This window comes from Thamnophis sirtalis, unplaced genomic scaffold (assembly GCF_051295495.1).
Source record: "Thamnophis sirtalis isolate CommonGarterSnake01/CBP01778 unplaced genomic scaffold, rThaSir2_p1.2 scaffold_13, whole genome shotgun sequence".
Classification (NCBI taxonomy): Eukaryota; Metazoa; Chordata; class Lepidosauria; order Squamata; family Natricidae; genus Thamnophis; species Thamnophis sirtalis.
This window is the reverse complement of record NW_028261393.1, coordinates 15,483,279-15,627,457: the sequence shown is the minus strand read 5'-3', so window position 1 is coordinate 15,627,457 and position 144,179 is coordinate 15,483,279. Positions and strand designations below refer to the sequence as shown.

At 40.7% G+C, this 144,179-nt stretch overlaps 2 protein-coding genes and 1 long non-coding RNA gene across 26 annotated transcripts; 1 reads left to right on the top strand and 2 right to left on the bottom strand.

Annotated features, from left to right (window-relative positions):
• Positions 1-37,369: 37,369 nt before the first annotated feature.
• On the bottom strand, positions 37,370-38,328 carry LOC148043078 (uncharacterized). 2 transcript variants are annotated; one of them, XR_015698320.1, is made up of 2 exons: positions 38,305-38,328; positions 37,370-37,908 (listed from the first exon to the last, which is right to left on the bottom strand). It is a non-coding gene; the product is annotated as an uncharacterized LOC148043078 (long non-coding RNA). The 2 variants fall into 2 exon arrangements; XR_015698321.1 differs by lacking the exon at positions 38,305-38,328 and adding an exon at positions 38,087-38,200.
• Positions 38,329-38,493: 165 nt separating this feature from the next.
• EPB41 (erythrocyte membrane protein band 4.1) lies at positions 38,494-97,410 on the top strand. Of its 22 annotated transcripts, none has more exons than XM_014070835.2 (25): positions 38,494-38,643; positions 47,858-48,314; positions 49,844-50,077; positions 52,809-52,913; positions 53,553-53,595; positions 55,879-55,954; positions 56,157-56,375; positions 56,677-56,764; positions 57,522-57,674; positions 58,749-58,846; positions 60,521-60,693; positions 61,278-61,394; positions 62,752-62,865; positions 65,036-65,247; positions 68,155-68,211; positions 68,331-68,369; positions 69,068-69,130; positions 73,278-73,457; positions 76,053-76,103; positions 85,748-86,212; positions 87,285-87,413; positions 88,761-88,862; positions 90,130-90,210; positions 90,445-90,554; positions 92,799-97,410. In XM_014070835.2, the coding sequence occupies exons 2-24, from the start codon at positions 47,862-47,864 to the stop codon at positions 90,538-90,540; spliced, it is 3,348 nt and encodes a 1,115-aa protein (XP_013926310.2). In that variant the 5' UTR covers positions 38,494-38,643; positions 47,858-47,861; the 3' UTR covers positions 90,541-90,554; positions 92,799-97,410. The 22 variants fall into 22 exon arrangements, with proteins under 22 accessions (XP_013926310.2, XP_087584297.1, XP_087584289.1 ...); XM_087728171.1 differs by lacking the exon at positions 38,494-38,643 and adding an exon at positions 38,949-38,967; XM_087728163.1 differs by lacking the exon at positions 38,494-38,643 and adding an exon at positions 39,068-39,211 and having other exon boundaries at positions 65,039-65,247.
• A 14,377-nt stretch (positions 97,411-111,787) lies between these two features.
• Positions 111,788-143,661, bottom strand: TMEM200B (transmembrane protein 200B). Of its 2 annotated transcripts, none has more exons than XM_087727456.1 (3): positions 143,251-143,661; positions 142,412-142,558; positions 111,788-113,884 (listed from the first exon to the last, which is right to left on the bottom strand). In XM_087727456.1, the coding sequence occupies exon 3, from the start codon at positions 113,827-113,829 to the stop codon at positions 112,525-112,527; it is 1,305 nt and encodes a 434-aa protein (XP_087583582.1). In that variant the 5' UTR covers positions 113,830-113,884; positions 142,412-142,558; positions 143,251-143,661; the 3' UTR covers positions 111,788-112,524. The 2 variants fall into 2 exon arrangements, 1 of the variants encoding a protein (XP_087583582.1); XR_015698312.1 differs by lacking the exon at positions 111,788-113,884 and adding an exon at positions 136,854-137,371.
• Between the last annotated feature and the right edge of the window lie 518 nt (positions 143,662-144,179).

Genomic DNA, 144,179 nt, shown 5'->3' with positions numbered 1-144,179 from the left:
AAACAGCAGATTTGTTTGCATGGCTGGGTGGCACCAAGCCTAATCCATTTCTCAAGGAGACATTGTTGGTTTCTTGCCATAAATTCTCAGCAATTTCATGCCCCTTGGCAAGGCCCTGTCCAGACTCAGAACTCTCCTAGCTTAATGTGTGTGTTGATGAGTTTCAAACTGTTTGATCTTCAGAGAATCTCAACTTGTCTGAGCAATAGATGAGTCGTGTGTGGGGGATAATTTCAGTTTTTCAAAACATTGAACTCTTCAAGCTAATTGAGGAAGGAAGAGTAGAAATGTCTTCAGGGTATACAAAAAAAATTAAAAGGCAAAATGGCACCTACAGGCAATGCAGCTGAAACCTGGCTTGCATCCAGGCAGTGCTTTGATTATAGCATTGTGGGCATTACAGATAATTCTTGACTAACAGCAGTTCAAATAGTGACCATGCAAAGTTACGACGCCACTGAAAAAAAGGCGACTTATGACTGTTTTCCACATTTGTGACCATTGCAGCATCTCCATAGTCATGCGATCAAAATTCAGACACTTGGCAACTGACTCGTATTTATAACGGCTGCAGTGTCCCAGCATCACACGATCCCCTTTTGCAACGTTCTGACAAAGTCAATGGGCAAGCCAGATTCACTGAACAACCATGTTGCTAACAGCTGCAGTGATTCACTTAACAACTGCAGAAACAAAGGTCATAAAATGGGTCAGCATTCATTAACACAGGTTTCACTTAGCAGCAGAAACTTTGGGCTCAGTAATGGTCGTAAATTGAAGACTACCTGATCAGTGCAAGTAACTAATTTTATTATGGTAAATCTGTTAGTGGGCTTCTAGCTGCTAGCAGTTTTATTCCTTGTTCTCCCTTAACAGAAATCCCCACCACGCTTCTTATTACATAACTAAAACCATTGTCCATGAATCAAATGCAAGTAAATCCTCTCCTTTGAAGCAATTTCCCATTCAGATTGGCTAAGTAGACCTGAAACAATCATAATTACTACTGGCTGTCTCCGACTTGGGATTAGAGCAAGAGATTTCAAACAGAAATACTATCTCTTTGCGTACATTGATGCGCTTTCAGCAACCATTCGAGATCTCCATTTTGCACACAGCGGGATTTTTTTCTGGGGTTAGAAAACATGTCTTGATAGCATAGAAGGAAGCAAAACCCAACCGAATGATAGTGACATTTAATTAACTTGCCTTGACATTTACATACAATTTAAATTAAATGTAGTTAGTGTGATTACCCCCAAATCATCTAATTAATAATCTTCTTGTGTTACAACAAATATTTGGTAACAAACTTTTGCAGGGGTGCCTGGGGCTTTTAAGGAGCACAAGCAGAATCGGATCCTTACACTGCACACCTCTCTTTGGGATAGCCTCTCTCTCTGTTGATTCTGCAAAACAGCGTTGTATAAATAATGCTGCCTTTCATTTTTCATTATTTAAAGTACCCAACCCATCAAACACAGATACAAAATTTTAAACCCGGAAAACCCAAATTGGAAACAATTAAAAATGAGAATAGGGTTATCAACGAACGTCTGCAAGCTATAGCTATGTTTAGGAAATGGGCAGCCTTCGTAAATACAGGTAGTCCTCGACATATAACCATAATAGAGCCTGCCATTATGGTTGCATGTTGTAATCGTCATGAAGCAGGTCAGCCTAGCTGAATGCAGCAGTTGTAAAATGGGTGCTGCACTCATTTAAATGAACTAATGATTCACTAAGGACAAGTTTTTGTCAAAAACTGCTGGTTTTTGGCAAAACCATCACCAAATGGGCGCATGTAACTGTGGGGCACCGCCATCGGCCATAAATGCAGCTCTGTTGCCAGGTTCCCAGTCACCTGATTACAAAGAGGACCAAACCATCCAAACTTTGAACTCAGGTCATTCTCTTTTCCAGCTCGGTCATAAGTCGAGGATTACCTATAAGTAGATTCCCAAGTTAGGCAGAAGGAAGGCGGTAGCATCTTGACCAAAACTCTATGGAGATTCTTAGTCACCCAGTTCATGGTTGTCCCAAAGGTGCTTTTTCAAGAGGAAACTGGACCTTCTGGTTCTTCTCTGAAAACATTTCGCTTCTCATCCAAGAGAGCCGAAGAAGCTTCTTGGATGAAAAGCAAAATGTCTTCAAAGAAAAAAACAGAAAGTCCAGTTGCCTCTTGACCTAAAAGACCACTAAACTGTCTAACAGTGGGACATAAAGGTAAAGGTTCCCCTCGAACATATGTGCTAGTCGTTCCCAACTCTAGGGGGCGGTGCTCATCTTGTTTCAAAGCCAAAGAGCCAGTGTTGTCTGAAGACGTCTCCGTGGTCATGTGGCCAGTATGACTAAATGCCGAAGGCACACAGAACACTGTTACCTTCCCACCAAAGTGGTCCCTATTTTTCCACTTGCATTTTTACACACTTTCGAACTGCTAGGTTGGCAGAAGCTGGTTCAAGTAACAGGAGCTCACTCCAGTACGCGGCGCTAGGGATTCGAACCACCGAACTGCCGATCTTTCTGATCAGCAAGCTCAGCAGCTCAGCCACTGAGCCACCGCGTCCCTCTCCAGTGGGACATAGTGCTATGTAATTAAACAAAAAAAGAAGCATCTTTTTAAAAAACTCTTTCCCTTTAAAAAGTATGAGAGGAGAAAGCCCCAAGGCTAGAGGGGAGGGGTCGCCTTCTGATAAGTATTGATTGTGATGTTGACATTTCTCACATCATTCCTGTTCCCCCTCCCCCCCACATCATGTTTCATTCTGGGGTTGGGTGGGAGACCCTTTTTGATCATGTTACCTATTCTTAACCTTTGGAAAGACCTTGCTTTGATCTGGCCGATACAGCGGGAACACTGGCTGACCTTTGAAAGCCTCCCCTGGTTCCAGAAAGGAAGTATTTTGCCCTGTTTCAGGGGAGACCGGAATGGCTTGATAAGGGGGGGGGGGATAATGGAAGGGTATATTGATCAGGCTGCAGCCAGTTCAGATGGAAGCAGGGGTGGGTGGGGTACATTAAGAGGAAGGGGAGGGATTGCTAGGCTCCAGAAGCAGCCCTGAGCACTTTAGAATATTAACTTTTCTGGCCATTTGCTTTGCTGCAGAAAAAAAAGCCATCTGTATGATTTATGGGGAGGGAAATCAATGGAAGCCGCCAAAATAGGTCAGGGCCATTACTTGGGCCAGAGAAAGCAAATGGTAGTGCTGTTTCACTTGCCTTTAAAGGGTCAAAGGGCACCAGGGTGACGATGCAGTGGAAGATAAGATGGGCCTTATAGTCAGGAACGATGATGCAGTGACAGAGGTGGCATTCTACCGGTTCGGACCGGTTCGCCTGAACTGGTAGCGGAAATCGTGGGAGGCCCCGCCCACCTGCCCCCGTTCTATGGCATCCCATTTAGGACCTTTTTTTTTTTAGCCAAAAGAAGGCTTAGCACATGCGTGCATGCTCAATTTACAAACCGGTAGGGGAGGTAAGTAAATACCACCCTTGATGCAATGGTTCCACCACAAATCCACGAAGCCCTTATCCGCGGAGACATAAGCGCGAAGACTAATTCGCGCCATTCGAAGCGCTAAGGAAAAACGTGACCCTACCGCGATGACATAATCGCGGAGGGCAAATCCGCGCATTCCCAAGCACTCAGTACCCTAAACCTAACGCTAAACCTAACCCTAAACCTAACCCTAAACCTAACCCTAAAACAAACCCCTAAACCTAATCCTAACCCTTACCTTAATTGAAATCGGCTTTTTGCCGCGGCGCCGTTTTAAAGCGCCCTTCTGTTGCCGCGCTGTTGTCGCGGTGGTGATGACGCACGGTAATGACATCGCGGCTTTAGCGCCGCGATTTTATCACCGTGATTTTGACGAGTGCGGTTTTGTCGTGCCACGTGATGCAATACGGATGTGTCTGCTTTGAAATTGATTTGAAATTAATGCTTTGGGGTTTGATCCGAAGCAGAGCTGCTCCCTGTGGATCATAAAAGCAACCTGGTCGTTTCTTGGCGTTTCCCCATGTGGTTGGAGAAGAAAAAACCCAAACGGTTGTAAGCCGAGGACCACCAGTAATATTAAATGTTCCTCGTAAAAGCCCTCTTAATAGAGAGATTTGTGATTATATTATTACCTCTAGTTGTTATCATTCAAATAGGTGGAGCTGGTGTTGTGGTTAATAGTACCCTCTCTGCAGCCAGAGGTCTGGGTGCATTTGTCACTTTAAACACTAATCCTCTAATCAAGAATTGCTCTCCAGCAGAAGCTCGGCTAATTTGCAGCCTTAGACATCGTCATCGACGTAAGCAACGGACGGAGTATGACCCACTTATTTGCCCCACCTCCCATCCACGTTGTGCTGTAATGTGACTTGCTGCGGCTGATGTTGGGTCAGGTACACGTGTCGGCAGGGAGAAGAGAGATTATCCCCACTGCCGCGGTCTGCTAGCTTGCAAGACGGCCGCTTGATGCTTCTGGAAGGCAGATGGACATCAGTTTGGGGATTCCCCCCCCCCTCAGAAATGGGAGAGAAGCGAGCCCAAATAGCAAGGCTGGTTCCTACGCTGTGGCTTGGCTGATCTCCCAAGCCAGGCCATTGTGGCTTTGGCTGTAGTTTAGTACAGGAGGTGATCCCTTTAAGATGTCGGCACTGCCAAAATAATGAATGAATAGCTGTAAGGACTGAATGGGGCTGGGCTGGGAGACAAAATAAGCGGGTCCCTGTTCACGGTGTCTTTTTAAATATATATGTGTGTGTGTGTCTGTGTGTGTGGTGTATCTATATTTATCTGTCTGTTTGTATATCTATCTATCTATCTCTACCTCTATATCTATCTATCTATCTATCTATCTATCTATCTATCTATCATCGTCTGTCTGTCTATCTATCTATCTATCTATCTATCTATCTATCTATCTATCTATCTATCTATCTATCTATCTCTATTTATATTTATCTGTCTGTTTGTCTGCCTGTCTATCTATCTCTACCTCTATATCTATCCTATCTCTCTCTCTCTTTATCTATCTATCTATCTATCTCTATCTATATTTATCTATCTATCTATCTATCTATCTATCTATCTATCTATCTATCTATCTATCTATCTATCTATCTATCTATCTATCTCTACCTCTATATCTATCTATCTATCTATTTCTACCTCTATATCTATAGCAATAGCAATAGCAGTAGACTTATATACCGCTTCATAGGCCTTTCAGGCCTCTCTAAGCGGTTTACAGAGAGTCAGCATATTGCCCCCAACAATCTGGGTCCTCATTTTACCCACCTCGGAAGGATGGAAGGCTGAGTCAACCCTGAGCCGGTGAGATTTGAACCGCTGACCTGCTGATCTAGCAGTAGCCTGCAGTGCTGCATTTAACCACTGCGCCACCTTGGCTCTGTCTGTCTGTCTGTCTGTCTGTCTATCTATCTATCTATCTATCTATCTATCTATCTATCTATCTATCTATCTATATCTTTATTTGTCTGTTTGTCTGTCTATCTATCTATCTAATAAAAGTTTACCCCAAAAAAGGGAGGGAGGGAGGGAATGACCCAAACATCAAACACAAGTAATCCTTGACCACAACAGAGCCCAAAATTTCTGTTGCTAAGTGTGACATTTGTTAAATGAATTTTGCTGCATTTTAAGACCTTTCTTGCCACCGTTATTAAGTGAATCACGACAGCTGTTAGCAACATGGATGTTAAGTGAATCTGGCTTCCCCATTGACTTTGCTTGTCAGAAGGTCACAGAAGGGGATCGCATGACTCTGGGACACTGCAACGGTCGTAAATAGGAACCAGTTGCCAAGCACCTGAATTTTTATCATGTGACCCTGGCGAAGCTGCAGTGGCTGTAAGTGTGAAAAAGTCACTTTTTTCAGTACTGTTGTAACTTTGAATGGTCACTAAATGAACTGTAAGTCTCACATTGAACATACAAAAGAAAAGAAAATCCACTCTGGCTAAATGGTGGAAAAGAAATTAAAAAAAACCCAAAACCCTGATAAATTCTCCTCCATAACGGCGCCAAAAATCATTTCTCAGCCTTATTTAATGAGAAAAATCTATAAGCAAATATTTCAGATGAAGAGTTCTCTGTCTAATCTTTTTCACAATGACTTTTCAATCCATAGCTAAGTGGGACATTTAACAAATGTCACACTTAGCAACAGAAATTTGGGGCTCCGTTGTGATCAAGGATTGCTTGTCACAATTTTGCGTTGCCTCTGCTCTCCGAAGATGGCTTGCTCAAAACAAAATAAGAGAGCAAGGCCTGGAATAAGTTTTGACAGTATCCCTGACTTATGTTTAAAGAAGTTTAAGTTTCAAAAATAAAAAAAGTTACATTATGAAATGATAACCCAACACACAAGGAAAAGGGGAATGGAGACAACAGGGAAATTTAAAAAAGTGACCTAAAACCCTCCCACCAAAAATAACATGGGGAAGAAAATTACTTTCAACTCTCTTTAATAGGGAAAAAACAAAACAAAAAGTTAGGCACAAAACTAAAAACGTGAGCTATACATACCCAACAGTCAAAAAATAGTCTCTTACTCTAAATAAAACATATGCCATAACCAATAAATGCATCATACTAACAATTTCACAAATACACATGTTACCAAATATTTTTATAATCAATTATAATAAACCAACGTATACTTTAAATTTAAACAGATAGATAAAAGCTTAAAATAAAAGGTGTATGTATTACGCTCCAACAGAACACAACATTTCTGTAATTAAAATTTATCTGATCATCAGATCCCAAAGTAAAACTTTTATTTTTTTATCTTTATCAAGCCCAAAGTCCAAACTTGTTTTTCCACGTACGAAGAACAGTCAAATTATTATCTTCAATCAAAGCAGTCGATTTCGCCATCTCACGCAGTCACTTCACAATCCATGCTTCCATTGTGATAATTTGTATATCTGCCTTGTTTGTGAGATCTTGATCAGGTTGTTAAAAGCAAAATGTTTGCAACTCCCTCTCTGTTTGAAGATGCCTCATGATACGATGTTGGTCATGTGTATAAACAGGCTTTTTCCAAGCTGAAAAGTCTTCAGATTTCTCTTAAATCTTCTTTTGTGTCATCTCCACAGTCACCCTTGTTTTCGTAACCCAGAAATCTCATTATACAATACAATACAATACAATAGAATAGCAGAGTTGGAAGGGACCTTGGAGGTCTTCTAGTCCAACCCGCTGCCTAGGCAGGAAACCCTATACCGTTTCATACAAATGGCTATCCAACATCTTCTTAAAGACTTCCAGTGTTGGGGCATTCACAACTTCTGGAGGCAAGTCCTTCCACTGATGAATTGTTCTCACTGTTGGGAAATTTCTCCTCAGTTCTAAGTTGCTTCTCTCCTTGATTAGTTTCCAGCTATTGCTTCTTGTTCTTCCCTCAGGTGCCTTGGAGAATAGTTTGACTCCCTCTTCTTTGTGGCAACCCCTGAGATATTGGAACCCTGCTATCACTAATTGCCTTTCTTTCCATTCTAAGGAAATTACCCTACAAGTACATGGATCAATTTGCTTTTCTACATCCTTCCTTTTCAGAAATAATGCCAACATTTGGGGTTTCAAAAGTGGACTACATCACACATGTCCTTGCTGGGAGAGAACTGCATGTGAGAACACACTGAACAGCATGTAAATAACAGGCTGCGACAATAGTTTATAATTTATGAGGTAGCCAAGGATGATTGGGAACTTTCTGGGGGTGAAATAGTGGACCAACGGACAAAAATGCCAGCAAATGCAGTGTTTCAGCTTGCGGGCCTGGATAGCTAGCACACAGGTAGGCCTTTGGCAGTTCATTTAGTGACCATTCATAGTTACAACGGCAGTGAAAAAAGTGACTTATGACCGCTTTTCACGTAGTAATGTCCATTGCAGCATCCCCTTGGTCACATGACCAAAGCTCACCCACTTGGCGACTGGCTCATATTATTGACCGTTGCAGTGTCCCAGGGTCATGTGATCTCCTTTGGCGAGCTTCTGACCAGCAAAGTCAATGGGGAAGCCACATTCATTTAACAGCCGTGTTGCATAACTTCACAACTGCAATGAGTCCCAAAATGGAGCAAAACTCACTTAACCAATACCTTGCTTCAGCAACCAAAATTTTGGGCTGAATTGTGGTCGTAAGTCAAGAACTGCCTGTGATGCAGCCCCCAACAAGATTGTAAAAATAAAATAAAATACAGGAAGCTTGTTATTTATATACATTAGCTATATCAGTGTTTCTCAACCTTGACAATTTCCCCCAGCCAGCACAGCTGGCTGGGGGATTCTGGGAGTTGAAGTCCACAGGACTTCAAGTCGCCAAGGTTGAGAAACACTGAGCTATATAATATATTTTATATGCAGCGTATCTGGACTGCATCATATCTGCCAGTAATGGCTGAGAAAACCCCATTCTTTCTCATACAGGCCTGGTTCTCACAAAGCAGGTAGTGTTCAACTTATAACTACATCGGAGCCTCACATTTCTGTTGCTAAGCCAGTTGGGTGAATTAAACCCCATTTTTATGACCTTTTGTGCAGCAAAAGTTAAGCAAATCCCTGCAAGCTCTTAACGGAATCATGTAGTGGTTAAGTCAGTCTGGTTTCCCTTGTTGATTTTGAAATCACCTGGGAAGGTTGCAAACGGTGATCCCAGAATCCTGCAGCTATTGTAAAGACGTGCCCATGTCAAACGCCCAAACTTGGATCCTTGAGGATGCTGCAATGGTCGTAAGTGTGAAAACTGGTCATAGGTCACTTTTTCCCTACTCCTGTTGTAACTTCAAACAACCTGAGTCAATGGGGAAAGTCAGATTTGTTTAATGACCTCATGATGTACTTAAGCTCTGGGGTGACTTGCTTAACAACTGTGGCAAAACATGTCATAAAGTCAGGCACGATTCATCTAACAGCTACCTTGCTCAACAGTGGTTCCAATTGCTGTTGTAAGTTGAGGACTGTCTATGGATGAGGTAGTTTTGCAGGCCAGGTTATGAATGGGGAGTGAAGAGGCTAAGGGACTGGGAAGAAAGCTGGCAAGACTTGCTTATATGCAGCTCTTGACTGAAATACACTTGTACAGATATATAGGCAGAACATTTCGATTTGTATACCGCTTCAACAGCCCTCTCTAAGCGGTTTACAGAGTCAGCCTATCGCCCCCAACAATCTGGATCCTCATTTTACTGACCTTGGGAGGATGGAAGGCTGAGTCAACTTTGAGCCAGTGGAAATCGAACTGCTGGCAGTTGGCGGAATTAGCTGCAATGCTGCATTCTAACCACTGTGCTGCCACGACTCTTGTGCACAAATAAAATAAAGTGAAGGAAGTGCTGAAGCTCTGTGGAAGAGCGCACATGCTTTACGTGTGTGAGATCCCACAGCTAATCCCTGTCTCCAACAGCTAAAAGGATCAGGTAGCGGATAATGGAAAAAAAACCCGGAGGGCCACCGCCAGGCAGAATAAACAATGCTATAAGATGGTCCAAGGTCATTGTGATGGCAACATCCTGGAGAGCGGGGCGGGGGGGGGGATCAGTTCCTTGTGGGATCTGATGCAGGTTGAGCAACTGTGCTGTCTCTTAAACAGTCTGGTACCTGTCTCAAGAAAGCAAGGAGAAGGGAAGGGGCACCCAGAGGCAAAAAAGGTACCCAGGATTCAGCAGCAATGATTTCTTGATAAAAATGCACTCTGGCTGGCTCAGGAATTCTGGGAGTTGAAGTCCACAAGTCATAAAAGGGCCATCGTTCCACATCCCTGTTCATGAAAAACAGAAGTCAGAGTCGCCATTTTTTTGGATTCAGAATCCTGCAGATGCTTCTGAAGCCAGCCAAGAAATTCTGTCAAATTGGTGGCTCCGTGGCCTTTAAACCATTTTCCAAAGGAGGCCCCTGAACTCTTTGAAAGTGTAGCTGGGGGTTTCCAATGAGAACCGACAGCTGAAATGCACCTTGTCTATTTTCAGCCTTTCTATCTAGTAGGGATGGGCTATCAGATACCTACAGCATGCCAACAATGTCACTGGTATCCTTGCTCCCGAGCCAGCTTTAATGAATATTTCCGAGGGATCTTATGCTGACTCTAAAAGTACAGACCCCCAAACAGCTCAGGATTATTCCCAGCCTAAATTAGCCAGCTGGGCATTATGCAGATAGTGTGGACAGCCAAAAAGAGCAGAGGGGTGGGTGGGTTTCCGTTCATTTTCCAAAGCACCAGAAGGCAGGACAAGAAACAATGGATGGAAACTAATCAAGGAGAGAAACAACCTGAAATTAAGGAGAAACTTCCTGACAGTGAGGACAACTAACCAATGGAACAGCTTTGCCTTCAGAAGTTGTGGGTGCTCCATCACTGGAGGTTTTTAAGAAGAGACTGGACAGTCACTTGCCTGGAATGGTATAGGACAGCAATGGCGAACCTTTTTTGGCTCATGTGCCATAAGGGGGGAGAGTGCAGGGGGGTCATTATGGGCGTGCCACACCCATAATGCAACGCGCGACCCCCCCCCAGTGTGCATGCGTGCATGAGAGGTGCTCACCCCCATTTTGTGCATGCTTTTTTCACCCTCCCCAGGCTCCAGAGGCTTTATAGGAGCCTGGGGAAGGTGAAAACAGCCTCCCTGCCCCCCTGAAGACCCTCCGGAGGCTTCAGGGACTTTCAGGAGACAGTTCCACCACAAAACCGCGTTCAACTAAAGCGCGCTCGACGAAACCGCGTAGCTGACTTCATCACAGGGCGACAACAGCGCGGAGACAGAAGCACGCTGTAAACGCTAAACCTAAAATTAACCCCTAAACCTAACCCTTAACCTAACCCTAAACTTAATCCTAACCCTTAACCTAACCCTAAACCTAACCCTAACCCTTAACCTAACCCTAAAGCTAACCCTAAGCCTAACCCTTACCTTAACTTGAATCGGCTTGCTTTTAAAGCGCTATTTAAAGCGCCCTTCTTTCTCCGCGCTCGCTGTTGTCGCCCTGTTGATGACATCAGCGACACGATTTAATCGGGCGCGCTTTAGTCGAGCGCGGTTTTGTCGTGCCACATCAGGAGACTATCCTGTGACTTCCAGTTTGTTCATAGGGTCGTTTTTAGTCCTCTGGAGGCTTCAGGGAAGCCTCCTGAAGGTCCCTGAAGCCTCCGGAGGGCTTAAACCGACCCTACGAGCAAACCGGAAGTCCATTCCTGAACTTCCGGTTTGCCCTTAGGGGCGGTTTTTTGCGCTCCCGAGGCTTGAAGCCTCCGGGGGAGCGGGGGAAGCTCTTTTCACCCTCCCCAGGCTCCAGAGGCTTTATAGGAGCCTGGGGAAGGTGAAAACAGCCTCCCTGCCCCCCTGAAGACCCTCCGGAGGCTTCAGGGACTTTCAGGACCACAAACCACGTTCGACTAAAGCGCGCTCGACGAAACCGCATAGCTGACATCATCACAGGGCGACAACAGCGCGGAGACAGAAGCACACTGTAAACGCTAAACCTAAAATTAACCCCTAAACCTAACCCTTAACCTAACCCTAACCCTAAACCTAAACCTAACCCTTAACCTAACCCTAAACCTAACCCTAAACCTAACCCTAAACCTAACCCTTACCTTAACTTGAATCGGCTTGCTTTTAAAGTGCTATTTAAAGCGCTCTTCTTTCTCCGTGCTCGCTGTTGATGACGTCAGCGACGCGATTTAATCGGGCGCGCTTTAGTCGAGCGCGGTTTTGTCGTGCCACGTCAGGAGACTACCCTGTGACTTCCAGTTTGTTCATAGGGTCGTTTTTGGTCCTCTGGAGGCTTCAGGGAAGCCTCCTGAAGGTCCCTGAAGCCTCCGGAGCTTAAACCGACCTTACGAGCAAACCGGAAGTCCATTCCTGAACTTCCGGTTTGCCCATAGGGGCGGTTTTTTGCGCTCCCGAGGCTTCAGGGAAGCCTCCAGGGGAGCGGGGGAGGCTCTTTTCACCCTCCCCAGGCTCCTATAAAGCCTCTGGAGCCTGAGGAGGGCGGAAAATGGCTTTAAAAAAGGCTGAACAGCATGCACGCTGGTCAGCTGACAGGGCAATGCCTTGCGTGCCCTGACAAATGGCTCTGCGTGCCACCCATGGCATGCGTGCCACAGGTTCGCCATCCTGGGTATAGGATCTCCTGCTTGAGCAAGGGGCTGGACTAGAAGATCTCCAAGGTCCCTCCCACCTCTATTCTACCGGTTCAGCAAACCAGATGTAAAATTAACATCCGGTTTGCCCAAACCACCTGATTCCCATCCCTGAATAAGTCACATTTTTCAGTGCCATTGTAACTTTGAACTAAACGAATGATTGCAAGTTCTGGATTACCTGTATAAGGTATAAACAGGTAGTTCCTTGGCTTACCAGCATTCATTGAGTGATGAAAGTTACAATGGCACCAAATTGATCGAATTGATTTATGACTGGTCTTCACATTTACGATGGTTGCAGCTTCCGCAATCATCACATGATCAGCATTGTGGTTTTGGGCAACTGGCATGTACAGATCATCCTCGAGCCTTGAGCCAAGGTGGCGCAGTGGTTAAATGCAGCACTGCAGGCTACTGCTAGATCAGCAGGTCAGCGGTTCAGATCTCACCGGCTCAGGGTTGACTCAGCCTTCCATCCTTCTGAGGTGGGTAAAATGAGGACCCAGATTGTTGGGGGCAATATGCTGACTCTCTGTAAACCGCTTAGAGAGGCCTGAAAGGCCTATGAAGCGGTATATAAGTCTACTGCTATTGCTATTGCTCGACATATGACCTCAGTAGAGCCCCAAATTTCTCTTAAGTGAGACATTAGTTAAGTGAATCTCATCCCATTTTACGACCTTTCTTGCCACAGTTGTTCACTGCAGTTGATATGTTAGTAACCCGGCTGTGAGGTGAATCTGTCTTCCCCACTGACTTTGCTTGTCGGAAGGTCGCAAAAGGAGACCACATGACCTTGGGACACAGCAACGGTCATAAATATGAATCCATTGCCAAGTGCCTGAATTTTGATCAGGTGATCGTAGGATGCTGCAATGGTCGTAATAGTGAAAAGGGGTCATAAGTCACATTTTTCAGTACTGTTGTAATTTTGAATGGTCACTAAATGAACTGTTGTAAGTCGAGGACTACCTGCATTTATGACAGTTGCAGCATCCCAGGGTCAGGTGATCAACGTTTCCTTCCCAGTTAGCTTCCAACAAGCAATGTCATTGGGATAAGCCAAGATTCACTTAATGACCTCACAATTCATCTCACAACTGCAGTGATTCGCTTAACAACCGTGGCAAAAAAGGTAATAAAATGAGGCACAGCCCACTTAACAACCGTCTTGCTTAGCAACAGAAATTCTGATCCCAATCATAGAGTTAGGTCAAGGACTACCTATAGAATAGAATAGAATAGAATTCTTTATTGGCCAAGTGTGATTGGACACACAAGGAATTTGTCTTTGGTGCATAGGCTCTCAGGGTACATAAAAGGCAAGATATATTCATCATGAATCATAAGGTACAACACTTAATGATAGTCATAGGGTACAAATAAGCAATCAGGAAATAATATCAATATAAATCTTTGGGATACAAGCAACAAAGTTACAGTCATGCACTCATGTGGGAGAAAATGGATGATAGGAACGATGAGAAGACTAACTGTAATCGTAATGCAGACTTTGTAAATAGTTTGACACTGTTGAGCGAATTATTTGTTTAGCAGAATGATGGCGTTCAGGAAAAAACTGTCCTTGTGTCTAGTTGTTCTGGGGTGCAGTGCCCTATAGCATCGTTTTGAGGGTAGAAGTTGAAACAATTTATGTCCAGGATGTGAGGGGTCTGTAGATATTTTCACAGCCCTCTTTTTGACTCGTGCAGTGTACAGGTCCTCAATGGAAGGCAGGTTGGTAATAATTGTTTTTTTTCCTACAGTTCTAATTATCCATTGAAGTCTGTGTCTGCCTTGTTGGGTTGCAGAACCAAACCAGACAGTTATAGAGGTGCAGATGACAGATTCAATAATTCCTCTGTAGAACTTAATAATTAACGACAACAATAACAATAATGTTATATTCAGTCACAAATTATTCTTCCAGGTTTCAAGAAGGCGTTTTCTCAGCCGTACCTAGGAAGACGAGAGATTGAACCCAAGTGCAGAGAAGAAGCTCTACCACCAGCTGATAACATCTTCCCCTTAAAAATAGAAACTCAGGAAGGAAGTCTTTAGACTGGGTGATTCCTTTCCTCAAATTCTTTTGTTTGGACTTAGCGGTGTCCTTGTCGTTTGTAAACTTTGGGTCTGGCCTTGATATGTTATGCAAAACACAATGGGGGTGCTTTATGCTGCTTTAGCCTTTATTTAGGAAACATGGTTAAGCAAAACATTGGTTAATTAAGTCCTGCAATTTAGCCTTTGGATAAAAGCGCTGCTATAAGAAGGAATGTAGGAAGCTTGTTTTTTGTTAACAAAGGTGACTTCCCGGGGCCTGGTTCTGAAATTCCCAGCTAGGAGTCCTGGATTTCAGAGCAATTCAATCTTTCTCTTCTTCCGAAAGTAGCCTCTTCTCCACGTTGTACCAACTAAGCAAGCATGCTTGGGATGGCAGCCATCTGCACCTTTGTGGGTGGTGTGTGTGTGTGTGTGTGTCGGGTCCTATGTTTTCTGTTTTGATCCGTGCCCGCTGGGACCTTAAGTAATTAATATCCCAAATGGTGCCATGTCTCATTTTACACCAGAAGGGACCTGGATGCAAACTGAGCATAATTTCTTATCCCTTTCATTGTTCAGGCCCAGCCTTTGTGGACACTGCCGTGCGCATGATTGCCTTCCTTTCTTCCTTTCTCTCTTCCCCCCACCCTCCAGCCCCCCCAGAGAGGTTTGGGTCTTTTCAGCATAATAATATCGACCCATTATTTTGCCCTGCAGCAGGACGTGTCCCAGCTGCAAGGCTTTTGTTTACAGTAACTTCGTGGCAAGGATTTGCCCCAAAGCTCACAGCGCTTAGGTAACTAATAAAATTGTTGAAAGATCAGGAACTAGGCTGGCCAGCACACCCATTCGCAGTGGGCCACTGACCCGTCCGGATTTAGGCTTCACTTCCCCCCCCTTTTATTTCTCTTAGTCCTATTGAATGCCCTGCTTTATTCCTTGGTGGTTAGTGGGAGGCAGGAGATAAGCCATTTGTCATGATCCCTTCCCTTCACCAACTTCCAGGGGCACCTGGCCATCCCCAGTGGGTTGAAGGAGGAAACTCATTTGTGTAGCCATGTTTTAATTCCCCGGATAGTCTAATCTCTGGCACCATCTGTGTCCCCCACCTGGATGGAGGAGGCCAGAAAGCTCTTGGGATTTCTTCCAGAAGGTGAATGTCAAGAGGGCTTGTTTATTCACTGTCTGTCCAGATAACATCCCGGGTCACAAGAGGACAGTTTTGTTTGGTTTTGAAAGAGCCGCTGAGCCGGATCTCCGCCAGCTGCGGAGACTGGCTTTCAGTAACCCAACGTCAAGGGAAAAAGGGAAAAAGAGGGCTTCAACCAAAGCAGCAAAGAAACTTCCCTGGGGCAAGATAGTCCAAGTGGATCTGTGGGTCCCCCACCACTGACTATCCCATGGTCCTCTCCTCCAGTCATAGCAGCTGCAGGCTTGGCTGGCTTCCCGTAAGCCACACTGGCCTGTGCAAACAAATACAAGTAGTCCTCGATTTACAACAGTTTGCAAGAGCAGCTAATATCTGTAGTGTGGGTGTAGATGTTGTGGCCTGCGAGCGGAGCTTCAGACAGTGAGGAGGTTGGGGAGGAACATGGGCCAGTCCTGGAGTCTGGGGAAGGCTCGGATGAGGGCTCTGGGTCAGAGGCAGAGAGAGGGCCAGAGCCGTCTGGCAGTTACCAGTTGCCTTCGGAATCAGACATCAGTGAGGCAGACGAACATCTGGAGCCTGTTCCCAGTGTGTGCATGTGCAGAGTTGCCAGACGAAGGGAACAGCTAAAGAACAGGGGGCGACTTGGGAGTAAGGTCACAGGTGGACAATAAATGCCCCCTCTCAGAGGAAATAAAAGAGGAGCAAAAGGGGAGTGGAGTTTTCAGGAGACAATTAGTTTGCTTAATTGGTTCATGACTCTCCAAGACTCCTTGCCAAGTTTTGCAGATATCGGCCTGTCAGCTCTCCAAGCCAGATAAGGTCTGTGACTGTAAATCCTCCCTTGAAAGACTTTGCTGGATGTGAATGAGCAGAATTCACAGTCAATTAATAAAAGGGTTTTTTGTCAGGACAAGGAGTTTGCTTCCTGCTCTTGGGAAGCTCGGTCAGAACACTTTCTATTGGCTTCATCCCCACAGCTCCTACCTTGTCTCAGATTGCTACACACAGCGAGTCAATGAGAAAGCAGGTGCATCACCAATGGGATAGTTGATGGTCTCTGAGCTCATTTAGAATCCTGATTCATCTGTTGTGATGGAAGAAAAAGCCACATGGAAGTGGCCAGCAGCTTAGCACGCCTGGATTGGCTGTTTTATTTTATTTATTTAGCTAATTTATACAGCTTTGGCTATAGCCTTGTATAGGCTGTACCAGTGATGGGTTTCAAATTTTTTTAGAACCTCTTCTGTAGGTGTGGCCTGCTTTGTGGGAGTGGCTTGCCGGCCATGTGACTGGGTGGGAGTGGCTTGTTGGCCATGTGACTGGGTGGGAGTGGCTTGCCAGCCATGTGGCTGGGTGGGAGTGGCTTGCCAGCTATGTGAATGGGTGGGCGTGGCCAACTTGTAAAATGTGGTAAAACTCACTTAACAACGCTCTTGCTTAGCAACCAAAATGTTGGCTCAGAAACTCTGGCATTTGAAGCACACAAGTCTTAAAACTGTCAAGTTACAAGACCCTTGTATCCCTAACCCCTTAGAAAAAAACCCCCAGGGGTGTTCAAACTTGACAGCTTTAAGACTTGTGGACTTCAACTCCCAGAATTCCTCCTCCAGTCATGTTGGCTCAGGAACTCTGGCATTGAAGTGTGCAAATCTTAAAGCTGCCAAGTTGCAAGACCATTGAACCCCTAACCCTTAAAAAAAAAACCCAGGGATGTTCAAACTTGACAGCTTTAAGGCTTGTGGACTTCAACTCCCATAATTCCTCCTCTTGCTCTTCATCTTGATGATGTGCAGACGGGTGGGGCGAGGGAGCTAGAACCGGTTTTAAACGGCACTGTAGATTTGTGGAACTTCTTCTATAGAAGAGGTTAGGACTGGCAGGAATCCACCCCTGGGCTGTACCCATAAGTGTAGATGGCTATACAGCTGGATGAGTTAGCATGCCAATTTTACATTTGATTTCATTTTCTTCCTTTTTTTTTTTTGCAAAAGTTAGGAGGGACAGCTTCTCAGCAAAATTCTTACCGAGGAAATGCAGGTAGTCCTCAACTTACGAACACAACTGAGCCCAAAATTGATGTTGCTAAGTGAGAAAATTGTTGAGTGAGTTTTGCCCCCATATTATGATTTTTCTTGCCACGTTTGTTAAGTGAGTAGCTGCAGTTCTTAAATTAGTCACACGGTTATGAAGGGCATCTGGTTTTCCACTGACTTTGCATGTCAGAAGGTCACAAAAGGGGAATCACGTCACACACACACACCCCGGGATGTTGCAACTATCATGAATGTGAGTCAGTTGTCAAGCATCTCAGTGTGAATCCTGTGACCATGGGGGATACTGCAGGGATCGTGAGTGTGAAAAACAATCAAAAAGTCACTTTTTTCAGTGCCATTGTAACTTTGAATGGTCATTAAATGAACTGTTGTAAGTTGAGGACTGCCTGTAGTGTGGCTGAAGTTGTTCAGCAGTGAGTCTCCTTCCCCAAAGTTGAAGCAAGGATATGATTTCAGATTACACTGGTATATTGGTTAGATTTATACCCTACTTTTTCTGTAGGAAATCAAGGGGGATTCATTTATTCCCCAAACATCCTAATACGGTGTTGCCGAACCTTTTAGGCACTGTGCCAAAATGGGTGCGCGTGTGCCAGGGTTGGGTTCCTGCCAGTTCTAACCTCTTCTATAAAAGCGGTTCCACAAATCTACCGTGCCGTTTAGAACCGGTTCCAGCTCCCTCCCCCCCCTGTCCGCACCATGCTTGCCCCGCCCACCGCTCACTGATTGGCTGGCTCACCAATCGCCCCCCCCGGCTCTAAGAGTCCTATCTAAACTATAAAGTCTTAAAGCTGTAAAGTTTGAACATCCATGGGGTTTTTTTTCTAAAGGGTTAGGGGTGCAAGGATCTTGTAACTTGACAGCTTTAAGACTTGCGTGCTTCAAATGCCAGAGTTTCTGAGCCAACATTTTGGTTGCCAAGCAAGAGCGTTGTAAAGTGAGTTTTACCACATTTTACAAGCTGGCCACGCCCACCCAGTCACATGACTGCCAAGCCACTCCCACTTGGTCATATGGCTGGCAAGCCACTCCTACCCCATCACATGGCCGGCAAGCCACTCCCACAAAGCTGGCCACACCTACAGAAGAGGTTCTAAAAAATTTTGAAACCCATCACTGGCATGTGCATGCGCATGCCAGAAACAGGAAAAGGAGCTGCCCCATATGCAGGTGCGGGCCAGAAAGATAATCTTCTGGTTTCCAGCATGTGCATGCGCGTCGGCCACCTTGTCTTCCGGTTTCTCGCACGCATGTGCACGTGAAGACCAGCTGGCCTGTGCGCATCAGTAGTGGGTTGCAGGCGTATGCTCCATTCCGGTATGGTGCTCTGGAGGGTCCACCCACCCGCCTGAGCTCCTTACATGCCTTTTAAGCCTTTGGCGCTTCCGTGCATGCACAATGCGCTTACGGCGCCCATGCGACACTCTGCTGAGGAGCTGGAGCATCGGGGAGGCTTGTGGAGGCATCGTAAGCAGGTATGACGCATGCACACGGGTCCATGTGGTTGCCACTGGAACCTGCCACTGGTGCGCATGCTTGCACCAGAAACTGGAAGATCATCTTCCCAGCACGTGCATCAGGGGTGGGTTTCAACCGGTTCGCGGCGGTTCCGCATACAGTGCCTGCGCGATCCTCCAGGAGCAGCTGGAGCATCGCACAGACACTAGTACACATGCGTGCACTGCGCGCATGCAAGAGGACGCCGCCGGCCCCGTTCCAACCGAACCGGTTGGAACGGGGCGAGAAACCCACCCCTGACGTGCATGTGCATCGGGTGGCTGCTCTTCTGATTTCTGGCGCTCCTGCGCATGTGAAAACCAGCTGGCCGGCACACCGGAACCCGGAAGAGCAATGGGCGATGGCTCGCGTGCCCAAAGAGATGGCTCTGCGTGCCACTTCCGGCACGCGTGCCACGGTCCCAATACCTTCCCTGCTATATATAGCATGCTAGATTTCTTTCATTTAATCGTGCTGGTATTTTAGAAGTGAAAACCTAACTTTCTTTGTCCAAGTCTCCTTCCCCCCTTTTCAGGCCATAGAGAACAAAACATGAAGCTAACAGTCACTATTGTAGGTTTGGATTGTAAATTGAATCTGACTGGGTTTTGTAAAATCACGTAATTGTTTACTGCTATGCCTGGGAAAAAGTGGCAGAAAAACTACGCAATTACTGAAAACGTCCTGCACCAGCTCTTTAAAAAAATGCAACCCAGACCCTGAACATTTATTTAGTTCTGTTCCTAACAACATGATTTACTGCATGGTTGATTAAGCTGGTTTTGTACCAATGCAGGCAGTCCTCGACGTACGACCACAATTGGGCTCGAAATTTCTGTTGTTAAGTGAGACGTTTATTGAGTGAGCCTTGCCCCATTTTACAACCTTTCTTGCCACCATTGTTAAGTGAATCACTGCAGTTGATAAGTTAGTAACACAGTTGATAAGGGAATCTGGCTTCCCCCTGGACTTAGCTTGTTAGAAGGTCACAAAAAGGGATGACATGACCGCCGGGACACTACAACCATCATAAATATGAACCACTTGCCAAGCGTCTGAATTTGAATCGTATGATCATGGGGGTTCTGCAATGGTCATGTCACTTTTTTCAGTGCTGTTGTAACTTTGAACGGTTGCTAAATGAACTGTTGTAAGTCAAGGACTACCTCTACTTTATAGATATATCTTCATATGCCACTCATTTTATTACTATTTGGTATACTCTTCATTGATTATATTTATAAGCTGATAACACACAGGCACATAGTACATACATGTACATATATAATAAAAAATGATAGTCCAATATCTCTTGTTGCATTTTAGTAACATCTCATGAGCCACGGTGGTGCAGTGGGTTTCACCGACAAAACCACGACGGACAAATGAGCACCGACAAAACCACGATGGACAAATGAGCGCCGTCAAAATCGCTAATTGATTTTCGACAATAGCGCTCCGACAAATGCGCGCCGACAAAATCGCGTCATCAAGAAACTATAGACAGCCCAGTGAGTGTGCTGGGCCTTTAACATAGTGGGACACGTATACATACGTTATAACCCTAACCCTAACCCTTTCGATTTTATTGTGCTTGTCATCGCACTTTTGTTGGCGCCATTTTATTGGCGCGAATTTGTCAGCGCGATTTTGACGTCACGTTTTAATCGGCTCTATTTTGTCTATCGCGCAATTGTCGGGTCACGGCGCAGTGGTTAGAGTGCAGTACTGCAAGCTACTTCTGCTGGCTGCTGGCTGCTGGCTGCTGGCTGCTCTTCAGCAGTTCAATTCTCACTGGCTCCAGGTTGACTCAGCCTTCCATCCTTCCAAGGTCGGTCAAATGAGGACCCAGATTGTTGGGGGCCATAGGCTGACTCTGTAAACAGCTTAGAGAGGGCTCTAAAGCACTGTGAAGCAGTATATGTCTAAGTGCTATTGCTATTTTCCTTCCTTCCTTCCCCCCCAGTGGTTAGAATGCAGTATTGCAAGCTAACTCTGCCCATTGCCAGGAGTTCGATCCTGACCAGCTCAAGGTTGACTCAGCCTTCCATCCTTCCGAGGTCAGTCAAATGAGGACACAGATTGTTGGGGGCCATAGGTTGACTGTAAACTGCTGAGAGAAGGCTGTGAAGCACTGTGAAGTGGTATATAAGTGCTATTGCTATCTCTCTGGGACATTTGAATCAGTGTTGACTCCTTAAAATTAGTTCATACAGTTTCTTTGCGAGATTTTGCAATTGCCTCCTCCTTATTGGCCCAAGGTCACCCAGCTGGCTTTGTGCTTAAGACAGGACTAGAACTCAGGACTAGAACTCATGGTCTGCTGGTTTCCAGGTGGGTGCATTAACCATTCCACTAAACTACCATTCTCCGGGACATCTAATTTTTAAAAAATAAAAATAAAGGATGCTTCTGTTTTTCAAACCTATATTGCTTGGCTATTAAATATGTTGCTTCTCTCATTCTTTTCCATGTATTCTACACTGATGGATTCTGATGAATTACCTATCGGATTCCTGTAATTGGCTCCATTTTTACTTTTGGTGAGTATGAACTTTTATGAAATTCTTAATGAGTTGAAAGTGTTCTTTCAGAAACAGAGGCTTTGCTTAGTCTCATTTGTTTTTTTAAATTAAGTTCTTCTGGTTTACGTGGTTTAATCCTTCCTTTGTAATGTAACTGAAAGCTTACTGGATTCATTTTTTTTTAATGGAGTAGAATTCTAGCGGGTTAATCTGTTATTCTACAGCAATGGATATTTTCTATCAAATGTTCTTCTTGTGGTTAATTCAGGGGTTCTAACCTCTTCTATAGAAGAGGTTCCACAAATCTACAGTGCCGTTTAGAACCGGTTCCAGCTTGCTTATTTATTTGTTTGCTTGTTTGTTTGTTTTAATTTATATTGCTGCCTATTCGCCCATGGCGACTCAAAGCAGGTTACAGAATAAATGCCACATGTAAAACAAGAAAAACTAACAAAAAGAATCAAATAAATGAATGTAGAACAATATAACAAAATCAACCCCCATCTCCCACCCCCACCCCAGCAACAGCCAATCACACGAGTCATTTAATGGGCTCCATCCCGCTCTGGGTTCTCCAGGCCCGCTGGCAGAACCAGGTCTTCAGCGCCTTCCGGAAAGAGTGGGGAGTAGTCTAATCTCTGGGGGGGGGGGAGGATGTTCCAGAGAGAGGGAGCCACCACGGAGAAGGCCTTTCTTTTGGGTCCCACCAGATGTATCTCCCTCGGGGATGGGACCCACAGTATTCCCTGCCTCTCTGCTCTGATGGGTCGAATAGATATGACCGGCAAGAGACGGTCCCTGAAATCACCTGGTCCCAAGCCATGAAGGGCTTTAAAGGTGACAACCAGCACCTTGAATTGTACCCGGAAGCAAATCGGCAACCGATGTAGCTTCCGCAGGAGAAATAAATATACAAGATTATTTTAACCCTATTCACAAGAATCTGGTCAACTCAAGTTTGACACTAAATTCACACAAGGGCCAGCGGAATTTAGGAGAGGTTGCACTTTTGCAGTGCTTGTGGGAATACAAGGACTCTAAGCTGATGACTAGCTTAACTCCACCATCACCCACCCATCCCACCTCTGCGTGCTCTTCTCCTACAGGCTCTGAATTGAGGGGAGGAGTGAAATAGCTGAGTAGCCTTGAGTGGCTTTGGGGGGGGGGAGGAAGTGGCTGAAGGGAGATCCTCCCTAAAACTTTGCAGTATTTATCTAGTAGTTATGTAGTGAGTGCTTTAGTCTGGCGAGATTCCTATATGTAGCTGAGCGACAATAAACATACCACTCTGATCAGTTCTTTGAGTTGCTTTTGGTTCCTTGTGCCTGACAGAAGATGACAATGTTTTCCCTGTGGTCAGTAATCTAATTGCAGAGGTTTCCCCAGTTTCGGCAAACAGAGTAAATGCCTTGTCAGTTTAACCTTGAACCTGCTCCTTTAATGAAATACTAGCAGATGCCCCAGAGTTTAGACAGGCACCTGGTCAAAGTAAGATAGGCTTTCTTCTCTGACAGCAGCATGAAAGGGGAAGCTAAGGAAACATATCTGAACGAGTTCATTCCTTCAAACTTTTGGATTCCTCTTTTGCCAAATTTAAAGTAATTCCTTCCTACGCTGAAGAAGTGAGAGGGAAGCATCTGTTTTATCGTATTTATATCTCTCTTCTACGGAACGCAAAGTGGTGCATGTAAATTTATTTTTGGCTGGATCTGTTTTAACTTCAATGAGACTGTAGTATCTGGTGTTTTCAGGCTGTTCTTTGGAAGCCCCGACCGAGTTTGCTGAGGTGGAGTTAAGCCATTTGAAAGGGCTTTCTTTTGGACTAAGGAGTGGCGGGAGATAGAAAATCAAAGACATAACGTAATTTGTTGCTCTGCAACATGATTTGTTTGGTTTATGGCATAGCATGCTGGGTGAGTCTTGATGCTGTGAATTCAGGAGTGGGCTTCAAAAATTTCAGCAACAGGTTCTCTGCCTGGTTGCTGGGTGGGCGTGGCCATGGTAGGTGTGGCCTAGTCGGCCTCCTGCACCATGGCAGGGGGGGCATTTTTGTCTTCTCCAGGCTCCGGAGGCTTTCCTCGAGTTTCTGGGAGGGCGAAAACTGCCTCTCCTGGGCTCCAGAGGCCCTCCGGAGACTGGGAACAGGGCCTTTCTGAGCCTCCATGCCGACCCTGCACTTACTTCGCATTCAAAATGGGCCACATGGAGACTCCTGGGCGGGGTGGGATTTGAAGGTTCTCCAAACTGGCCATAACATTAGCTACGGGTTCTCCCAAACCTGGGCGAACCCATAGCAGTCCACTCCTGTGTGAATTGCAAGTCACAGTTAACTTCCAGAGCCCTGGTGACTCAGTGGTTAGAATGCAATATTGCAGGCTAACTCTGCATGCCAACTGCCAAGAGTTCGATCCTGACTGGCTCAAGATTGACTCAGCCTTCCATGCTTCCAAGGTCATTAAAATGAGGACCCAGGTTGTTGGGGGACAATTTGCTGACTCTGTAAACCTCTTAGACTTGGAGAGTGCTGTAAAGCACTATGGAGTGGTATATAAGTGCTTTTGCTATTGCGTACAACATTCAGTAGCAAACCATGATTTGTTAAACTATTCATAATTGTTAATGTCTAAACTGGGCCAGAGGCACTGTTCAATTTTACTGCCCACGTTCCTCTGTGCATTTATTAAATTCCTTTTCTGTATGCATATTTGAAAAAGCAGCATGATATGCCAGTGCTCAATTTCAATACTAGATGCTTGTTGCATAACCTTTCCATGTTTATCTGGAAACAGAAGGCTTAGCTGGATCAACAGATGGGCTTTACTCATTGAGGAATGCTGTAGAACTTAAAAGAACACTAACTACCCTCCTGTTGATGATGCTAATAATACAAGGCATGAAGGTAATGTTTCATTGCAAGAAACCTGACCACAATTGATTTTTTTCCAAATGGGCTCGAGTAGATTATTATCCAATTTATGCCAGCTTTTGACTAATAGTTACATACAAGACTTGTAGCTGAAAAGAAATCTTAACTCTTTACTCACTTTAGGGAAGTGAGAGTTCTTTGCTTTCAGTTTTGGGGAACAATTAATATACATGGACCACAAATCTCTAAATCAGCATTTTCTGACTAGGTGATTTCCACATGGGTTGAACTATAACTCCCATCATTAGAACTGTGGTGGCACGGTGGTTAGAATGCAGTATTGCAGTATTGCAGGCTAATTCTGCCAACTGCCAGCAGTTCGACCCTGATTGGTTCAAGGTTGACTCATCCTTTTATCCTTCTGAGATCGGTAAAGAGAGGACATAGATTGTTGGGGGCAATAGAGAGGGCTGTAAAGCATTATGAAGTGATATATGTCTAGAGCTATTACCCATAATGCGTCGAATCCAGGCTGGGTAATTTGCTGTGGACAGACATATTTTGTTTGTTATGGTTGGCATGATATGAATTATGCAGAAGGGAACTAGGCCTTCCTTCCTTCCTTCCTTCCTTCCTTCCTTCCTTCCTTCCTTCCTTCCTTCCTTCCTTCCTTTTCATCTGCTCCCTCTACTCAAGAAACTCTGGATGGTGAAAAGAAATATAAATAAAATAGCTGTATCAATCCTTTAAGAAGAAACAGAGCTGAAAAAAATTACAACATCAGTTATTCATAAAAACCACACCAGAGCTCCATCCTGTCCTCTGCATTTCAGGGGGAAAGCCAGGTCTTCACAGAAGGCCAATAAGGTTAGGGCTGCTTCCACCTCAGGGCAGAGACTATTCCACAAGACAGGTGTCCTGATGGAGAAGGTAAGCAATGCTACCAAAGGGACCTACTCTACCAGACATAGTAGAATGGGTAAAAACAGTTGCTATTGACTTTTCCTTCACTCTAGGCATCACGGCTGTGGTGTCTAAAACAGAGGCACACAGCTTTCCCCTTCTAGAAATGGCTGGAATGTTGTGTTCATGAGACAGAAGAGAAAGTACATTAAATATAAAGAAACATCACATCAATTGCATTTGGTCTCCATTGGCATGCTATCTCAGTTACCCCCATTAGCTTTGCTTTGGCCTGTCCACTGCACCCTGAGCATACCCATTCCAGGGACTGCAGCTCTTAGCCCATCATTCTGGATCCCAGGATGGCTCTTGATCTGAAAAAAAAAAACCTGTGCATACCTGCCTCTAAAGCAGGGGCATCCAACCTTGGCAACTTTAAAGACTTGTGGACCAACTCCCAGAATTCTCAGCCAGCATGGCGTCCACTCAGCCATCCCATTACAGATTAACAGTTGGGAGGGACATTGTAGGTCATCTAGTCCAACCCCCCACCAAGCAGGAGACCCTATACCATTTCTGACAGATGGCAGTACAATCTCTTCTTGAAAGCTTCCTGTGATGAAACTCTCACAACTTCCAAAGGCAACTTCTGTTCCATGGGCTGATTGTTCTCACTGTCAGAAAGTTCCTCCTTATTTCCAAGTTGAATCTCTCCTTGGTCAGTTTCCATTCATTATTCCTTGTCTGGCCTTCAGGGGCTTTGGAAAATAGCTTGACCCCCTCCTCTCTGTGGCAGCCCACCCCAATATTGGAACACTGTTATCATGTCTCCCCTGGTCCTTCTCGTCACTAGACTAGCCACGCCCAGTTCCTGCAACCGTTCATCGTGTTGTCTGCTTCTTCTCACTATTGCTTTGGAAGAGGTCTGTCTCTCCTGAGGATTGCCTGCACAGGATTTTGCAACTTTTCCAACAATTGCTGTAAATGCCAAACCCTGATTGTAATTTGCTGGGTCTTGGCCGGTACAAATCAAGGGAGAAATTGAATGCCCTTTGGTATTGCTTTCCACTTGATAGCTTTGCTGTCTGTGAACGCCATTTCTTCTGGGTATGGGGGTAAAGCAGCCAAAATGATGCTAAAGTTAAAGAAGACTGAGAAAAACAAAGCAGAATATCATCAGACCACAGACGTTGCAAATCTTGTTTATGAACAAGTGCACAGATTGCAGCCCAGATGTTTTCCTTAGGAGAATCAGTTTACATCTTCTCAAGAAGCACGGCTCCTTCCTCTTAGGAAACATCTGAAGTCAACTTTCCAAAAATGGAAATACTGCAATGGCTTCTAGGAAGAATGGCCTTGCTTTATACAACTTTACCAGGCTGATGATGAAGTGAAAGGATTTGGGTTGTTGTGGTGCTGATGAAGAAACAAGCTAGATCCACATCAACAACAAAACAGAAGGAAGTTTCTGAAATTTGATCAAGGAAAGCTATGATTGACTGGAAAATGGTCTCTAATTGGGATGCTCTGGCCGTGTACCCTGTTTTCCCCAAAATAAGACCTCCCCGGATAATAAGCCCAATCGGGCTTTTGAGCACATGTACTGAAATAAGCCCTCCCCCCAAAACAAGCTCTCCCTGAAAATATTGCAACACAGCAACAGCCAGGAGATGACCATGCTTGCTGTCTCCTGCACCTAAAAAATAATAAGACCTCCCCGAAAATAAGACCAAATGTTTATTTCAGGGGTCAAAAGAAAATAACTCTGTCTTATTTTCGGGAAAACATGGTATTAACCATTAAAATTACAGGTAATCTCAACTTACAACAATTCATTTAGTGACCATTCCAAGATATAGCATTGAAAAAAAGGCCTTATGACCAGTTTTCACACTCATGGTTACGTGATCAAAATTCAGATGCTTGGCAACTGACTCGTATTTCTGATGGTTGCAGTCTCCTGGACTGATATGATCACCATTTGTGACCTTCTGACAAGCAAAGCGAATGGGAAAGCCAGATTCACTTAACAAACTGTATTACTAACTTTAATTGAAGCCCTTCATTTAACAACTGTGGCAAGAAAGGTTGTAAAATGGGGCAAAATTCACTTAACAACTCTCTCACTTAGCAACAACAATTTTGGGCTCAATTGAGGTTGTAAGTCAAGGGCTACCTATATAAATGGAGCACCAAGGAGAGATTGCCTTGGTAGAAAACTATCTTGCCTTGGACTGTAAAACATTTTCTCAAAACTTTGAGTCTTCACAGCTGTCCTTTGGGAACTGCATTTTTGTCTTTGCTGAGCTTTGAATGTGAATGGAGACATTATTTATAGCTTCAGGATACAGTCTTTTTGCTTTTCATGTTCCAGACCACAAGAGGCAGACAGATTCAATTCTCATTATTTTGTCATGAGCTCTGCAGTATTCCCCCCCCCCCTCTTTTTGTAAAATAACCCACATAGCAAAGAGACATTCTAGGTTACTCTGTTTGTCTTGGTAGGAATGGAAGGGGGAAAAAAACTAAAAGCAAATTTCAAAATGCTTTTCACAAAAAAATAATTTAAAAAGGGGCTAATATTAGAGTTAAGATTGTTAAAAACAGGACAGAGATTTTAAATACAAAGATTTATCACGTCTGCCATGAATTGTTTAATATATTTGCAAGGAGCTAGTTGTTTTATTGGTTTTAATATAATTATTTGGCTTGGTTCTTTGGACTGAAAATGATCATGCATTAAAAAAAATAAACTAGGGGTTATATGTACAATTTTCCTCTTGAGTATTTGGAGTTCTTTTATATTAAATTATTAGGTATTGTTACTGGATGAGGTTACAATCTAAATATCTGCCAATCAGATTTCTGAGTTTAAATAATGAAGTTAGCAAATTGTGGGCTTTGATTTACTAATTCTTACTCTATGAATAGAATTAGTGAATGGCTGTTCTAAAATTTGCTTTAGGCTAGAAAACCAGACTTTGAGGCTATTAGGTTTTTAAAAATTGACTTATTGATTGTAATCCAGGAACAGCACGATTGCAAATGGACATGGTTTATTCCTGCTTTCTGGGCTTTCTCCTTTTATGCACTTTTCATGCTCCTGACTGAATCATAGCAGTGCAAACTATCAGTTGCTCAATAATGGGGAATACTGTTTTTTTCTGGAATTATTAGAAAATGACAATCAATAAATGTATTTTGCTTATCTACAAGATTGAGTTTGTCATACATTTGTTTTACTCAACAAGAGATAAATAAACAAACAAACAGGGCTGATTGTGATATGATTTGGTATCAGCTGGTTTACATTGTTATAGTTGTTCTTCTGGAGCCTATGCTGTAGATATCAATTTCAATTGTCAATTTGTCAATTTAATGGGTTTATATGCCGCCCAATCCCGGGGGAGACTCAGGGCAGCTTACAAGTACGAATAAAATAAAATAACATACAGGGGAAGAACATAAGACAATACAAACATTTTAAAAACACAACATACATCCGGATTAATTGGGGGTTGACCTGGTTTGAGTCAGCAACCCCAGGCCTACCGGAACAGCCAGGTTTTGGTGGCTTTTTGGAAGGCTGCAAGGGTGGGGAGGGTCCGGATCTCTGTTGGTAACTCGTTCCACAGAGCCGGAGCAGCAACAGAAAAGGCTCTCCCCCGAGTGGTCGCCAGCTGGCATTGTCCGGCAGACGGCACCCGGAGGAGGCCTAACCTGTGAGTTGTTATCGGACGTTGGGAGGTGTGTAGCAGGAGACGGTCTCTCAGATATCCAGGTCCAGTGCCATGTAGGGCTTTAAAGGTAATCAGCACTTTGTAGCGCGTCCGGAGACTAATAGGGAGCCAGTGCAGCTTGCGGAGGATAGGTGTAACACGGGTGTACCGAGGTACCCCTGATATCGCTCACGCGGCTGCATTCTGGACCAGCTGCAGTCTTCGAACACTCTTCAAGGGCAGCCCCATGTAGAGTGCGTTGCAGTAGTCGAGCCTTGAAGTGACGAGGGCATGAGTGACCATTTGAAGTGCCTCCCGGTCCAGATAGGGACGCAACTGGTGCACCAGGCGAACCTGGGCAAAGGCCCCCCTGGTCACAGCTGACAGATGATGTTCTAAAGTCAGCTGCGGATCCAGGAGGACACCCAAGTTGCGAGCCCTCTCTGAGGGTTGTAGACTTTCAGCCCCCAGGCTAATAGATGGAAAATCTGGGTTATCCTTGGGAGGAAACATCAAAAGCCACTCGGTCTTGTCTGGATTGAGTTTGCTTCTGGCCATTGGAGATATGAGTTTGCTTCTGGCCATTGGAGTACTCAGAATGCAGATGATCAAAAGTTTGCTGTTTCTTATTTTGTATATGGATCTGCCAAACTGTGGAGGGAACACCAGACTAGATGATATATAATGTATATAAGATACAGTATTTGTGTGGATTTTTTTCTCTGAGATCTATAAGGTCACTCTTACTTAAATATCCTTTTTGGACTTGTATGCTGTATTATGAAGCTGGCCTATGCTATACCAGGGAGCGAATCTGCCAGCCAGCTACAGCTCCTGAACCTCAAAGGCCTCCAATAATACAATACTGGTGAAGTTTAAATATGAAATACTAAAATAATCAATACATTTATTTCAATAGGCAGATCCCATTCTAAATATATTTTAATACATTCTTTCTTCTGCACTATTTTTTTTTACTTATAGATATAGCTACTGGTTTTAAACTTTAATAATATTTTACATGATACTGAGCAATATAATGGCATATAAATCGGCTATGAACAGCAGCAGTAAATCTGCACCCCAGGTTTTGGATATTATAGAAAAAAGTGAGAATTAAGTGTGGTCCATGAGCTGAATTCAGTCCCATCAGATGGGAGTAAACAATATGGGGAGAGGAGACCAGATTTAAAGCAGTCTTTTTCAAAAGCCCTGCTGTCTAATGTCATCCTTTTGATCATGAAAGAAATAAGCATGAGAGAGAAGCATTTTTAAGCGTGATAAGAGATCAGTCAGTTGATGGTATTGACTAATACAATTGTGAGATTTGTTCACATTTTGAGTAATTTGATTATTAAATCATTAAAAAGTTTTCAAAAGGTAGCTCCGTTAATCCTCTATAGCAAAAGCAATAAAGAATCTTTAATAAATTCACTGCTACCGTACTTTAAAGGCTCATGAATCGGAAAAGCTTATAAAAATTGTCACTAAAATGCCACAACACTACGCTTCTATTTTTAGAAAACTCATGGTTAAAAAATATTCTATATATGATTTTTAATGATTACCATGCTTCACACTGAAACATACAAAAGTATTGAAATGGTATAGCTTGCCTGCCTCGCTACACTTGTTCATAGGTTTCAAGCCTGTTTGGCAATTTAATACCTTAAGAGGTGCTCAGCCAATTGTCAATACCATAAAAGCATACTAGTTACTTGCTCAAGTAATCCTGAGTAATCACGGGAATGCCACATTAACGTAAAACTGAATAATGCAAATGAATTGCAAATTGTTGTGTCTGGGCAGTGGATTATGCAAGTTATTCTCAAGCAAGTCATTATATGGCAAAAAGAAGATAAGGTCATCTTTGAGTCCAAAGCATAATAGTTTTTTAGATTTTAGATTTTATTTGTGTTTTATAGGCCGCCCTTTTCCCTGAGGGGACTCAGGGCGGCTTACAATTCATGGGAGGGGGAGTGCAAGACAAAACATAAGACAATACGTGAATAAGAAAAAAAATAAAGCAATAAAACACAACTTTCATTCAACATTCGGGTGGGGGCGAATTAGAATCTTATCCCCAGGCCTGACGGGATAGCCAGATCTTAAGGGCTGTGCGGAAGGTCTGGAGGGTGGTGAGGGTGCGAATCTCCACGGGGAGATCGTTCCAAAGGGTCGGAGCTGCTACTGAGAAGGCTCTCCTCCGCGTAGTCGCCAGTCGGCACTGACTGGCGGATGGAACTCGGAGGAGGCCTAACCTGTGCGATCTAATAGGTCGAAGGGAGGTAATAGTTTTGTTTATTTTATATGCACATTTGGAGCATCTCAGACGGTGGAACCAAGCCAATGGTAACACGACTGTGCAACCAATGCATTGTTGTTTGCGTGTTGCTTGTACACAGATTTGGTTAACTTGTTGTGGCCATATTGCCTTTTCTTTTAACAATCTGCAGACAACTTTGCCTAGGCTATGTAGCAGGTAAAATGGACCCAGCATGGAGTAGCTATCATTATTTTTTCTCCCCTAGACTGGCCTTCGGTTATAAAAATGAAAGAATAATAACTACTCAGTATTTCTGAGGAATATCGGGGGGTGGGGGGAGTGCTCCAACGTAACCTAGATCAAGTATGGCTGTTTTGCATTTTTAAGGCTGAGCCTCCCTCCCCCCCCCCAATTTCTTGAGACGCCTATAAACTTCTCTGGCCTCCCTGTCGCGCGCTCTAATCCCTTCACTTCTCACTCTCCTCTTAATGATTATTCCAGGATCACCACTGTAAACATGTCGTTTCAACCCTTCACTTAATGACCAATGTTTGTTTTTGTGCTAAATGACAAGTTGAAAGAATCTAAGACGCAGCAGCTACGCCTCCTCAAATGGCATCCATTCAAGAAGCTGTCAAGGGCCGGCTGTCTTTAATGTAGTCAAATGTCTTTATTTTAGGAAATCTTTCTAGGAGGCCGCCATTATTAATATGCATGACCAGGAACATTTTTTCCCCATAAAAGGCCTTCAGCACGTGGGGGGGCTGCATCTGCGTGTTTTTCTGCAACATGAGTGTCTATTGTTAGTAACTACCACCTCCCGGGCTGCTGTCTGTGCAGGAGCCCCAAGAGAGGAGGGAAAATGTTTTGAAATTCCCTGAATGGAGAGTTTGCAGCCAGCTGGCTCTGGTACACAGACCGAGGTGAAAAGAGGACTTTTTTCAGACTTTCTTTCCCTTTTGGCTGCTTTCTCTTCCTGGAAAAAAAAATGCATTGAAGAATTTAAGCAAAATAAAATATAATCATTTACATGTATTATCTACACAATTCTCAATGAATTATAAAAATAAACAAGCAAAAACTGTATCACTAGCCCCCAGCTCCCTCAAGGAGAAAAGACAAATAAACTACCTAAAACAGTAATAGTGTCTTATGGTTACATCTTATTTCACACATTTATGTCTCGCCCATAAAAATAAGCAACATGGTGCATAATCTAACCGTGTAGGATTAAAATTAATAAATAGGAGAGTAATGGTTTAGATCCAGAATACTCTCAGAAATATTTACTGAGCAGAAGTCCATTCACTGTTTTTCTTGCTGGTAGGAAACAAGTTGGCCCCTTTCTTTTGCAGCCTTACTACCATTTCACACACTCTTTCATGGATCCCACCAAAGCTGATTTTTTAAAAAAGTGTGTTAACATTGAAGTAAAGAAGGATGGAAGATAGTTCCTTCAGCATAAAGGCATGATTGAATATCTTTCAAATATTTCAATCTTTCAAAGATTGAAGGTATTCTTCTGTTGATAAGTGACAAACTCAAGACTAACAAAATTGGTAATGCACTAAAATACATTGTATTAACTTTAAACAGAAGCAACAGTATATGAATACATTCCAAAAATTACCCTTTGGAAAATATGCATCCTGTCTGTCTGCTGGAAGCTAGAAACAGCAGCAGATAAAAATAGGCCCCAGGTGCTTTATTTGGCACCACAGAAGAAAAGAGACATATAAAGAGACGTAATACATTTACTTATGCAATCTTTCTTTTCAGGCTTGACAAATCTCGTTCTGTGTAATATTTAACTACAGGGATCACAAGACACACTTGTAGCATATTTAAACTTTCAAATAGGATTGTAGAAAATGTCCCTTCTAATGTAAGTGACTTTTTACCATCTTCATAATGCAAGAGGCAACATGGATTTTTGGTGCACTAGAAAACAAAAGCTATTTCCTCAATTGTTTTAATCTCATCATTTTAAAGCAAACTTTCATTTTGAATTAAAAATGGATCAAGCTTGTGCACACAATTCTACTTTGTTTGATTGTGTTATATATTGTTATGCTTTCAAGTGATTTTTTAAAAAAAAGAAATTCATAGTCTTCTTGATCCTGCCCCTCCCCCCAAGATCAATCCAAGTTTGATTCCTGGGAACTATACAGGCACATCCATGTAGGATTTTGGCAACAGCATAAAATGATTTGCCATTGCTTTTTTCCAGGGTATACTTTCCTTTGACTTCTCAGCCTGGCTTCCAAGCCTGGGATTTCCTGCTAGTCTTCAACCCAAGCATTATTCAGCGCTGTCCCTGCTGAAATTTGATGAGATCAGCTCAGTTGCTACAATGGAAATAGCTTTGATCAAAATTGTTGGATTGTAATCCAGGTCCTAGATTGTGTAATCACATTTAAAAGTGGCATCTATCTATTGTTCCTTCAGTAAAATTTCTCAAGTGTTCCAGTTACAATGTTGGGAGGCATGTTATAGACTACTAAAAACACTACCTAAGACGGTGACTCTTGACTGCATTCACACTCAGTACCACAATGTTCATCCTTTGGATATCTCTTATGTAAAGTTGTACAGGTAGTCCTCAATTTAAGACCATAATTCGGTCCAAAATTTATGTTGTAAAGTGATTTGTGCCCCATTTTATGACCTTCCTTGCCATTGTTATTAAGTGAATCACTGCGGTTATTAAGTTAGTAACACAGTTGTTAAGTGAATCTGGCTTCCTCGCTGACTTTGCTTGTCAGAAGATCACAAAAGATGATCCCAGGATGCTGTGACTGTCATAAACATGTGTCAATTGTATGAATTTGAATCACATGTCCATGAGTATATTGCAACAGTCATAAGTGTGAAAAACAATCATAAATCACTTTTTTAGTGCCTTGAATGGTCATTAGATGAACCATTGTAAATTGAGAATTACCTGTAATTGGAAATATTATGCTATATGTCCAAATAGAAAAACAGCTATACTTACTTTGGATCAGTATACATAAAGTTGTACCTTTCATATGTAGTTAAAAGACATCAATAATTCTAAAGCTGAGCTTTTGAAATAGTGAATAATTTAGAATCTGCTTTAGAATAATTGCAGATTGTTTAAATATTTTGCAGTGGAAAGGCTACAATGGGACCACCATACCTGTTTTGTTGATTAGAGAATATTGCAGTGAGATCCTTAGTCAGATATTTGAGAATGTAGTAAAGAGATAATACAACAGTTATGGGGTCAAACCTCAACCAGCAAACACAGATTTAAATCCACACTTGACCACCAAATTCATTATTATTTTTCATTATGTGATTGTTGGCTAGTCACTTGCTCTGAGCCCGTGCTGATTTTAGGTGGAATAAAATGAAGGGAAGTCTTTAAATAAGCATGAGAGAGAAAATATGGTGTGTACATGCAGTATATAAAATAGTAATTCTAAGGCCTGATTCACATAGCAGACAAATCTATAGTTTATTGATTTTGGTTTTGGCTTACTGTCTTGCGTCAACCCAACCATTATATACTTTGATTCATAGATTACTGTAGTATGCAAAGCCAGTATGAGAGATTATGCTTCCCTTGTATGTAAGAGAGAGATTAAAAACACACACCACCCAATTGAGAATTATAATTATTTTCCCTTTTAATATCCTTTCCATATGAAGAATCCTGGATTTTTTAAAACTCTTATGTGTAATAAATGGCATGCTTTTTATAAATGTTGATAACAGTGTTAGAAAAAAAGAGCTTGTTGGATTGCAGTGTTGTTACGTGCATGGAGGTATATCTGTATTAGAAGTATGTGTGTTAATACAATTATTTTTCAGCCATTTTTTGTGAAAGGGAAGCCATGGATGTTTCAGTCTTTAATGACTGGCTGTAAAGTATCTCTTGTACTGTGAGTGTGACACATATTAGAGAGAGCCACCCAATGCCTTTCTATGATAAGGGGATACATCCTTTTCATATGTCACTACTGTGAGGAATACAGGTAGTCCTTGACTTATAACTATTGGTTTAATGATGGTTCAAAATTATGAAGTAATTTAAAACCTGTAGTCCCATTTATGATTATTGCACCACTCCATAGTCACGTGAGCCCAAATGCAACCAGCTTGCATTTACAACTGGTTACAGCCGTCCTACAGTAATAAGATTGCGATTTGCAATACTAATTTCCAACAAAAAAAACCCACCACCCATTGGGGAAGCTGGATTCATTTAACATCTGCATGATTCACTTAATGACCATGAGGTTCTTAATGATTGCCATAACTCTTGTGGTGAAATCAAATCCAATTTACTTATCACTATAACTTGTGAATGAAATTTCAGTCCCAGTTGGGGTGGGAAGCTAAGCACTACCTGTGTATACAGTTTTCATGAAAATAAGACCTATCCCAAAAATAAGCCCTGGCATGTTTTATACGTGCACCTAATATAAGCCGTACCCTCAAAATAAGCCCTACTTAAGAACCTGTGCCATTTGGTTGCTTGCGGCGCTGCGGCCATGAGGCGACACAGGATGGTGGTATAGCTTCCCCAAACCAGCTTATCTCAGGGCCCCAGCAGACAGGACATCCACACTCCAATATCTGCACTAGCAACCAGGTGCACAGGTGGCTGCCAGCCCACTTCTGCTTACTCGCGGCTGCAACAGAACAGGAAACCAGGTAGTGTACTGGTGCTGTGGCTGTGAGGCAAGATAGGTGTTAGGGCATGGATGGCCTGATTGTGGGGGCCCTGAGGTAAGACGGTACAGGGTGTGTGTGGCAGCTCCACCCCCTATCACCTTGTGGTCATGGCACTAAAGCATTGCTCGGCCTTCTGCTCCATTACGGCCACAAGCAGAAGTGAGCTGGGCCCACCCAGGGTTCTGCTGGATGGGGCTGCCAGAGCCATCATGAGGTGAGGCAGGTGTCGGGACATAGGTGACCTGGCTGCAGGGGCCCTGAGGTAAGCCAGTGCAGGGCCCGTGGGGCAGCTTCACCCCACGTAACACTAGCATGCTGCACAGCCTCCTGCCCTGTTGTGAGCAAGCAGAAATGGGCCTCCCGTACATGGGGAAAAAAAGTAAGACAACCCCGCCTCCAAATAAGACCTAGTGCTTATTTTGGGGCCCAAAAGAAAATAAGACCCAGTTTTATTTTCCAGTAAACACAGGTAGTTTAAAAATCTCATGTACACCTTTTGCTGCTATAGGAGGCCAGCTGCATTACTCTTAACCTACCCAATGTGTGTGCCCCCTTGGTATAATACTCTTCAGAACAAATATGTGGTAGAAGCTATTTTTTTCCCCATGAAAGATTTATTTTGCTACAATTTCCTCCTTCAGTTGAGCAAGCTGCATGTTTCAGATTTAGTTTTTAAAAGCATAATGCTATACTTAAATATGCAGAGCCAACCCTTCCCGGTTTCACTGTGCTTGATGTTTTAAGTTGTGCTATGATGCCATAGCAAAGAAAGTGATAGGTATTTGTTTCAAGGAACTTCCAGAAGTAAAATGCATAGGAGGGACGGTCTGCTTCTTTATAGTATGAAACACTGTTGACATAGTAGTTGTTTCTCAGGATACTGGCAAGTGGATTAAGCTATGTCTAGTTCAGACTACCAGTGATCCTTGATTTATGACAGCAATTGGGATTGGAACATCTGTCGCTGAGGTAGTTGAGTCCTGCCCAATCTTTTTCTGTGGTTTTTAGGTGAATCTGGCTTACCCCATATATTTTGTTTGTGGAAAGCTGACTGGAAAAGATCAATGGTGATCACATGAACCATGGTGCTGTAACTGTTGTAAGTAGATGATGGTTACCAAGCACCCATTTTTTTTTCATGTGACCACACACAAATGCAGTGGAATTAGTTTTAAGTGCGAAGATTGTCACTATTTCCATCAATCGTAACTTCCAACAATTGCTAAACAAATGGCTGTAAACTTGAGGACTATATGCAATTTCTCATGTGGGTGTAGCAATATTAGGCGTTAAGTACTCACTGTCAAGGCTACTAAAGAGTGCAAGTTTGTATGAGAAATTCAGGACCCATGCAATTAAAAGATCATTTTCTCATACAATCTTGCACCACTTGGTAGCTTTGATAGTTTGCATTTAATCTAATCAGATGGGCAGGGGACAAAAGAAAGGATTTCACAAAATACACAGTTAATGGATTGTTCTCACTGCCACAGATATAGCTATCACCCAGTCAGTGAGATGACACGATTTATCAAAAGCCAAAGAGATGGAGCCTCCACATTCAGAGGCAGTGTATTTTTCTGTACAGCAAATGCTTGGGAGGAAAAAAAATAAAAACAAAACAGTAGGCTGACTTTTTTTGGGGGGGGACAGACTGGATAGCCCTTGATGGCAGCTTCTTGAACCTTGAATCATTCACTACTAGAATAATCATCACCTTTTCACCTCTTGCGTCGAGTGGACCCAGCAGCTCAAGGGATTAGCATAAGGCATGCGGAGACTGCCACAGGAAGCTGGATTAATTGTGTAAACCGGGGTCCAGCTTCTCCTGCAAGCGTTTTTAAGCCAAGCTGCTTTTTTCCATCTGACGCAGCGCTCCAGACTCCGACTCTATTGGATGCCTCGCTTCCTTCGTCCATTCCGCTCGTACTATTATTACACCTCGGCAGCCCCGCCTTTTGGTCAAAGACGTCTGGGCCGACGAGCCATTGTTATCTTCCCCATCTCCTTCCTTTATTTATTTTATTTTTTTGTGTAGGGCGGAGGGAAAGGGAAGAAGAAGGAAAAAAAAGCAGGTTAAGTCCCGAGGGCGATCCACAGAAAAGGACTGCAACTCCCATAGCGGGAAGGAAACGAGGAAAGGGGAGGGGGGGTTTTAAAGAAATAAGCGAGCACGCCTGCGCGCGCACCTTTTCCTCATAACTGACCCAGATGGCCGTTGGGATTCATTTATTTTGAAGAGGGCGCGAGCCTCGCGCGCGCGCGCGCGCGCTCTTTCGCTACCTATCTTCCCCACTCGCCACTGCCGCTTTTCTCCTTGCGCGCTTGCGCTTTCCCCCCCCTCCTTCCCGCTGCCGTTCCGTCTCCCACGAAGCCCTCCGCGCGTCCCGCGCTCCCTCGTTCTCACCACCACACAAGTCGTCTCTCTCTCTCTCTCTCTCCCCGCTCCGCTTTGGTTCCCTCCCTCTCCGCGGCCGAGAGCCAATGGCTGAGCCCCTGAGGAACTCCGCCTTCTCCTCCCCGCCAATAGAAACTTACTACTATGTTATGGGGCGGGGGGGGGGGAGAAGAGGAGAGGTGGGTGAAGGAGGGAGAGAGAGAGGGAGAGGAGAGCGCGATTGAACGAGAGCCAGCCGAGCAGCGAGACCGTCTGAGGGGAAAGGGGAGGGGGGCGCCTTCGACCACTGCCAGCACCCTCGCGAAAGGCTTATCGGCGTCCGAGCATCCCCACCTGGGGAGGAGGCAGGCAAGTGAGGCGGCGACGCAAGCGACTTCCGTCCCTCGTCCCTTTTCTTCTCGTCCCCCGCTGTACCTCAGCGAGGTGCGTCGTGCTCGCCGAAGGAGACGGCTATCTGTCTGGCCGTCCATCCCTTCGACTGGAGCGGTCGGAGTGACTGACTTGGGACCGGAGGAGGCGAAGGCGCGTCGGTTGGCGTCGGCGCGAGAAGGGACCTGGTCTTCCTCTCTCTCCTGGCAGGGCGGGGCCGCTGCCTGGACAGCCCCGGGAGGCTCTCAGGTGCCGTTGGCCTCTTGCCCGGCCGCGGGGGCAGCCGTGTTCCTCGCTCTTGAGGTGCGGAGGGAGCGTCCGGCTTCGTTGAGCCGCGGGGTGGTGGTGGTAGTGGTGGAGACGGTATGGCGAGGTGGTGCAGTGAAAGGTGTGGGACGGAGGGAAAGGGGGCGCTTCGTCAGCCGGAGGAAGAGAGAGAGAGAGAGAGAAGCGTGTGGAGCGGTGTCTGCGTGCCCGCCTGGCAGCCTCTCGGCCGGAGGAAGGAGGTGGGATTATGGGATGGAAGACGGTGTGTGACTCAAGTGAGGTGAGCGCGTCGGGTTGAGGAGAGAGCGCGCGCGCGAATGTCGGTGCTGGTGGTGAAGGGGGAGAAGAGAAGAAGAGAGGCGAGGTTGAAAGATTAAAAGGCGAGCTGGCGGGTTTAGCTTCCGCGATAGCCTCCTGCGTTTCCCCTTTCCCTTTTCTATATCCCCTGGGTCAGTTGGATTGTGGTCTGGATTCAGAGCCCTCCTGTCTCTCAGATCTTCATCTTCCTGGGTTTTCTTGGTTTATTTGTTTTGCAATGGCACCAAAGATACAGCGGTGACAGTTTCGAGTTTGAAGGGGGGAGGGGCCGTCTGCAGTTGTGTAAGCGTTTTTGGGAGGGTGGGAAGAGAGGGACACACACCCAGAGAGAGACAAAGCTGATCAGGTACAGGAAATCTCTCTAGCATATACTGAGATGAACTGAACACCTTGGGGCTCGCCTGGTTATGACAGCAAGGTCGTGGATTTCAAAATAAACAACAATAAAGGCCTACTGACACCTATGATAGCATACCCTAGTTCTGTTTAATGACGACAGAAGCTACATTGTTTTGATTGCCATACATCTTAGACCTAAATACAGCATGAAAACATTTTGTTGGTCTGTCCCAAAGATGCTTTTTCAAGAGGCAACTGGACTTTCTGGCTTTTGGTTTGCTTCACATCCAAGAAGCACCTTCAGGCTTTGACTGGATGATGATTGAATCCTTTGATTCTCCACCATGTATTCTTGGATGAGAAGCAAAATTTCTTCAAAGAATGAGATAAATATTAATGAGTTATGTGTATTTTTCACTTATAGTAAATAGGGTGGGTGATTCTTTAAGCAAGATGTACAAACAGTGAGATGATATATGGAACTGCAACCAAGTTATATTATGTGATTGCCTTTTTTGCATTTACCAGTATTGTTTTAATTGCAAAACCATATTGTGGTTACTGCAATAGAAACTAATCAGTTACAAATTAAAGTGCCCAGATCACTTAAAAAGAAAACTTCTAGTGAGTTTTCACTTAACTATGGTTGCTTTAAATTCAATTTGATAAAGCACTACATGCATTAGCCACATGTAGATGCTCTCAGGAAGTTAGGCAAAGTTAGTACTTAAATGGATTAATGCCATAACCTGAGAAATATAAATATCCCAGATAAAGTCAGCTACAAACTACTTCCAAAGTACATGGAATGTTCTGTGAAATCACTAAGATTTAAGCTTGCATACTCATTTATTGCAAATGATTTTGGCCCATATTGGTTATGTTAATAGTGAATAGTTATGGTAGTACAGATGCTTTGTGTTGTTTATAGTCTCTTAATAGTCCCACTGCATTTACTGTAGTTATTTAGCTGGCATTATATAATAAATATTCCACACCGAAGAATTGATGAAGCTTCTTGAATGAGAAGCAAAATGTTTTCATGGAAAAAACAATCCAGTTGCCTTTTGAAAAGCACCTTTGGGGCAACCATGATCTGGATGACTGAGAATCTCCATAAACATTCCAGACAAATGTTAAATGCATAATATGATTTGTGGCTTTCACTTCATTATATGTAATGAACACCTTTCACTATGTTGGATTTATTGATTATTTTTAAATAATTTAACCTTAATTTGGTGAAGTATTTCAATTCTGATTTCAGGAATGATTCCCCTCCCCAACAGTCAGTGGGTTAAAAAATTACCCAGTTTGTCTTAAGTTCACTGGCAATGTTATCAGTTGTGGCAGCTGTCAGAGTTTTGTTTAATGTAATCCTGGGTTAATAAGAGAATTCTAACTATAGTCTTTCAACACTATAACTGTAGGCTAGTAGAGAATTCAATATTGATTGGGCCTATAAATAACGTTGTGAGACTTTGAATGTCATAAATATCAAATTAGGATAACTATAACAAGTTTAAATAGACATTGAACAAATAAAGATACGGTGCTTGACAGTAACATATCCTTCAAGATAACCTAATTGTTATTTTGCATTTTAATACTCTTTTAAAGAAACTAATAAGAAATTGCACAATTGAGGGACTGTATAAACATTTTTTTTCTTATTAAGGTATTAGAACATTTCAAATTTAGAGGCAATATGAAAAAAAATCTCATCTTCCAGGACAATGAGACCTACTTAAAATTCTTTGCCAAAGAGACAAATGATAGACTTAGATTTATAGCATTTAAAGTTAATAGATGATGAATTTACAACTATGAAATACAAAGTTGCATTTATTCATGTTCTAATAGCATATTTTGATTATTTCAGTGTGTTATAGTAAGTAATTGGATAGCATCTGAAAACTTCAGTTGGTACAAACTGGCTTTCTATGGAACACAATGCAGTGATCAAGTCATTCCAATACTTACACTTTTGTACTGGTTGTCAATTATTTACCAGATTTGATTGAATGTGTTTGTTGTAATCTTTAAAGTATTTGCTGCCCTTAGGAACATACTACCAGCTACTTTTAGAATGTGTGTCAAGTTACATCTTTAATATAGGTAGTTCTCAAGTTATGTTCACAATTTAGCCAATTTTAAATGAATTCATGAATGACCATTGATACAATAATTTTATCAGTGCTAAACCACTTAACAGATAGTATTTGACTTACGGTACAATCATTCATTTAGCAACTATTCAAAGTTACAATAGTGCTGAAAAAGTGACAACTGTTGCAGCATCCCTGCAGTCATGTGATTGTGACTGGATGCTTGACAACCAACTTGTATTTATGATAGTTGCAGCTTCCTGGGTTCACATGATCTCCATTTATATCAGCTGTGCTTGTTCAGCAACTGCACTGTTTAACAACAAATTTCTTAATTCCACTTTTTGTAAGGTGAGGACTACTGGTAGTCTTTTCAGTTGTCATAAAAGCTTATATAGTTCATGTATTAAGATCGCTGTTTCATAGATTCTTGTATATCTCTGCCAAATTATAGCCCTTTTTGTGTAATATAAAAACAAGTGGTCTTGCTGTTAGCAACTAATCTTATCTCTCTGTTGATCATTTATCTATATTTTATGCTTCTAGGTTAACTGCCTAGTCATTATAGTTTTAAGGTTTCAAAACTATATTCTAGGAAATACAGTGGGGACCAGAATTTCTGTTGCTAAGCAAGGCACAGTTGTTAACTGAATTGTGCCTGATTTTATGACCTATTTGTCACCTATTTGTCACATTGTTAAATGAATCGCTGCAGTTGTTAGGTGAATCATATGATTGTTAAGTGAATCTGGCTCCTACCATTGACTGCTTATTGGAAGTCTGCTGGGAATTTCAGAAATAATGATCACATGGCCTCTTTAAGTGTTATATTAGGCCCTAGATAGCCATAAATAGATGTTTAATAGAGCCTAATAAATGAATACTAGAAATGATTTTGTGTTCTATAATATGCTGATTAAATATAGAGTCAGTTTAATGTCATGGTTAAGGCATCAGGCTAGAATATAACTTTGGGCTGGTCATTTTCTCAGGACTAGGAAGGAGGCAAACTGCTTCTGAAAAACCTTGCCAAGAAAACCACAGTAACTTGTCCAGGCAATCTCCAAGAATCGGACACAATCAAAGGAAAAATCTTTGCATTACTGTTGTACATTTTCTTTGTGTTTTATCAGCTTCAAAAATAAACATAATTGTGTTGCTTCATCAGAAACGGGTGTGGTCTAACATTTCAAAGGTTAGGCATATTTTTACTTCCTGTTGTCTTTGCTACATTAATTGTTATGCTTAATACTCAGAGGCCAGTTTTCCAAATCTACAGTTTTCTAATGAAAAGGGAAAAAATCACATTGGTAAAACATAGTTTGTTTGTTTATGAATATTTATAGATACAAATATCAAAGCCCTTGTCATCACTGGAGACTTTTAAGAAGAGACTAGACAGCCACTTGTGTGGAGCAGAGGGTTGGACTAGAAGACCTCCAAAGTCCCTCCCCACTCTATTATTCTAAACATTCTGAATCTTAATTCAGTAGAACATGTTTAAATTAGTTAACCTGAGTGACAACTAGAAAACAGATGAAGCTGCTTTCATTGTAGTATAACTAGAAAAAAACACAAGTACAGTGCAATATATGCTAATTGAATATAAAATTGCCCAATTCTGATTGGATTACTTTGTATATGCAATTTTTTATCCTTTAAGAAGCATGGAATCTTTTTTATTTTCTTGAAACATTTGTACAGTAATAAAAATGCACTTTATTATATTTTACGATATTAAATGTGCAATATTATATGATCAGAGATGTTAAATATTTCATTAGTGAGTATTTGTAATATATAATGAAGTGTAATAGAGTAACTGGTGGGAGCCAGTGTTTTATTAATGCATTCTTCATTAACCCGGTTTGCATTAAAAGAATTCCAAAATGGACAATCCAGTAAGAACAAAGAAAAATAATCTACAGTGAACAACCTCCATCAAACCAAAACCTAGTATCTTGACTATCAGTGTGGCAAGAATATAGTATCTGAGAGAATTTATTCCAGACTGAGATAATGTTAGATTAATTAATATTATTAATAGGGGTCTTCACTGATGTTAGTGAATGAGTGACTGATGAGTGAAATTGAGGAACATAACTAAGTTGCACACCACAAATAGAGCAAAAATATTTTTTAGAGTCACCTCTTTAGCATTATTCATTCCATAATTATTTAATTTAAATAAAAAGTTTTTACCATTTTAAAATGGGAAAAGTACATCTTTTATTTTAATTTCAAAATAGAAAAGAAGAGAGAGCCCTTTGATCTGGTTTCGGTGGTTTAAAGTTCAGAAAAGAATACAATAAGGACAGGATATATAGCTAATCCTTGACTTAAGACCACAATTGACCCTAAAATTTATGTTGCTAACTGAGAAATTTGTTAAGTTACAACTTTCTTGCCACATTTGTTAAGTGAATCACTGCAGTTGCTAACTTAGTAATATGGTTGTTAAATGAATCAGGCTTCCCCATTGACATTGCTTGTCAGAAGTATGCAAAAGGACCCCAGGACACTGCAACCTCCATAAATATGAACCAGTTGTCAAGCATCTGTATGTAAATCACATGACTATGGGAATGATGCAATAGTCATAAGTGAAAAATGGTCTTAACCGTTTTTCAGTGCCATTGTAACTTCAAACTGTCACTAAATGAACTGTTGTAAGTCAAGAAGTAACTGGAGTAAAATAGTTGTGGATGCCTATCTGCATCTTTCAGGGTTTTTCCTTATGTTTATTTGAAAGTGTTGTGATGTAATGTAATTCTCAGGAAACCATGGAGACATTCATTCAGTTAACTGAAACCTTAGGTGGAGTTTGTTTGAAAGATACGTATCTCATTAATACACCACACCCCTATAAACAATTCTGCAAACAAACGTCCTGTATCCATATTTAAAATGGGAAATATCCCCCCTCCTGGGGATCATGTTTACTTTTTTTGAAAAAACAATTATGGCTGTGGCTGCACGTAAGCATATATTTGGTTCTCCACTTCAAAGCTTGAGTGGTAGAGGAATTTGTAAAAATATTCTATTTTGGCTGGTATTTTCCCAAATTGTTTTGGCATATAGCCCAAAGTATAACTCAGTTTCTCCCCATTCTTTTTACAGAATATAAACATATCTGTATTAAGTACAAGACAGTAGTGGGTTGCAAATCCCATTCCAACTGGTATGGTTGGAACGGGGCCGGCAGCATTCTCATGGATGTGCGCAGTGCACGTGTACACGTGCGCAGCGCATGCATGCATTCAAGCGCCTCCGTGACACTGCGGTGCTCCAGTTGCTCCGTGGAGTGTTGCGCAGGCGCTGTATGCGCCATGTGCCTGCGCGGAAGCACAGAAGCCTTTAAACTCCAGTGAGCTCAGGCGGGCAGGTGGGCCCTCCGGAGCACCGTACTGGAACGGTATCCAGTGCTCCAAGCTGGCTCTGGCACGCCCATACCGGGGCATTCCGCCTGCAACCCGCCACTGGTACAAGATGAATGGGAAGGAGTCAGCATTATAGCTATGGTTGTGTTTGGCAGGATAGTGTTCCTGAAATGGTTTTTAGCTTCTACATTGCTGTGTAATTTTTAAAGCAGCATTCATTCTATACTATTATAGTTCTATATTATTTTCAAACTACTTTTTATGGAATGCACCAATGTATTATTTAATTATAGCATAAGAAAATTAACATTGGCAACTAATGAATCTCACTGGTCTAAAGCAGTGGTCCCCAACCTTTTTATCGCCGCGGACCAGTCAGCCTTTGATAATTTTACCGTGGCCCGCTGAGCGCGCGCAGGGGTGGGAGGGCGTTGTTCGCGACGACACATTGATTGCGTACCTGCGCGGGGCTCTCTTCCCTGGAGCCTTTGCGCACGGCCCAGGAGCTTTTGCACACGGCCCAGGAGGCTTTGCGCTGCAGCGATCATGTCCCCCGGCCGCTGCAGCGATCATGGCCCCCGGCCGCTGTGCGGCCCGGTGCCAGGTACTCTACGGCCCGGCACCGGTCCACGGACCGGGGGTTGGGGACCACTGGTCTAAAGAATCAAATTGCAAACATTTTTATTTGAAATATTTTTGAAAATAATTCTTCGTTAATTGTTTTAGGAAATAGGCATTGGAACTTGCAATTATTGTATGGTAAATCCTCCAGATGCTTCTACAGTAATCAAAAGAAACATGTCTTCCGATTTTAATGCTAAAATACAAAATTTGAAAATGTACATTTTTATCCCCATTTAGGTAGCAATAGTTTAATTAGAAGCACATGGGGCTACTTAGAGCTCTGTCTGGTGAAACATTTTCTCAGTTCCAGTTGAGGACTGAAATTTGGACTACCTTTGTGAAAATCTTAAAACTTTAAAGATTTTATATAGATGATTACTGTAATTTACAGTAATATAACCCTTATCTTTTTTATAGTTATGCTAAACATGGTATCACTTGATAAACTAGCTGTTTTCCAACATAAAATCCTTTCTTTAGAAACTTGAAAGCTAATCTGTTTTCGTCTCTCCCCTGAAATATGTATAGTTTCATATAGGTAGCATTGTAAAGCTCATTAGATTTTAGTAGCGTTCAGTACAATGGGATAAAATTACATTGCTTAAAGGCATAAATTTTTTTGTAAAGGGAAAAAATTGGTTGTTTTGTTTAGCCTTGATTATTTTATTTAGCTTTTATGGTTTGAAGTTCTTCTGTAGAATAAGACGAGATATAGAGTAGTGGATAGAACGTTGGATTTCGATTAGTGGATAGAATATGCTCAGATATTTGCTCGCCTGTTTTATAGAACCAATTTCTGTCTTCTGCCTTAATAGCTTTGATCCAAAAAATGTTTTCTAGGTAGATCAAGACCTCTTATGTTACATAGTAAAGGTGTCCATGTAATTCCACCTCAATAGCTGCGGGGAACAATATAATAATCTTTTCAGGAGATTTTTAGGAGCCTTCAGACTAAGATATGAACACCTGATGTCCCATTCTAACCTCCAGAACAAGATTCTAAAGCAAAGAGACAGCCAGGTTCATACGCCTTATTTTGAGGGGTGATTTTACAGAACAAAGTATTGTTGCTTACCTGCTACCCATCTAATCAGTAGAAATAATCATTCCTACTTTCTCCCTGGACAATTGCAGTAAATTAATTCTTAAGTCACTGATTTGTTTTGATGATCTCCAAGCTTGATAAAATTGTTTTGCATTTCTTATTTGCAAATGGCTACTATGCTTTCACTTTTTGGAATCTGTTGTGTTTCCATATCACCTTTTGAACTGGACTTGAAGCTTGAACATGATTTTTTAAAATAATATCAATTATTATAATTTCTCCTCATCTACCTAATGTATTTAAGTCTAATAGGAAAGAAGATGAAGGAAAGCTACATTTCTTCTTCTTTAAATATATTGATATGTATTTCTTCCAGAGACCTAATTATCTTGGATTTCTCCCCCTGTCAAAGTTAATAGGAAGAGAAAGTAATGGCAGAAATAAGATGGTCAGAAAAATGTGTAACTGGCTTTTGTTGTATAATATTACCGCCCAAAATCTGATTTTATTATTGGTAACATAGTTCAGTAGTTTTCAGATATTATATAAATAGGGAATCCATGTGCATGAAGTTGTCCAGGAGTTTGGTCTATGGCAAGAAATAGTGGGTATTGTAATATAGAACACCCAATTTACATTCCTTTGATTAGCCTGCTATGATTCTTCATTGTACTTTTAGTATACTCATTCCCCTAAGTGTTAGTGGCAGGTGAACCATCTTCAAGTAGACAGTTGTTTTGTTTTATAAGTAAGAAGCATTTGTTTTATAAGTAAGAAGCATAGAAAGCCTTGAGAGTAATCCATGTAGTACATAAAAAAATTCTCAAGCTTATTTTTTAACCTTTAAATTAAGCAATTTTTAACCTTTAAATTAAGCAATCTTGCTTAAGTTTTAAGTTTTAGAATTTTGCATTGGATTTTATATTTTGTATCTGATAAACTGAATTCTGTAACCACAAAGAATTCACTGGAAAGGACATTTTATTAATTATAAATGTTAGTATTTTTTTCTGGATTAAGAAAAATGAGGTGGCTATTTATGTAACATAAAATGCGGTTTTATATTAATATTTCATGTCTTCAGTTAAGTTTCTTTTATTTTTTACCACTAGAAACATGACAACTGAAAAGAGTTTAGTGGCAGAGTCTGAGACTCCTAAACAGCAGCCCCCAAAGGAGGAGGAGGTAGTTGCTGAAACTGATCCCCAGGAATCTTTTGTGGAGAAAGCACCCGAGGGGGATAATCCATCCAAGAAGAAGCTGAAAGCATCCAATGGTGACACACCCACCCGAGAAGACCAGAGTAAGAACAAAGAATGCAGTTCTGAAACTCGTGGCCTGTCACGCTTATTTTCATCACTTCTCAAGAGGCCCAAATCTCAGGTATCAGAAGAAGAAGGCAACGGGGCAGGAACAAAAGAACTTGGTGAAGAACACCAGAAAGAGGCTGATATAGAAGTTGATCTCAATGAAGAGATTTTGCTGAAAGCCCCAATAGCAGCTCCTGAACCTGAACTTAGGACTGATCCGTCTTTAGATCTTCACTCACTCAGCAGTGCAGAAACTCAGGTAAGTATCATGTAAAAGTAATATTTTCTAGTTGCTTAGATTTCTAGAGAGATTCTTCCTAATATTATGCATATAGCTTTAATTTAATATAGTTTATTTAGTACCATACTTTTCAGAGTATAAGACACACTTTCCCCCTGCAAAATTGTGGTACATCTTATAAAACAAATATTGCCGAAGTCCCACCCATCCTTTGGCCGTTTTCGGCCTTCGCGTGCCCTATTTTAGACTCGTTCCAGGCTGTGCAGATTGTCACAGTAGATCACTGATGATCGCCTCCGTGTGTCGTGTTTTTGGCCTCCGCACACTTTGTTTTTGGCCTCTGCGCATCACATTTTCGATGGCAGGGAGCAGCGGCGGCAGCCCCCGCTGTCTGGAACCGGCTGAAAATGCAATGTACAGAGGCTGAAAACATGACGTACGGAGGTGGTGATTGGTGGCGATGTGCTGTGACAATCCCCGCAGCCTGGAATGGTCTAAAACAGAGCGTGTGGAGGCCAAAAATGTGACGCGCAGAAGCCAAAAATGCGATGCGTGGAGGCAGTGATGTGCTGTGGCAATCCCCACAGCCTGGAATAGCTGATTGGTGGTATTCTGGGAGGCTGATCCAACCAATCAGCTGCTCGTACTGAATCAGGTTGCAATAACGTGCTGAAGCTGACCAGGCTGTTTGCTGTTGGCTGCAAGGACGCTAGACAGATGAATACTGATTGATGCCTTGTTTTCCTCTCCCAAAACTAATGTGCGTCTTATGCTCTAGAGGGTCCTATACACTGAAAAATATGGTAATTTAGTTTAATATAACTAAAACAGAATACATTTTTATTGGGACTTTCATGGATTTTATTCCCAAGAAAATATAAATGCTCTATTACACCAATATTGAAAAAACTACACTGTCTTCCAGTTCCAATTCAAGGTGCACATAGCCCCATAAAGTATCAGAGATACTTGCAGTTGTCCCCATCCTGTTTTAAATTCTGCCTTTAACATGGGTATGTCTAACATCCACAAAATGTCTGCTTTTCCAGTGATCCAGCCATAATTGAAAACAAACTGCTTTTGAGTTGAGACATGCCCCTCATTTGCATAGGGACTTTAGATACTTTTTATGCTGCTGCTTTATGTTTTTTACTAATTATGTGAGTACCTCTTAGAGCTATTTGGCAGTAGGCAGCATGTAAAATAATTAGTCCGTTTTACAACTTAATTTTGAGGTTTATTTAACCAGGTTCAAGTTGGGAAATGTTTCACATCTTTAAGGTATAATTTATGGACAATGTATTTTGTTACATTTTAAATTATATTGGAAACTAATGACATTTAAGTAGTAATTCCCAGCATATGCATTTATCTTTTTATTTAAAAAGTCTCCCTCCTCCCCCAATGCAGGTTGTGAATTTCAGCTAGTGTCCTGGTTTTAAAAAAGTTTTACTTTTCAAGTATTTAAAGTAATAAAGATTTATGAAATACAAACATAAACACATATTACAGGGAAATGTTTTATTAGAATATTTTAATGATTTCAGCCTGCTCAAGAGGATAGGAGAGAAGATCAGGACCAAGATCCAGAGAACATAGATCTTGAAATTAAGGAAGAAAAAGAGCAGGTGGAGTGTTCCAATACAGGTGAAAAAAAAGAAAACAAGGGAAAGGTGGAAAAAGAATTAAAAAGTGCTCCCAAAACAGTAAGAAGACCCCGAAATAGCATGCATTGCAAGATTACCTTACTGGATGATGCAATTTTTGAGTGTTCTGTGGATGTAAGTATATTTATATGTTACTGATTAATTTCTGAATTGTAAATCTATATTAAAACTAATATGGAGGGGAGGGGGAGAATGTGATTGTCCTGATACATTGTATCTTTTTGAAATGATAGAACACCCTATTTTTCTCTATAGTAGCCTAAACAAATTCACCCTATCTTTAAATTACAAAGTTCATTTTTAAAAAATTGCACTCATAAAATAACTATTTGGAGGAACCACTACTTTATAATTGCCCCCAGGAATCTGTTTAACTTTTTTTTTTAGCAATCAGTGGGTTTTTATGTTTGATATGTTGTCAGGAATGAATGACATTGGGTGTAAGGTGAAGAGGTTTGATATTGGTATGGGAGGAACTGACTGCAACATACTACAGGCATCTTTGAGTCTTGCTAAAAACATAGTTGTTGCACCTTTAAAGTTATGGATAATAGAAGTTGCATGTGATACACTACCTTGTCCCTTTTGCTTGATTGTTGCATAGTAGATTGGGAATTAAGTACTATTGTTCTTTTTAAAGGTTTACTGATATTTTGAATCACTAATGAAACCTAAATGCATGTTTATGGCCAAGTTGTATTTCTGTAGCTGATTGAACAAAATAGATGTTTTAATTGACTTAACATATTTTAGTCAGTGTATGAATGTTACATTATTATATGATATTATTAAAATATTGCTATTAATATTATTGTATCCAGTGGTTACTTTATGTGTGTGTGCCTCTAATGGTAGTCTTTAATTCTACATGCAGAGAATGGAATAAAAATGCAAATTTTAGATATTATTTTTTCATATGGGTGGCTCATGGTAAAATTGTGATTTCACTGCCTTGGATTCTACATTCCTTCTGTATCATCTTTGATTAAAGATCCTAGGTTGAAGTCCCTGGAGAACAACTGCTAGCAGGGAAGACAACAGGCTGATGATATAAAGCAGCTTTTTATATCCTTTCAGCCTGACATCTGTTTGTGGGCTGGGAGGGAAAGGCTTGCTGATGCTTGAAGAAAAAAACCTCTCACCCATCAGTGCCTCAAGCAATGCTCCTATATTGATTTATAATCTTCAGGCTCTAGCAGAAAGTTATAGTTTGGCCATCAGCCAAAATCATATTTATGAAATTGTGGAGAAATACAGCTATAATTTAACTATCTGTTGTTCTGTTCATTTAACTAATTAGTTGGTGGTGATTACTAGAACTTTCATGTGTTTGTTAAAAAATAGGCTGTGCCAGATAAATCATTTTTGTTTGGCTGGATTATTAGATCCTCACTTGCCATGCCAATTTAGAGTGGCAGTTGTAGCAGGTCCCAATTGCCATTATAAGGTGAATCCTGCAGAGTTGCAGCATCTTGGGGTTATGTGCTTGCCATTTGCAATTTCCTGATGGCTTCTTCAATGAGTGCTTCTTAGAAGCTAGTAGTGAAGATAATCTCTGGTGATCCCAAGATTGTGGAATACTGTAAATAATTGCGAGTAAGTTACCAACAACTCAACTCAACCCATGATTATTGGGACAATGTGGCACCCTGGCTGCAACTATGAGGATCTGCCATCAGTGGCCCTTGTTCAGTGCCATCATAACTTTGAATGGTCATTGAACGAGTAGTTGTTTAGTGTGGACTACCTATAGATGGAGTGTGCTTAGACTTTAGTAAGGCATTTAATAAAATTGACTATACACACACAAACACACACACACACACATATATACATATATAGACCACCCATCTTACCATAGGGTAACTCACTACAAGATTCACAATTGGTTAAATATCTGTACCTAACATGTGAAGAAAGGTATATGACGTTAGGAGAATTGCTAACATTTCAGGAGATAGGATCAACGTTCAGAAAGAACTGATACACTTGAACATTGGACCCTATCCAACAAAATACTGCTCAGTGGTAAAAAATGTAAGATTCTGAACCTTAGGTAAAGAAAACCAGGTGCACAGGTACAAAATGGGTGGTGTTTGGCCAAACAATAATATTTGTGAGCAGGATTTGAATATCTTGATAGACCATAAAATAAGCATGAGCCAATGGTGTGCTGCAGCTGCCAAAAGAGCCACTGAAGTCTTGCGTAGCATCAACAGAATTATAATGTCAAGATCATAGAATTGGTTGTTCCACTCTACACTGGTCAGACTGCACCAGTGTAGTGTGGAGTGGAATTACCATTCCCATGACTTTGACATGGTAAGACAGCATTTAAAGTACTGCTTCCATTTTTTGTCACTACAATGCAAGAAAAATGCAGAGAATAAAGAAAAGCAGCAAAGATAGTGACTAGCTAAAACACCATATCATAAAAAGAACTATTAAAATAATTGGATACTGTATGTTTAGTTTAAAGAAGAAAAGTCTAAGAGGAAACATGACTTCACACTTCCAATACGTTAAAAAACTATCCAAGGGAAGAGAGTATAAACCGTAAATTATGAAATACATGATTCTCAATTTTGTGGGGGCTGGAGGGTGGGGGGATGTCTTGTGAAGGGATATACTTGCATGCCGAGTCAGATTTATTTAAGGTTTGTTTGTTTTTCCCTTCCTTCCTCTTTCTATGTCCAAGATTAGAAATTTAGTCTTCACATCTCTGCATCTTTCTTTCTGGCCATTTTTCATATGTTTTTGTTTTTCACCATTTAGGACTAAAGCTCAAAACACATCTTAACTATAATTACCAGTAATTCTCTTAACTATTTGTATTTTTCTACAGAAACATGCCAAAGGACAAGATCTTCTTAAGAAAGTATGTGATCACCTCAACCTTTTGGAAGAGGACTATTTTGGACTGGCCATATGGGATACCCCAACGTCTAAGGTAAGAACTTTACACAAAAATGTTCTTAGTAGGTCATTTGGGGGAAATTAATTTGCTTAAATTTGGTGGGATGGTGGAGAAGAACTGAACTTTATCTGGAGAACAGTTAATAAAATGCATGCATCCTGTCATTGGTAAATTTGTAGAAACTGGCTCTAACACAGAAAAATATTAAACTGCCTAACACTGCACATAGAAGCTCTTCTGGATAGATCAGTACCATGGACAGCACCTGCCTCAAGTGACTTCTGATATTTCTGAACAGGGCAATGTACATGCTATATCTACATATAGAGATAGCTTATATAATGGGGAGAGGAAGTTGGCAGTTGCGTTTTGCTTTCAACTTGAAAACTATCTAAAAATGTCCAGGCTTCTAAAATTATAATTCTGCAGCAATATTGATAGTCTTGGTGTCTATGTATTTTTAATTTTGTTGTTTCTTTATTTTAACTTTATTATTAGAAAAATATTTTTAAGATACTTCCTGTTCATCAGCTTGACTGTTAACATTTTAATAATGTGTCATTTTATTCTATTACTGTGCTAGCTTTGTATTGTATTAATGCAGCAATAATACATTTTCACATTGTTATTTGTCAACATTTCAAATGATAAATATTTACCATTTTCTTGTAGACATGGTTGGATGCTGCCAAAGAGATAAAAAAACAAGTTCATGGTAAGTGGATTTTTTAATGAAGTGGTAGATATGTATAATTAAAAAAGTAACTGTTATCTGATTCTTCAAACAAGTAGCTGTTAAAAAGGATCAGGGTGAAATGCCTATAGATCATCCACAGAGTGATCAAAAAGTATTGAAAGGAATCAACAAATATATTAGAAAAATCTGCTTTGTAGTTTATCAAGTACAATAGCTTATTTCTTAAAACTGATTCTACTGTTAGTTATGTTAATTGTGCAGGGATATAATTGCATCATTGAGTTGGAATAAAACTTGAAAATAAGGATAAAGCAGCCCAATTCATACTTGTAGTTTAAGATTCACTAAAGCCTAAAATAGAATTTAATCTATTTTTTTCCTTCCTTGCTTCCTTCCTTCCCTCCCTCCCTCCCTCATAAAGGGTGCAGAATAATGATTCAGTATTTACTCACTTAGGAGATTACAACCTTAATTAACTTGCAGCTATAATAAACCATGAGCTCACAGTGCATTTCTAGCTTTGTCACTGAGTTCACCCATCACAATATACCTGGTTTGTTTATTGTTAGCTTAGCTTATGTATTGTGTGAATGCAACAATAAAGAGGTGGTGTCACAAATTGGAGGGGTAGGCTTGTACACAGAAAGCAGGAGCCCAGTCAGAACTTGCTTTCATTCTATCTGGGCAAGTCAGCTGTCAGCTTGTCCAAAGAAAGCAGAAGAAACATGGTTTAGAACAAATCTTGAGTGTGATGTGTTAGGACTGTAACTGTATATGCACCAAACCATGGTTTCCATGTGCAAAGCTGGATTTCTATCAGTACTCATTTTTTCTGTGACAGCTTTATACCATCACATTTTTATTGAAGGAAACAAAAAGTTTGGATTTAATATAAATTTATAAGCTTGGATTTATTAGCTAGTACTTATAGCAGTGGTCTGTAATAGACAGTCCTGTTTGGCACCCTACTTGCTTGGGATCAATTATTTCCTCATTTACTATCCAGATATATACTCTGGTGTATAGATACCTAACATACAATTTGCTGTTGATATTCAATAGGCTAATTAACCTATAATTAGGTGAGTCATTCTTGTCACACTTTTTACATAAGGAAACAATTATTGCTACTCTCAGTTCTCTGGGAACTTAGCTGTGCATTTAATATATGAAAAGAGAGAGAGAGAGGCCAGTACTGGTGCCCATCAGAGCTATATTTAATTAACTTGGAAAGAATACAATTACAACCTGGAGTTTTACCACACTGAAGTTGATTAATAATATTTTTTACTTCCTTGCATATTACTGGGGGCCACTTGGATAGAGGGATTAAGGCACATCTATCATGTAGGAGTTGGCATGAGGATCATAATACAAGGCTTGCAGATAACATATGCAAGTATACAAGGAATATAGGGCATTTGGGTGGCATCATTGTAGAAACAATTTGTCATAATATACCAGTGGTCTTTGATTTTGTAGCTTTGATTAGCTGTGACCATTTTTTTCTTCTGGCCAATGGGTTTTACCTCTCTTTCTGAGCAAACAATACAGTTTTAGCATCCTGAGCAGTGTGGTAGCTAGAGGTGAAGATGCTCTCCTCCTATTTAGAAGTTTTGGACTCCCATTTGGAAGTTCAACTCTTGGTAGCAACAGATGTTTCTCTATCATGGCGCAAAGAGAAAATATCTGCTGTAAACACCATGTAGGCATAAGGAAGTCAGCTGGCCAGTAAATAGTCAGCTCCATTTAATTGCCCCGACTTCATTCCAAATAAAGAGTTTACAAGGTTGTAAAAGGAAAACAAAAATACAGTTTTAGCAGCAATGTAGCATTTGTCATACTAGTTCTTGGAATGATGACCCTTCAAGTTTGGATTGGTCTTTATTTTCTGTAAAAAAGATCGGAGTCTATGGTTACAAGCCAATGATATACATTTGGTTGATTTCTTGAAAGTGATTTTATTTTAACTTTTAGGAATTGAAGTTGTAATATTACAGCTGGTAGGAATAAGATTAAGCTATGTCTTTTAAAGGCAGAGAGATTCCAGGCTTCTTGTTGTAATTTATTTTTGGTCTATAATACAATGGAGAAATTTTGCTTGTAATGTTTATGTTTATAATGTGTTATTTCTATATCTTCTTACTGAATTATAGCAATTATAGATGGAAGGAGTGGAGATCTTGTGGTTTCCAGATTTCTTTTAGTGTCTGTTTGCCCTTTAGTCAATTGATGATAAGAATTATAATTTAACAATTTGCAGACTATTGCAGATTAACCCCAAATCTCTCTTAAATTCAGGAGGTCCATGGATTTTCACTTTCAATGTCAAGTTTTATCCTCCGGACCCAGCACAATTAACAGAAGATATAACAAGGTTTGTGATATCCTTAAATCACTATTTCTTAACCTTGACAACTTTAAAGATTTGTAGATTTCATCTCTTCCCTAACCAGCATGCTGACTGGTGTATTCTGGGGATTGAAGTCCACACATCTTAATGTTTCTAAGATCAAGTAACACTATTTTAAACTTAAAGAAAATGAAAAACTCCTTTGTGTGATGTTTGTATTTTGCAGGTATTATTTGTGTCTCCAGTTAAGAAAAGATATTATTAATGGGCGGCTTCCTTGCTCCTTTGCTACGTTAGCTTTGCTGGGTTCCTACACAATCCAATCTGAGTTAGGAGACTATGACACAGATCTACATGGTGCAGATTATGTCAGTGAATTTAAATTTGCCCCAAACCAGACAAAAGAACTAGAAGACAAGATCACAGAATTACATAAAACATACAAGTGAGTATTAAACTTGTCATTGATCAAGTGTTGTATAACCAATTAAAGGTGTGTGTGTTTGTGTGTGTGTGTAAGTAAATATGAATATCTTTAAAGCATGGATACAGCGATAATTTATTATTGATTTCACTCAGACTTCTCATTATAACTGCTTCTACAATTATTTTAGAAGTTAAATTATTCTTGAAAATTAAAAATTAAAATAAAATTAATATGTTGGGTGAACTCAACTAATTGTGAACAAGTTTAATTAAATTTCTATGGCTGCTAAAATGCTATTTTGAAACCTATTTGTTTATAGATCTATGAGTCCAGCTCAAGCTGATATGGAATTTCTTGAGAATGCTAAAAAGCTGTCAATGTATGGAGTTGATCTTCATCAAGCCAAGGTAAAAGAATATATTTGTTTATAATATTTCCATTTTTAATGTGTTTTACTTATATATCACACCCAACTGCAACTGTGATTGGTAAACATAGGATTAAAATAAAACAAACACAATGAGCAAAATAAGAAAGTAAAAAAGAAAGTAATGGTGACCAAAAGTCAGCCCAATTCCAATAACAACAACAAACAACTTACTGCGATAGATTCACCTAACCTCCAGATTCCATGTCTGAGGAAAAGGACAGGTCTTCACATTTTTTTTAAATACTAACAAGGTTTGGGATTCTCTGAATCCAGGGGATATGGCATGCGAAAGAGCAGGTGTTGTAACAGAGAAAGCTTGCTTCCTGGGACCCACAAGATGGCACTATTTAATAGGCAGGGCCCAGAGTATGGGAAACAGGAAGAATCTGTCTTTTGCAAACTCTGAATTCCTGTGCATAATCTAACCATACTAATTCTAGCACCCATCTGTCTGGGCTCTCGAGTGTTTTAAACAAAAAGAACATAGAGATAATTCGGAGAAGGGTGGTTTCTTTTTTCTGACTTTAGTTTGTATGATCTTTTATTGTTTTAGCAGTAGCACCTATACTTTTATACTGCTTCATAGTGCTTTACAGCCCTCTCTAAGTGGTTTACAGTCAGCATATTGCCCCCAATAATCTGAGTCCTTTAATTTTTTTAAGGTTGAAATATTAATATTTTTAATGTTGAAATAAGAACATATGAGTATTATATCCTATTTTCTTTTTTCATAGGACTTGGAAGGTGTAGACATCACTCTAGGAGTCTGTTCCAGTGGTCTTCTTGTCTACAAAGATAAATTGAGAATCAACCGTTTTCCTTGGCCCAAAGTGTTAAAGATTTCTTACAAGCGCAGCAGCTTTTTTATCAAGATCCGGCCTGGCGAGGTAGGCTATGGAGTCATTTTATTTTAGTTCTAATTGAATGCATTTGTCTTATTCTACCCTATCTTTGAGAAATATTAAGGATAAACTATTTTGCAAATAACAGCTGAATCCGGATGCTAAAGAAAAGTCTATCCACAATCATGCATAACTTGGTAGATTATGACTTACTTCCTTTGAGGCTTTTTATGAGGAATTGTCTTTGGGCCTTCATTGAATAGTGCAGATGGTTTGAAACATGGCTTTGTTGATTAGAAGCACCTAATACGCTGTGTTGCATTTTATGTTAGACATACACCAATCTACATCAAATGAACATGTCTTGGGTGAAGTCAGAGTTCTTGCTCTAATGTGGATATTGTTATTAGTTATGTCAGTTTTAAAGAGTAAATATTCATTTTAGGTTCAGATATATATGTTTATGATATACATATTTCTATTGATAATAGCATATTTTACCAGTAAATCTACACATCTTGTCAGCATTTAAAAAACATCATCTTGTATTGAAATTTGACCAAGTCATGCTATGATTTTAATGTAAAATCATATTGCATTTTTCTGCTTTGGGAAAATGCTTTTTAAGAATGTTATTTTTTAATCATTTCAATTAGGTTTGTACCTATTTTAATTCTAGTGAAAGGAGTAATTTTTCATGTTATTTGATTTGCTAAATGGTAAGAATGAAGTATTTAATTTGCTATAATAGCTACATTATACAATCAAGCCATTATAGTTTTTTAATGCAGCCACGTAGTTGAAAGTTTTTTAAACTGTTCCCAATCTTTGTGTGAGGTGAGGTGAACTAAGAAAGAGTAACTGGTCCCTTCCCTATTTTATTTTTTCAGGGCTTTCCCCCCTGTTTCCCCGTTGTAGTTTTCATTTCCTTTGTAATTTGCTTTCTTTAGTTGATGATGATTGGGTAACTTTTTCAATAATAGCTTAAATTAAATGAAATTTACTGATCAATGGTTCTTTTAAAAAAAATATCCAATGAAAATATTTTTTAAAATTTAATAATTTAATCCAGTGCATAATCTCTGTGCCAATCAAACTTACTCTTACTATTTTCCATAGCATGAACAATATGAAAGTACTATTGGATTCAAACTTCCTAGTTATCGAGCAGCTAAGAAATTGTGGAAAGTCTGTGTTGAACATCACACATTTTTCAGGTTTGCATTTGTATTTTTCATTGCTGGCTAATTAAGAAATGGTGTTTATGGGTGTACATCTACTAAATCCACTTCTGATCTGAGCTAGATGAGATCAAGTGTGGTTTCAGACCTCCTGAGTCCTAATTGACTATTGGTAGCAGGTAGTTTTAATTTTCCAGTATTTGTTTCCGAAAGTAGGTCAATATCATTAGCAAAGACTCTTCTTTTGTCCTCACAAGGGATGCACAACTCATCCCAAGGATGAAGAGTTGGTATTGTTAGTCCTTGTCATAACCAAGATACAAATATGATTGGTCCTCACTGACCACTTGTTCAATGACCATTCAAATTTACAATGGCACTAAATGAATAGCACAACTGATTCTCATACTTAGTAGCCACTGTAGCACCCCTATGGTCATGTGATTGTGATCTGGGTACTTAACTCATGATTATGCCATTGCCATTTCTGAATGTCATGTGATCATGATTTGTGACCTTTCCCACCAGCTTAGGACTAGCAAAGTCAATAGGGAAGCCAGCAGGAACTTGCAAATCACTGTTACATGAAGTCCTCACTTAGAAAGCTGTACGGTCCTCACTTAATGATGGCAACTCGACTGTTGACACTAAGAAAAATGCAGTCATGTGATTTTTCAAGTATTACCATAATTAGGCGAAGATTACCTGTATTTCAAATTATTTTGTCTATTTGTACAATAAAATTTAACTTTTGTTACTAAAATGAAACAAAAAGCAGTCACTTCAGGTAGAAGTACATTGAATGAGGGTTGATGGCATAAAAATGGGAAATAGTCAAGGACATTGGCTGCTAAGGGAAAAAAATCAGAAGTGCTGGAATGATCTGGAGGTTTGTTTTTTATTGCTGAGACCACAGTAGAAAGTAACAGATGCAGAGGCCAGTACATTGATAGCAGGTGAGGGGAGGCGCACAAAGCTTTGAATAGCATAAAATTGTTCAAGCTTTGTCTATATTCATGAATGAATAACTAAATGTAAACAGATTCTTTCATAATAAAAATGAGCTAATTTGTTGTATATAGTATTTTATTACTTCAGAATATACAAGCCCTAAAATAAGAAAGCTTTCACCAATCAGATCAAGTATCCTCTGCAACAATCTGTTCTCTTGAGGTTCTGAGTTCTTCTATCAAACACTTCCCCCTTTTAGCTAAGCATAGAAAACTGGAAAACGGGTGGGGGGTAACTTTAAAATGTCTAGTCCAAAGCCCACAATTTTACAATATAAAATGTGCTTATTTTATAAGGGAAAGCTATAGTCCTATGCAGTCTTACACATGGGGAATTTAATGAGAAATTCCCTTACTAAATCAGTGAAGCCAAATCTGTAAATATTTTTTACAAATTGGAAAACAGAAATTTTTAGAAAACATAAATATATATGCAACAATCACACATGCTGTCCGAATGAAGATAATCTTATTCAGATCTATATTTACCTTTAAAAAGCAGAGTGAATTCTGATCATTTATCTCACAGCTTCACAGCCTTGGGGTTTCTGTTGATGGGTGTGAATGGCACTTAAAAGTCAATAAAATAAAGATATAATTAAGATAGTACTCACTATTGAGTGGCAGTCATTTTATCTGAGTTGGAAACATATCTTTGGGTTTTAAATTAATAACATTAGAACATGCATGTATCTTTTAGATTAACATCAACTGAAGCGCTCCCCAAGAGCAGATTCTTGGTGCTGGGTTCTAAATTTCGCTACAGTGGCCGGACACAAGCTCAGACCAGACAAGCTAGTGCCCTGATAGATAGACCTGCACCACAGTTTGAACGAACAGCAAGTAAGCGTGCTTCTAGAAGCCTTGATGGTGGTGAGTACCCTATTCTCCTCTTTACTATAAGTTCCAGTTTAAGTTGGTTCTTTACAAATTCTACTGAGTTGGATTTCATTAATATTTGCCCTACATGTGTAGTAATTGATTTATTTAAAAAATGGTATAGGATTCACATGGGAAGTCTGAAAAAATGGGGAACTGAAAACTGGCATCTGATTCTTACCATACCCTGGTTACCACAACTCTGTTATTTTGCCATGTTCTGGGGGTCATGAGGAAATAGCTGTGATTTCCTGTGTGACTCATTGTTTCTTATGTTATGTAACATGAATGCCTCAGGAAAAGACTTCCATGTTGGTGACATAACATGAAGACAAACAATTTTAAAATGTTCATAAAAATAGCTTTTAAATCTTCCTTAAACAACAATGCTTCTTCTAATATAGCTAACAATTGTGAATTTTAAGAACCATTTCAAATTTGGAGATAATTTTAACTGAAGGCAGCTGAGTATAAAATTGAAGAAATCAACAAAGCAGTTGTATCCACACTAAAATTTAGCAACTTCTTTTCTATATACAATGTTTTGTATATTCTTAACATGTGCAAAATTTCTTCAGCTAAACGTGGCTCTCAAAAAATTCAGTTCAAACTCGTAGAGGAGGAGAAGCAGGAGGATGTGGTGTTGGTTGGGGTTCCGGAATCAGAACCCATGGAACAATTTCAGGAGAAGCCAGGTATCGCTGTGGATAGCACTGATTCTCTCTCTTCCCTGTCTCTCCGGTGCTTTTTCTATCTTTTTGTGAGCTGAGACATCTTACCTGAGTCTGAAATGCTTCACATGTTCTGGGGGTATATTTTTCCTCCCAGAGAATTCCCCTCCCTCCAATCTCATAAAGGAATCAAATGAGTTCTTCAATGATTGGAACACAAAGCCCCTCCTATATATTAATACTTAGATTCTTGCATCAACAATAAAGCCACAAATCTCAGTTGCTTGAGAAAATAGTTTGGTTCTAAGGTATCAGATGATTGAACGGGGACCACTTTCCATATTCACTATTGTAAAATAAAACAAGATACTTTGCAAAAGAGTTCTTCAATATCTCTGGCCAGCTATATTATTCGGTATGGATAATGTGTAAATGCTATGCTGGAAATGTCATTTATGCAGTCCTAAAGTTATATTCAAACTTAGGATATCTTTGGGGTTTGTTTTGTTTTTTGCTGTAATTTAAGCATTATTTTTTATGAGGATTTCCTATTTTAAAAAACATTGTTTGTCTATAATAGTATAATCTGTCTTGGAAAGCCTGTAGAAAGCAAGTTAGCTTATTTCTGACCCACATTTCAGAGCACATTTAAGGCATTGAATTCAGTCTCAGTTCTGCTGCTTTCACAATGCTGTTTTATTTTGTCATTCTTCTTAGTGCTAAGACATATTTGGAGCAATTTGCTAAATTTTATTTTAATATTGTTCAGATGAAATAGGATTATTCTTAGATATTTCTTGTTGTATAATTCAGCTCCTAATTAGATTTTTGAGAATGGAAGTATCAGTTTTTGTGTATATTATTAAAATTTTATATTATAAGGCTGAAGAAATTTGATGGGAGAACAATATCCTTTTATAAACAAAGCAGGATACTACATATATATAAACACATCCCCCTTGTGTGTTCAAGTAACAGAATGGCGACAAGTAGCAACCTTCAAAATTGTAATACGTTGTTAGAACAGTGATATTAAATTTGCATTCTATCGTTTGTACACAGTACTACTAGTGAATCATTTATCAAGTTGGATAGAGAAAGCAAGGAGAATAATTAGGTTGTTCATATTTAGAGCTAATCTAAAGACAGATTGCAAGATGATTTCATATCTTTGAAGCAGTTACATTTTTTTCCTAGAGCTAAATGACTGCTTCAATAGAAAAAAATGTGGAGCAATGTGTCTGCATGTATTTGCATGCAAAAATAGCTGGGCACAGCTGAGTGAGCTTGGAAGAAGAGACAAAATTCTATTACAAGTTTGCTCCTAGTAATTCTCTTTTTAATTCTTTGAAGTTTTAAAATGCATTCATAACTTTTATAGCTATGCATGTTCTTGACATAAGTACAATAAAAGAAGAGGAGAAAGAAGAAAAATCAGTTGTACAGGATCTAGACCCAAAATCGATATTACTTGAAACAATTCAGGAAGAGTCAGGTATCACAGCAACAACTTCTTATATTTTGTGACTAATATATTTTCCTTAGTGATTAACATTCATTCTTTCTGATTTATCTAATAATTCACTAGACTTATTATAACAATACTTACCAGTAGTATGGCACAAAATAGTATGATAATGGATAGAGAACTACCAGGAAACTTAATATATTTATGTGATAGACTTGAAGTTGTGAACAGGGACATTTACTATTAAAGCTGTTCTGAAAGAGTTTACCTTATTTTTTGGAGTATAAGATGCACCAAGATTTTGAAGAGGCAAATTTTTTTAAAAAAGTTTTTGCACTCTGCAGACCTCCCCAAAACAGCCCATTTTTCACAAAAACTGGTCCATTTTTTGTCAAAAAAGGGCATGCATAGCCTTTAGGAGGCTTATAGAGTGCTCTGGGGGGGCGGGGCAAAATTGAGCAAAAATACCTGCCTGTTTTTCGCTCACTTCTGCCCTCCCCAGCCCCCAGGAGCACTCTGAAAGCCTCCTAAAGGCTATGCAGGGCCATTTTGGTGAAGGGGTCAGGGTTTTGGGAGGCAAAAAATGGTGTATTTAGTGTATAAGATGCACTCAGATTTTCAGCCTCTTTTTTGAGGGAAAAATTTGCATCTTATGCTCCAAAAATATGGTATATATGGTTTAGTGCATGTTTTCCACTGTTTTCCTCCTCTCTGGAACATTGCCAGTGTGAATGAGCATGAACTAGGAGTGGTAGCATGGAATCGATACTTATACCATTTGTTTAGTGAAATGTCCAAAGTTAGGGGTCCTTGTGCTTTCTGAGCTTGGTTGTTTTTTTGCAGATGTTTCATTCAGTGCACTGATGATGTTACTGATTTGGGTAATGAAACATCTGCAAGAAAACAAGCAAATTCAGAGAGCACCAAGGACTCCTCATGTCAATCCTGAGCTATAAATATTCTCCTTTATTGTTCAAAGATACAATGGCACTGAAAAAAAGTGATTTATGACTATTTTCACACTTACAATCTTTGCAGCAACTCTGTGGTCTCAAGATCAAAATTTCTACGTTTGGTAATTGGCATCTATTTATGACTATTGTAGTGTCCTGGGGTCATGGGATCACCTTTTGTGATTAGCAAGCAAAATCAATGGGGAAGCCAGCTTCACTTAACAACCATGTTACTAACTTAACAGTGATTCAGTTAACACCTGTGGCAAGAAAGGTCGTAAAAAGGGGCAAAACTCAGTTATTGCTTAACAAACTTTGGGCTCAATTGTGGTTGAGGAGTACCTATATATACCTTTGGGAATTAGGGAAACTAGCAGTGCCAGTTCAGCATTAAAGAACCAAAACAAGATATGGAAGAGATAGTATCAAAGATAATTTTTTAGCTTGAGTAATATCATTTAACGTTGATCAAGTACAGTATATTTGATTGATGAAATGTGTAGTTCAATTTTAAATTAGATTTTGAAAATGTCATACTTGAGGCAATATAATTTTTGGGATAACATTTTGAATAGTAATGAGTATGTGAAATAAATTAATATAGATGTAGCATTGCTGCTCATTCTTTTGCTTAGTTTTCTTAGGACCCCATATGAATGTATTGTTGCATCTGAGAGGTGATCCAATTTACAGTGTATTTCACTGTCCCACTTAAGAGAGAGAAAGCTGTTAAAGATTCTCGTCATGTAATCTGTACTTTTTCATGCTATTCTCACAACACAGGATATAATTGTGAAAATTGCTTTTTAAAAAGCCAGTATTATTATTGGGCTACCCTTTGAAACAAAGATACTAATTTATTTAGTTTAATCTTTATAGTAAGTATTCTATGTCTGCCAGTAACTCAAATGATCTTGTTTTGCATTTATCACTATGATTAACAGGAGTAATTAGGTGATGATAATTATTTTATCATCTGTGATAATTATTTGCACCAGTTACCTACTTTGAACAGTGATTCTTCAAATAAGAAGCATTTTACATTATGTATTGTTCACTAACATTTAATGTGTGGTTCTTGGTGGTATTAAATGTTTTCTTTAACATTTTTCTTCATGCCTTATTTAAAATAAATTCTGCTTTAGACATGCCAATTGCTTTGCATATCTTTATTTTGCAGTGTTGTGGCTTTCTTCTTGATTCTGTTCTGTACTATAACTGAAGATGTATCTATTTCTGCTTAGCAGTAGCAGTGGTTACACCTGATAGAAGCCCGCGGCCTACATCTGCACCAGCTATTGCTCAGAGCCATGTTACTGAACCAATTGTACCAGCTGCATCTGTCAGCAAAGAACCAGCCGTTCTTAAAACTGAAAAGGAAACAGTAAAAAAAGAAGTAAAAGTTGAAGGAACTTTACAAGATAAAGCCAAAGCAGAACCAGCTGAAGGATTTCAGGTATGATGGTCCACCATTTTTATCATTATTGGTAAGATGCTTTTGTTTGTTTTAGAATAAGCAATAGCAATAGCAATAGCAGTAGACTTATATACCGCTTCATAGGCCTTTCAGGCCTCTCTAAGCGGTTTACAGAGAGTCAGCATATTGCCCCCAACAATCTGGGTCCTCATTTTACCCACCTCGGAAGGATGGAAGGCTGAGTCAACCCTGAGCCGGTGAGATTTGAACCGCTGACCTGCTGATCTAGCAGTAGCCTGCAGTGCTGCATTTAACCACTGCGCCACCTTGGCGATAAGAGCTTGATCCCACTCACAGTTAAACCATTGTGCATAGGCAGCCTGGAAAAGTATTTACTGTTTATTCTGTTTTGTCCTCAGACTAAAGGTGAGAGGACAAATTACGTTGATTTCCAAGCACTGTTTCCACAACCTAAGAAGTTTCAAGCCAAACATTCTTTAGGGTTTCCTTCTAACTAAATAATTATGATTGTGTTGATCAGTGTACTTCCTAAATTTTGCTTTCCAATAGTTTTTTTTTTTCATTTGGAGATTTTAAAACCATACTAACTTGTAGTCATTTCTTTTTTTCACACATAGTTACCCAGCATCTCTAGTTGGAATTAGAGACAGTTTCACCCACATTTTGGCTCTTCTTTGAAACTATATTCAACTTACATTTTAACTTTCTTAATAAAGCTTCTATACTCATTCACTACAGTTCTTGGAATTTGAAGGAATTCTGAGGAAATCTATCAGATTGACACTATAAGTGGCAAATTGGATTGCTTGAACATTCATCTGTATTTTAATCATCAATGATGAATGAAATATTCTCCTGTGCGCTGCTTGGAGAGTCCAAGCATGGGTTAAATTCAGTCTATTCGCCCAAGAATTAACTGAGTTAATTCTTTTGGCCACACTTCCTCTCCTCATTGAGGGCCAGTTCAAAAACTCAGTCCAGCCCAGTTTTGATTTATTTATTTGATTGATTGATTTGATTTATTACGGGTGTCAACTCCAAAAGAATCCAAATGCTTAAAAAGTCAATACAGGGCTTAAACATATTCCTTCAAAAGTATGGCTCAGCTGCAGTTAGTTAATTCTTGTCACTGATTCAAGTGAATTCAGAGTTTGGAATGGAGCTACTAATAATGATTATTAAGATAGATTTCTTCATCATGCAGTGTGTCAGTAATAGGAATCAATAGGAGGGGATAAGTATTTAAATTCTGATGCTGAGCTAGAAGACATTTTCCAACCATATGCATTTAACTTTCAATAATATTATAAAGGACTTGCTTGAGAGTCTCTTCAAGAGAAAATCTAAAAGTTATGTAACATCATGCATTGTGTTATGCCCTAAATATGTGAAATGAGACATTGTTTTAGATATATTATCTTTAAACTGGGATGTAAAGAGTTGGGGTGTGTGTGTGTTTGTTTGTTTGTTTATTGTGCAGGTAATGTTTTATTATCTTGCTCTGTATCTTAACTCTTACTTTTGATGGCTTTTTCATTGTGCCATGAAATTCCTTACATCTAAATTACAATAATTGGTATGGATGCCTGCGGTTTTCTCTCCAAATTCCTTCAAAAAACTTTAATAGAGAAAAAAAATTAGAAAAACCTATTTATAATCCAGACTTCAGCATGAAAATGTCTAAAACAATATATTAAAATTTAATTTTGGTTAAATAAATGTATTCTTGGTTTTATTGCAGTTAAATCCCATATTCATATATTTAAAAATTCAACGGGATTTACTGACAATGAATGAGTATAATTCAGTTCAGCTAATATCATATTATAATATTGTATTAAAGTTGACAGTTGAAATATAGTCTGCCATTGCTTATTATCAGTATTGAGCAATAAGTTAACATTTTAATGTTGGTTTAAAACCTTGGACTGTTTAAAAATGAAAAAAGTGTGCCCTGTCTCCTATATTTAATAGCTGCATAATTGATAATTCACCCAATTCAAACTGCAAGCATCTTTAAGAGACATGTAATAAAAATGCCTGGCTAAGTCCTTTTTTTCTGCATATTGATACTCTATATATAATCAGTCCTTACTCTGTGAGGATTGCCAAGGCCATATGTGTAAGAACAAAGAAATCCAGAATAAATAAAATTCCACTGACTGGGACCTTTTTCCTTCGTCCTTTCCTCACTTCTATTAGGCACTTTGTATAAACAGTTTGGTTTAAAACTCTTTCTTTTTTTTGTTTCCTATAGCTCAAATGTATTGCCTCTATTTTTTGGATTTCTTTTTCTGACTAGTGCCTTCTTGGCTGCTTCTGCTCTGATACCTAGTTTCTCATTCAGTTGATGTTTTACTGACTCTTGATTCCTTGTTCCATACCTGCTATCCTGCCCTGTGCTTGTTCTCTGTCAGACTTTCACATTGGTCAAACCAGTACAATTCCCTCTCAAGCCAATTTCTTTGTAAGGAATGGATTGCAATCTAATCGGTTTCCTGAATTACTGCTGCAAAGTAATTCATTTAGAACATTCATTGCAACAAGGATCAAGTTAAATACAATGTAGAGATTTTCTCATGCTTCTTGTGATTTTTAGAAGCTTATCACAACCAGAAATAACAAGAAAAGAAAAGTTGGAAGAGACCCTTTGAAGTTTACAGCTGTTTTAAGCTTCTTTACATATTTATACTTACAATAAAATTGTTTTGAAGAATTCAAAATGCTGAATAAAATAACATCAACTATATCGAACTAACAAACTGTCATTATAAAGTATGGTGTTTATTTTGTCTTCATAAGAGTGCATGTTAATTAATGCATGTTTACACAATGCTTCAAAAACAAATGGTAGTTTTTGAAGCAATGCTATCTCCAAAACTCTACTAACAAAAAATGTTTTTGCCACTTTATTTTTTAACGTAGGTGGGGAAAATGCATATCAAAATGTCAATACCCAGCACAAATGGCGACCAAAATCAGGTTTGTCTGATTAGGTTGCTTTGCTTTCTTTAAAAAGAAAAAGGGGGAAAAAGGCTAAATCGAGTCAAAATAAATGAACCCATTTTTTTTCTTTTTTTAAAAAACTCATAAAACAGCAGCGCGCAGAAAAAGAGGAAGACCCGATAAGAATGAGGAAGGTTAGCTGTTTTTTTTTCCACTTCCATCAAAACAAAATTATCATATCACTCATGCATATGCTACGTATTTAAAAAGACAATATTTTGGTTTCTTCCTGTGCTGATATTTGTTTGTAAATAAACAAAATTAATCAGAATTAATCAAAGAATTAGTAGAAGTTTCCTTCTTTATACTTCTCATTTCCTAATTATTTTGCAAAAAACTTTCTATGAGGAGTCAACAATTCAGGAAGTAAAAAAAAAGTATTACTGTAATAGAAAAGGCAAATAGATGTATTTAAATTTTGAAATAAGTATTAATAAATTCTAGTTTCAAAAATGTTTTTATGTACACTAGAGAGCCAGGAAGACATTTCCAGTGTTCTGCATAGCTATATTCTAATTTCTTACTCTTTTTTGGAAATACTTTGTCTCTATGGAAGAACAGCTTGCAGAATGATGGAGCCATGATAACTGTCTTTTTAAAAAGAACCCATTACATTTTTCCATCATTCATGAGCAGGACCACACACATTCCTCATATTCTCCACATGACCTTATCATTCTATACACTATACCCCATTCGCAAATCATTGCTCTATGAATGTTAGTTTAACCTTTTTCATTTTCCAATCTGCAAATACCTGCAAGAACAACCTTTTTAATTTTTGTGTGTGTGTTTTTTTTTTTTTTTGTTTTTCCCCCCCTTTCTTTCACAGAAGAGATCAAAGAGGCTAGATGGTGAAAACATTTATATAAGACATAGCAATTTAATGTTGGAGGTTTGTATGACTTTGAAGCTTCTTTCAGTTGCATTTGCCTGAACCTCTACATTCTTTGCTAAACTCTTTTCGCCTCTGCTGTGGCATTTGTGTTTTTGGGGTGAGGTGTGTGCGCATGCTCTTTGCATGACTTTGTTAGAAATAGGCTTTTGCATGTCACAATAAACATGACATTATGCAACCATTTTTCTTATCTGTTTACATTGTTTTCTTGTTATCTGAAAATATGTGATTGGGATCATTCTTCACTTAAATGTATTTCTAAATCTTAGCAACTCGTTACACGATCATCTATGCCTAACAATCTCTAAGCATGCAATTATATGACTGACACAAATAAGCAAGGTTTTATTTTGTGATGCCATTCTATAGGCTAGAATCCCAGAATAGTTATATAAAATTGAATTCAATCAGAGTAGCAGACTTTTTGCCTTGATCTTCAGTTTTAATTTCAAAGCCTTTTAAGTTTCTCAAGTTGTCTTCGATTAATGACCACAGCAATAGCAATAGCAATAGCAGTAGACTTATATACCGCTTCATAGGCCTTTCAGGCCTCTCTAAGCAGTTTACAGAGAGTCAGCATATTGCCCCCAACAATCTGGGTCCTCATTTTACCCACCTCGGAAGGATGGAAGGCTGAGTCAACCCTGAGCCGGTGAGATTTGAACCGCTGACCTGCTGATCTAGCAGTAGCCTGCAGTGCTGCATTTAACCACTGCGCCACCTTGACAGATTCAGCAAATGTTTCAACTTATGCTGGAGCTTGAATGAATGGTACTTATGTCTGGTCCTCATACTATGATGCTCGCTGAGTATTTTTTGCCATATCCTACATATGGGTAGCATGTCGTAAACCACCTCTACTTCTATTAGTGCTGTTGATATCAAAACAAGAATTGTTACATATCTTTAAAGAAGGGGAAGGGGAAAACTAAGCTTGTCCATAGTTTAAAAGTTCATGTAGTTGTTTCTTCCATCTCAAATGTGGCCAGATTCTCAAGAGCATTCAAACAGAACAATCCCTCTCCTTTAAACTTCCCAATAAATTTGAAAGGAGGAAGTAGAATGTCATCACTTCATTCCTGATGTGGGAGATCATTTATTTTATTCAAGCTGAATAGACTTGATATTTCTTGTCATTCTAAGTGATAATTTTCAATTTCTTTGGTTACATATATGAGATTGGCAGGCTTGACTGTACTTTTCCCTCACTTGAACATGAGTTTGAATATACTGAACATTCCAATCATATATTACTGATACAGGAGAATGTGTGCTTCTTATACTGATTCTGTTTTTGTGTGTTACTATCTTTTAATCACAATTTCAGAAATAGCATAGGAGTTTCTTGTGCAGTGTCAATATTTTTTTTATGTACTAATTACTTTTTGAATTTTTAATTTTGTGCTATACAGCTTTGAGTTTGCTACAATACAGAGCTTGGGGCAAAATTAAAATGGTGTAATCCAATCAACATAAGGTGATCTGACAAGAGACAATGGATATTTCATTTATATCATTTTAAATCCTCTATAAATCAGCTTTTTAATTTCTTATCTACTCTTGGTAGTTTTTAAAAAAATCCAATGTATTTACCTATTTTTTTTGTAGTAATTTTATCTCCTGTTACCATATCAGGTTCTAGAATAAATATGTATCTCAATGCCACTTTCTAATGTGTTTCACATATTTAGTTTGATCCCTAACTCTGTTGTTGCAGGTATTCACAGACCATCGGCAATAACAGCATGATCAATCAGATAGATTGTAATAATTGCCTGATATTATTTTTCTTTACTTTTTTTATTCTGTTCATGAAACATTAGGGTTGTTCCGATCTAATTCTAATAAACAGAAAAAAAAATGCTCCAAAGAAGCCCATCATAAAGTCAAACAAGTTTCAAACAATAAGATGAACAGAAAATAAATTAAAAGAACACTAGATACGATTAAACTTTGGTATATCTTTCAATCATTTTAAGATTGCAATATTAATCTAATATTTAAATTGCCACACTATCCTGCAAACCAGTAGTATAATTGATAGTAACCTAAGGTAATCCATCACTAACAACCATTTATTTACTGACCATTTGAAGTACTAACAGCATTGAAAAAAGTGACATGACAATTTTTCACACTCCTGTGGTGATGTGATCAAAATTTAGATGCTTGGCAGCTGGAATGTAGTTATGCGACCTTCTGCGACCTTCTGACAAGCAAAGTCAATGGGGAGGCCAGATTCACTTAACAGCCATGTTCCTAGCATGTTCACTGCAGTGATTCACTTAATAACTGTGGCAAGAAAGGTCATAAAATGGGGCAAAACTCACTTAACAATGGTCTTGTTAATTGAAATTTTGGTCTCAATTGTCATAACCTGTACTCTATCAGAAAACCTTTTGATTTCTTAATATTGCAGTAAGGGCAGAATGACTATTTCTTTTTATATATTATTTTTGGAAGGTCTCATGTTTTAACAAATAGTTTGTTTTAACAGACAAGATTTTTTAAACCAGATACAATAAAATAAAATGAATAATGCTTCTATCCAATACAATTTTAAAAACTGTAAATTGTAAAAGCTGAGTTATTACTCTTAAAAATGTTTAACGTACAGTATAAAATAAAGTATAACCCTTCTTTGTACTATAGTGCACAAGTATTCATATATTGAGCCTTGAGCTTGATTTTGAAATTGAGAAAACTGAAAATGTCCCAGAATTTGGAAAGAGATAAAATCCAAGGATTTTTCAAAAACTGAAAATGTGTGCAATTCAATTTTATTGTACCAAGCAAGGATTTTGATTGTACCAAGCAAAGATTTTCCTTGTTTGGGAAAACAAAGGTCAAATTAAAAAAGACTAATTATTACAGTGGCAAATACATGTAGATTCAATATGTACCTTCTGAAGATACATTTGTCAACTTGAGGAATAGCAGCATCAGGATAGAAAGGTTTCCTTGAGCAGTGAAGGCTGCGTCCAATCCTTGTAATAAGGTCACTGGCTAAACAATTTGTGATTAAATATATTTCCCCAAATATGCATATATGTATCCGTAGATGAACCTTTCCTGCGGATCGATGAGCATATAAGCTTCTGAGATGTGCATACTAATAATAAATATTAATAATCTAATCTGAGTTCTGAAATGGTATTGTCCAAATGGGATTTTCTCATGTATTTTATTAAAGGTAAATCAAGTTACTATTGAAGTCATATTATCCTGGATCATGATAACCAAAATAATTGGTTGGCTTTTGTTCCTTTTTTGTTCACTAAAATGGTTTCTCTTACTAATTATGTCAATTGTGTCTACTTAAGTCAGCAATCTCATTCGTTTTTTTCCCTACCAAGGAATGATTAACTTTTGTGGATTTTGGTAACACCATAATCACAAACACATATACCACACCAGTTACCGGTATGTCTGCAGCTGGTAAAAGCTTTTTGGATATAAGATTAGCAGCAGGCAAAAAAGGTACAAGATCCAAATTGAGTTCCATATTGTATGACAGTCTGCTCAGAAAGAAGTATCATCAAGCGTAATAAAATTACCATGTGAATCTAGGATTGAAAGAGGCTACAAGTTTTACATTTGATTTCCAAAAAAATGCTTTGGAATGTGGAGGCATAAATATAACTCCCTTTTGCAAGTACTGAAAATAACCACATCTTTATGATTATCATAATCTTTATGATTGTGTAGCAATTCTGGAAGATAGCCACACTGTCCCAGGAAAAGAAGCATCTCCTTTTAGCATTTACCTGTAGACACTACTTGATACACTTGGGCATGTTCTGAAGCACCTTCATGGAATCAACTCCAAAGTACTGAATAGTTCTAGACTCTAATAATATCTGCTGAGTGTTGGAAATGTACAATGGGTAACTGTTCCAAAGTTAGGAAATTTGAAAAGATTGTCACTCCTGGAATAATAATTGGGATTTTATCTAATTGAAAAAAATAATGTTGCAAATAATGTTGAGCTTTATTTGGGATATCCTGCACTAGTACATTTTATTTCTCTGAGGGGGGGAAAAAGAATTGACTAATTTTCTGCAGCATCAAAGAGAGCGGTAGATTTCATTTCAGTAAAACTTTCTGTGGTTTGTGTTGTTTTTTTTTTTTACTTAAATGGTAGGATCTAGATAAACCCCAAGAAGAAATAAAGAAGCATCATGCTAACATCAGTGAACTGAAGAAAAACTTCATGGAATCTTTTCCTGAGCCACGGCCAAGTGAATGGGACAAACGCCTCTCTACTCATTCTCCTTTCAGAACGCTTAACATCAATGGACAGATTCCCACAGGAGTAGAAGGAGTGAGTACTTTATAAAGTACTGATGATTTATTTGGCTTTGATCTTCTAAATAAGACCACTTTTTAATTTTCTAGGAATTGGAATTCCCCTTTGGGGAGAAGAACATAAACAAAAGGTTAAGCAAAGTTGCTTAAGTGTTTCATTAATCATTTCTTGTATATTGAATGAGCTATTAACCTTTTCAAAGCCAATTTTCTGTTAGGTTACTGTGGACATTGGAGTTGGAATGTCTTAGCATAAAATACAGAAGGAGGGAGGGGGAGAGAGACAGATATATATAACCACTATACTTCAGGTGGGTGGTGGGCAATACAGGGGAAATAATTCCCTCATCCCTAGACTGGAAAATAAAAAAGACTATCTACCAACACACACTGAATCAACATATAGCTTATGCTCTTTATCCTTTAGTAAGAAATCTTTGCAGGGCTTGATTTGGTTTGATAATATTTATTTATGAAATGTATAGACTTCCCCAATCTGTTATGACTCTGGGTGGCTTACAAAATACCATACAATAAAATACGAAAATAATCAAACACCTGAAAAAAACAATCATTAAAAAAACCCAAAACATCATAGAATCATCAACAATACTAACCCAAATCTTGATGATTGAGCCAGGTCTTAGGGCTTGTTTAAATGGAATCAGGGTGAGAAATCTTGGGGGAATGTTGTCCCAGAGACAGGTGCCACAAGAGAGGAACGCACCCTCCTCTATATTATAATAATAAAATACAATGGTACTCGGTACTGGTTAATTGGTTCCAGGAGGCTCATTGAGTACTAAAAACGAGCACCAAATCCACGTGACTAATGTATGAACCTTTGTTTCCACTGGAAAGAGTAACAAGTTCTGGCTTGTTTATTGAACACCAAATAAATGAGTACTGGGACAAAATTTTCATATCAAATTCATTGAGTACCAAATTCAACTTTAAAACAGTTGAGTACCGAGGTACCACTGTACAATATATAATAATATTGAACAAAAGGCAGGATGGGTGTGTGTGTGTGTGTGTGTGTGTGTGTGTGTATGTGTATGTGTATGTATGTAGTATGTATGTATATATATATACACATACATACATACACACACACACACACACACAGGCAGGACACACACACACACACTTCTACTGATAGTAAATAAATGAGTCATAACTAGCATGTATGCAATATATATGTGTGTGCGTGTGTGAGTCATAACTAGCATGTATGCTATATATATATATATATATATATATATATATATATATATATATATATATATATATATATATTTGTGTTTTTTTTTATTTGTGCTGATAAATAAATAAAGGACTTTAAGTATATATATATATATATATATATATATATATATATATATATATATATATATATATATATATATATATATATATATATATATATATATATATAAAAACTAGCATGTATATATATAATACATGCTAGTTATGACTCACTTATTTACTGTCAGTAGAAGGCATTTAGTCCATCACTAAAGATGGAATGGTAATTCTGCATTGTTAAAAGTATTACAATATATTTTTGTATTTTCAATAATTACTGAACTTGGTATTACACTCTGCAGTAGAATTGTAGATATGTTGGATTAAATCTGAACTAAATATTCATTAAAATACTCAGATATTATTTATCAAAGTATTTCTATGTTCTGAGTCCAGAGCATTGCTTTAAACTTCTGAGTACTATATAGTACCATATAAAATACATCATGTATACACATGCTTCTTTTGGAAACAAAATGAAAGTCATTGGCTGTTGCTGCCTTCTGTGATTTTTTTTAACCTAATATATCTGACAAACTTGGGATTTCCTGATGTATTTAGCTTTTCAAGATGAGCTGTGTTTTGCTGGTGAAAAAAAACTGAATTTAGTAATAGTTTTCTGCCTGTGCAATAATAATGTGCATGATAACTAAATAGCTTTTATAGTAGCATGTGAATATTTTTGCAGTCATTATACATCTAGAATTGTTGACTTGCTTTAAGAATATCCAAAATTATTAAGGTATAGAAATGAAGAAATTGAGAAGAAAAGATTTTGATTTTATTTTTCAGTTGATTGCATTTTTTGTTGAAAGATAGAAGTAGGAATTGTTGAATTATTATTAATAACAGTTGGAACAGCATAGAAAGCCTTTTCATGATTAGCTTCTGAAGCACTGATCAGAGTAGAGTTGTTAAAGAATGCTATAAAGTTGGATTAATAAAGTTTTGTTCTGATTATATAAACATTGAACAAGAATAATTTATATTTTGAAAGTTAATGTAATTTGAGGGCATTTCAGAATAATTGCATTTCTCAGATCATAACTTCAATACTTCAGGTAATAAGTATTAGTAAGTGGACTTTTCATTAGAATTAATTTTAATTCACAGACACCTCCAAGTTTCTTAACTTTCTTAAACAGAAGGATGCATTATAATTATTAGTCATAGGGAATTTAATTTTTAAAATATAAGAATTGTAATTTTAATAGTCTATAAACTGGGATTTAGTTCTGGTTTATTTGTCTATTTATTCTACTTCAAAATACAACTGCATTTTCCATACTTTGTGTATGTCCAGGTCAAGAAAGCCACATTTCAGCCCTGTGAGAGACAGGTCGCTGGGCCAGAGGTAAAGCTGCTGTTTTGGTACATGCTTCTAAAGCAGATTTTTGCTACTGCATTGGTACTGGCAATCCCAAACCCTCAACAGCAGCTACTAGCATTGTTTGGGCTGCCTTTTCAATAATGTCATCTCTCACAGCCTTCTGATCTAACACTTTAAGTGGATTTGCAGGGCTGCAAGCTTTTGCAGCTTTTCAATTGCTTCTTTCAGCGCATGGCTGGTTGACAAATTTGCATGAAGATGTTGCCATAAAGTTTGAGAGAGAGAAATTATGAAAGTTTAACTCTACCCTGTTCTTTTTATGTTGTCTTCCTCTCTTTTCATGTTCTTCTTTTAATTTTTATGTTACTCTTGCATACTTTATCATTTCATTTTGCTGCCCAGACTTCCAGCTACTTTCTCCCTGATCTCCATTACTTAGGGGTGTGCAAAGACTCTGTCCCCAAATATAAGATTGATCAAAGAAGACTGAATCAACTGAGAGAGCTTAGAGCCAATTTTTTCCTGTCCTAGATAGCAATTTTCATTTGTCATACATGGGGGGAAAAATCAACTTCAGAATTCTCCGGCTTAAGCTCAGTTTTCACATAATGCTGCAAAATACTACTCATATTTAAATTCTTTACACTCTGATGTCATATGCAAATAAAAATATAGAATAAAATATATTCTTTGTAATCTTACTATTAGAAATGCACATTGCATTTTCTTTGTTTTTAGGAAAGTTCACTTGAATCACAATGTAACATGGAGGTAGACATGGTGTCTTCCATGACAATACTTTCTTCAGCATTCAAACAATTAACTTTGTGCTATAGTTGAAGTATCAGCTCTAACAAAGTACAATTTTAAATTTCAGTATAGCATAGGAAATCACAACCAATATTTTGTATGATATCAGTTCTGCTTGTAAAGCAACACTATTATTATTGCATACATAATTCTATATCTTAACACTCAAATATATATTTTATCCCATGGATAGAGTTGATTTAGCATGAGTTTCTGCAAAAGGACTATTAGCAATTCAGAATTTGTTTAGTCAGTTAGAAAGCAGCTAATTTCTCTGTGGAATTTGGTTTCAACTTTGTAAGGTTAACAGAGGAATTAGTTGCATAACTGGTACAAAACATTTGCTGTCATTCTGACAATTTCTATCATTTGAGTCCTTGCATATCCCCAAGTATCATTTTGAGCATTTTTCATCAGTCATTTTGTTCATCTCTCTGTCTTTCTTGATCTCCTACCATGAAAGCAGACACAGGAACGCCCTCTGTTAGTGCAGGATGAAGACTATATTAAAAAGCAAGAGAAAGTTCCTGAGGGAAGTTTACCCCATCGAGCAACTGAAGAAATCCAGGCCAAAATTTCTATTCCAGTTCCCGAGGAGCAGAAAACACTCAAAACATGTCATCTGTATACTAACATTGTTTCTTCTCCACGCTTTCCTTTTCTGATGTCCCTATTTGTGATCCTTGCAATGACTATGTGGTGGCTGGTTTTTCTGTGATTAAGGAACATACAGAGCCTTATATGGAATATCAACAAGACTCTGCACGCTTTGATTTCTGGCTAAAACTGCTGTCTTACTCTTTCTATTTTATTTTTGACTGTAGTTCAGTTTCTCAGAAATTCTGCTTTTTAAAAGATGTAATTATTCAATACATAACCTGGTATTTTGGGGAGATAACGGAACATCAGGCAACTTCTATTGTGACCAATTTTAATATTGCAATCCCTAAAAATCCAATTGTGTCAATGATATACTTGCTTGGATGGCTTCTATCATGTTCTAGACTCATGTCTGCATGTATTAGTATAGGCTTGCTGTTAAAGTTGGATGTTGAGGAAAAGAGCTGGGGGGGGGCAGTAATTGTTGAAAAAAAATCAGTATACCTGAGAATACCTGCTATAGACATTTTTAAAGTTGGATCTATTTCCAACTTGTTTCATGATTCTATAAACAAAAAAATATACAACTTCCATTTATAATGAAACAGAATAATTCAGAGATGTATATCCAGAGAGCAGATTAAACCAATGTGATTTAATTCCCTTGGTATTATAAAATAGATTTTACATCTTGCTATTAAAACACTTTTCACAACTCTGTCTTAAAGCCACTTCTTTGGGAAATGTGATTTGTGTATCAATATAATGCAGTGGGGTGAATTATGACTTATTTCAAGAACAGTCTGGGCAGGGATAAAGTGGATTTGCAGCACATGATGCCTCACATTAATTGTAAGGGTATTTCTGTGTCTGCCTATGTATTCGTAGATTCATATTTGTGAATCATTTATCCTCTCTGTATGATTTTACTTAAAAGATTGTAACTTCTAGTTGCTGTTGAGATTGGCTTAGAATGATAGAGAGCCAATAACTCTCTGGAAGCAGTAATTTATAATTTAAATTACTCTCTTATCATTACTTTAATATTTTTTCTACATTTTTCTGTGCTTTCCTTTACTCCGGAATATTTACTAAATTGCTTTGTTTTTCCTGCAGCACCTGTCTGTATGAAACTAGTATGTTCTAAATGTGTGTGGAGTTTAATGCATGATCTTCTTTATACTATTTGCAGTAGTGTTAACACATAACTAAACATTACTTTAGGTAGAGGTTCTGACATCTAACTATATATTTTGTTCATTTAAATCTTTGCATGTTGCTTAAACTTTGAAACACTCAGATGTTATTTGATATCAATTTATTTGTATAATTTTAAAACATAATTATAAAGTTCTGACTTTGACTCTTCATTACTGCATTATGCAAACACAGATGAATGGATTTTATACTCCTAGAATAAATTGAGGACACCTTCACAAGTTTTTTGAGAGCAGATTTGCAGTATTCAGCCTAAACAGCTATAATCTTGAATCTAGAAAGGAGGTGTGTGACAATTAAATTATTGAGAAAAGTTGAATATGAATGAAGTTTAACTAATTCAGATGATATTTTAAAATTGATCTTTAAAATGTTTATTACTTAGAATTATATACAGTATGTTTGTGTTGTATGTGCAGGTGAAAAATACATATGAGGTGTTTATCATTTTGAGAGTTTTGAAATATAAAATGAATTTCTTTCCGTTGTGCAGTCATGTCTATATAGATTAATATGCCCCAGCCTGAGGGAAAAGCATAGGTCCACTAATTTTTGGACATCTTACCTGCTTTCAAAACCATGGGCCATGATCTTCTTTTAAAGATGTGGGTCTGAGCCATTGCTTAAGTTAGCTGCATTTCTCTCTACATTGTTATCTTCTGATGGTGATGCTGTTATATTGTTGCTTATAGAATTTCCTGTATTTTTCTGTATAACTCCCACACTACCTAAGATATTGGAGTGAAGGCCATTAGTCATAGTCAAAAAGATGAAGCAGTATTTGCAATATACAAACCATGTAAGCTAAACAAACCACCTATCATCAATGAGTCACTCAAAAAAGGATTAACCTTTAACCTTCTCTGCATGGACTTACCTTTGACTCATGAAGGATTGCATTTATAGCTACCATGTGATACTAGATCCATCCCTGTCTTTGGAAGTTTAAATAGCATCAGTGACCACATGTAATGATTAATAATCTTAAGGCTAGACTACTTGAGACTCGTCAGTTGCATCAGAGTTCTGGAATCGTAACACAATGGGACCCATAGAATATGGGTCCCAGTGTGCAGTTGCAGTGTCTTTTAATCTATTTTTTAACAGAAGGTTTAAATGATGCCTTCCATATTTTGGGACTTAGTTGTTTTAAGGAACACTTTCACCCACCTAGGTATGATCAAATCTTCTGAGGTGAGATGGATAGTAATCATATAATGGGTGTTCCTGCAGATGAGGCTATGGAATGGAATTTTACCAGTAAGATGTATTATACTTTTAATTTTTATAAGTTTAAAAATAGCTAGTGATACTTACTGCTAAGCTCTCTTTTTCAAGTGTGTGTGTGTGTCATTTTTAGTGCTTTACTTTTTGATGTTTTTATTTATTCTGCTATAACACCAGAAGACCTCCAGTCAAAATATTCCTAAATTATCAATTTTTCTGAAAGTAGAATATAAAAGAACGTACCAAAGTTCACGAAAAAGTCAATTAATTGTTGTACACTACCCCGAGTCACTTTTTGTGAGATGGGCAGCTATATAAATTCTTATAAATAAATAAAATGGGCACCAAATTTTTTTATGTTAGGTTATATAAGGAAATTTGATGAGTTCAGGGTGACAAAGTTTTTCCATCTTACTACTTTATGAACTATGGCAAGGCTGAGAAGACCATTTGGGTGAGTTCCAACCATAAATTACTTGGTTCAGTTTGTTCTTGATTATTTATAAAACATTGAATTAAGTACATGTATTTTTTTAAAAAAAATTACATTAGGCAAAAGATCATACAGCAAGAGAATGGCTAATGCATAGGTTTAGATCAACCTGCATTTAGTGATTGAATGGGCAGCAAATATTTTCTGTTTTATGTATCTTATTTATATATGGATTGTTGTTCAGTAATAATTCAGGACAATCCTTTTACTGAACAGTAGCTAAAGAATCTTGAAAGGCAAAACTTGGGCTCTACCTAAGATTTTAGAGAGCTATCTAACCATGTAGTATTAAGGAAAGGGTTGATAACTTCAAAATAGTGGAAATTAATCATTTATCATCATTCCTAAAAGTCTTCACTACAATAAGAACACAGAATATCGAAAAGAATGGTTTTGATCCCTACAATCAAACTTTTAATACTCATTTTATGGTTTCATTAGAATTATCCTTTGTTTGTCCCTGATTATTTTGAAAAGCAGAACCACAATACTCAATTTATTATTGAGTAATTTAAGTTTTAAAATCCATCCAGTTTGCAGTTATAAATTAATGATAGTCTATTGTGTTTCCCACCCAAACTTTTGAAGTTTAATGTAAGAATGGTACAAATGAAAACAAGTTAAATTTGGAATGTTGTCTTTGTGCTTCATAATACTGCTTTTTAAAGTTTTATTGACCCTTTTGAAATGTATTATCTTTCACTAGTTGGTCTCTGGAAATTCTTGCTGGTGAGTGTAGTATGTTAACAATTGTGCATTTTAAACATTTTAAATATAGCTGCTTCTGTACATATTTCCAGTATGGGGATAATCTAATATTATTGATGCATTGCTTGAAATACTCATAATATCCACTTGTTAAGGAAAATTCTTACAGAAGGTTTTTGAAAAACAAAATAATTTTAAGGGGTTTATCGCTGATTGCTTGGCACTATATATTAGTTTATCCCCTTTTTTATTTGAATGCTATTTTAATATAGATCCTCTGCCTGATCCAAAAACCTATCAAGAATAGCTGTCTCCATTCACTGCAGTGTTAATAATGGAGCTATTAACAAATTAGTAGAAGCTTTTGAGTGGAAATTTGTAACTTTTGCAAACTAATACAGGAGTTATCTTGAGTCAGCTGTTAGGTGCTTCTGATGTTCAAAGATACCAACAGAACATTAAAAGCAGTCGGCAATTTCATTTCATATTTTCTTTAGCAAAAAAAAGTGGCATTATCCTATTTCTCCTTGTATCAAAAAGCTTTTAAGTGGTATCTTAGAGTGAAGTTCCCAAGTTCTCCAATTTTTGGACAAATGAGACACTTGGAATTTTGAGAGCATCATTATGACCGTTCTTACCAATTAGTTCTCAAGCATTCAGTATGGATTCATTTGTATGAAGTAGATTTATGAGACTGATGTCCTTCATACAGCTGTTCTCTTAAGATGCCCTTTATATTGTATTATTCCCAAAAATAATAGGATGCAACCCTCCATTATTTTTATTTTCCAAGAATGCCTATGGGATATATGTGGGATTCAGAGGCATTGTTGGGATTAAATGTAATGCTTGAACTGACACTTGCTTTACAGCATACTAGTTTTTTTGCTGTTTTTTAGATAATCTTAAATAATTAACATCAAGTTAGTTGGCGGCAAGGAAAATAACCTGCAGCACATTGATGATCATTACCTAATAAACTGTTTATTACAGATGTGTCTGGAGCAGTCTGAACAATCAGGTCATTTTAATGGATATAAGACTTTTTCTTAAATGAGATTTTTTTAAAAAGTAATATCAAATATAAATAATTAAAATACAAAATATAGATAGCCAGCTATAGAAATGTCCAAATTAAGTCTTACACTAATAGAATAACAGAGTTGGACGGGACCTTGGAGGTCCTCTAGTCCAACCCTCTGCTCAAGAAAGATACCCTATACCATTTGAAACAAATCTGTTCTTTAAAACCTCCAGTGTTGGAACATTGTTTTATATAATCTCCGTGACCGACTCCTGCAACATACCTCCCAGCGCCCAATAAGATCACACAGGGTGGGCCTTCTCCGGGTGCCGTCAACTACACAATGTCGTCTGGTGCTCCTTGGGGGAGAGCCTTCTCTGTAGCTGCCCCGGCCCTATGGAACGATCTACCCCCTGAGATCCGGACCCTCCCTACTCTCTCGGCCTTCCGAAGGTCTGTTAAGACCTGGCTGTTCTGGCAGGCCTGGGGCTGCTGATCTCTGATTGAGCTTCAGCCCCATTAACATCGAGTGTATATTGTGTCCTTTTTTAACTCTCTGTTTTGTATTTTAACTTTTTTAGTATTTTGTTTTTTAAACTGTTTTTATGTAAGCCGCCCGGAGTCCTTCAGGATTGGGCAGCATACACATCTATTAAAATTCAAATTCAAATAATTTCTTTGAATATCAGTATAGAGTTCCTATCATCAAAACTCTGTTTTCCATTAAATTTATTTTTAATTTCATTGAATTGCACACTTAAAGGAACATTGTTCAAACTTTTCTGAAAGCCATAATAGAACTCCTTATGGAATCTGGGAAAGGATATTGAATAGCAGGGGTTAATACAAAAGGAAGACTGGCAATTCCTGGTGCAACAAATCTGTTTACTCTAAATATAAAAATACAGGAGCTACAAAAAAGCTACATTGCAAGAACAAATTCATCATATCAAATGATATGTGTTCACCCCTCAACTAATTTGCATGTGGCTAAACTTCTGTAGCTGTTATGTTTTAAAAGTGAGTGTGCCTGTTTTATAAATAGCATTTCCAATAAAAAAATATAGTTATGGCAGAATATTCCCTGAACTTGACAAACTATTTCTAATATAATTAAAATTTTTGTGTCCTGCATCAAAGTCTGCAGTTTACGTTAATTTATCCCTGCTAATATATGTTGATAATAAGCTGCCATCATTGAGTTGCTTATTATTGATCTTTTCTTTAACTTGAGGCTTCTGTCATCGCTAATCAGAAAAAATAAGTTATTTATTTTAGGTTTGCTTCTCTAGCTAAAAAAAAGCAGAAATTGCAGACAATAGGTTAAAATATGTAACTCAGACTACTTACTTAGTCTTAGGCATCCTGAGTTGGTGGGTGGTAGGGACAAATAATGTGTGTGTTATAATATACTCTTTGTATATTTGAATGTGATATCATAACACAAATACAGCATGGCAAAGTTTGCATCATGCCATCATCTACATTCATCATTTTGCTACCATGGTGGGTACAGGGTGGTAGGAACAGACACCTTTAGAAAGAATTATTGAGAAGGAAAGAACCAATAGTTACAAGTTCATACGTACAAGTTCATATTTAACATTCAGTCTTGGAGTTTGTCTCATCCAAACAGCCCCACTATTTAAATATTTTGTTTATCAGACATATAGATGCTAAATTTTAAATGCTGATATTAATAGTCAGTCTCTATACATGCAGTACTATTTGTCAGAAGCAAAAAGATTTTTGAAAACAAAATTTTGCATATACTATTTGATCTTTAGTCAGTGCAGAATTCACTATTTTAATGTAGACAAATAAAATGACTATTCAAGTGTTTTTTCCCTTATCCAATTGGCTTTCATTTTCCCTCATTGAATAAGCAATTTAAAATATATATATATAATCGGTTATTGCATAATCATTTAGTGCTTTCTTGTCACTTCCAGTTAAAATTGTACAAAATTTTCCTTTATTGTAGAATATTTCTCAATCTTTGGATATTTGACAAGCTTTTTATAATGTTTTTAATAAGATTCAATCCCTTACAGCAAAGTCATGTCATTCATTACAAATATTAATTCCATTCATTCCCTGAGGCTTTTCACTTAATATGAAAAGTTAGATTTGGAAACAAGTATCCTTTATTGCTGGGGTTCTTTAATTTCTGGCTTTGCCTACAAATCTTATCCTATTTAAAGTATTATATCTTATTCAGTGGGTGATTGGACCAGGCAAATTTTCTATACTATTTCTAATCTTAAGCATGTTTTCATCCTTGCCTTTTTTCTATGACTCTTCCTTTCCTCAAATTGTAATAAGAGAGCTTGCTGAGATTTATAATGATCTAGTTGAGAACTTTCCAACAGGCGCACGATGGAAGAAGTATAGCATCATCCTCGGTGAAATTCTCTTACTTGGCTCTGATGCTAAAGATACCCTTGCTTTCTAATAGGCTGAGTGGATTTCTTTGTTTTATGCTGTTACTCATTTCTCAATAAAAGTTGAAGATAGCATGCAAAAGGTTCCTGTTTGACATTTGCGGTCAGATAATTTTAGGCAAGCAATATCATTGTAAATATATAAATAATGAGGTAGCTTCTCATCATCTCTGTTGTATCCCTGGGATTTTCTTGTCGTTATATCATTTGGATCATTCTTATAAAAAAAAAGTCAGTAATACTTTACGTTGTGCTTTGTTGAGAAGTTTAGCTTTGTTGAAAGCTTCAGCAATTAAGATGACTCCTAGATTTATGTATGAAAAAATTCAGTTTATAAGCCATACGAAAACCTGTTGTTTCCAAAGGAACACTTTAGAAAATTGCTCATTTCTCTTTTAAAAGCCATACCTGTAGCTGCAGAGTGGACAGAATTATTTTTCAATTATAAGAAATTGAAATTTGTGTTTAGAATCCTACTCCTCAGCAATATGAAAGCATTAATTATGTGCTTATGTTTTCAAAACATGAGCTTTCAGTATGATAGATCTGTGTTTTACAAGTAAGTGAGAGTAATGTGCTATGTATATTTTCCCAGTGCACCTTGTAGGAGTTTAGGACAGGAAGGGGACAGTGGATATTCAGAAATAGTACAGGTGGGGCAGCAAAAGCTAACCCTCTCCTTCTCCAAACTTACTCCACTTTAAAGTGGCAAATACCAGATTGTGTCTACTGCCATGATCTCCAAATGTCCAACCTCTTCAAAAGTAGCCTTATTCTCCTTCTGGCAGGAGATTGATTGATTGGTCCAATGACTTCTTAGTTGATTGAAAGAGTAGCTGTTATTACAGAGAAAGCTGCAGTAGCTTTGCTCACTTCAGACTTGGAGCTGGACCAGGACAAATTCCTCTGACAAAGAGGAGAATATAAACAACTTCTTGACCTTGACTAACTGAGACTGTTATTGTCTGTCTGAGTGACTATAATACAGCCTTTTTTGAATGCACTTGAAATATTCATCTTCAGCCATTGTAATAGTGTACACAGGCCCTACGAAGTCTTACTCTAAATTTTGCACTCTTTCTAGATGAAGTGCATTCTATTCCTAATTCTTTCTGGCCTTTTTTGTGTATTCGTTTCTTTTTAGAGTGTGCGTGACTGTCCCTTCAAAGAGGATGCAGATGATGTGACAGAGGGGAAAAATATTGCCTCTCACTTTGAATGGGAGGTTTCAAAGCATTCAGTAGGCTTTAGTGAGAGCCAAATGTCAACTGCACTGGAGTCTACACAAATTCATGAATCAGACTCTTTTTCAATAAGCAGCAAGGAGCAAAAAGAGGAGGGTGCCACTGCTCTTGAGAGCAAGGAAGATCTAAGGTGTGAAAAGGGATTTTGCTCAAATATGGAAAAGGAAGCTGAGGATTTAAAACAGGCTGAGGTGGAAGTATCTGTAATCCCTGTTTCACCTCCACTGTACCTCCATGAGCAAGAGGAGGAAGCCTGTGGTTTTGAAGAAACAAAATTTACCAACAAGCCACTTAGAGAGCTAAATGGAGAATATTACAATCCAAATGTTGATCATGAATTTCCTGCTCTCATTCGCTGTTACCAGGTAGTAAATGTGAACATAGAATATCTTTTGCAAACACCTGTACTACATTTTCTGAGTCACTTTGCAAACACTGGAGCAAGCATATTTACATATCCATGAAGGATTAGTTTTTGATGTCCTGAAGTAATTCCTGAAAACTAACCAGTTATTCAATTTTATGTCTATATAAATTACTACTCCCTTCTTCATTCTTATCTGAAATTGACATGTCTTAATTAAACAAATTTTTCTTGATCTGTGCAAAGAAAGGGAAATTCAAAAAGCTAAAGATGTTTAATATATCAGAAAAACTAAGTACTAATTATTAATACTAATAATTTATTCATTACAACAAAGTCTGGAGTCAACAGATTTGGAAATACCATTTCCTCCAGCTGATTGTATTTTTTTTTCTTACTTGCTTGCTTCAGTGTTCTTTCCTTATTAATCCTATCTGCTAAAATCCTTAAATATGTAATCTGATAATAAGGTGATACTTTGGGTATGCAAAGGGATACGATGGTTATGTGGTCCTCTTACTAACATTATGCTCTCTTTGAGTTAATTATCAGGTGGTGGCACAGCTGATTTTTCTTTTCCTGTTACTCTTAATACTTGAATATCCATAAATGGTGATTTGGCAGTGATTTAATATAAACTGGTGGACTTCACATTTCAAACTGCAGGTGTTGCCTATGCACTCTCTAGGTTTCCTACATTCAATTTAAATTCAACTAGTTTCTGAATAAATAAATACTGTGGCATGTAAAAAATCATGATATTCTTCCTACATGGTAGATCACATATATGGTAGTATATATGTAGATGTCTGTGATTAAATTTCTCATTAAATATTAATAATGATTCACTGAAGTGAATCCATTCCCATTATTTGACCAATCAGATTTTTAAAATGTGTGAAATCATTGCATTTCATCTTAATTTTCACAATTCTGCAAATGAGTGCAAACAACATAACAGTTGTGATGTATAGTTGAGTTCATGATGCAGCTATAAGTTGCACATTGGAATTCTGTGAAATAATACTGATATAAGGTGACTAAATGTACTTTACTTTGAAACTATTTTGTAGCCCCCTCTTGTGAAAACTCAGACCGTTACCATCTCTGATGTGTCTAATACTGTGAAAAGTGAAATACCAACTAAAGACGTCCCAATTGTCCACACAGAAACCAAGACTATAACTTATGAAGCTGCACAGGTAGGCTGCTTCACAACTAGTGTTAAATTCTATTGTAATATTTTGTACAAATGCTAGAAAATCCAAGCAGTTTCATTCACAATTTTTATTCTAGAAGATTTTGAACATTTTATTTCAGTGGGATATTTTGGTTCCTGCAGGGAATTCCACTTGTGACAATTGCTGTGAAAAATATCATTATTCTATCAGAAAAAGTTGTGTTTTTCTGAAACAGGATTGCATGAGTTCCCCTACTTTGGTCCACAGAGCTCCTTCTGGTCATGATTGCTGAAAAACAGACAATACGCTCTCCCAACTTTTTGAAATGGGAAACAGATGAAAATGATAATATAAGACCTAAAAGAGTGCACCACATTTACCAACACCATCTTCAGAATATTGAAACAGCTCTGCTTCCTCCCATGCCTGATGAGGCCACTTTGTGGCTGTAAGTTTCCTGAAAAATATTTTGAGTGTGGTGCTTCCTAGCCAAATGATATCCAGCTCTGAATTAGGCAAGTGTCTGCTGAAAGCTGAGCCGGCTTACATTGGTGAAGGAGATTTGTTCTCAAGAATCATTATTTGTGGATCCTGGAAATATAAGTAATAGTCCCAGAGTAAAAGAAAAAGAAAAAGATATCCACCATCTTTGGTAGTTTGTACTCTTGAATTAAAAATGTCCCAGTGTATACTCTCACTAAGATAAGTTGCATGGTACCAGAAGGAGCCATATGTATTGGAAGCTTTTTTCAAAAATCTACCCAAAAATAGACTTGAGGGGAAACCATTTTCTTATTATTTTTGTAGCTGCAAAGTGCTTCCCACCCCCCGTGAGGCAAATATACTTGGTAGCTCTGGTCTCTCAACCTAAATATATAAACTGGATGCTATTGACAAACCTTCCTCCTTTAAGCAGAAAACTATGTATAAGTTCAACAAAAGGAAATTTGTTACTGCTTTGAAAAAACATCTCAAAAGATTTTTAAAAGTACATTATTTTCATTGTATATAGACAATGGGACAGAAATGGAATTTAATTGCTACCTTTATTACCTCAGGGAGCTGAGCAGCTCTTAATAACATATCCTTGAGAAGATGCAGTTGTACAAAGGTCCTGTTTGTAAACTTCCTACAGCATCTAATTGTTTACTGGGAGGATTGCATTAAATTGGTATGGGCCTTGTCTGATCCAGAATGTTGTTGTTAGTGTCCTACATGTATACAGTAGTTGATTAGGTAATGCTATCTCTCTTCAGTTAGAAGCAGTCTTTCAGTTTCTTTTTTATGAATGTCGTCTTTCCTGCCAAGTGAGTTACTCACTGTAGGTGGGCAAGGAAGTCATTTATATTTCCTGTATTTCTGTCTTAGATTGATGATGGCAATGGGGATTTAGATCCTGGAGTTCTCCTAACTGCTCAGACTATCACTTCAGAGACCACCAGCAGCACTACGACCACACAGATAACGAAGGTAAAACCACTGCTAAACAACAATTTGGTCTCATTGATAAGCTGCATGCATGTAAAAAAAATACATGCATAAATTTCATTTTCTGTGTGCCTTGGTAATCCTCGCAGGATTGGGCAGTGGAATGCACAGAACACAGAAGCACTTTTTTGTTATAAAATAGTGTTGCTGCAGATCAGAAAAGCTTGCATTTTGATGACAATTGTGGTTGTTTTAGAAATAAAATAATATTGTATCCAAGAGAAGGATCTTATTTCCTTGGCTGTATAAAGTCTTTTCCATGTCTACATTAATAGTTACAAAGTTGCAATGAGCTCAAATTATCCTTTAGATCTACAGTTTTGGGCAATGGATATAAAGTAAAAAAAAATACACTGAGCGGAATATGGCTTACTTTGAGTTACAGGTGCCCTCTTGAAAGTTTTGTTACATACAAAGAACCAACCTGTTTTGATACTTGAACTTCTGGTATTTATGGTGAAGTTGGGGAAACCTGCTTAGCCAGTGTTAGAAACCACAGAGGAAAAAAAAAGTTAAACAAATGTGTCTTGCAATATGGAGTTTTAAAGCATGGCTTTGCCTCAAATTATATCTACATTAAAATTGAGAATCAAGGAATTGCATGTTTTCTTACCAAAGCATTTTTAAAAAAGTTTAGTTTCAGCTTAATTGAGTTCTGACTAAATATTTTCTATTTCCACACATATTTAAAAAAGAGTCTGTTAATATTAACTTCACCTTTACAATCATTTTATGCTAATTAATTAATTAATTAATTAATTAAATATATTTATATGCCGCCCAATCCAAAGGACTCCGGGCGGCTTACAAAAAATAAGAAAAAAAAACACATAACGAGAAAAGAAACAGTTTAAAAACAGCAACACCCTCATACATTCATTCTAATCGGGGCTGGACCTCAACAGTGAGGTCAACAGTCCCAGGCCTGTCGGAAAAATAATTATAATCTAATTTTGTATTTTGTAAAACAATTTTCCTGTGGTTCATAAGAATGGGACACTATTTGACTCACTATTTGATTCACTATTGTAAATTTTGTAAAAAAATGAAAATGATGAAATCATAATTATGAGAAGGATAGTTCAAAATATGATACAAGTTTATACTAATGCTATCTATGAATTAGGTTTTTATTTGCATTCCTATTTAATAAATTGATTATGTTTCTCTTTTTAAAATAGTTAAAATCTCTGTAGGTTTTATCATTTTTTAAATTATAAAAATGTTAAAATTTGTCTTCTCATGATAGACTGTAAAAGGTGGAATTTCAGAAACACGAATTGAAAAACGAATTGTCATCACTGGAGACACAGACATTGATCATGATCAAGTAAGAGATTGTTGTAATTATATAATATATAATTAAAATGAAATTTAAAAAAACACTTGGATAAAATATTGCTATGACACCACTAACATAGTCTTCCCTCAAGTGTTAGATTTGATCAGGCTGATTGTAAAATTACACAGGCTGATCTCCTCCCCCCATTCCATAGGCTATCAGACTGCAAACTATGTAAGGCAGCACAGAAATAATGCATTCTTTATACTCTTTTTTTTCCAGGTTCTTGTTCAGGCCATCAAAGAAGCTAAAGAGCAACATCCAGATATGTCTGTGACCAAGGTTGTCGTTCATCAGGAGACTGAGATTGCAGAATAAATAGTTTATACCAGGTAAGCTCTCTTTTAGCTCTACTTCATTATAAAATATTTCAACTTTAGTCATAAATAAAGATTGTTATCAGGAGTCTTAAAGAAGCTTCCTGTTTTTCTATCTCAAGTTTAATCCATCATAGTAAATCTTTACAGGCACGAACGGCTGCTAAAATGTACATATATTGGGGGGCAGATTCCAGCCATAGTAGAAATGAGAATGTTTAAAATAGTAGCCTGTTTCTGACTCTAATTGTGAATGATATCATAAGTACCCTTGAAATTTAGTCTCGCACTAATGTTAAAGGTGGTAGCAATGAATGTTTAGGATTAAATAGGTTGGGTCTGTAGAACATAAGATCTGCAAGTATCATGTCATATGGTACTTCTTGTTACCTTCCAGGTCTTGTTCCTGCACTATTATAAGCAGTCTACTCACCACCAATTGGCTGAGAGAAACCTATAGTAAACTATTTAAAAAGTATTGGGTGCTACTGCTATTGCCCTTGGAAGCAACATTAAGAATGCTAAATGGAGCAAAAATTAATGTTTCAAATTCACCAATGACCTTTTTACCTTCTCCATATTTTTAGTTTTTATGTAGTTCTAATAAAGTCCTACTTTTCAAATTATTTTTTAATCTGTACTTTAAGAAAAGGGCAACTGGTGTGACCTGTTCAAGATAACAAAAAACCATTCACAGTCGCTTGCGTTGTTCAATCCTGCAGCAGACGTCTCAATCACTGTGGGCATCCATTGCAAGTTACCTGAAATTTGTAGAGAAGTCCTCTGATAAAGCTAAGAATAAATTAATTATTCATGTTCTTCCCAGTGCAGTATGGAGATAATGTGCAACTTGGGAATGAAACCTCAGCACACCATTTAATTTGAGAAATTGTCTGTGTGTTTCTTCTTATGGATTATTTATGCTATAGATTCGTTTCACCTGACATACAGTTTGATGGTGATTTAGTTGTACATAAAGACCAAAATAGCATGGGGTTTTTTTTGTGCTTAGAGTATTTTCTCTCCTGTTTCCTTTTGATCAATGCTAATGTTTCTCAACAAGGCACCACTTTTATGAGTGAGCTATCTCGCCAGCATTTAAAGCCCAAGAGCTATACAGGTAGTCAAGAATTGTTTCATGCACGAGTGAACAAGAACTGGGCCCTTGTGCTAGGAAGCATCCTTAATTCCATGTATTGACCGAGCATCGCGTTCTGATTTAACCTTTTAGATTTTAGAACTATGTTATCCGTGGAAGAATGATCCTATGGTCAATTTAGGGAACCTAGTGGGTGTTGTTTGGGGAGGGGGAGTTTTCTGGATCTTGAGTACACATTGCAACAGACCAGAGTGCCATTTCTGAGCAAACCTGTACACAGGAATCCTATATTTATGTATCCTTGGAGGCTGCCTTCAGGCATATGGATTTTATGTACTTATTTGATTTTTTATCCTATTATTCTGCAGTTATGTCCCATTATCAGACAAAAGTAAGAAAAAAAGATCCAAAGTAATGATATAATAAAAGGCTGATTTTTAAAGTTAAAACATAATCTAAAATACAAACTTAACTATGGTAGTTTACTTTGAAACACTTATGCACATAAAAATAAGGAAAGCAAAGATGATTAATCATTATTGCTACTTTTTCTCAAATATAACATGGCTATGTTCTCATCTCAACATTCATATTCTGATCCTCATAATTAGACACATTTGAGCAAACTTTATGTATAAGTTTAGGAACATGTATTTATTTCACATAGCATTAACACTTAGCTGTGGCACATAGACTTATATACCATTCAACAGTGTTTACAACGCTCTCTGAACGGTTTACAGAGTCATCATATTGGCCCCAACAATCTGGATCTTCATTTTACCGACCTAGGAAGGATGAAGGATGAATCAACCTTGAGTAGATCAGGATTGATCTCCTAGCAGTGGACAGGATTAGCCTGCAATACTGCATTTTATCCACTGCACCACCATGGCTGATGGATTTAGTTTTCATAGAAAACATCTTTCCTACTGTGCCACAGCATTCTCATGTTCATTCTGCAATGAGATATGTATGATTTTTCATTTTTCTAGGTTGCTATAAAAAGTTTAGTCTTTCTAGTGAAGATGAATATCAATTATTTGAAAATATTATATAACATGCATTCGTCCCATTTGCAGAATATCAGAAGTTCACAAACATTTTTGTAAGATACTAAATGTGTGTCCATTTTCATTAAGGAATTTGTATCTTTGTAGGTGATGCCTGCTTCATTCTTTGAAGGCCACCCAAGACATACCAGCAGAACTACAAAGAAACTTTCGAACACCATGACCTCAAACTTGCCAGATTTATTCTCAGTCACACATTCTATCATTTATTGTTAGGAAGTTATGCTTTTTGATGTTTACTCGGGATTATCTTTAATACTATATGTCCCTTTTCATTGTTTTTAATATTGTGACCAAAAAATTGCCATATTTTACATGTGCTGATGTGCTTTTTTTAAAAAAAAAATCATTTTTTTTCATTTCCTTTTCCTATGCCATTTTCTGAATCTGTATTAAGATGTCAAAAAGAGTACACAGGGCTTATCAAAAATGTTGCCTTCAAGTGTGATGATATTCACCTTTCTGTTCCTCAAGTAGCTTGCATTCTCTCCTACCTTTTGAATAGGTTACCGTGTGGCATATCAGTGACTTAGAAGTAGCCACCCTTGTCAGAAAAATCACTGTGTGCAAAACTTTAATTTGATTGGTCGCTCTATAAAATGTCCAGAGTATCCTAACCACAGCGTACTTGGCCTGTGGATTTCCTTCGCTTTTGTGGATATGTCTGTCTTTAGATGCTTGAACATATCCAGAGGTTGTGGTGTTTATATAAGTAATTCAGTAGTTGCCTAGGTTCAGGGACAATTGCTTTTTTATACTGTGAATTGTAAAGCTTTTAAATGAATTGTGGTAAGGCATTCAACTTTCATCTGCTCTTTCCTCCCTCCACCTTTGTTTTCCTTCACAGTCCTCAGTAGATGTTTCTTGTAATCCTATCTGCTGTTTAGCCCCATTAAGCTATGAGTTTAAGAGTAAGAGACCCTGAGCACAATTAAGTTAGGCTGTGATTTATCATGGTGGGTTTTTTTTTTACCCCATAGTCATTTGTAGGTTTGGGTGGAGGGTTTTGTTTTTTGTTTGTTTTTTTGTGCAAGGGCGGGGGAGAGGCAAATAAAGATTTAAAATCATACCTTTTAAACAAAAGCTAAATCTAGAGCTCTGGCAATGCATCTGGATAAGGGGTATAATTCCTATTCAGTTGTTAAAGACAATCTGGCATTCCTTTCATGAAGATGGTATTGAAGGCTATCAGTCAGAATAGGATCTTGTTTCCTCAATGAAAAGTTATTTGGAGAGGGAATATATTAATTTCCATCAGAAGACAGTACTCTGTCGCTTTTCTTGGGGGCAACCCTAACCATGGTTCACTGGTGCTGTATCTCTCTCCCTTGTTTGCTTTAGATCATTTAGAACTTCTTATAAAAGGACTTGCTTTCCCTCAAAAACAACAGCAGCAGCAGCAACCCATGAACAGAGGTTGTTGCCCTTGGTAAATGATGCCCTTAGCTGTTAAATTAGAATGAAAGAGTAGAACTCAGCATTGGTTGCTGTCCTCAGCACCTTAGTACTGTACGTATTGTGCCATCATAGAAAGCTACGGTATGTACCACCTGGGGAATATGTTCAGGGAAAGAGCAATAAGTAATTTATGAAAGGGGTCAGTGGGAGTTTTTTTAAAAAAAATAATGCTGATTTTTCATTACTTTCAAACAAAAGACAGATACTACTCTTTTTCAAAATACTTCACTTTTCTATGTGTATTGCAATCTGCATGTTCAGTTATTGGACTCCAGTTTGGAATTCCCATCTTTCAAAAATAGATAGACCATTGCTTAGTTGGATGGTTCTTTTTTCCTAAAATATGTGAAAGCTCTGTAAAGATACAACAAGAAGCAGCTCTACCTTTTCTTAGAAAAACTCAATTTCAGTAAATAAAAGCTTTCATTTACTATTTGGAATAACGCAACCCTCTGTCATATTGCATGTTCCTTTCCCCCTCAAATGTGAGTGCATTTTGATTAAAGAGCCAGAAGGAATATTTTAGGATTGAAAGATTTAAAAGTAGTGGTATGTGAAATATTTTGAATACAAAACATCCCATTTGAGCTTGAAACCACAATTTTACATTCAAAATGAAGTGTTTGTAACATTTTAGAAGTGTTTTGAGATGGAATGCTGTTTGGTCAGTTTTGCTTTAATATGCTCTGGACATTACATCATGTTTCCAATGATTGCTGATTGATGCCAGAGGGAAGCCCATCTGGAAACAGATCCTGCTTCCCCCCCCCCCCCACCCCCAGGAAAATAAACATAGGATTGAGTTGTAATAGAATTTATGAAAGTAATTGTGAAAGCAGTAGAGTAAGCTTCCTAGCAATCTTACACTGAACTAGAATAAACTCTGGGCACTTAATGTATTTATTACAAAACTAGCTATTTATTGTGGAAGACAACTGTTTGGTACACTTTGACTGGTGCAAAATATATTTCTGCTGCTTTTACTGCTCTTTTATTCAAAGCATATAGCAGTTTTGAAATAATCCTATTATTTATTACGGAATTCTATTATTCATGAAGTTTGTATTCCATATGGTTTATAAGTACAGCTGTAATTGAGCATGATTTTTGTACACTATGGATAGCTAGCCAATGATGTTCTGCTCTGTTTAGCTAACCTACACATTCTTGCATGGAATGTGAATCCCGCATTAAAGGATATTACCTTTACATGATGAGGGGAATGCATTTCAGATTGTATCTCTTCCTGGCCTTCTTTACATCTATTGCTCTCCCATTTTCAGAGTTTTCTACCACCTTACCTTTTGACCTCCATTTTAATTCATGCACCAGGGTTAATTTCACTGATTCACCATTTTTTGTGTTATGGAATAGATGATTCCCATCTTCCCTTTTTCTGATTTTTAGCTTATTTACTAAAAGTGTGAAATGAAATCTGCAATAAGTATTGCATTAGAGTGCAATAAGGGAGTCCAAGGTGGGATGGTATATCTGCATTGTGTCATTACCTGCCTCCTTTTACAATAATCAGAAGCATTTAGCAGTTTGTGCAAGTATTTAGGATATTGTTTTCCTAAATATAACTTAGGAATATGTTAGTTTCATGAAATTCTAAAAATCACAGGACACATGTGGATGGAAAAGATGAAAAACTATTCTACGAGATAAAAGGATAAAGATTGCAATTGGGCAACAAGACAGCTGGATTCCTGAGACAAAGAAAAGTAAGGAACATTCAAATTTACTATTTTTTTCTTTTTGTTTCTATATATTCATTAGCAAGGCAATTTGAATTCAGGAGTTTAATAAAAGTTTTGCTTTCCTACTTATGGCCAGGCATAAGACCTCCACCTTCCTTTGAGTATGCCTGAAGATAAAAAGCATTGTAAAGCAAGAAAAACTTCATATTTTTGCAGATTAAGCTGATTTACATTATATACATCAGAATGTCCAACCTTGGCAACTTTAAGACTTGAGGATTTCAATTCCCAGAATTCCCTGTCCAATCAAGTCTTAAAGTTGACACAGTTGGATACCCTGATAAACCTAAATGATTGTGTTATGTTACTCTGCTTCTGATTATTGTAATGGAACATTTTAAACACCTATGCACATACATACCTTCCTTTGACTGGCAGTCTAATTGTGCAACAACTCCTGCCAGCTTTTATTACCTATTGTCCCAAAACTACAAAACTAAACTTCACACCAGCAAAGGCTGAAAGAGTTTAAGGGTCCTCTTTTAAACCTCTTAGGAATGTGAATCCTGAGGCATAGGGATTATTTTCTTTTCTGAAATTCCTTCCTGCATATAGTGTAAATCCACTTTCTGATGCGAAGGGGGTTTATGTTTACCATCTGAGCTTGTAAATTGGCACTCCTGCTGGCAGCCTTTGTAACTGAACAAGAGTTGTGAGTTTGTTTCCTCCTGGCTGCTTATATCCTGCAAATGAGCAATATTTTATTTTGTATAGCCAAGCATGCTGGAGAAATAAAGAAAGGAGCTAATAAATCCTTTTAAAATGCATTTGCCAAGCTAATTTAGCTTTCCACAGCAGACAGAATGAAAACAACTTAGTTTTAGGGTACTAGAAACGTGGCCTGAACTGTCTGCCATTGACAATAGGGATTTTCATGTTTTGAGAAGGAAAAGCATTTGTAGGCTGTTTGTACTCACAATGTGCCGCCATCACCTTAACAGATCACTAAATAAACCAGCTTCTAGCATTCTCGTTTTCTGGGGACCAGCACTGCCATTACTGGAACAGTAAATAAAATATAGTCTATTTATTTATAATGATGAAATGACTATGCTCCCAGTTATTTCCTTCCCCATTTATGAGATTATCTAGAAACTCTCTTAACTGTATAGTAAATGGAAGCTATTTATCTATGAATGTGTGTACAGAAGGAAGAGCAGCAGTATCCAAATTGGTCAAATTAGAAGGAAAAAAATAGATTTTCACTTGCCAACAATTAAAGTACAAATTAACTTTGGGGACTTGAGAGGGTGTTGGGGATTCATAAACTGTGATTTTTTTTCCATTTTCATACAAGGGGCAGTTTTTAAAAAAATGTATTCTAATTATTGGGGGGGTGTTGGTTCTCTTTTTTACACATTAAATCACACTATTTCACTGCAGATATGAAGGAGCTTTGTAAATTTTTTAAAGACAATTGTATAGAATAGTTCATTCTTTTTAAAAAAAAGTAGGAACAGAATAAACAATTAGCAAATCTTTATAGTTTATGTAGTTGTTATTTTGGACTTTTGTAGTTAAAGAAAAATTAGATGTAGCATTTAGATATGTGTTCAATCTTGTATTGCATTTTTCAATAAATTTTCAGGTAAAAAAATGATGCTCTTGTCACTTATTAAAGCTCTACTTTGCCCAGAGTATCTGGACTGTAGCTTCTGAAATATGCTGGCTGAAATTTTAATTCTTCCAACTATTTGGTTCATCATATGCAGCCCCAAATGCCTAGTTTAAGTATCTGTTAAATCATGACTTACCTGTGTACCTTTAAAAAGAAGTTGCTGTTACTTTTGCACAACATTGCTTGAGCTCACACACTGCGATAAGCCACACTGTTAGTTCATGTTGTATGAACCCAGCTTGGTAAGTCATGTTTTATCATGTTGAGAATATAACCTTTGATGTCAACCTGTGGAAAGAGCAATAGTGAGCATTGAAATCTCCAACCAATCTGCCTTGTGACCCATGAGACTCTTGTCATCTTGCTTCAAGGACGTCCTCAGCCCTCTCCTCCACGCAAACTCTGCTATCAATGTCCAGGAAAATGCAGAATCACAGAAAAAGTTGACCTATATTAGAGGATATCAATCGATTCTGAGAATGACCGTGAGAATCGCCTGGATAACTTCTCAAGGATTGATCCTATCAACAATACTTACTTGCACTTATCTCTGTTTGCAAATAACATTTGCTCTCCTGCTGCATTGCTCTAGATGGAAAGCTGGTTTTTGTATGCAGTTTTTTCCATAACAGGAGGCGGAATTGGGGAATGGTCCAAAATCCGTGTCTGCTGTTTTGAGCAGTGACTAGGTTGAGTGGCCCATTCAGCCTCTTTGGTGTTTCAGTTTGATGTCTGCAAGTCAGAGCTCAAATAAGCAAATGTTTTACACTGCGGCATCAGCAGAGGGAGCCTGTGCCAAACTTCGAATGTAACCATATAATTCCCAAATACATTTGAATTATAGCCCCTATAATTTGTCTCTGTGGTTTTTAAATACCCTTTTGGCATTTATAAAACTCTTCAAAATGAGAATATTCATTTGTGTTCAAAGGAACGAACAACATGTATCGGGAAGAAATGCAAATAGTCATGCTAAAAAGCATGGCATTGTACCAGGATTACTCAAAACTGCTGCACTATAAAATTTAGCAAATAAGAATTTAAAAGCCAAAACATCTTAACTTCAGTTCTAATAAGTTTCAGTGTTAGGAAATTACTTTTTAGAGCTCAATGAAATTTAATTGCCTCAAAGAAAAGTTGCTATGGAGAATTCTTACACACCCACGCACACCCACACACCATAATAAGGGAAGCTTCAAGGACTTGACTAAATAGATTCTACAATATTCAATTTCCTGATTCTATGCAATTTCTGGTGTTTAGTCCACATCACTGACTTCGAAATATAATTAATAAACAAATGTCTGTCTTGCAATATATTCCATCCGGATTGTAATTTCATATCTAGCTCAGTAATGAAATAAGACCCATATTTGTATCAAACAGTGTTAGAATTTAAAAAAAATCCAATTCACTTACACAAAGATTAAATAATAGTGGGCCTTCCATATACTGTCATTTGAGGGAAATACTGTGAAAGATCAAGCTATGATAGAACTACGTGTCCGTAAGCTGCGATTTGCTTAATTGATACCTATAGTTGGCTTGGTTTCACACATGGTGAATCCATAGCTATAGTTCATAGTTCTCATAATGAGCTGGATGGGTTCACACACTATAGCACCAACGTCATTTCACTAAGCCATTATGCCAATATCCTTCCAGTATATTTTGGATTTTAGTTTAGGGCTAGAGTTGGATGAGAGCCAGTTTGGTGTAGGGTTAAAGGAAGCATCAGCCTAGAAAGTAGGAGACTGTCACTTCTTCTGTTTTAGGCACAAAGCCAACTGGGTAATCTTAGGCCAGTCATTTTCTCTCAGCCCTAGGAAAGAGGTAATGACAAACCACTTCTGGAAAACCCGTCCCAACAAAATTTCAGGGACTTGTCCAGGCAGTCTTTGGAAATCAGATATCACTGGATGGAAGGGGGGAAAAAAAGGGGGGGGGACTTGTATAGTTAAATGCTGGCTGGGGAATTCAGGGAATTGAAGTCCACACATCTTGCTGAGTTTCAGAAACGCTACCCTAGAAACTTGACTCAAAGACTTCCTTAGATAGTACCTCTGGAATGGGTGGGTTCCTGCCAGTTCTAAGCTCTTCTATAGAAGAGGTTCCACAAATCTACAGTGCCGTTTGGAACCGGTTCCAGCTCCCTCCCCCACCGTCCGCACATCATCAAGATGAAGAACGAGAGGAGGAATTCTGGGAGTTTGGTATTGGTATTTGGTATTTATTCAATTTGTAAGCCGCCCTATTCCCCGAAGGGACTCAGGGCGGCTGAACAAAAACCAAGGGAAGGGGAACAAATACAGAAAAGTAAGACAAAAACAGAACAGTGATACAAGCAATTTAAAAAACACAGCAAGCACAGCAAATTCGAGTAGGGGGGGGAACTCAACCCCAGGCTTGCTGGGACAGCCAGGTCTTAATGGCTGTCCGGAAGGCCTGAAGGGTAGCGAGGGTCCGAATCTCCATGGGAGCTCGTTCCAAAGGGCCGGAGCTGCCACAGAGAAGGCCCTCCCTCGGGTAGTAGCCAGATGGCATTGGCTGGTAGACGGAACCCGGAGGAGGCCTGCCCTGTGTGATCTAATGGGTCTTTGGGAAGTGATTGGCAGCAGGCGGTCTCTCAAGTACCCAGGTCCAATATCATGAAGGGCTTTATAAGTGACGACTAGCACCTTGAAGCGTATCCGGAGACCAATAGGCAGCCAGTGCAGCTCGTGGAGGATAGATGTAACGTGGGTGTACCGAGGCACACCCACAATCGCTCACGCGGCTGCATTCTGGACCAGCTGAAGTCTCCGAACACTCTTCAAGGGCTGCCCCATGTAGAGCGCATTGCAGTAGTCCAGTCTTGAGGTCACAAGGGCATGAGTGACTGTTGTAAGATCCTCCCGGTTCAGGTAGGGACGCAATTGGTGCACCAGACGAACCTGGGCAAATGCCCCCCTGGTCACAGCCGACAAATGGTGATCTAAGGTCAGCTGTGGGTCCAGGAGGACTCCCAAATTGCGAACCCTGTCTGAGGGGCATATAATTTCACCCCCCAGCCTGAGAGATGGAATACCTTGCCAATTTGTGGGAGGAAAAACCACAAGCCACTCGGTCTTGTCAGGATTGAGAGCCAGCTTGTTAACCCCCATCCAGACCCTCACATCCTCCAGGCACTGACACATCACGTCAACTGCTTCACTGAGCTGGCACGGGGCGGACAGATACAATTGAGTATCGTCCGCATACTGGTGGTATTTTATCCCGTGCCGTCGGATGATCTCTCCCAGTGGCTTCATGTAAATGTTAAACAGGAGGGGGGACAGGACCGACCCCTGTGGCACCCCATAATTAAGGGGCCTAGGGGTCGACCTCTGTCCTCCAACCAACACCGACTGCAACCTGTCCGAGAGGTAGGAGGAGAACCACTGAAAAACGGTGCCTCCCACCCCCACCTCTCGCAAACGCCGCAGAAGGATACCATGGTTGATGGTATCGAAGGCCGCTGAGAGGTCCAGGAGCACCATAACGGAGGCCCGCCCCCCGTCTCTGGCTCTCCAGAGATCATCGGCCAGTGCGACCAAAGCAGTTTCCGTGCTGTAGCCAGGCCTGAAACCAGATTGGAAGGCGTCTAGATAATCGGTTTCTTCCAAGGACTGCCGGAGCTGAGAGGCCACCACTTTCTCAACAACCTTCCCAACAAAGGGGAGGTTGGAGACTGGACGGTAGTTATTTAAAACGGCTGGATCCAAGGACGGTCTCTTCAGTAGGGGTCTCACCACCGCCTCATTTAAAGGGGGGGAAAGGACCCTTCCCGGAGAGACGCGATCACTATCCCCTGGATCCAGCCCCATGTCACCTCCCTGCTGTTCGCGACCAGCCAGGAGGGACACGGGTACAGTACACATGTGGAGGCACTCACTGCTCCGATGGCCTTGTCCACTTCCTCAGGAGTAACAGACTGGAAATCAATCCAACGATGTCGCTCAAGACCCTTCCCCGGTACCTCGGCTGGCAATTGGAGTCCAGGTTTGCCCGAAGCCGAGCCACTTTATCCGCGAGAAATTGGACGAACTCCTCAGCCTTACCTTGTAAGGGAGTGCCCGTATCCCTCCCTTTAAGGAGGGAACGGGCTATCCTAAACAAGGCGGCTGGGTGTGACTCAGCGGAAGCTATCAGAGCGGCAATGTGAGTTCTTTTTGACGTCCGAATTGCCCGGAGGTATGCTCTGATGCAGGATTTTAACAGTGCTCAGTCTGACTCGGACTTACTGGATCTCCAGTGGCGCTCTAGGTGTCTCTTTTGGCACTTCATCTCCCGGTGTTCCTCAGTAAACCAAGGAGCCCTCCTGGATCCACTGCCTCAGATCGGCCATAAAGGCGCAATCCGGTTAAGGGCCCCTGCCGCCGCCAAGTTCCAAGCAGTGACCAGAGTCCCAACCGAATCGCGGGCGAGAGTATCAGGTATAACACCAAGCGCCGTCTGAAAGCCCATAGGGTCCATAAGGCGCCTGGGGTGGAACCACCTAATCGGTTCCTCCTCCCTACAGTGGGGGATTGGCCTCCGAAAGTCAAGAGTTTAAGTCCACAAGTCTTAAAGCTGTCCAGTTTGAACACCCCTGAGGTTTTTTTTTCTAAAGGGTTAGGGGTGCAAGGGTCTTGTAACTTGACAGCTTTAAGACTTGCGTGCTTCAAATGCCAGCGTTTTTGAGCCAACATTTTGGTTGCTAAGCAAGAACGTTGTTAAGTGAGTTTCACCACATTTTACAAGTTGGCCATGCCTACCCAGTCACATGGCTGGCAAGCCACCCCCACCCGGTCACATGGCCAGCAAGCCACTCCCACAAAGCAGGCCACACGTACAGAAGAGGCTCTAAAGATTTTTGAAACCCACCACTGCTCTGGGAAATACACCTTCCAGTCATCATACAATAGACTGCATTACGTTTTATAATGTGATCAGAGCAACCATTCCTTCCTTGTTTTGATCGTCTGGAAATGCCCTAAGACCGTGATGGCGAACCTGTGGCACATGTGGCACGCAGAGCCATATTTGCTGGCACGCTAGCCATCAGCTCTGGCGCGCATCGACCAGCTGATTTTTTTGCCCTTCTGGGGGGGCCGGGAAGGATGTTTTTGTCCTCCCCAGGCTTCCAGAAAGCCTCCAGAGGCTGAGGAGGGGGGGAAATGGCCCCAATGGGCCAACCGGAAGTTTGGGAATGAACTTTCTCTCAAGAAAAGTACTTTGAGTCCCTCATTATGTGGGTTGCCCTCTTCTACTTTTTCTCATGCTCTGTTGTACCTTTTTCTAAATGTAGCAACGTGAGTTGTGTGCAGCAATAGTTATGATGATGACGATGCACTGCATACTTATAGCAATAGCACCTCAGAACCGAAGAAGCTTCTTGGATGAGAAGCGAAATGTCTTAAAAAAAAAAACCCAATTCCATTGGCTCTTGGAAAAGCACCTTTGGGATCTTATCCCACTGTTAAACTACAATTCCCTCACCAGCATGGCCAGTGGCCATTTTAGGAATAATAAGTAGACAGACATCGAAATCATTCAGTGCTTGGATCCAGAAATCCGGCAGAAAATCCATTTTTGCGGTATCCTTAACCTGATATCTAGACAGACTGCAATAGCAGAATTTATTTTCTGGTATGTGTTTCATGTTTGGCCACCATTCTAAATCAATTCATACATTTAATTTCCCCCCCCCCAGAAAATAGATGTTGCAGGATCTATACCTGGCAGGATTATGCACCTCATACAGTCTGAAAAGCAGTGTCATGCCCTAAGGGCAGTGGTTCTCAACCTTGGCAGCTTTCAGATGTGTCCGCTTTAATGTCCAGAATTCCCCAGCCAGCAAGGAGTTGAAGTCCACGTATCTGAAAGTTGCCGAGGGTCAGAAATGCTGCCCTAGGGCACGGCCACAAAATTCAAGATGGTATTATTGAAACCCTGCTTGCCTTTTAAGTTTATTGCACATTTTAAAAAGGTAGGGCTTGGATCCCACTGTTGTGGACACCATTTCAATATTCTGTCTCTATCCCGTAGACACACACACACACACACACACCGGTCACAAAGAAACTGGGTGTTGCACAATATACTGCATTTGTAATACACCCGTTAGATTTGATCAGGTCATGTTGCAAGACAGGTGGGTAATTTACCTTCAAGGATCTCATGCAAACCCATCACATTCGACTGACTAACTAATAGGGGTGACATGATAGCAATGTTCTGATATCTCAGGGGCTGCCTCAAGGAAGAGGGAATCAAACTATTCTTCAAAGCACTTGAGGGCAGGACAAGAATAGCAATAGCAATAGCAGTTAGACTTATATACCGCTTCATAGAGCTTTCAGCCCTCTCTAAATGGTTTACAGAGTCGGCATATTGCCCCCAACAACAATCCGGGTCCTCATTTTACCCACCTCGGAAGGATGGAAGGCTGAGTCAACCCTGAGCCGGTGAGATTTGAACAGCCGAACTGCAGAACTGCAGTCAGCTGAAGTAGCCTGCAGTGCTGCATTTAACCACTGAGCCACCTCGGCTCTTGAAGCAATGGGTGGAAACTAATCAAGGAGAGAAGCAACCTAAAAGAAATTTCCTGACAGAACAATTAATCAGGGGAACAACTTGCCTCCAGAAGTTGTGAATTCTCCAACACATCAAGTTTGTTCTGCTCTGCTCTGCTCTGCTCTGCTCTGCTCTGCTCTGCTCTGCTCTGCTCTGCTCTGCTCTGCTCTGCTCTGCTCTGCTCTACTCTACTCTACTCTATGGACAGAAGAACAACCATAACTCAAGAGAAGCGAGCACTCCACAAAGCCAGAGCTGCAATTGCTGCAACAATCATGCCCACACATGTCTGCCTGACATGTGGCAGAATATTTCATGCCCGTATAGGCCTTACCAGCCACCTGCGGACATGCCATGGACAGCCCACAACCTGTTAGATGTCAAGCTCCTTTTCGAACATGATGGATGAACATCATCATTCTATCCTATCCTATCCCATTCTTATTCACCCATAGTTCACTTAACCAACACTTAGCACATGGCACCAGCACAACTGTAAATGAGCAAGAACAAGTTGGAGCACTTTGCCACTCAGAAACAATGACACAACCAGAAGATCCTTTTAAGACTCTTTCCCAAAACAGACGGTGGAGCAATTGAGATAGCTGACCTTCCCACCTCTCTCCCCTCCCTTCACCGCACCACCCGAAGACACACAATTGCCATTGGAGTGAAGTGGGAGGCTTAGCCTGATCTCAGCTATTTCATTCCTTGGCTAACATCCCAGCAGGTGCCGATGTTTTGACGGCCCCCCCACTTGATTTGACTTCATTATTGATTCTGAATGATGTGGAGCCCGGGAATTGACTGGCAGTTTGTCCAGTGGGTTAAGCCAGCTCTGGAGCGTTGAGGGTTTCTTCAGTCTTCGATGTGGGATGAACAAGAAAGGCTTTGCCTGAAGCAAAACTCGTACACTAACCCTGCTATCTCAGCCTCATAATATGGATATGCAGGAGTGGAAGGAGAAGTTTTATGGGAAAGAAATCACTTTGGTTTCTGGTTATACTCAGGAAGTCATCATACTTTCCACTCGGTTTTAAATCAGGAAATTTGGGCATGGCGTTGGTGGAGAGTGGAAGGTGAAGAATTGCTACTCGGATCTTCAATAGATGTTGCTGCGGGGATTATTTCTGTTCCAGATATCAGCCATTGCATTGCAAGAGCTGTGGTGGTGAAGTGGTTAGAATGCAGTATTGCAGGCTAACTCTACCCATTGCCACGTGTTTGATTCTGACCGGCTCAAAGTTGACTCAGCCTTCCCTCCTTCTTCCAAGGTGGGTAAAATGAGGACCCAGGCTGTTGGAGGCAAGAGGCTGACTCTGCAAACCGCTTAGAGAGGGCTGTAAAGCCCTGGGAAGCGGTATATAAATCTAGGTCAGTGTTTCTCAACCTTGGCAACTTGAAGATGTCCGGACTTCAACTCCCAGAATTCCCCAGCCAGCATTCACTGGCTGGGGAATTCTGGGAGTTGAAGTCCGGACATCTTCAAGTTGCCAAGGTTGAGAAACACTGATCTAGGTACTATTGCTATTGCAGTGCAGTGCACTACATCGCATCTTGTCCCACCCCATCCCATTCTCCTCTGGATTTTCTCCAGTGTATACAAAGAGATATAAGAGTGCAGAGAAGAGGAATAGAGACGATGAGGGATCTGGAGGCTAAATCATATGATGAATGATGGAGGGAAGGAGGTATGGCTAGGGGTGATGTGATAACAGCTGTCAAGTGCCCAAATTCTGATCCCATGACTCTGGGGATGCTGCGATGGTTGTATGAGGACCAGTTGCAGGTCACTTTTTTCAGCACTGTTGTAACTTTGATCGGTCGCTAAATGCATTGTTGTAAATTGAGGACTACCTTTATTCCAGCAGGAAAAACCTGGGCAAAGTGGGTGGGGCTAAACAGAAAAACCCCACCTCTTTTCTCTCTGGCTTTTCCTTTTTAACCTCTCTTTCTGACTCTCTCTCTTTCTCTCTGCACAAATTTGTCTTCCCACTGCATAGGAAGGACTTTTTTGTCTCCAAAAAGTCTGGTATGAACTTTCTGGTATGAAAGGATCATGTTCACCCATGAATTAAAGGGTACATGGGGTGACTCGATTGCTGGGGAAGGGAGCAACATATAACCTATTTATGTAATCGAAGGGAATATATTTAGACTTCTGGCATATCTGCTCCCACATAATTACGTGGCCAAGTTTCAGCCTGCAGTATTTTCCCACGAAAGAGCAGTGAGCAGGGCAAAGATGGGGAGAAAAAAAATAGCATGCCTTTCTTTCTTTTGAAATAAGGCTCGAAACAAAAGGGTTAATTTCCTTATATATCCCTGATGATGGTTAGCTGAGGACATGGCAAAGAATCTGGAAAAAAAACGCAAAAGGAATGTAGCAAGAAGCATTCAGAATTCAATTCCAGAAGAAGAAAAAAATGCAACCAGGAGGAAAAAATATGGCATTTTTATTTATTTGCTTGGTCTTAGGTTTAGCTCTATAATAACTTGATTCCTGATATGGCTGATATCACAGCAAGCACAGCAGCATCTGGAAAGGCCTATAGTCCAAATAATTTCATCTTTTCCCATCTGGAAATGGCTGTTGGATGAAATTGGTCAGAAGATACTCTCAAATTTCCTGAGTCTTTCTATTTTCTTGGAATTTCCTTCCTTCTTCCCTCTCTTCTCCCTCCCTCCTTCTTTCCCTTCTTCCTTCTTCCATCCCTCCTCTTCCTGCCTCCCATTCCCTCCCCCTCCCTCTTCCCTTCCTTCCTCCTTCCCTCCCCCTCTTCCCTCCCCCTCTTCCCTTCCTCCCTCTCCCCTCCCTCTTCCTTCCTTCTTCCCTCACTTCCTTCCTTTCCTTTCTCCTTCCCTCCCCCTCTTCGCTCCTCCTATTCCCTTCCTCCCTCTCCCCTCCCTCCTTCCTTCCTTCTTCCCTCACTTCCTTCCTTTCCTTCCTCCTTCCCTCCCCCTCTTCCCTCCTCCTATTCCCTTCCTCCCTCTCCCCTCCCTCTTTCCTTCCTTCCTTCTTCCCTCACTTCCTTCCTTTCCTTCCTCCTTCCCTCCCCCTCTTCCCTCCTCCTATTCCCTTCCTCCCTCTCCCCTCCCTCTTTCCTTCCTTCCTTCTTCCCTCACTTCCTTCCTTTCCTTCCTTCTTCCCTCCGTCTTCCTGCCTCCTATTCCCAGACTCCCTCCTTCCCTCCTCCTATTCCCTTCCTCCCTCCCTCTTTCCTTCCTTCTTCCCTCACTTCCTTCCTTTCCTTCCTTTTCCCTCCTCTGTCTTCCCTCCTCCTATTCCTTCCCTCCCCCTCTTCCTTTTTCCTATTCCCTTCCTCCTCCCCTCCCTCTTTCCTTCCTTCCTTCTTCCCTCCCCTCTTCCTGCCTCCCATTCCCTCCCTCCCTCTTTCCTTCCTTCCTTCTTCCCTCTCTTCCTTCCTCCCATTCCCTGACTCCTTCCCCTCCTTCTTCTCTCCCTCTTTCTTTCCTTCCTTCTTCCCACCCTTCCTCCTTTCCTCTCTCTTTTTTTCCTTCTTCCCTTCCTCCCTCCGTCTCATTTACTTGTGGTGCTAAAGGAAAACAATCATACCCAAATGCCAGCCAAATGGATCTTTACAACATTCCTGTGCATCTAAGGCCCGGAAGCTTCTCCCCCGCTCCCCCAGCCTGTTCTTCAGATGAGGCTCCCTCCATGAAAAAATGGCTGGCCTCCTTCCCAGTGCAGAAGATCATCTGCATTCAACAACTGCACTCAATTCTGGGAAAACGCTGCAGACCAGGGTCTGTTTTGGCTATAAAAGTTTTTATTCCTTCCTTCTCCAAAAATAATGCCGCTGTGGTGTTTTTCTGCAAATCCCGCTTTATATTTATTTATCTGTTAGATTTATATTCTAAGCATTCCTCCAAAGCAGGGTATGCAGCATTCCCCCCTTCAGTTTCCTGCACACCAACATTCCTCGGAAGGCAGGAGCAGAGCTGCTGGCCTAACAATCACTGTGTGATCCCTGTTTCTGTCATAAATGCATGCCAGTTGATAAAACGTTCGAATTTTGATCATGTGACTATAGCAGGGGTATCAAACTCGATTTCATTGAAGACTACACCAGGGTTGTGTTTCATCTCGTGGGGGGGGGCACGCATGGCCAGGGGGCATGGCCAGCCTCAATGGCCTCCTGCAGGCCTCTGCCAGTGAAAACAGAGCGACATCCTCCCTGCAGGAGGATATCGCAGCTGAAAACAGAGCCCGGGTGAGCCATACACAGCCTCCCCGAGCTCCATTTTCACTGGCAGAGGGTTGCAGGAGGCCGTTGCAGCCAAAAATGGAGTCCGGGAGGACCGCACGTCACCCTTCCGAGCTTCATTTTTGCTGACAGAGGCACCACGGGCCGGTGCTTTAATGGTTCCAGGGGGAAACAGGCCTGATGGCCAGATCTAAACATCCTGCAGGCCAGATCCGGCCCATAGGCCTCCAGTTTGACACCCCCGGACTACAGGGATGTTACAAGGGCTGTGTGAAAAATTGTCATTTTCTTCAGTGCTGTTGTAACTTTAAATGGTCACTAAACAAATGATTGTAAGTTGAGAACTGCCTTTATATAACATAATGAATGCATATAAATCACATAATGTTAAAAGTTTATGATGTTGTGAGGCTGCATCATTATGGGCCCTGGGTTGGATATGCCTGCTTTAACAGATGGAATTTTTTGGAGTTTTCAGACCTTCAACTCAGTTGCAACGGGATCCGGAACCCACCACTAGTTGTTATGTATATAAAGGTGTTTTGAATCCTGCTGAATTGTCTGATTGTGTGTGCTGCAACAAACACTGACATTAAGACCCTGATACTTACTTAAGGAACTATTGCTCTCTCTATGTTGCTATCCTAACATTAGGTTTTGTGGGATGGCCCAGGAGGCGGCAGGAGAACAACGTGCCTCATCTAGTCTGACTTTTTATGATCACTCGAGAAGAATTAAGCAAGGGTTAAAAGCCGAAAAATTCCTGAAGTAGGTGAGACACGTCGTTCTCCTGCCTCCTCCTATAGAGGGTGCTTTTTTAGATGCTTTTTTAAACAGTTAAGCAGAGTCATCCACGGTGACTCTGGCAGCAACTAGCCCAGCCTGACTTCAGCTCTTGCCTTTTTCCTTTTACATTTTTTTTCTTTTCATGATGACAGGCAAGAGCAGAGTTGAAATCCTCTCTGAAACAGCTGGAAAAGGTACATGTGGGTCGGAGGGAGGGGGAGGAATTCCAACTTCATCTTCCTGGTGCAACTTTGTGTGTGTGTCTGTGTTTAAGAGAGGGCGGAGGGAGGGAGAGAGGGAGGAAGGAGGGGAAGGGAGAAGAAAAAGAAAGAAGGAAACTTATTTAGTAAAGGAGAAAAACAAATGCTGTCACTTTAAATTGGAACTGAGCATGCCTGGCTGTGGAATTCTGGGAGTTGAAGTCCACAAATCTAAAAAAATGGCTGCCTCACCAGCCATAAACCTCACCGCACGTCACTGTCTAACACAATGCTCTAACTTTGGAAAGCCTTCCTCTGCCACCCTTGCTTGCTTTTATTTTTACTCTGGCATTCAAGATTTAAGCATCCTCTTCTAGTTGTGTCCAACTGGTCCTTATTTAAATACCTTATTTAAATGGCTGTGGAATTCTGGGAGTTGAAGTCCACAAATCTAAAAAAATGACTGCCTCACCAGCCATAAACCTCACCGCACGTCACTGTCTAACACAATGCTCTAACTTTGGAAAGCCTTCCTCTGCCACCCTTGCTTGCTTTTATTTTTACTCTGGCATTCAAGATTTAAGCATCATCTTCTAGTTGTGTCCAACTGGTCCTTATTTAAATACCTCCCTCTTATGCCTGTGTGTGATGGCTTCTGCTATTTTAATCTTTTAAAGTTTTGGATCTCTTCAGTTCATTTTAGTGCTTTATCCTGTCTATTTATGGATAGCCATCCATCCTGAAATGAAAATATTAATGGAAGAGGACATGTAGGGAGATAGACCATTGAAAAGGATTATGGCATTGTTATCCCAAAGGTGCTTTTTCAAGAGGCAACTGGGCTTTCTTTGTTTTTCCTTGAAGATGTTTTGCTTCTCATCCAAAATGCTTCTTCAGTTCAGTTCAGGTCTGAAGAAGCTTTTTGGGTGAGAAGTGAAACCTCTTAAGAAAGCACCTTTGGGACAACCATGACCTGGATGACTGAGAATCTCCATAAATATATGACATCGCTAATTACTTTAGCTTGAAATAGTATGAGACAAGCTTTAACAACCTTGTTATATTGGACTATGGAAGTGGCCTTGAGGAAGATATATTCAACAATTGTTCTGTTGTGGCCCGCCAGCAGCCAGCAGAGCTGGCAGCAGATTCGGACAGTGAGGAGGTTGGGGAGGAACATGGGCCAGTCCTGGAATCTGGGGAAGGCTCTGATGAGGGCTCTGTGTCGGAAGCAGAGAGGAGGCCAGAGCCGTAGGCCAGTTATCAGCTGCCTTCAGAGTCAGACATCAGTGAGGCAGATGAACAGCTGGAGCCTGTTCCCAGTGTGCGCATGCACAGAGTTGCCCAATGAAGGGAACAGCTAAAGGACAGGGGTCGACTTGGGAGTAAGGCCACAGGTGGACGATGAATGGCCCCTCCCAGAGGAAATAAAAGAAGAGTGAAAGGGGAGTGGAGTTTGCAGGAGACAATTAGTTCACTTAATTGGTTCGTGACTTCCCGAGACTCCTTGCCAAGTTTTGCAGGTGTCAACCTGGCAGCTCTCCAAGCCAGATAAGGTCTATGACTATAAATCCTCCCTTGAAAGATTTTGCTGGATGTGAATGAGCAGAAATCACAGTCAATTAATAAAATGTTTTTTTTTTTTTTTGTTGTGACAAGGAGTTTGCTTCATGCTCTTGGGAAGCCTCGGTCAGAACCTGTTCAATAAACAACAGTTTAACCCCAAAAGTGAGGTGAGGAAGAAACTCAGTATCTCCTCATCTTGATTCCCTTTGTTATACGACAGGGAGAGAAGATTTGTCAGGTTTTCAAGTGTTACCTTCTTATCAATAAAGTACGAGTGCCAGTAAAATTTGAAGACTGTTTCCCGACATGGCCTACTTTGAAGGGTTTTACACATTCCCAAAAGTGCTTTTTCCAAAAGGAAACTTTCCCCCCCTTTGAAAGTGTTTTGCTTCTCATCCAAGAAGCTTCTTCAGTTCATTGATGAGAAGCAAAACATTTTCAAGGTGGGGGGGGGGAATCCGAGAAAGTCCAATTGCTTTTGGAAAAAGTACGTTTGGGACAACCATGACCTGGATGACTGAGAAACTCCATGGACATTTTACACACTCATTGATTCCCTAAAAATAAAGCACATAAAGAAGAAACGCCCATTAATTTGTAGGATTGTTGTTGTTGTTTTACTTTAGAAACCCCTGGCTTCCAAATTATGAGATCAGCAATACAAGTGTATTTAAACTGTCTTTCAAAGAAAAATAAACTAGTGTTCCTAACCAAGCATTAAAAGACCTCAGGCAGGAACTGTAGTGGAGCTTCAAAGAATTGAGAAACTTGCATCCCTGTATAAAAGTGTGACTTCATTATTATTTTTAAAAAACAGGTCTTTGTGATTTTATGAGGCATCACTTTCGCATTTCTGAAGTCCTGATATTTTCTCACTCCCCCCCCCCTGCAGCCCTTACAAATGCATTGCGAGCAGCCCAGTTGTGTGACATGGAAATTCAGGCTCACGGACCCACGCAAGGTTTGTGTCCCTACACAGATGCACGCAACCAGGAATGTGTAGTCCAGTGGTGGGATTCAGCCACTTCGCACCTATTTGGGAGAACCGGTTGTTAACCTTCTAGGCAGTTCGGAGAACCGGTTGTTGGAAGAAATCTCCTTTTGTGTTTTTTTCCACTTTACATGGGTAATGCTGTAAGGAAGGCAGGAAGGAAACATTCTGGTGTTGTTTCTAGCCTCATCTTTATTGCCCTGCTTACAGAAACTGCCTCTCCGGTTAACCCTTATTACATTGTCACAGCTAAGGCAAAGCGCCCATTGACTTGAGTGACATTGAGTTGGCCACGCCCACACGGTCACATGAGAACCGAGCCCCACCTACCCAGCTGGTCATTAGGGCAGAGAACCGGTTGTTAAATTATTTGAATCCCACCACTGGTGTGGTCCATCCAGGACAACATTTTTCACCCTCGGTCAGACTTTTAGTTAAGGCAAGAAACCACATGACCCTTGGGAAGAAAGTCATCCAAACTATTTCTCCATTGACAACAGACCTTGGCTGATGAATGAAGCAGCCAGCATTGCAATCCTCATGGCAAATAGTGATCAGCCGGCCACCCTCCTCTTGGCAATGCCTAAATCTGACCTAGCAAAACAACACAGTTCCCTTCGGGTGCGGGATCAAATGATAGGACCTGTTTTCATAGGAATTTCCTGGGATAATGAAATGCTCTCCCCCCTAAAAAGGTCTTTTGAGGCCCCCAAAAGCCTGTTGGAAGACTCCCCTTGGCTTTCCAGTTTTGCATAGTTGAGTAGGTCAATGTGATCAAGCCTAGGCCAGCTCCTGTGTTTCCTGTCTATGCTGGGCGCCACCAATGCCGTTCTTGGCTGGCCAAGATCCAAGGATTTAGAATGACCCGAGTTTGGGAACTCTCTCTTTGCACATTCATGAAATTTATCCACCAAGGTGCTTGAGTGGGATGTGCTATCCATATCAATAACTACGTGGCTGCCTTTAAGGGTGTCTTTCCTGGGCACAACGTGGTTGCATCCAGGCAGAAAAGCCCACGAGAGTCTCCGTACCTCCTCCTTCTCCTCTGGCAACCTACATTTACTTTCCAAATCCCGGACACCTGCCCGAGAAACGCCCTGCTTTTCAAGAAGACAGCTGTTCAGCTTAATGAGAGGCAAAGGCAAGGCGTTGACGGCCGTAGAGAGGACGGTCTCCGCTCCGCGAGCAAAGGAGAAAGCTCCATTCTCTGGCACGGCATTGCCGGAGTCCGAACGGATGCTCAAGAGAGAGAGTGAAGGTGAGATGCTCTTGTGATGAAAGAACTGGGTCGTGGTTTGGAGCCTGCTGGAATTGCAGCTGTTGACCCATTTCTTCACAGGGCTGGAGCAAGACTGGAAGCCGCTGGAAGAAAGGTCCACCTCGTAGTAGCCTTCTGCACATTCAGCATTGGCCCTGAGGGTGGATGAGGTGGTCCTTCTCCTTTGAAAGTAATCGCTGGCTGGTCCCGGGTCCTGTGGGAAATCCAGGCCCATGGAATAGAGCTCCTGCTGCATCAACAAGCGAGTCTCCATGTCTCTGTTCTCGTACAGCATCGTATTAGCGCAGATGAAGATAAAGAGGCCCACACCCATGACGACCGGCCCAATGAGCTTCAATTTCTCACTGTGGAGAAAGGGGCGAGCTTGGGGAGAAACCTTAATATCCTTCCTGATGTCTCCGGTGACATTGGAGCTCCCTGGCCTGCCACTGCCGGACTTCGTACGGTGAGGCCAGTATCCGATCACGGCAATGGTCATTCCCACCAAGACCACCGAGATCCCCACCATCACAAAGACTCCCGAGGGAGAGCGCATCCGAAGCTGTCCCTTCACCACCATCTGCGGGGAGGGCTTGCGCCGAAACCTGCTCCTGTGCCATCGAGAAGGAGCGGAGGAGCCTGATGTTTTCTTCTCTGGGGTGTTGTGGGTCTTCATGGCTTTGGCAACTTCAGTTGTATGGTCAGTTCCTCTCGGGTTGTCTACAAGTCATCTTAAGAATAGTGAGAGAGAGAGAGAAGGAAAAGAGTTAATCAACCAGGAGATAGAACAAAACATACAACATAGACCCAGGAGTATCAAACTCAAGGTCTAGGGGCCAGATCCGGCCCACAGAGTGCTTAGATCTGGCCTGTGGGGCTGCCCTGGAAACACCAAAGGAGCAGCCCGCAGTGCCTCTGCCAGGGATAATGGAGCTCTGTGTCCCTCCTGGGCTCCGTTTTCACTGGCAGAGGGTTGCAGGAAGCCGTCGCAGCCAAAAACGGAGCACAGGAGCCTGTTTATGCTAGCAGAGTGCTTGGGCCACCACAGGCGCCCCTGATAGGAGAGACATTAAAGTGGCCACACCCATCCTAGCCACACCCACACGATCCCCTGAGATAAAACACAACCTTGATGCAGCCCTCAATGAAATCGAGTTTTACACCCTTGACATAGATTAATACAGGGATAGTCAACCTTTTTATACCAACCACCCACTTTTGTATCTCTGTTAGTAGTAAAATTTTCTAACCACCCACTGGTTCCACAGTAATGGTGATTTTATGAAAACCTAATGAAAATTTTTAAATAATGCTATGATTTTTTTTTTTTTAAAGTCAATTAAATTTTAAAAAAAGGAAAGTGCTTCAGTATCGGACAAAACCCCTACCGCCCACCATGAAAGCTGGAACGCCCACTAGTGGGCGGTAGGGACCAGGTTGACTACCACTGGACTAATAGATCCAAGGGCTTCTAGTCCAATCCCTTGATGAAATAATGCAGGAGACCTTATTCCATGCCGGATGACATAAATGTAATTAGAAGGCTGTGATTCACCAAGAAGGGCTTATAATGACCTCCTAAGCTTCCCTTCCCAACCGACAGGTCCACCTCTAAGCTCTACTACGGACTCAGATAGACTTATAGACAGAGCGAATCTCATCTTGTACAATGCAGAACTTCAGGTATGTTGATAAGATACTAGAGGCCCATGTTCTTTGCATAACACAGTAACTTAGTCACAAAAAGCTTCGAACCAGAGAAAAGGGACAGCTAAGATCTAGTCAACAATCAAACCTTTTGTGAATGAAAGAAAGCTAGATTGAGACTCCAGTTTCAAATCCTGATCCAAACCTAACCAGTGGTGGGATCCAGCCAGTTGGCACCACTTCGAGAGAACCGTTTGTGAACTTTCTGAGCAGTTTGAAGAGCCGAGTTAGAAGAGCCGAGGTGGCGCAGTGGTTAAATGCAGCACTACAGGCTACTTCAGCTGACTGCAGTTCTGCAGTTCGGCTGTTCAAATCTCACCGGCTCAGGGTTGACTCAGCCTTCCATCCTTCCGAGGTGGGTAAAATGAGGACCCGGATTGTTGTTGGGGGCAATATGCTGACTCTGTAAACCTCTTAGAGGGGGCTGAAAGCCCTATGAAGCGATATATAAGTCTAACTGCTATTGCTAACTGCTATAGTTTGGTGAACTGGTTGTTGGAAGAAATCATTAGGGCAGAGAACCGGTTGTTAAATTATTTGAATCCCACCACTGAACCTAACCCTTCTTGGCCAGCTCAGCTAGCCTAGGGGGAAAATTGCTTTCCAGATTTGGTAATGAATGTATTCTAATAGTCAGACCCATACAGACTTTTTAGGAGTGTGAAAACATGTCCGTGAAGGCCCGTTTACTATTGTGTGTGTTGTCTTTGCGGTCTTCCACATCATCCCTGCTCTTTGCAGCCTTGCCGTTTTCCATTATCTCAGCCCTTTATATCTGTCCTAAATTTTTAAAAAGTGGGTCTGGTGATACAAGGAAGGAGCTGAAGGTGAGTTGCAGTCTGCCACATTGCTAGAAACATGATTTAAAGCTAACACAGCAACGCATTGAGCATGAAAGTAAACCCAACATACGTTCTTTGTTTTCATTTAATCATTTTAAGGTATTATCTGTCTCTGGAAAAAGACATTAAGTGAACAAGCTTTAGAATGACAAATGTGTCCCTGTCCCAAACTGTCAAATCCTGACATCAGGATAAATTATAGGAAGAAAGAGGAAGGGGTTTTTAAAAGTTCAGAAACATGACTCAACCAACATTACGTCATCCCTAAAGATAAGACAAATAAATACAGCTGTAACTATAGATCTATTTATCACACATATATCAGATGTTTCATAGACAGGCAATATCCTGACTCTGTAAACCGCTTGGAGAGGGCTGTAAAAGAATTGTGAAGCAGTATATAAGTCTAAGGCAGCGTTTCTCAACCTTGTCAACTTGAAGATGTCTGGACTTCAACTCCCAGAATTCCCCAGCCAGCAAATGCTGGCTGGGGAATTCTGGGAGTTGAAGTCCAGACATCTTCAAGTTGACAAGGTTGAGAAACACTGGTCTAAGGGCTATTGCTACAGGTATCGATAAAGTCAATGAGGAATATTGACTTGACATCTGCCATTGGTTCACTTAACAACTGTGGCAAGAAAGGTCGCAAAATGGGGGTGGGGGGACTCACCTCACAGATGTCTTGCTTAGCAACAGAAATGTTGAGCTCCATTGTGGTCATACGTTGAGAGCTACCTGTAGTGTGTTAATTGGCTACACGTCTTGCCAGCAGATGAAAAATTGTTATCATTTCTGCAAAACATTTCGATGGAATTGAAAACTGTTGCCCAGTGCTGGCTCTCATTGAATGAGATTTGTGCAAACGATCTAGACCTTCTCAGCCATTAGTAAAGGTAAAGGTTCCCCTCGCACATACGTGCTAGTTGTTCCTGATTCTAGGGGACGGTGCTCATCTCCATTTCTAAGCTGAGGAGCCTGTGCTGTCCGAAGATGTCTCTGTGGTCATGTGGCTGGCATGACTAAATGCCGAAGGTGCATGGAACGCTGTTACCTTCCCACCAAAGATGGTTCCTATTTTTCTATTTGCATTTTTACATGCTTTCAAACTGTTAGGTTGGCAGAAGCTGGGACAAGTAACGGGGGCTCACTCTGTTACGTGGCGCTAGGGATTCAAACCGCCGAACTGCCGACCTTTCTGATCGACAAGCTCAGTGTCTTAGCCACTGAACCACCGCATTTCAGCCATTATGGCAATACAATAAGACGGCCCTTATTTTTGCTTATCAGCCATGGTCCAACCTCTTGATTGTTTCTCTTGTCTACTACAATTTCCCCGGATCTCCTAATGCAGGCATCAACATCATGCCGAAGAATTTCTGGAATGAGCTGTCTTTCTTGAACTTTTCAAGAACTCAAATGTTTAGCTGAAAAAAAATCCCAACACTCAAAGTACTAAGATGCCAGTTTAAGAGTTTCATACTATGAAAATGATCTAGTCAGTCACTGTTCCTAAATAACCACTTGAGCAGCTTTGGGTGTTTGGCTCATGAAAAGAGAACTAGAACCAAAATGTAATTCATCTTACTTAAGGCTTACTTGGAGGCTCATGTTTCTAGCAATATACCAGACTGCAAACTCACCTTGAGCTCCTGCCTTGTACATCACACACACTTTTTAAAAATTAGGACAGATTCACTGGGCTGGTTTAGAGATAATGAAGAGAATGGTTTAGAGAATGTTGTGGTCTGCCAGCAGCCAGCAGAGCTGGCAGCAGATTTGGAGAGTGAGGAGGATGAGGAGGAACATGGGCCAGTCCTGGATCCTGGGAGGGCTCTGTGTCGGAGGCAGAGACGGGGCCAGAGCCGTATGCCAGTTATCGGCTGCCTTTGGAGGCAGACAGCAGTGAGGCAGAGGAACAGCTGGAGCCTGTTCCCAGTGTGCGCATGCACAGAATTGCCAGACGAAGGGAACAGGGGTCGACGTGGGAGGAAGGTCAGATGATGAATGGCCTCTCCCAGAGGAAATTATAGAGGAGCGAAAGGGGAGGAGAGTTTTCAGGAGACAATTAGTTTGCTTAATTGGTTCATGACTCTCCAAGACTCTTTGCCAAGTTTTGCAGATATCAACCTGGCAGCTCTCCAAGCCAGATAAAGTCTGTGACTGTAAATCCTCCCTTGAAAGATTTTGCTGGATGTGAATGAGCAGAATTCACAGTCAATTAATAAAAGTTTTTTTTTGGGGGGGGGGGTTCAGGACAAGGAGTTTGCTTCATGCTCTTGGGAAGCCTCGGTCAGAACGGAGAAACTGAAAATCTACCCAAAGAGAAGACTTCACCTGGACCCACCTGATCACATTTGCAAATGAAACGGAGGTCTTCAGGTTCCACCTTTTTAAGAATGTCTGCAAGTCCAGCATTCAGGTTGTGATCCTTTAATCTAAAGAACTCAACACGGTTTCCAATCCAATGCCTCTGAGAAGTAGGTCATCATGGTACACATTTTAGACCTCACCTGGAAATCCAATGACTTTTCATCAAGGGAGATCTATCCAGTCCCCCCTAAAAGCAAGCACTACCTGGATTAAGAGTGGCATAACTTGCTTGGTAGGGTTGCCAAGTATGATAACGAAGCTTATGCAGATCCTAATTTTAAAAGGAACGCAGCAAAACCATTTGGGGATTCTAGAAGAATTAGTATCTCACCAAATGCCCTTCCCATGCATTGGGATTGTAATTTCCTGGGAAATCTGGACACTGAAATTCCAGCAGACTCAGGAAGACCCAAGATGGAGAGACAGATTTTAAGAGGAAACAATTCAGGAAATCACGTAGGTATTTTTTTTAAGTGGTTCAGACTTTGAGGCGGATTTAACATGACAACTATTGCTAATATTCATTTATCTGGAATTAAAGACAACTAAAAAAAGCACAGCAAGACAGGACTTAAAACTCAGAGCCAGAGAAAGCGGCTCTATGCAGAGTTCAAAATCATAATGTTATTATTAGAATTCTCAAGAAAGGTTACATAAGCCCATATAAGTCTCTGTGTCTGTTTTTAAAAAAAAGTTCCCGGATTCTTTGACACTATTACTGAAATGGACTGATTAAGTCCATATTTTGGCAGGAGATGTTTGACCTTTCTAAATAAAAAGTTACTTATGGTGCTTGCTTCCAAGGTCAGCTTATGATTCAACTCTGAATTCTGTCCATCCCTATAAACTGTTTCTGTGTTACCCCGTGGCATTTTAATTCACAGAGAGTCAGATTAGTGACAATTCAGAATGACAAACGCTACAGAAATGGAAACATTAGTGACATCCCAAAATACACTGAACACTGCTCGCCTGTGATTTTAATAGTTAAGAATTCCTCAGGGGGTTTTCTGTATGTAATAAGATTTTGGTTAAAGTTCAGATAATAGAACTTTGTATATGTTTCTCTACGATCTTCACTAATAAGCAGAAATGGTATTCAGCAGGTTCTGACCGGTTCTAGAGAACTGGTAGTGGAAATCTTGAATCCCTCCACTGATTTTATGTCTATATTGATTCGTATACATATACCACGAGTCAATCAATCAATCAATCAATCAATCATCTATCTATATTTGAACAGGATGCATGCAAGCACTATTGAGAATTCTAGTTGGCTTGGAAGTATCAGGAATTCATGTCTGTTCAAGCTATTACAATTCAGAAAAGGAACTCATCCAGATGTTGCTAATCTCATAATGCCAACACCCTGCTGGGTCAGACACCTGTACAGATTTATCAGCCACGACTTTGCCAACTTCCTTCTTCATGCCACTCAGTTAGTGGCAGCCTCCAATTTTTGTAGGAACAACTGACAAAATTTGCACTGCAGTCAAGAACTGGAGCATTAGGGAAACTTTGGAGCCAAAGTATCCCAAGACGCTTCCACACTATATAGGACAGGGTGTCAAACTCAAGGCCCTTAGGCCGGATCCGACCCATGTGGTGCTTAGATCTGGCCCACAGGACCCCACTGGAAACAGTGAAGGACTGACTCGCAGTACCTCTGCCAGTGAAAATGGAGCTTGGGAGACCACACATGGCCCTTTCAGGCTCCGTTTTCAGCTGTAATGGCCTCCTGCAGCCCTCTGGCAGCAAAAATGGAACCTGAAAGGCCATTGTGGCCAAAAACAGAGCCATGGTGGGCCGCATGTGGCCTTCCCAGGCTCAGTTTTCTCTGGCAGAAGGGTGCAGGAGGCTGTCACGGCTGAAAACAAATTTGAAGAGTGACATCAAGCTGGCCATGCCCCTTGGCCACACCCATCCCAGCCATTCCCATTCAGGCCACGCCCCCCCAGTCCCCTGAGGTCAAACACAACCCTGATGCGGCCCTCAATGAAATCGAGTTTGACACCCCTGATATAGGAACTCTATATCCAGAAGGGAAGCTTAACATTATAGGTGACATATGACAACAATTGAGCTCAAAATGTATGTTGCTGAGCAGGGCCGCTGTTAACTGAGTTGTGCCTCATTTTATGAACTTTTTTTTGCTGCGGCTGTTAAGCGAATCACTGCAGTTGTTATGTGAATCATGTGATCATTAAGTGAATCTGGCTTCTCCATTAACTTTGTCGAAAGCGGGCTGGGGAGGTTACAAATAGCAATAGCACTTAGACTTATATACCACTTCACAGAGCTTTTCAGCCCTCTCTAAGTGGTTTACAGAGCCAGCCTATGGCCCCCAACACTCTGGGTCCTCATTTGACTGACCTCGGAAGGATGGAAGACTGAGTCAAACTTGAGTTGGTCATGATCGAACTCCTGGCAGTGGGCAGAGTTAGCTTGCAATACTGCATTCTAACCACTGGGAGGGAAGGAAGGAAGGAAAATAGCAATAGCACTTAGACATATACCACTTCACAGTGCTTTACAACCCTCTCCTAGCGGTTTACAGAGTCAGCCTCTTGTCCCCAACAATCTGGGTCCTCATTTGACCCACCTCGGAGGGATGGAAGGCTGAGTCAACCTTGAGCCGGTGAGATTAGAACTCATGGCAGTAGGCAGAAAGCCTGGGAAGGGAGGGGAGGGGAGGAAGGCAGGCAGGCAGGCAGGCAAGCAGGCAGGCAGGCAGGAAGGAAGGAAGGAAGGAAGGTAGCAACTGCACTTAGACTTATATACCGCTTCACAGAGCTTTACAGCCCTCTCTAAGCAGTTTACAGAGTCAGCCTCTTGCCCCCAACAATCTGGGTCCTCATTTTACCCACCTTGGAAGGATGGAAGGCTGAGTCAACCTTGAGTTGGTCAGGATTGAACTCCTGGCAGTGGGCAAAGTTAGCTTGCAATACTGCATTCTAATCACTGGGAAGGAAGGAAGGAAGAAAAATAGCAATAGCACTTAGACTTATATACCACTTCACAGTGCTTCACAGCCCTCTCTAAGTGGTTTACCGAGTCAGCCTCTTGTCCCCAACAATCTGGGTCCTCATTTGACCAACCTCGGAAGGATGGAAGGCTGAGTCAACCTTGAGCCGATGAAACTCGAACTGCCGAACTGCAGCTAGAAGCCAGCTGAAGTAGCCTGCAGTATTGCACGCTAACCACTGTGCCCCCACGGCTCTTTTTGTGAGGATCATCATCCTAAATGGTGATCACGTGTTCCCAGGACAGCACAACCGTCATAAATACCTGCCAGTTGCCAAGTGCCTGAATTTCAATCACATGACCATGGGGATGGGGCAATGGTCCTAAAGTTGAAAACCAATCATACGTCACCTTTTTCAGCGCCATTGTAGCTTTGAACTCTCCCTCCACGAATGGCTGTACAACAAGGACTACCTAAAATCTGTGTTCTCTCTACAATCGACATCATGAAATCTGAAATAGAGACCTCCATACCCCACCCACCCTGGCTGATATTTCCGGTGTAACTTTGAGCTTTTCTTGTTTCTTCCCATTTTTTTACGGCAATCGCCTGGCTAAAAACCTGCGAAAGCTTTTAGGTCATTCGGGCTCCTTCTTTAAAAAAAAAAAAATCAGGTCAGGATTTATTCATTTTTATTTTTAATCCCTTTCCCCCCGCCCCCCAGTCAGCATGGCTAGTGGCTTTTTTAAAAAAAAAATTTTTTTTAACTGTATGCCATTAATTTCTCTGGGAACACAAATGTGTTTCAGAGACAGGCATGGAAAACAGATGCAGTTTTAATGTTTTGCAAAATGGGACATGATGAATTGATGAGCTGACCAGGCATGGCCTGCATTCTTTTACCAGATGCACCAGTTTTAAACTCAGTGCCTGACACAACGTCATGTTTCTGTGCTCTTCCAACCCACTCGCTGCGGAAAACAGACGGGTCAAAGGCTTGCTGCAATAAAGGTGCAAATTCCCTAAAGCCAGTGATCTTATAACTGGTGCTAATTAGGCGAGCTATTAATGGGACAGACCCATGTTGTTTGCATGAAATGTTCCAAATCAGGAACCGGATTAACCAGCTTCTAGCAATCTCTGGAAACCGTTTCCTGACTGCCGCCGACGCTGCCAGTTTTATAACTCTAGTCCAAGACTTCAAACAGACCTACTTTCTTGCTCTGCTCGCACATCCTGCATTAAGTACTGACCAGCCTCTCCGTAGCCACACATCCCACTCGAATCACAAAACCAGTCTTCTTCTTGGCAAGCTCCTTAGGCTGGCAAAATGTTATTCCAAATGTTAAGCGCTCTGCAAAAGAAGGTCATTCTTAGTGCCAGAAGAAAGCTAGCCTTTCTTTTCCTCTTCCTTAAAAGTATAGTGTTAAAGTAGCTCAGGGGCTAAGACGCTGAGCTTGTCGATTGAAAGGTCGGCAGTTCGGCGGTTTGAATCCCTAGCGCCGCATAACCGAGTGAGCTCCTGTTACTTGTCCCAGCTTCTGCCAACCTAGCAGTTCGAAACCATGTAAAAATGCAAGTAGAAAAATAGGGACCACCTTTGGTGGGAAGATAACAGTGTTCCGTGTGTCTTTGGGGCATTTAGTCATGCCGGCCACATGACCACGGAGTCGTCTTCGGATAGCGCTGGCTCTTCGGCTTTGAAACGGAGATGAGCACCGCCCCATAGAGTCGGGAATTATTAGCACATTTGTGCGAGGGGAATCTTTACCTTTACCTTAAAGTATTGTCAGATAAGCCTGGTTCGGACGTTCAACCGAGTCATGGTTTGTGATTTGTTGCGTAAGACACAACTGGATGGAATCAGACAGTATGCGAGGCCACGCATAGGCAAGCCCTCCTGGAGCCTGGTACAATGCCTGGACTAAGTGGACTCCATTTCAGATTTCCTGGATGGATGGTGCACTAAAGTTAGACAGGGTGCTAGGATGCCTTCTTAAACTAAGATTTCCCTACTTCTTTTCTCATCTTAGAGCAACTTAGAAGAACATAGAATATCAGGGTTGGAAGGGACCTTGGAGATCTTCTAGTCCAATCCCCTGATCAAGCAGGAGACCCTATATCATTTCAGATAATGGATGTCCGGTCTCTTTTTCAAAGTCTCCAGGGCAGTGGTGGGATTCAGCCGGTTCGCATCTATTCGGGAGAACCGGTTGTTAACTTTCTAAGCAGTTTGGAGAATTCGTTGTTGGAAGAAATCTCCTTCTGTTTCCCCCCCCCACTTTACAGAGCTAATCCTGTAAGGAAGGCAGGAAGGAAACATTCTGGTGTTGTTTCTAGCTTAATCTTTATTGCCCTGCTTACAGAAACTGCCACTCCAGTTAACCCTTATTACATTGTAACAGCTAAAGCGAAGCGCCCATCGACATGAGTGACATTGAGTTGGTCATGACCACTGAGCCCCGCCTACCCAGCTGGTCATTAGGGCAGAGAACCGGTTATTAAATTATTTGAATCCCACCACTGCTCCAGGAATGTAGCACTCACAATTTCTGGAGGCAAGCTGTTCCACTGGTTTATTGCTCTCACGGTTAGGAAATTTCCCCTTAGTTCTAGATTGCTTCTTTGAGAGTTAGAATTGCTGATTCTTGCTGAGACCCGAGTCTTCATGCCTGTTTTAACTTTGAATGGTCACTAAATGAATGGCTATAAGTCAAGGACTACCCATAATCACTCTCTGAAACAACTTGAACCTAGCTGGACAATAGCTGTACTTGGGTCCTTTCTGGAAAGCCAAGTATTAGTATTAGTATTTATTAAACTTGTATGCCGCCCTATTCCCAGGGGGACTCAGGGTGGCGAACAAACACATGGGGAAGGGGCAATACAAAAATGAACAAGACAAACAGAATACAGAGACAGATTAAAAATACAACAAACACAGCAATTCAAGTGGGGCCGAGAACTCAACAGCCCCAGGCCTGCCGGAACAGCCAGGTCTTGACGGCTATGCGGAAAGCCTGAAGGGTGGTGAGGGTCCGAATCTCCATGGGGAGATCGTTCCAGAGGGCCAGAGCAGCCACAGAAAAGGTCCTCCCCCGGGGGGTCGACAGTCGACACTGGCTAGCTAATGGTATCTGGAGGAGGCCTAATCTGTGGAATCTAATTGGTCGTCGGGAGGTAATTGGCAGGAGGCTGTCTCTCAAGTACCCAGGTCCAATACCATGTAGGGCTTTAAAAGTAACGACTAGCACCTTGAAACGCATCCGGAGTCCAATAGGCAGCCAGTGCAGCTCGCGGAGGATAGGTGTAATGTGGGTGTACCGAGGTGCACCCACAATTGCTCGCGCGGCTGCATTCTGGACAAGCTGAGAACTGCAGCGGGCAGGGGCAACAGGGTAGAGTGGGTAAAGCTGTATCTTGCATGGGGTCCCAGCTGGGATTTTTCCTTTTTCCACTGGGAAGGGAACGTGAATTTTTAAAAACTCTGTTATTAGGACTATTTTTAGATTAAGCACTCCTGGGAAACTACTGACGTTCCCACTGCAAAAGGATGGAAAATGTTGGCACTGACATTCTGTAGTTGTGACTGGAGAGATTTTGGGTGGGGGCACAGAAAGCCATCTGAGCCCTTCTGTTGATGCATGAAGAAGACCCCAGTCTAAGAGACTAGAATCATATTTCACGTAAGCTGTAGGAATTCAATTTTGCATAGACCAGATTTATGTGCCTAAGAAGCCTACCGATCATCAGGTGCCACACTAAAGCGAGGAAAGCAATATATAACAGGCCTCTCATTGGTTAGCGCAGTGCTTCTCAACCTTGGCCATTTGAACATGTGTAGAGTTGAACTCCCAGAGTTCCCCTCCTGGGAATTTTAGCCCATTGTGTCAATGAAGTATAAGCAATGGCGGAATTCATTGGAGGACATGACTCAGCTTCCCAACGACTACAGGAAGCTCTCCAGTGGTATGCTAACATGGCTGGCTGGGGCATTCTGGGAGTTGAAGTCCACAAATCTTCAAATGGATGAGATTGAGAAATACTAGGTTAGAATGATATTCTCAGGGTTTTCATTGGTGAAATACATTCAGCACATTTGGCCAATTCCTCCCACCACCACCACCACCCTGGCAAACATATCGAAAAATAGCCCTGCAGATACTCAAAGAGTCTCTACTCTAAGGGGTTGCCCCAAAGAACAAGGGTCAACCTATTCTCCAAAGGCCCTGATGGCAGGACAAGAAGCAATGGACGGAAACGAATCAAGGAGAGAAGCAATCTAGAAGTAAGGAGAAATTCCTTGTCCAATGAAAACAACTAATCAGTGGATTGACTTGCTTCCCCAGAAGTGGTAGGTGCTTCATCACTGGAGGTTTTTAAGAAGAGATTGGACAGCCATTGGTCAGAAATGGCATCGGGCAGTGACGGGGAACCTTTTTCTTATGGTGTGCCAAAATTGTGTGCACGCAGGCTATCGTGAGTTCACACGTGCCCCTACCAATTCAATCCTTCCCGCCCACCTGTGTATGGGCGTGTAACCACCCCGTGCATGCAGTGCACGTACAACCCCTCCCCAGCCCCCGAAGGCTCTCCTGAAGCCTGAAGAGGACGAAAAATGGTCCCAACGAGCCAACCGGAAGTTCGGAAATGAACTTCCGGTTGGCCCGTTGGCTCTGTTTTTTTGCCTCCCCAGACTCCGGAGGCTTTCCTGAAGCCTGGAGAGGGCGAGAACGGCCTCCCCCGGACCTCCAGAAGGCCGAAAATCAACTGGCCAGCATATGCATGCACGCTGGAGCTGACCGCTGGTGTGCCAGGAAACCATGGCTCCGCGTGCCACAAGTTTGCCATCACAGGTATAGGATCTTCTTCTTGAGCAGGGGGTTGGACTAGAAGACCTCCAAGGTCCTTTCCAACTCTGTTATTCATCCTGCCCCCAAAGAAAACTAGGCTAACCAAAGTGGGAGGCTAAACTAGCTTCCAGATCCATATTCCATGTCACATCATTTGCCTCCTGCAACGGGAAACTTTATTGGTAGAAGTCTTCAGCAATAACTTTTTGGGCTCACCAGAACATCCCTTTTTTTTTTTTTTTTTTTTGCTAGTCTGTCTGGAAAATTCCTCCTTCTGCATTGCTGCATTATTCTTGTGTTTTAAGATTTAAACATTGGGGGGGGGGAAACAGCCAAACAACAGCTTTCCCAGCTTGTGACTCACAAGGGCCCGCTTCATATATATCTGCATTACATAGTGCAGATTGTTCTTGGTTACTGGATTCTTTGCTTATGATATCTTTTTTTTTTAACTGCTTGCTCAGCGCAGCCTCTGCTTTTCTGCTTAGCATTAATACTCAGGCTTAGGAGTCAACTTTAAAGTGACTAAATGCTCCGTGATGCCATCTGTATCTGTAGCGGGAGTGACACACTTTGCTGTGAAAATACAGAGGAAGCCAAGTACATGAAGAACCAGCCTAATGTGAAAATAATTTGGATCTAACATTTTTCCCTGCCAGGCTAACTTTCTGTCTGCAAGGTCTGGGAAGGATTGCTCCTCTCCCTCAGCAGGTACAAGCCACCAGCTTCTGTCTATAAATTAACCAGCATCCCGATTGTCCATTTCAGCACAAATCCCTAACTCACCCTTATTTGTCTTTGCTGTATTACAGGGGTGAGCAACCTGTGGCTCTTTCATCCCTCTGCTGTGGCTCCCTGTTGCCGGCCAGCTCTACAATTGATAGGGCTTTCGGTTAGGACAGGTAGAGGAAAAAGGACGCTGCGCTAGGAGGGGACTCAATGGTAGGGGAACTCGCACATCTATGCAAGTCGTTCCCAACTCTAGGGGGCGGTGCTCATCTCAATTTCAAAGCCAAACAGCCAGCGCTGTCCAAAGACATCTCCGTGGTCATGTGGCCAGCATGACTAAACGCCAAAGGTGCACAGAACGCTGTTACCTTCCCACCAAAGGTGGTCCCTGTTTTTCTACTTGCATTTTTACATGCTTTCGAACTGCTAGGTTGGCAGAAGCTGAGACAAGTAATGGGAGCTCACTCCATTACGTGGCACTAGGGATTCGAACTGCTGAACTGCCAACCTTCTGATCGACAAGCTCAACATCTTAGCCACTGTGTCCCTCAGTACAGCATTACATTAATAAAATAAAGGTCAAACTTGAAAAAGAATATATATTATGAAATACCAGGGGTAAGGAGCTACAAAATTATTCCCAAGTGAGAAGCAATAAAGGAAGTTAATGGCAATTATCAAAATTCCAACTCTCTTCTGTTTTTAGAATTTATTAATAAGGGGAAATTGATCAAAACTTGAAGGATGACATTCTAGAAATTTGCACTGCAACTAAAAAACAGCAGCCGAATGTCTCCCTCCCTTTTAAGGCACTGCGGGGGTGGGTAGTAGAGGACTATGAAAAGTTTCTCCAGGGACTTTCATGTCAAGTTAAGTCAAAACTGGTGGGAGAAGACAGTGTTGGAGCTAAGCCAGCTAGGTTTAAAGGTCTTATCGGGCACATTGAATTGCATTTTTTTTTGTGTTTATATAATATAGTTTCATTTTCATGGTAATATTCCACTCCAAACATTCAGCAATGCAGGGACCCACATTACACATTTCCCCCCCCAATAAAAACCAAGCAGCAAATCTAGCTGCCTCCAAGAATCCAGTAAACCATCCTCCTTATCTTGAAATTCAGCGTTGCTTCTGCTATTAAGACGATTCTTAACCCATATATCTTATCTAGTTTAAGCAATAATCCTAAGAACACGAAGGAGCTAAATCCTTTTCAATTCGCTTCAAAGTACACCCAGGATGAAGCTGTCAATTCCATGTATTATTTCACGTTTTGCAGAGAAATGCTCTGTCTGCTGCGATTTTGGATGTTTCCTAAGTTGAACTGGATATTTATAAGCCCCATTAAAAAGACATTTGCTGAAGCAGTAGATCATACACAGAAAGAAAATGAGAACACTAGTCTAAATACAAAGACAGGAGACAAATTTAACAATTAAAAATATATATCACTTCTGGTCCCCTAAATTGCCTTTTTTGGAACATGTTGAGAAGGAATTCACCAGTTACAGAACAGGTGGACCTTCACCACTTCCAAACTGCCTCCTGTTGTGGCCCGCCAGCAGCCAGAGGATCTGGCAGCAGATTCGGACAGTGAGGAGGTTGGGGAGGAACATAGGCCAGTCCTGGAGTCTGATGAAGGCTGTGATGAGGGCTCTGCGTCGGAGGCAGAGAGGGGGCCAGGGCCATCTGACAGTTATCAGCTGCCTTTGGAGTTGGACATCAGTGGAGCAGAAGAACACCTGGAGCCTGTCCCCGATGTGTGCATGCACAGAGCTGCCAGGAGAAGGGAACAGCTAAGGAACAAGGGCCAACTCGGGAATAAAAGCACAGGTAGACGGTGATGGCCGGAGACTATTAGTTCAATTCATTAGGGTGAAGATTTATTCTTGACCTCTTGCCAAGGAATTGCTGCTACGTCGTGGCATTTGGAAGATATCGGCTGGCAGCTCTCCGAGCCTGGTATAGGGCTGTAGTTGTGAAATCTCTTGAAAGACTGCTGGCCGGGACTTTGTTGGAGAGGAATTCCCTTTATCTTAAATAAAAGAGGAGTCTGCTTCATGATCTTGGGAAGCCTAGGTCGGAACACCTCCAATCCCATCTAACACACCTGTCAGCCCCACAAGATAGTTCAGACTAGGGAAAGAATTTTCTGGGAGACTAAATCTACTCTTATTGAGATTGGTTACAACAGAGGCGTGACCCGACAAATGTGCGCTCGACAAAAGCGCGCCGATGAAACCGTGTTGTGAAAACCGCGATGTCATCAACGCGCTCACAACAGCGCGCCGACAACAGCGTGCCGACAGAAGCGCGATTTAAGTTAAGGTAAGGGTTAGGTTCAGGGTTAGGTTTAGGGTTAGGGTTAGGTTTAGAGTGCGCTTCCTTGTGCCTGTGCAAGGCCGAAGACACCAGCCTGAAGATGACGAGTGGGACTTCGTCGAAACGTCACCAAGATACTCTCAATCTTACACGGGAAAAGACCTGAATACACCAAAACCTGCGTATATGTATATGTATATATAAATGGCTCTGTGCATTTGTTTGTGTGTATATGTTCCAGCATATCTCTGGAATACCTAAAGCAATTTCAACCAAACTTGATACACAAATCACTTACCCTCTGGAAACAAATACTGTGGGGGTAAGACACCCCTAATACCCCCCGGGGTGGGTGTTATGTTAAGAGCTTGTTGCGCCTTAAAACAACTTCTACCGTACTGCCTTAAAATGGCTTCTACTGTACAGCGCTGTGGAGTTGCCATGGTAATGGCTTCACAGTACTCCACAAGGGGGCTCCCTCTGGTAATGGGGAAAACTCAACATTAGAAATTGCGGTGATGTCCATGGAACAAGGGTTGGGATCAGTGGTGGGTTTCAATTTATTTTACTATGGTTCGCATGCGCAAAAGCATCCGGGCAGGTGGGCGGAGCCTCCCGCCACTGTCACTACAGTTTGCCCAATCCGGGGCAAACCGGCAGAAACCCACCTCTGGTTGGGATAAATAAATACCTGGGCAGCGCCGGGTTATCAGCTAGAGGGTAAATAAAAGAACATGGAGTATGTTTCAAACTAACCATACTTCAACTGTTATGTGAATGCAGAATGTGAATGTTTTTAATTAGCATGGCTAAAAATCTTTTTGTGAACACAGGTACCTCCTACAAGTGACACATTTCAAAATTCTGCAGCCTTACAGGAGGCTAAAGAAAATTACTATCCAACTCAGATGCAAGAATCACTCCTGGCTTGAGACACGCTCCTGCCCTTTAAGCAGGAGTGAGGACTTAAGTAGGGAGGCTAACCTGCTTTGAGACTGGATTTCCAAATCCCTGAGCAAGAATTAAAAGCAGCAATCCAATTATGAAAAGAGTTTCTCTTTTTACATCTTAAGGGTTTTTATTTAAGGCTGTTGTACTGTCCAAGTTTTCTCCAGAAAGCTTATAATCAATATCATGGCTTTTTTTAAAAATGAAGCCAGTGGATAATATTGCTTTTCCCTCTGCCAGGAGAAAGGAAGGGTTGTTTTTTTGGCAAGACATCCATCTCTGGCACTTCCCCAGAAAACCTGAAGCCTCCACCCCACTGATGTGGTGGTGGTGGGGGAGGATAAAAATTGCCCCATTCCAGTTACATATGCTTTTCATCCATGGACTGATATCAACTGTCTATCATCCATTACACTACTTAAATAAACAAAGTCCAAACTGCAAAGCATTCGTAATCCATTCCAAAATCTTGATGAATCACATCAAGAATCTGTTTATAGAACATTTAACAGTTTAAAAACCAGTCCATCCTCTTTTAACAGAAAGCTTATTTAAAATTAAAAAGTCTGAGTCATTTTAAAATGCACAAGGGACTTCCAGGAAGATGGGGACAATATTGATCATAAGACCGTAGCGTGACAAGCATGTTAATAATTCCAGCGCAAGTGATCAGTATTGGCCCAATTCATTTCAATGGTGGTCTCATGACCACAAATTGAATCAAATTGACCCAGAAAGTTACATCTTTTGCACTGGATTGTAAATGCCTGTTACACTACAAACTTAGCACTACTGGAGAAAAAATATGCATATTTCCAATACCTTCTAGACATGATACATAGAGCTTAACAGCTGCCCTCTATAGCACTAGCAAATAGCACTTATATACCGCTTCATAGTGCTTTTACAGCCCTCTCTAAGCAGTTTACAGAGTCAGTATATTGTCCCCAACAATCTGGGTCCACATTTTACCCACCTCGGAAGGACGGAAGGCTGAGTCAACCTTGAGCCAGTCAGGATAGAACTCCTTGCTGTGGGCAGAGTCAGAGCTGCAATGCTACATTCTAACTAATGCACCACCACGACTCCTAGCAATAGCACTTAGACTTATATACCGCTTTGCAATGCTTTACAGCCCTTTCTAAGCGGTTTACAGAATCAGTATATTGTCCCCAACAATCTGGGTCCTCATTTTACCCACCTCGGAAGGATGGAAGGCTGACTCAACCTTGACCCTGCTGAGATTTGAACTGCCAAATTTCAGCCAGCCGGCAGCCAGGAGAAGAAGCCTGCAGTACTGCACTCTAACCACTGCGCCACCTCGGCTTTAATACTATACTTTTAAATGCAACCCCGAAAGAACAACGGATGATGACATTAGTGACAAATAGTGATGTTACAATGAAGACCACATGTCTGTCATCATGACACAAAAGTTGCCATTATCGACTTGCATCCTGACATCTGATTTATGGATGTGAGCCTTGGTGGCGCAGTGATTGGATTCGGACCAGCTCAAAGTTGACTCAGACTTCCATCCTTTCAAGGTGGGTAAAATGAGGACCCAGATTGATGGGGGCAATAGATTGACTCTGTAAACTGCTTAGAGGGGACTGTAAAGCCCTGTGAAGCGGTATATAAATTTAAGTGCTATTGCTATTTGCATAGCAACCTTCATCACATACCTTTCATCATCTGCCATGCCTTCCTCCATGGATGTCCACGGGATGGTTTGCTTCTAAGAGATCTTTGCCCAGACTTGAGGGGATGCCAGCTTGATATAACCTCCGTCTCTTCTGGGCATGTGTGTGATGTCACCATACACGATGAAGGAGTGATGACATCACATAATACAGAACTCTTTCTAATCCCCTTTTGCCTTTTACAGATGCCACTCTTTGGGCCTTAAGGCCATTTTTCCTAAAGCAGCTGCTGAAATGTTCAGTTGAAGAGTTGAAGGTGTCCCCAACAGACTCTACATGTGTTTTAAATCCCAAGCTCTGAATAGCTCTGTTATTCTGCAAAGTAGACCTCTCAGTCCCAATCATAAAAGAAAACATGTAGTTGTATCGAATAGACCCAGTGCCATCTTCCTTCCTTCCTTCCTTCCTTCCTTCCTTCCTTCCTTCCTTCCTTCCTTCCCTGCCTCCTTCCTTCCTTCCTTCCTTCCTTCCTTCCTTCCTTCCTTCCTTCCTTCCTTCCATTCCTTTCTCCTCCTTCTCCTCCTCCTTCTTCTTCTACTACTATTACTGCTACTACTATTACTACTACTACTTCTTTTTCTTCTTTTCCTCCCCTCCCCCCCCCAAAGCTGCAGAACAAATTTCTGCAAATTGGCTGGGAAATTCTTGGAGTTGAAGTTCACACAACTTAAAGTTGCCAAGCTTCAGAAACACTGATCCAAAGAGACGGCCATCATGATGGCATGTACTTAATAGTCCATAACAAATAAAAATGGATCTGCTTTAACAGTAACAACTCTGGAATAGGAACACCGGCAGCGTATTCAGAGACAGCCTGGCATTCCTGCGCTCTCTCTGTAGCATTGTTGGTGACACTATTTTCTTTACGGAGTTGGATTCCAGCCACAAGTCATCACACAACTATACTCAGTTCTGAGGCAGAGACAGATTGGAAGAATCGGGTAGGAGAAGAAAGGGAGACTGTCTTAGGGTTCTGGAAATCCCTGGGCTCCGCTCCCTTGGCTTCCCATCTCTGACACCTTCTGCAAGATTTTTAAGTTACGTCATTCGGAGTACTTGTACATAAAAGTTAGCCCTCAACTTATGACTAATGATTACAGGAGTAAGCTTATAGCAGTTAAGTCATGCCAGTCATTAAGTGGGTCATCACCCTCCTGATTTTACAACAACTTTTGCAATTTTTGCTAAGTAAATGCGTTTCCTGCAATGTGCATCTTTTTTTTTTGCTAGAAACCCAAAATAAACGCTGATTTCCAGCACACACACAAAAAAAGAAGCAAATTGCAGTCCCATCACTGTGGGATGTGCAAACCACCATAAATGTGAACCGGTTGTCGAATGTCCCAAATGCGATCACGTGACCAGAAGGGCAACTATCGCAACTATCCAAGTTGTAGGTACCTTTTCTTGGGATGGGGGAGGTCTGTGATGACTTCAAACAGTTGCTAAGGGAGAAGTCGCAAGCGTTGAGGACTATCTGTACAGAAATGCATCTCCAACAGTTGGTGGAATGCCCCGGTCTTTACAACATCAGCTAAACACTTGGCAATCCTGGCGATAAGAGCTGTGCAGTCATAGGAAGAGCAAGCAGCTGGAGAACTCACAGCTTGAATCAGAAACCAAAGAAGAAAAGCCAGGCCTGATCACCAGCCCAATTCTTAACCTTTCTTTCTGCTCATGCAAAGCTGCCAAGTCCTCCTGCGTCTCAGTTTCGGCTTTCCCAGGACGGCCTTTCTCAAGGCAGGGCGCTCCAGATGTTTTGCAACTGCCATTCCTTACAATACCCAGCACATTTCCTAATACATTGTAACGAACTCATCTGGAAGCAATCAAGTTGATCTACACAAGGACCCAGTTGAATCAAGGCTTCGTTTTCCTACATCCAGCCTCACCTCCCTCTGTTCTTCCTCTTGGGGAAAATGTGATCAGCTATGGTCCATCTTCATCTGCGTTTGACCTCTTTCTGAGTCCGATGAAGACATACCGAGCTACGGTATCTCCTGGACTCAGGCTTCTGGAGTCTGCAAATGTAGTAACTCTGTGAAATTTTCTGGAGCCTTGCCAGATTCCTGCTCACAGAGCAGAAGCCAAGGAAGAGAAATGTTTGTGTGTGACTTTGTGTGTGCCTCCCTGAACATGTGTGTGCATGTGGTTTTTAAAAATAGACTTCCCTTTCATTGGAAGCTGTAGGGGGGAATGATTCTATGCCAGCTTCAGGGATGGTACAGATTACACACCATTTTGGCTTTTGGGGAACCAAGAGGACCTCAGATTGAGAGATCTCCACTCCTTCTGGAGGCCCCTTGGCAAACCTTCAAGAGGACTCCTGGTGTCTAACTCTGTTGCTAGACTTCTGAATGCCAGAAAGGACCCCATTGCAAATCCAAGCTGAAGACTGGAGGAATTATAATGTCAGGTTACTATCTTCCTAAACCAGCAAATATCTCAGCTGATCTGAAAAGGGGGACATCCATTAAGCCTAGCACCCCTGATTCCACCGCTGTATTTTGAAGAGTGAAGCTGAGAGGGAAAGATCCTTCTTAAAATATATTTTTAAAAAGGCACTCTGATCTCAATAGGGGTTCTGTATTTCCTTCCTTCCTTCCTTCCTCCCTCCCTCCCTCCCTCCCTCCCTCCCTCCCTCCCTTCTTTCTGCCTTCCTTCTCTCTTTCTCCTCCCTTCCTTTCCCCTTCTTTCTGCCTTCCTTCTCTCTTTCTCCTTCCTTCCTTCCTTCCTTCCTTTTCCATCCATCCATCACATTTTAAAACAACTGAAATAATTTATTCCAAAGCCTGAATGCAGACTGGAAAACGTTTCTTTCAGAGTTCACCTTTTTGAACACTGGTGATACAGTTCCCATTCACATATGGCCTATATAAAAGTAAAGGCAAAGGTTCCCCTTGCACATATGTGCTAGTTGTTTCTGACTCTAGAGGGGTGTGTGTGTGCTCAGCTCCGTTTCAAAGCCAAAGAGCCAGCACTGTCCAAAGACATCTCTGTGGTCATGTGGCCGGCATGACTCAAGGCCGAAGGCACATGGAGTGCTGTTACCTTCCCACCAAAGGTGGTTCCCTTTTTTTACTTGCATTTTTTACATGCTTTCGAACTGCTAGGTTGGCAGAAGCTGGGACAAGTAACGGGAACTCACTCCATTACGCAGTGCTAGGGATTCGAACTGTTGAACTGCCAACCTTTCTGATCAACAAGCTCAGTGTCTTAGTCACTGAGCCACCGTGTCCCTTTGCCTATATATAAGATGCACTGATTATTGATTCCAAAACAAAGCAGGGACAACACTGTGATCAGGCAAATGCTGCCATTACATATACTTGCATCCCCATATCTAATGCAAGTTTGTTCAACCATTGCTATTGCTGTAGACCCAACATCCTGCGTGGGTTGCCATCTGCTGTTCCCCAAACACCTACATAGAAATGCATATCTAATAGAAAGTTGCTCGTAAAAATGAGTGTTTTTAAAAAGTTTCTAAAACTGCCTCAATTGGGAAAGGAAATGGAAGCTAATCTATTTCTTACTACATATGACATCTCTCCTGGATCCAGAATTGAAATTCAATTCTGCTCAATTTTCTTTCTTTTCTTTGTTGTTGTTGTTGTTGTTGTTGTTGTTGCAGAACTCCAATTTTACTGGACTGGTGGCGTCTTACCTTTACACAACTGCCTACCTTAAATATTGCTGGATGTTTAAAGGTAGAAGTTCCCCTTGCACATATGTGCTAGTTGTTCCTGACTCTAGAGGGTGGTGCTCATCTCCATTTCAAAGCTGAAGAGCCAGGGCTGTCCAAAGACATCTCTGGGGTCATGTGGCCAGCATGACTAAATGCCAAAGGCGCACGGAACGCTGTTACCTTCCCACCAAAGGTGGTCCCTATTTTTCTACTTGCTTTTGAATTGCTAGGTTGGCAGAAGCTGGGACAAGTAACGGAAACTCACTCCGTTACGCGGCGCTAGGGATTCGAACTGCCGAACTCCCGACCTTTCTGATCGACAAGCTCAGCATCTTAGCCACTGAGTGACTGCATGGATGTTTACAAGCACCCATTTCAAAGCCCTTCCCTCTGTTATCACAAGAAGATACTTTAACACAGGTTTATTCCAACTTGCTGCCTCTTTCCTTACAGCATGGAAGAAATAAAATTATTGCACACGAGCTATTACACTGCAGTTTTTATCTGGGTTGACATCAACGTTTAATTTTTTTCCTTTTCTAGCAACAATTCCAGGGCAGTCAGATGGTTACTGCGTGGCTGTCCTATTAGCCTACAAAAAACTTCCAGGTCATTAATAAATGCCTCCAACATTTGCTACTTAGCTTCAAGAATGTGACAGAAGTTACTTCCTAAAGATCAAGGTCTAATCTTATAAACCTGGCTTGTTGTTTTTTCTTTTTTTGCCCTTCTCTGTATGTTTGTTTGTTTCTTTGTCTGTCTGGCTTCAGGCCACAGTAAAAATTTATCAAAGCATATGCAATTAACACGGAGCAAAATATCTACTTTCCCAACCTCCTTTCCATGAAAGACATGGCATACACCCCTACAATAGCGGCCGATTGCTAATTACTAAGCTGCTTTCATTTCCCCAGACTTACACATGACTAATTAAACTCTGCTTTTCCACCGGATAATGAAACCACAGTCTCCCCTAAGCAGGTGGTTATAAAATAGATTGGCTACCAACGCACCCCCCCCTTGCTTTCAATTCAGAGCGATCTGGTTTCTACCAAGGCTGGAGGAACAAGACTCAAAACATTGTCCTCTCACAATGCATCTTCAAATAGAAAGAGGCATTTCATAATACTTGAGTCTTCTTTGATCAGCTAATGGGTAAATTTACACATGAAATGACTAAGCAGCTCTTTGGAACGTCTTAAAAGCATAAATCTGTGACAGACAATTTTGAAAGGTCTTATATTGGAAGCATGTGTTGAATTGTTATCGTGAGGCAACAAGGGGCCCAACATCCTATTGATACTCATATATTAATATCCTAATGATATAGCAATAGCAATAGCAGTAGACTTATATACCGCTTCATAGGCCTTTCAGGCCTCTCTAAGCGGTTTACAGAGAGTCAGCATATTGCCCCCAACAATCTGGGTCCTCATTTTACCCACCTCGGAAGGATGGAAGGCTGAGTCAACCCTGAGCCGGTGGGATTTGAACCGCTGACCTGCTGATCTAGCAGTAGCCTGCAGTGCTGCATTTAACCACTGCGCCACCTTGGCTCTATTAACCTTGATATTAATTTGGTGATTGTTATCTGGCAGGTGAAACCCTTCCCAAAGTCCCACCGGTGGGAAGCTACACAACAACACCACAAAATCTTCCTGCTACTTATATAACCTTTCCCAACTTTTACTGTCCTCCTAATATGACTTCTGGCCAAGTCCCTTAGAATTTCTGGGAGCTGCAGTCTCAACAACATCTGGGGAAGTCTGGGCTAGACTTATAGTCTCATTTCTAGATAGTTTCTCTAGTGATTTTGTAACAGTTTTCTGCACTCCTCTTCCCCACTTTTATTACAGTGCAAACATCAAAATGAGAGGCCTTTCAAAACACTGTTCTGTGGCTTAGAGGGAAGTGATGCTTAAAAGCAATTTTTTCCTATGTTCAATTATACACAGAGCAACTAGATCTCAAAGAACCCGTCAGGATAAATTTGTGGGAAAAGAAAGGTTGATCCATCATCAGCTATTTTTACATTAACATGTCTGGGAGAAGAGAAACTATATTTGGTTTGTTTAACAGATTCTTCCAAGTCTGGGAAAAGAAACACAAATAAAAATAGTTCACCTACTGGATCAAAATATTAATGCATAAGCATACTGAAAATTGCTGGATTGACTCCTTATTAAAACTTTATTAAAAATATCATGAACAAATCAATAAACAACATATTAATCTGGGTGAATAAAAGCTGTACTACAATGAGCAATTTTATACTTAGCTAATATAGCCAAAATTGCAAAGACCAGCCAGCTCTAGTAATAAAAGTCAAGGATACGAAAAAAAAATGGGAAAAACTTAAATATAAAGAAAACTTGATTAATGATATGCACAACAACTAGCCTTGGAATTGACAATTATATTAAAGTGGTAAATATCTTCTGCCTTTTAAAGTTAACAATCAACAGTAAAGGAGGGACAGTCAAGAAATACACCCCAGACTAAGACTTTATAGAAGATTCATAAGGCTTTGGAAAACGTATCGAAAGCTGGCATGGGTTTATATTTGCAAAGATCAGAATCGGGCAAGCTATGGCATTCTTCCCTAGGACCAGTGGTGGGATTTGAACTCTTTCCCTACCGGTTCTATGAGAGCGTGCTTCGTGCAGCACTCGAAGACCGCCCTTGGTGTCAGCGCTGGTGAGCTGAGCTGGTTTTTTTTAGCTCGGATGAGGTGTGGCCATCCACTCTGCCACACAATCAACTGAGCTAAAAAACAAGGGAATAAAGGATGGGGGCAGAAGGGCAGGGCCAACCAGAGGTAGTATTTGCCGGTTCTCCGAACTACTCAAAATTTCCGCTACCAGTTCGCCTGAACCAGTCCGAACCGTCTGAATACCACCCCTGCCTAGGACACTCTATGGAAGTGAAAGTTGGACTTTGAAGAAGCAAGAGGGGAAGAGTGTTGCCACTCTTGATCTTTTGAGTTGGAGAAGACTTGTGAGAACTCTTAGACACCCAAGAAAAGAAGCAATGGATCATCAAACATATGAGAATTCTCACTCAAGGCACAAAATGACCAGGCTTAATTTTTCCTACTTTGAACACGTTATACAAAGAGCCTGGAGAAGGTTTTAATGCTGGGAAAGATGGAAGGAAAGAGAAGAAGAGGACCAAACTCCAGGTGGAAAAGACTCAAGTTACAGTAGCAATGAGTGCATCTCTGGAACACCAGGTTAGAGACAGATCGTCATGGAGAGAAAACCTATAAAGTTGACAATGACTTGATGGCACACAGTCAGTCAATCAAGCAATCAAATCTGAAGAAGCTCTAGTAAAGTCAAGAGGTGTCTTATTTTTGAGAAAGTTGCTATAGCTGGACTCTAAGCCATTTGATTAGCTTCAGAATTTACCGATGAGCCAAGTTTATATAACATTTGCACTGTATTTGTGTAACTCAAAATTAATGTACATTCTCCTTTTTGTGGGGGAAGAGACAGTTCTAGGCACATTTATTCTAGCATAAACCCCATAAGATTGCTAGGCTCACCGACAGGATGCTTCCTTTGGAGAAAATCCTAATCCAAGCAATTAGAATTAACACCCAGCAGCCTTAATCAGTTTTGGGGATTGATTTAAAGGATGCTACCAAACCTGGGTGATATTATGCTCATGAAACCACAGCTCCATCCCTCTGGTTCAGCAAGAAGCAACTCTGTACATTACTGGCTCTTGCTTATAAATAAACATCAACAGGACTGATTGAAATCTGAAGGATATGTTCCCCAGTGATGCTTACTCTACAATTTCAGATTGCAATCTAAAGGATATGCTCAGTGATGCTTACTCTACAAAGCAATTAGGCTATATATATATATATATATATATATATATATATATATAGATATAGATATAGATATAGATATAGATATAGATATAGATATAGATATAGATATAGATATAGATATAGATATAGATATAGATATAGATATAGATATAGATATATAGATATATAGATATATAGATATATAGATATATAGATATATATATATATGTAACAAAAAAGGCAACAGTAAAAAATATTGGGTTTCTGTCTGGATGGTCTCTTGTGACGAGCCTAATGACAGAGAGTGGAAGTGTGACCTTCCTCCCATACTTGGGCATACCAGGGGTTGTGACTTTAAGTATATATATATATATATATATATATATATATATATATATATATATATATATATATATATATATATATATATATATATATATATATATATATATATATATATATATATATATATATATATATATATATATATAGCACAATTGCAACACACACACACATACTGTATCTATCTATCTATCAATACATACATACATACATACATACACACACACACACATATATATTTGCATTTTTGCTGATAAATAAATGAATGGAGTATAGATGAATGAATAGTATAGATCTATTTCAAGCTATTTAGCTCTCATCAGGTAGCCATACCCTAACTGGGATTTGAACCGGGGCTCTTTTTACATGTTAGCCAGTTATATTAACCTTTAAGCCACAAGGCTTAAGGGAAGCAGTATGCTCCTTCCCATATTTGGGCATACCAGGTGCTTTGACAAAACACTTAATCATTCCCCTGGCTCAGCTGATAAGGGAGGAGAGCTTGTGGCTTAAAGGTTAATACAACTGCCTAACATGTAGAAAGAGCCCAAGTTCGAATCCCAGTCAGGGTATGGCTAGCTGATGAGAGCTAAATAGCTTGAAATAGATCTATACTAGTCTCCCTTCATTTATTTATCAGCCAAAATGCAACACACACACACACAATTTCAATTACAGCCAAATAATGGAGATTGGCCCTACAGTTTAACACAATGCCATAGACAAGGGGGTGGTGTGGTGCTTATAATAGTATCAAGACCACAGTCCTAAAGGGGAGTGAAAGATCATCCTTCTGTGACAGCAATCTCCTTGCTGTAGGCAAGGTTAGGACGGAAGACAACAGCCAGTTTAAAGATCCGGTGAGGAAGGGGTTTGAATTTAATGTCTCCTTATCCGCGGTTCAGTTCTTTAAAAAATCTTCACACATTCTCTACTTTTACACAATTCTGATGGGCTGAGCTACACCTTCCACCAACCAACCCATATATATGTGGGGCTGAGGAACACTGATAAGCCATTCCTCTAGCTTAGCTCTTCATGGGTACAAATGGACTGTTTTACATATCATCTAAGTTCATCTACTGCAGTACAGGTAGTCCTCGACTTACGACCGCAGTTGAGCCCAAAATTCCTGCTGCTAAGTGAGACAAACGTTAAGGGAGCTATGCCCCATTTTACAACCTTTCTTGCCACAGTTGTTAAGTCAGTGTTTCTCAACCTTGGCCACTTGAAGATGTCCGGACTTCAACTCCCAGAATTCCCCAGCCAGCATGGCTGGCTGGAGAATTCTGGGAGTTGAAGTCCGGACATCTTCAAGTGACCAAGGTTGAGAAACACTGTGTTAAGTGAATCACTGCAGCTGTTAAGTTCGCAACCTGTTTGTTAAGTGACTCAGGCTTCCCCCCCTGACATTGCTTGTCAGAAGGTCGCAAAAGGAGATCAGATGGCCCTGGGACACCTCAACGGTCATAAATATGAGACACTTGCCAAGCAGCTGAATTTGGGTTATGTGACCATAGGGATACTGCAGGGGTCGTAAGTGTGAAAAACGGTCATCGGTCACTTTTTTTCAGTGCTGGTGTAACTTTGAACTGTCCACTAAATGAACTGTTTTAAGTCAAGGATTCCCGGCGTTTTACCCGGTACTGATAATACTGGATCCACAGTTTTGAAGCAAGGCAGTCTATTAGCCCAGATGGTGGGGTGTTAATTTTAGAAACCATATTGGTTGAGTTCACATGAAACATGCATATTTTGATCCATAGCCAAGTTGGGCAAAAGCAGACACCGACTTATTCTGTTTTATTCTTATTCATAAAAACTCTTCTAAAAATACAGAAGGGGGAGGAGGGAGGCTCACAAGTGCAGCTAATTTTACTCGCTTACTACTCAAGACACTCTTGAACCTTCACCCAGCACATCTATTCTCTCTTAGGGATTGTAAAGCCTCTCTCCCCACACCGATTTTCCCTTTGATCAACCAGGACTGGCGGCTGGCCAAACGCCTTCTACTCCCGTTGCTTTCTCCTTTATTATCCTTGCCCGAGACATAACCTCCTCTTCCTCCTACTCCTCTAAAACCATCAACGGTTAGAAGCACTTCCGAGCTCCCACCAGACTCATAAAAACCCTTTAAAACAACAGAAACTGTCCTGGAGCCAAAAAAACATCTGGATTTATGAATTTAAATCCATCATTTACCACTGCTCCAATTCTCCATCAGAAGAGGAAAGCAGCAGATTTCGACGGGGTTTAGGAGTTTCACTCCCTCGTCCTGAAAACTCCAGAGAAGAGCGCAAGACAACATCTTACAGAAGGAAGATAGGGCAACTCCATGTTTTGTCTTCCGCTCTCTTCTTCCGTCTGAGCCAATGGGCCAAAAAGCATGCAAGAATGCAAAAGATGTGCTTTAATTTACCCACTCAGCATCTAAGATGCTGGGGCTAACGTCCCAATTCCCTTTCTCTTTCATCTTTTTGTTTTGCAACCTCCTTTAAGGTTTACCCCAAATTAAATGCATTTCATTTCTTTTCCGAGTGTAACAGAATCTCATCTTAAATCAAAGCACACCAGGGTTTGTACTAAGCCCCCAATGCCCAGCTTGGCTTGCTTCCCACTACTATATTTTCAGGCCTCTCAATTTATGGTGGTTGGGGGAGACACACTCACTTCTAGGAAAACACAGGCCTTTTCTTCAAGCACAAGTTAAAAGCTTTGCTCAGATGCCGCTGGGAAGTTAAAAAGAACAGAACAGTTGGGAGGGACCTTGGAGGTCTTCTACTCCAACCCTCGGCTCCAGCAGGAGACCCTATACCGTTCCAGACAAGTGGCTGTCCAAACTCTTCTTAAAAGCCTCCAATGTTGGAGCACCCACAACCTCCAAAGGCAAGTTGTTCCACTGGTTTAATTGGTCAGCACACAAACACAATGCCAGCAATCCTGGAGCCTTTAAAAACACAACTTACCATCAAGCAAGGGAGCCATCCACCACATTAATTCCTTGTTGTCTGATGTTCTTCCTCGCCCATCGTTTTCTTCGCTCCTGGGTTTCCCCTCCCCAAAGAAAAGATGAAGAAGTGCCACTGTATCTTCCCAGCTTGTTCTCGGCTCATCTGAAAAAAAACAAGACACCTCAGGAAAGGTGGTCTGCAACTGGCTGGGACCCCAATGCCCACCTTTGCAGAAGACCCATTTGGGAGGGGTGGGGGTAGACTTCTGAGCTGACGCCACAGGCAGCAAATTACTAAGAGGTGTGCATGCAAAGTCGAAGTCACACCGATGCTCCCCAGGCACATGGTTGCCTCTCCTGCTCTGTCTTTCAAAATTAAAGGTCTGCTCGTGGCTTCCTTATCCCCACATCGTGCCCCAGATACCCCTGGAGAGGGGAGAAGTTCCTTCTGGCCATCCTTTTTAAAGGGCGCCCCGGGGAAACGGCTGGAAAGGGCAGCTTTTTGCTCCACACTTGTGGCGCATCTATGCTTCCAGGGCAATTTTTAAGGGCATCGTCTTGAGCTGCGGATCTTGGGAACCCCTTCCCCTGCGGTTTCTCAGTTCATCCCGTGGTGGAGGAAAAGAGGTCGGGGGCGCAGGACTGTGAAAGCATCCGACGATCCACCCACCCCGTCGGAGAAGAGCGCGAGAGAGGGAGAAGATCGGCTGCAAAGCGGAGCAAAACCCTCCCGCCAGCTTTCCGCGGTGCCAAAGGAAGTTGGAACGGAGCGCGCGTGGGGAGCGGACTCCCCCTCTTTGCCCCAACGGGGACTCCAGACCCCCTCTTTCCCCACAACATCCCCTCCGCAGTTACCTTCCGCCCCGCTCTCCAGTCTCGGCCGTTGTTCCGGGGGCCGGGCTTTCTTCTCCCCCCACCCGCCCCCCAAGCCCCGGCACAGAGGCGCCTCCGGGCCGACCGCGGCTCGCCAAACGCCCGGGCGCTTTGGGTCGCTCGCTTCCCCTCTCCGCAGGAGCAAGATGGTCGGAACAGCGATGCCCCCTCCCCGAATTGGGGAGGAGGTAAGAAAACGGGGGAGGGGAGGGGAGGAAAGCGACAGCGCCGCAATTGCAGCCCGCCTGATCCCGATCCTGCCTGGCAGCCAGACGGGAACCGTCTTGCGCCGTCCTTTCCCTGGCGCGCAGTCCTGCTCTCGGCTTCTCCGCTTGGCTTTTTTTTGCGCCCAGCCTGGCTCCGCTCCGCTCGCCTCTGGCAGTCGTGCGCCCAGTCCTGCCCGGGGACTGTACTCCCCCCTCTCTCCCCCACCCCTTGCCACTCCGCCCGCGTCCCCCGCCCCGGAGTCAGGCTTGTTTGGAGCTACTTTGCCCAACAGGCTTGCGAGGAGGCGGGAAGGGGAGGGGGGAGTCGAAAGAGCCCGCTCGCTTCCGGCTTCTCACTTTCTCTTTTTCTCCCCAACTTGCCGGGGGGGGGAGTTGTCCCCCTCCCCCAACTCACAAGAAGGAGGGTTTTCCAAAGTAGGAAGAAAATAAGTCTGGGGACTTGAAATATCCAATTGGAAGCCTATAAAGGCAGGCGCTGGATGCCGCTGACGGGGGACGGACGGACGGGACGGGACTTCGCACGACCTGCTTAACGCATCCTTCGTGGCGCCAGGAACAACGGGACAAGTCAAACCGTCTGGATCCTGAATCTCCCCCTACACCGACCAACCGCATTCCTGGATCTTTATTTTTTTATTTTATTGTTTTTATTTTATTTTATTGTTTTTATTTTATTTTATTGTT

Excerpts from the sequence above, each read along its gene's own strand:
- TMEM200B (XM_087727456.1), bottom strand. The coding sequence starts at position 113,829 with ATGAAGACCCACAACACCCCAGAGAAGAAAACATCAGGCTCCTCCGCT.
- EPB41 (XM_014070835.2), top strand. The coding sequence starts at position 47,862 with ATGACAACTGAAAAGAGTTTAGTGGCAGAGTCTGAGACTCCTAAACAG. Across the intron at positions 56,376-56,676 it reads GAATTACATAAAACATACAA|ATCTATGAGTCCAGCTCAAG; the intron begins GTGAGTATTAAA and ends ATTTGTTTATAG. Across the intron at positions 61,395-62,751 it reads ACAATTTCAGGAGAAGCCAG|CTATGCATGTTCTTGACATA; the intron begins GTATCGCTGTGG and ends TAACTTTTATAG.